Raw genomic sequence first — 105691 nt, 5'->3', positions numbered from 1 at the left:
ACAATATGGAAATGAGTCTAAGGGAGGAGACAAATGGATCAAGAAATAGAAAGATACAAGGAAGAAGGGAGATACAGTTATGAACAGGAGACACTGTGGAGACTAGAGGAACAAGAAGAAGAAATAGAAGATAGTACAAAGGAAGAGTGGAAACATTTGAAGAAGAGCATTAAAAAAGCAACAGGAGAGTGTACAGAAGAGCGAAACGGTGACAGAGTAATGATGGAGAAATAAAATAAGGAGAGATAAAGAAAGAGACGAAAGAACAGGAAAAAAAAGATAGATGGAGATACAGAAATAATATGAAGAAGAAAGCAGGGGAATAAAAACAACGAAGAACTTTTAGTATTGACAAGGAGAAGCTGAGAAAATTATAATAAACAAGAGATGGAAAGGAGGAGGACTACCGGAAAAATGGAAGGAAGGGGCGAGGCCGAAAACAGATAGCAAAAACTGTATGTACAATTATAAGGGAATTACGATAATAATTAATAACGACTGCACACAGAATATATGGAATGATATTGAATGAAAGACCAGAAAGAGAAATAGAAGAGGAAACACAAAAGAGGGATTCAGAAAAGGGAGGGGAACGATCGATTGTATTTCTGTACTACACCGCCGAATGGTTGAAAAAGGACTGGACAAAAGAGCGGAAAAGTGATTTAAAGGCGGCGTTTGATAGTGTGGAAGGGGAAAAGGTATATAGAATGATTGAGAGTGGGAAAATAGATAATATGCTAAAGGACAGAATCAGGGAGTTATATGGAGAGACAAGAATAGGATAGGTAAGTATAGGAGCGAAAGAGTCTGAAGTGTTCTTGACTTTAAAAAAACTGAGACAGGAATGTCCCCTTAGCCCAACCCCTTATTAACGAGCTCCTAGCGAGTTTATAATTTTGCGGTGTCTGTCCGTCTGTCCGTCCGTTAGCACGATATCTCGATAACGAATGGACGGATTACAAAAAAATTTTGTAGGTGGATTCTTTATCAAATTTGTAGATCGGAGTTCGTGAATTGCCAATGTAGCCCAAAAAATAAGGAAAGCCGTTTTGACCGAATTGCATGAAATTCAATATGCGTATAGCTTCAGCCATATAAAATGCAATTCCAAAAATTGAGCCTAATCAATCAACAGTCACAGTGCCCTTTTCGCATCTAGGCCATTTACAAACCGGATTGCAAACTTTCTTATTTATGAGGGGATTTAAATGAAATTTGATACATAGGCACTTGGAATAAAGGCAAATTTAACACCAGTTTCAAAATTTGGTTTTACGCATGCGCAGTGCCAACTTTCTTATTTATGGAGGGATTTAAATGAAATTTGATGCATAGCCACTTGAAATAAAAGTAAATTTAGCACCAGTTTCAAAATTTGGTTTTGCGCATGCGCAGTGCCAACTTTCTTATTTATGGAGGCATTCAAATTAATTTGATACATAGCCACTTGGTTGGAATAAAAGCAAATGTAGCGTCATTTTTCAAATTTGGTATTGTGTAGTGCCAACTTTGTTATTTATGGAAGCAATTAAATGAAATTTCATACATATACACTTTAAATAAAAGCAAAACTAACATCAGGTTTAATATTTGGTTTTGCACATACCCAGGAGCTCGTTTTCTATATTTGTTTAGTTCATTTAATTTGTAGATAAGAGATATGGAGAAAATACTATGACAAGGTCAAAATGGGAAGAAGGAACATGTGGTCGGTGGCATACACTGTCGACACAGTAATAATGGTAACAGAAGAGGATGAAGGAAGTGATGGGAAGAATGGAACAGTATTGGGAAAGAAAGGGAATGGAGTTTATTGGTACAAGCCCAACGGGTAACATGGAGTTAGAAATCTACTATAATAAGATTTGGGAAGGAAAGAGGAAGGAAAAGGAAAATAGAATGGAAATGAAGAGAGGAAAGGATAGAGGAATATAACACGAAATAATGGGGCAACTGCACAAGCGAATTAAGAAAAAAATTGCTGTCGCTAGCACATATACCACCTGTACACCTGGGCATGAGCGATTCTGCCGTTTTATGACTAAAAATATGTGTACTAAATTTGGATCCAATCGGTTCAGTCGTTTATAGTCGGAAATGAGAGTACAGACAGACCGATCGACATCATCGATATTTTTCCTAGCGTTTCAAAACGTGTATTTCCGTAAAAAAGGAGGGGGGGTCATTTTTAACCCCAATGCAATACCTCCCTTACTAACGTGCGAGTGGTCAGAACTAGAAGAAAACCTTTTTGAGGCAATGGCGAGAGGGGTGTTGATGTATGGAACGGAGATATGGGGTTGGACGTAATGGGAAAACCAAAAGGAATACAAGGAAGGTATTACAAATGGGTACTGGGACTTAACAAACGAATACCAAATTGCAAAGAGGAGGAATAAAAAATGGAGAAAATAAGGATAGCGTCGGGACGCAGGACGCTCAAAATTGAGGAAAGGAAAGAAAGAGAAAGTAAATTGGTGAAAGAATTGTGATAACAGAGAGAGAAAATACGAAGAAACAAAGGAGATAATGGAGTGGGTGCCGAAATAGGCATACGGGAGGGCACGAAAAACGTCAAACTAGTTGCCAAGTTCAGATGCGGAAATGGGCACAAAGGAAGGAGAAGTGAAGGCAAAAAGAAGAAAGGAAATGCAGACTTTGTGGTGAGGAAGTGTGGGAGGAAAGGGCGAAGCAACTTACGCTAAACAAGATCCTATCCTTTATTGATAAGAGCAGGCTCTGAACCCATTTGCGAAAGAAAGAGAGGGCATTTGGTGTGCCTAAGTGCTGCCTGGTCGAGCTCCCCTTATGAATAGATACAAAGCTAGATAGAAGGGGAAGATATTGATCATCTGATATAGGAATGCAAAGAAGTACTACAAAGGAAAGCAGGAGTGAAATACGGGAAGAGGAGCAAATGGACGAAGAGGATATTAGAAAAAAAAAGGAAGAAACACATAAAATATGATGTACTTAAATGTAGTGCCAAAATGCAAAATGGCGCAAATAAGGGATTGTCCGATTGATATAGGTACCGTAGCAGCTGTTTTCCGAGGAGGTACAAAGAAAGCTGTTGAAAGGCTCGAGAGAGATGGAACGACGCTTCCGAAAAGGTTTTGTAATTAAAAAAAAAGGTGAAATGTCAGCAGTTTCGGTGCGTATGGCTTGAGCGCCATCTTTCGTGATTACCAGTAGACTTGATTTTAAGCAGCAAAGCCGTTGGTAATGTAATTAACCCGAGACTGAAAACTAAAGCAGAGCTAAATCAAACGTCCAACCACATGTGAAGATTTTTTTATTCCGGCATATGTTCATGTTATCATTTTTTGCTGCCGCGGATGATTACAGATGTTTCACGTACGCCAACGATCTACATCTCTATCGCTCCCGTGGAAAATTCGTCCTTTTTCCCCTTCGATCATACTTGCAATACTCTGCACGATATCTAATCCTCTCGCATTGAATTCAGTCAGAAGTCATCATCCCATTTCAAAATGACTAAAAGCTTAACGCGCGCGCTTCTTGTATAAGTACGAGGCGAGTTCGGTTACATTTACCTGACGCCTAAGAGGGTAAAAGTGGAACGCCGCCCTTAATTTTTGCGCGCCAGTTTTCGATTAATTGGAAAACCGCACGTTCAAATAATCAATCGAATATCCGGAGTGAAATTTGAAAATTTTTACGCAAAGTGTAAGTGTTAATGGGTAGCCGGAAGTCTGGTTATGTTGATAAAACAGGAAATTCCTTACCGCAGCGTTTATATTTAGATCAGAGGAAAACGGTAAACCTTTGACTTATTAACAATCGAAGTTAGTCACGGTTTTTTTTTGTTATGTAAACTTTCCCAAAAAAAAAGGTGACGAATTTGGGCCCCTTTCCAACGTTGCAGTTTACCAACTTATCAAAATTCACAACATTTGGTTCTATACACCTTTTCAGGTTGGGGGAGGGAGTTCTCGCACCCTTTAGATTTTGAGAGATTCTGTGATTTTAATTATATAGGGGGTTCCATAAGACAAAGGGGATTCTTGCTGGTCTTTCAATAATTAATAAAGTCCGAAAGAACGGCGAGAGCGGGAAATTCTAGTACCTTGCTAGGTACGCCAGTCTATTTTTTTTTAGAGAACAGCGTATTCTTATGAAATCTTTTGGAAAATGGGGATACGTAATCGAAACTATTGGGGATGAAATGGGGAAAGCTAGATGAGTCTGAGTTTTCCACCCCTTTTTAATGTAAGTAAAGCACAAAATCAATTCCACAATTCCAATATGGCAGTTGGCACATACCAGGGCCTACTTGAGGTATAAGGGAATAGACCCGATCACGATAAGAGGTCGAGGAGGAGGGCTATGGTTGGTAGAAATTAATTCCTTTCGTTGAAACCTTTCATTAGAGTACCATGAAGGATAAAACTAGTTCCCACTCCCCCCCCCCTCCCCCTCAGGCCCCGTCGCTCACTGATCCCGAAAAAGAGTCGCACGGGAAAGTTATAGTTTGTGCAAGCCAATTTATTTCGATGAGACCTTTCATTAGAATACCATGAACCATGAAGGGTAGAACATGTGTACCCCCCCCCCCCCCCCCAATTTTCTAATGTGTAACTTGGCACCACTAAAGGCATGCGTATGCAAAATCTGAGACCAATTGATTGCCGTATGTAAAAGTTATGCACGTTTTGCTTTCAAAAACAGGAAATAATTCGTATGGGGGGGGGGGCTTTTAGACAGCGAAATTTGATGGCCGCCTGGCACACCTTCAAGGTATAGGCTACCTACTACAAAAAATTCCAGGACTCTAGGACCATTCCCCTAGAAGTAGGTCAAAACGGTAGAAGCCCGAATGCAAGACACTACCTTGGTTTGTGCAGAACTCGCCGGTTCCGGTTCCAAAAGCTACTATTGTCAAACGAACCGAAGGCGCGTTCAACTCAACCCGGTACCTATTTCTTTAAAATGATGCTTGAAACTTAAGGTTTCAGGTTTTAGGTTCCAAATTAGAGGGTTCGGACTTGCGGTTTCCAGCCTCAAGTTTTAAGATTCAGGTTTCAGACTTTTAACTTACAGGTTCCATGCCTCAAGTTTAAGGCTTCAAGTTTCAAATTTTAGGTTAGGATTCAGGAATAAAAATACATGTTTCCTGTATAAAAGTATTCAGGGACAAAGTTCAGATTTCAGGATTAAAATTTCATTTTTCTTGTTTCACGTTTAAGGTTTCATGTCAAATTCTCCAAATTTAAGGTTTTGTGCTCCGAGTTTCAAGCTTCGGGTTTTAGGCTCCAGTCTTTAGGTTTTCAGCTTCAGGTCCCAAGTTTTAGGATTTAGGTTTCGGTCTTCAAGTATCAGGCTTCAAGTAGAAGACTACAGGTTTTATGTTAAGGCTTCAATCTCAGGCTTCAGGTTACAAGATTCAGGTTTTAAATTTCAGGATTAAGATTTCATGTTTCTCGTTTCGTGTAATGGTTTCATGTCCAGGGGCGGACTTATAGAATGTGGCCTGTAGAATCCATAATTTCAAACAGATTGGGCTACTAGTTCAAAAGTTACAGCCCTTTGAATTTTTTTTCGAAATTGGTTTTTAGTCTATAACTTTTGATCGAGAAGTCTGATCGAAAAAGTACGAATTGATTTGGATTCTACGCGCCCAAATTAATAAGAAAAAGTGTTTTCCCGAGAAATTTTGGTGTAGTCAATTTTTGGTAAAAAAGGAAGCCTTTTTTTTGAACCCCGAAATAAAAATTGTCTCAGATCGGCCGCCCGGAAAAAAATTTTCTTTTAGAATGTGGCCTGTAGAATCCATAATTTCAAACAGTTCCAAGAGTGGGCTACTAGTTCAAAAGTTACAGCCCTTTGAATTTTTTTTCGAAATTGGTTTCTAGTCTATAACTTTTGATTGAGAAGTCGGATCGAAAAAGTACGAATTGTTTTGGATTCTACGCACCAAAATTAATAAGAAAAAGTGTTTTCCCGAGAAATTTTGGTGTAGTCGCATTTTTGGTAAATAAGGAAGGTTATACACAGGGGCGGACTGGGTACTTACGGGCCATTAAACCATTAAAGTATTAGTGTACTAATGAAGGTGCCGAGGGGGGGGGGTAGCTCTGAGGTGCACCACAAAAACATTTTAAAGTACACCTTTCTCGAAAATCNGTGTACCTGTCAGTTTGAGTTCTAATGAAAATCAAAATGTGACAGTTTCAAAGTATAACGCTTCTAACACTTTAGACTTTATTTCAGGAGTAAGTATAAGTAACAATACGAACTGTACGATTAATATTAACATTTATCCAAAAGATTTGTAATTACCTACATGCTGATTGTCAAAATATATGTGACATTGTTTTACTTTAACGGCCGTCACTATGACAGCGGCCGCGAAAATGAATTTCGCGGCCGCCATGGCGAACGCGAAGTTGTTGTTTCTCGTCCAATGCACCACAAAAACATTTTAAAGTACTCCTTTCTCGAAAATCAATTACCATACAGTTTTTTTTAATTGCAGCTGATAATTAAAAGTAACAAAATATACAATCCACACGAGGTGCGTCGCCTATCATTGTATTTCAGCTACGACAAAAAATGATAAATTCATTGTAAAACACTTCAATTAAAACAGAATTTTTAACAACCTAACATCAACCCCAATTAGAGAACCGTGTTAATAATTTATTAATAGTGCAAGAAACTAAATACAGCACATACTTATAAATTTCCAACGGGCCATTATGATCTACAGGCTAGGTGGCAATCGCCACCGTGCCAGTCCGCCCCTGTTCATGTCAGAGGCTTCGATTTTACTAACGCGCTGCCATTGGATTTTAGGCTTCATTGTAGTCTAGTTTTTAGGGTTCAGATTTCAGGTTCTAAATTACGGGGTTCAGACTTACGGTTTGAAACCTCAAGTTTTAGGATTTAGGTTTAGCTCCTTAAATTTCAGACTATAGTTTGCATGGTTCAGGTCTTATGCCTCAGGTTTTAGATTTCTGGTTTCAGACTTCAAATATAAGACTACAGGTTTTAGTTTTAGGTCTTTCAAGAATAAAGTTTCAGGTTACAAACCTTAGGTTTCAGAAATGAAGTTTCATGTTTCTTGTTTGACGTTTCACCCCACGGGCTTCAAATCGAAGGTTTCGGGCTTTGGGTTTTAGGCTTCAACTTTTAGTCTTTAGATTTTAAGCGTTAGGTTCTAAATTACGAGGTTTAGACTTACGATCTCAAGTGTCAGGTTTAGGTTTCGGCCTTCAGGTTTCATGCCTCTTTCTTTAAAATGAAGCCCGAATAAAATCGCATCCAGAAATAATTTCCTAACGAACCAGAAGCGAATTCGGCACAACCCAGGGTCTGTTTTTTTCAAAATGATACGCGAATGCAAGGCACTAGCGTGGCTTATGTCGAACTCGCCTCCTGTTCCAAGAAGCTCACCTTCGGTTCGCTGGGCGATGCCATTTTTGCTTGTGAAGAATGAATCAAATGGAATAAAATGATTGACGCTGAGAAAGCCAAAAACGGAATAGGCCCTGGTTTCTGCCGAACCCAGGAGTAAAAGCTTCAGGTTTCGGGATTAAGATGTCTTGTTTCACGTGACATACTCCAAACTTAAAGCTTCAGCTTTCAGCCTTAGCTTCTAAATTACGGGGTTCGGACTTCAAGCCTTAAGGTTTAGGATTTAGTTTCGATCTTTATCTTTCAGGTTTCAGGCTTCAAGTACCTATAAAAGTTTACAGGTTTCCGGCTTCAGGTTTAATGTTTTAGGTCAAGATTCAGAATTAAACTTACAAGTTTCCGGCTTCAATTTTCAGACTTTATGTCCTACGATTCAAGGACAAAGTTAGAAGTTTCTGGCTGCAGGTTAAAAGCTTGAGGTTTCAAGATTAAAACTTTATGTGCTTCTTGTTTGACGTTTAAGATTTCAAGTTACATGCTTCAAATTTAAGGTTTTAGGCTTCAGTCTTTAGGTTTTAAGCTTGAGGTTCTAGAACCAGTCCCAAGTTTTAGGATTTAGGTTTCGGTCTTCAAGTATCAGGTTTCAGGTATAAGACTACAGGTTTCATTTTAAGGCTTCATGTTTTAAGTTTCAAGAATAAAATTTCACGTTTCCTGTTTTACGTTACGGTTTCATGTCACAGGCTTCGATTTTACTAATGCATTGGATTTTAGGCTAGTTTTTAAACTTCAGGTTTCAGGTTCTAAATTACGGAGTTCAGACTTGCGGTTTCAAACCTCAAGTTTTGGGATTTAGGTTTAGTTCTTTAAATTTTAGACTTTTGTTTGATGTTTAAGGTTTCATCTCAAATGCTTCAAATTTAAGGTTTGAGGCTCTGAGTTTCAGGCCTCGGGTTTTAGGCTTCAGTCTTTAGGTTTTAAGCTTCAAATTTTAGGATGTAGGTTTCGGTCTCCAAGTTTCAGGATTAAGATTTGATGTTTCTTGTTTCACGTTACGGTTTCATGTTACAGGCTTCAAATTTAAAGTTACAGGTTTCGATTTTACTAACTTTGGATTTTAGGCTTCAAATCTCAGTCTAGTTTTTAGGCTTCAGGTTTCAGGTTCACGGGTTCAAGCCTCAAGTTTAGGCCTTTAAATTTCAGGCTTTAAAACTTGCATGGTTCAGGTTTTAGATTTTAGGTCTTTCAAGAATAAAGTTCAAAGTTTCAGGTTTCAGGTTACAAACTTTAGGTTTCGGAATACAGATTTCGTGTTTCTTGTTTAACGTTTGAGGTTTCATGTCACAGGCTTCAAATTGAAGGTTTCGGGCTTTAGACTTCAATCTTAAGATTTTAGGCTTAAGGTTCTAAAATATGAAGACACGGTTTCCAGCCTCAGCTGTCAGTATTTAGGTTTCAGCTTTCAGGTTTCATGCGTCATGGCTGTTTCTTTAAAATGAAGCCCGAATGCAAGAAACTAGGATGGTTTGTACCGAACTTGTCTGCGGCTCGGCAATAGTAGCTTTTTCTTGAGAAGGACAGCAAGCCGCGTAAAATGACATCTAGAAATAATTGCCTAGCGAACCAAAGGAGAGTTTGGCACAACCCAATGCGTTTCTTTGACATAAATCTTGAATGATAGACACTAGCAAAGTTTGTGCCAAATTCGGTTCCGGTTCTAAAAGGTGCCATTGCCGAGCAAACCGAAGATTAGTTCGGCACAACTCAGGGCCTGTTTCTTTAAAATGAACCTAATGGTTTTTTTTGCAGCAACTCCATGATGAAGGAGTCCTACACTATGAAGGAATCATCTTTTTGAAGAAAAAGGGCCAGATCCATCCAGCAGGAATCAAGAGGGTAGTGACGCCACATTCAAAACGCCAATTCTAATTTCGCCTCCAATAATAGAACAATTGCGGCTTTCGGCCGATAAACGCCCCATTATCAGACTTTCAGAGGTTAATTAAAAGTTAATGGCTTTTCCGCAGACTTTCCCCCTCGCTTTCCCCCAATTACAAAAATTCCACCTGCGCTTAATCGCGTCGAGCTTAATCAGTTTTTTTCTCAATTTCGATTTCGTTAATTATGCAAAGAAACTCGCCCGGGTAAAACTTCCATTTATCAGCTTTTAATGGTCAGCAACCGATTCCTGATAAAGAGCCTGCGGTCGCAGCCGTTTTTAATTGTTATCTACATTGTCCACATTTACAGGAAGCGGACCCCACCCGACAGGAAATCTATAAAAGTTCCAGCGATCGGCCATTATTATTCATTTCGCATTACGTTGCGCGGGCTATTAGTGAACTTCGGGTTTGGGGTGGAGAATTGAGAACTACTTGCAATGCGGCTCGTCATCGGGTAGCATCTAGCTTGATTTTGAATGCTAGCTGCCTTATGAAGGGCAACATGGCTTTAGTTGACTCGTCAGGGGAGAAGTCGCCAGTCGCCACCTGAAGGTTTGGATTTAGCACTGCTAGAGGTAAGTTTGTTCATTACTAGTTCCAGTTTTTCTTCGCCTGGAGGAATCGGGGGCACCACTTTGGTCGACAAGAAGAAACTGTTGGGTCTCCAAAAGCTTTGGACGAAGTCGAAAAAGTAGGCACCCTGACAGGGATTATTGCAATATACTCCTATGTAAGGTAGGACCATTAACTATCAGAGAAAATATTGTTCAAGTTTATCAAAGTGTTTCAAATACTATACCTAAGGCAGTTGGTTGTTTGTGTACAAAAATATGTATAAATATAAAGACCTTTTTGTTTTATGTGTGTATTTTTTTGCAACAAACGCAATAACAGATATTATAACATTTCAAATTCGATGGAATGCCATTTTGCCAATTTTGGTGGAGTTATCGCACGGTAGGTGGAACAATAAAAAAAGTAGAGGTTCTAAATAAGAGCCTTGGGGCACCCCGGCTGATATATGTAACGGAATCAACCTAAAGGTAAAGTCAACCATGTCTAAATTATGGTTCACGAAGTGTGTTCTGCCACTTATTATTCCCGAAGTTTCCCAAACACTAAGGAAATCTGAACAATTCGCCGTCACGCGAAGGAATCGAAGCGTGCGAAGAATTCAACTTGGGATTGTAGAATTTAAAGAAGAAAGCGTGAAGTGTAATCCTTAGATATTTCACCGACTCCGAAAATTGGAGGTGTTTTTGGAACAGCAGGGGAGTTCGAAGACCTTCTATCTTTCTTTATCTTGTGGTTACTCTAGGTGCTGATTGCATCAGTCGTTGCTAGAATCAGACCCCAGCAGCGCCTCAATATTCGCAAACTCATCCCAGGTCGAAATTGGCATAGCTCTTCGCAGCCTGGGCAGTGATATGCTTCCGTAGCTTCTTGCAGTTGTCCCTGTAGCAGTTGCTGGTGTTGTTGTGGTGGTTGTACTGACGTACTCCCCACCTCAGGTTCGGCAGGGTTACTAGCCCTCACCTTTAGACATGAAAACTGAGCGTCCCCTTCTTGGCGATTGGAGTAGCCTAGTCGGCTAGTCCTGATCCTTCACGGGTGTGTACACCAGCAACCTGGCTTTGCCCAGGATATCTGCACCTCCAAGCACCGCTTGACCGCCACGAGGTCGTCAGGTTCCCCCGGAACCCAGATGGCAACCTTGGGGAGCCTAGGAAATCTCTCTTTTCGCTCCCTCTGGTTTATTGTTTTGATAAGTGTAAATTCGCCCACTAGCTCCTCGCTCACCAGGAAGCCCAATAAGAGGACGTCTATTCAGACACAAGAACTACTGGAAGAATAGGTTCTAAGGGGTAGCAGGGCCCATACAGACACCTGAATGTACTTCGGTGTGAGTAGTGTGGGGTGCAGTGTCGATAACGGTGTCCCTCGAATACCGGGCGAACTCTAAATTAACCCTTTCTGGACTCCTGGTTAGACCTCAAAAGTGCGGTAACGGGATAGGCTCCTCGAAAGAGGTGATGGCTCCAGCGCAGGGCCTTATTGAAGGACCTGGTGGTGGTTCAGTCTCTATTTGCAAGGACTGACGAACAGAAGGCGATGGCCAGGAAGCGCCGGCTCGAGGGTAAAACCTCGGACCAAGCGGGCCCTGCGACTGGGTCGTTGGCAACCCGACGTCAGGGACCAAGCGTCTCAAGCCCTTCAGGGTCTAGCTCAGGACAGCTGGGGACGGAGCCTAGAGGTTCTGAAGCACCCGAAGTTACAGGTGGACCACGAACCTATGGGCGCGGCTGAGGGTGGAGATCGTTCCCGTATCACACCCGGTGGTGGACATCACTGAGCCTTAGTCGAGGTGAATTGCGGCTGCATTGAATGCAGTTGTCGATGGGATTGAATCCGCAGAGTGCTATGGTGACCGAATGCGAGGACCAGTGGACCTTGGGCTGGTTGGAGAAGACCGTCTCTTTTGCTAGATCCTGGGAAAGAGCGTATCTGAAAGTTCAGGGCAACCAAGGTGACGGTTGTGTTATACGGGCTCCCGGATGACACGGCTCAACCCCCTGGTTCTTATGTGGGTGGATAGATGGTGCAGTAGCCATGGTCTTCCGTTAACTCGGAAAACACCGAGGCTGTTCCATTTACAAATAGAACGAGAAAGGACCTTGATGGACTCACTACTCTCCGAGGACGTCAATTAGGTCTCACCAGTAGTTCAGCAAAAAGGCTACTATGGGCATGTACAAGGAATTTTGGTTGTACAGGGTGTCCCATTAATAATGGTCACAGGCTATATCTATGGAACCGTTAATTGCACAGCTTCGGGAACAAAAATTTGTTAACAAAAGGGGCCAAGAGAAATCGCTGGAAATTATTTTCAAGTTTCTAACTTCGCCGCTAGAGGGCGTATGATTCATGGTTAGGTAGAAAAATGACTTTTTCTCTAAAATATACCCAACAAACATGCATAAAAAATACATGCATAGTAATCTTGTATCAATTTTGCATCATTTTGATGGAGCACAAATTGCTCTAGCTCATAAAATATGAGGAGTGGGGAAGGGGAACATCTCTTTAAGGAATTGATTGTAACTTCGGATTAGGTTAACAGATTTTCACAAAATAGGTCTTGTTGGAAGGAGCTCTCTTCGCGGAATCAGATTTTATTAAATAGAGTCTTTTTAGTAAATGTGATGAGTGGTAGAGGGCGCGATGTGACATTAACATAAACTTTGCAGGTTTTTTTGGTAATTTCAAATGGAATGATATTATTTTGCCTTTATTTATTTATTTTGCCTTTATTTTTTAAGTGGGCGGGGTTTCAGCCGAGGCTGCTCTACCAACCCAACCCACTATACATTTACAAATATCCATGCCCGAACCCGGATTCGAACCAGGGACCCTGTACCGCAGTCGAGCATTTATTATATGATATTATCAAATAGGGTGAAATAGTGAGAATATCAGTGAAAACCGGATTTTGATATCTGTTTTCTAACCATAGATCTGGCGAAAATACGAATACATTCACAAATTTTAATTGCAATATTGATGCTCATTCAAGTTGGCTTTGAAACAAAAGAAAACAGAACAAAAGAAAGTTTATCAGTCCTTTCATTAAACGTATTCGTCCGAATTATCACCACGATGGGTGCCCGGCGCATTTCTTGGTAAGCGAGAGTGTTTGAATTTGAGTTATCCTGGCAAATGGATAGAAAGAGGAAGTATTTTTTCATGACCAGCTAGGTCACTCGACTTAACTTGCTTAGACTTAAATTTGTTTGAAAGGATAAAAGACGCACAGTCTTTCTAACAAGGCCAACTACAAGAAACGATATGGTGACGAGAATTAGAAATGTAATTCATAGTCATGGCTGAAGTTAAAGCAACTGTTCTCTCTACACAGCAGAGACTCGTCTTTGTGTCGAAAATAATGGCAGACATTGAACATTTACGTTATTTATAATTATTATTTCTTTTATTATTTACTTAATTCATATTTCTCTGATTTAAAGTTTGAATCATTTTTTTGTTGCTCATAATTAAAAAACTTAGATTGAGTGTTAATTTTGAACTGCCATCGCCTCATTCACTTTGACATCATTATCGGTTGCTATGTGTTCATTTGTTTCAAATCCAACTTGGATGAATATAAATATTGCAATTAAAATTAATTGTGAATGTTCGTATTTTCCCCATATCTCTGCTTAGAAAACAGATATCAAAATGCGGTTTTCACTGATATTCTCACTTTTTCATCTTATTTGATAATATAATATAATAATCATATCGTTCCATTTGAAACTTTTAAAAAAACTTGCAAAGTTTATGTTAATGTCACATCGCGCCCTCTACCACTCGTCACGTTTACTAAATAGACTCTCTTCATGTAAAATCTGATTCCACGAAGAGAGCTCTTTCCAACAAGACCCATTATGTGAAAATCTGTTAACCTAATCCGAAGTTACAATCAATTCCTTAAAGAGATGTTCCCCTTTCCCCACTCCTCATATTTTATGAGCTAGAGCAATTCGCGGTCCATCAAAATGATGCAAAATTGATACAAGATTACTATGCATGTTTGTTGGGTATATTTTAGGAAAAAAAGTCATTTGTCTACTTAACCATGAATCGCACGCCCTCTAGCGGCGAAGTTACAAACTTGAAAATAATTTCCAGCGATTTATCTTGGCCCCTTTTGTTAACAAATTTTTTTCCCCGAAGCTGTGCAATTAACGGTTCCATAGATATGGCCTGTGACCATTATTAATGGGACACCCTGTACATGGGGTTTGAACCATCGTATGGTGGCCTGCCATGCGCAGGGCAATCAACACGAAGCAGCTAGGAAAGTTCAAGAAATTTCTGGGAGTCACTGGACCCCTGGAAACCACGCCAACTTTGACTATGGAGGTACTTCTGGGACTAGAGCCTTTACACTTAGCTGTGAAGGCAGAATATCGGAAGGCTTCCATACGGCTAAACGATTGGGACTAGTGGAAGGATCGCGGCAGCCTTGGGCACGGGCGGATCTGGGTGGAAACGCTAAGATCCCATCCCCTTCTCGCAAAAAAGGGATGTGATCCTGACTGTCTTACTAAGACCAAAGGGTTATAAAGGCAGTGTCTTCGTCGGGACCGAGCGTAACCTAGAAATTGCTCTCTCCGTTGTCCAGGATTAAACACTGGGTGACCAGTCAATTCTAAGCTAAGTGGCAAAAAACAACCGAACACCATGGCCTCCTGGGCCTTCTAAAACTGAGGAAAAGCTAGATTATAAAGATCACCGGGGTCCTTAAGGGGCACTGGATGACCAACTGTCACCTGCATAACATTAGGCTTGTGGAGGAGTCCACGTGCAGGTTCTGTGGCGAGGTAGATGCCGAGCGTGTGGTCTGTCACTGTGACGCCTTGTTTAGAGACATCAACTCCTGAACGGGTGAGGATGAAGCAACTTAGGTTTATCAGGGTCCAATTATTTATTGAGAGGAACGGGCTCTGAACCTAGTTGCGAAACAAAGAGCCTTATGTGCTTAAGTGCTGACTTGTTGAACTCCCCTGTGAATAATTTGATAAAGGGGGCGTGAATAAGAGGCGCAAGTTACGCCACTGATTTTTTTAATGAATGACAGATGTCAGATGGGTTGCCTATACCCTCCGATTTTGTTTTGCCCGTGCCGCTTAATGTTAAATTGCATTAAACATTTATTTAGTCATACTTTTTCGCTGTAATTAAAATATAATTGGCGAATACATATTAACAGCGATCAAATTCGTATAAGTCCATTGTTGCAATGGTCGAAGTCCGCGTGTATGACAAGTTGCCTACACTTCCGCAATTGTCTCTGCGGTTGCTAAGTAGCGTTTTGGCATTTTTGGCAAAAATTCGCTGTATACCTACAAACCGCCGTTTTTTGCGTAAATCCGAATTGCCGAAAAGGAAAATTTAATAAAAAAAAACGGATGGGAATTTCAAAATCTGGTTCTTAAATGACAACGTTGGCTGCCTTGATTTTCCTGGTATCTGGGGACGCGCGTAAGCCCTTTGGTTTTGGTTATCAAATATGGCCGGTCGTGGTGGTTATGAAGATCGCGATAACAGGTATTTCGAATCCCTCGCATTTCTTACGCCCTTCGCTGCCCCAGAAACGGTGTCGGCGGCTCCGTTCCACCCTTTCGCACTGTGCCCATTAACCTAAATGTCAATCAAACCGTCGTACGCGTCTATTTAAACGTTCCCGGTCGAACGTACCCCTTTCTTGTGTCAAATGCACATGTTGTTAAACCTTTTTTTGTTTGTTGTGATTGCAGAGATTATGGGGGCGGCGGTAGGAGAGGAGGCAAGAAGCCCTTTCCGACGGCGCCGCCGTTTACAGCCTACGTGGGGAACTTGCCCACCGGTATCGTCCAGGGGGACGTTAATCGTATCTTCGGTACACTTAAAGTGAAAAATATACGGCTTATGATGGACAGGGAGACGGATAAGTTTAAGGGATTTTGTTACGTCGAGTTCGAGACGCTCGAAGACTTAGAGGCGGCCGTCTCGCTGGACGGGCAAGTCGACGTCGAGGGACAGGAGATTAAAATCGATGTCGCCGACGGTAAGTAGCGTACCGGCTTGAAATGGTTTCGAATTGTTTGTTGTAGGGAAGAAAAACGAGAAGGGTGGCGGATTTTACAAAAATCGAGGCAATCAAGGCGGCTTTCGCGGCGGACGGTCCGGTGGCGATCACAGAGGCTACGATGATTTCGATCGACGGGGTGGAGGTAACAGGGGCGGTTTCACAGGTAAGCTCGATCGGGAACGTGCCAGGTGTATTGTGTGCGTGTTTAGATCGCGACCGAGGCGGTCACAGGGGAAATTACGGCAACTTCGGCGAGGACGGCGGTCGAGATTGGGGTCGGGGCGGCAACAGGCAGGGGGTGCCGGCTAATTTCGGAGGTAGCCGCCCCCGACCGGAACGTAAAGCTTTCAATGACGATGTCGCCAATTCGATACCAGGTAAGCCCACCCTCTTCCGACCGACCTCTCTGATAATAATGTGGTAGATACATCGGGGCGGCCGAAGCTAATGCTACAGCCGAGAACAGTATCCATGCCGATGAATGCGGTCGCGGAAACCTCACAGACGTCGACGATTTTCGGCGGCGCGAGACCGAGAGAGGAAAATATAGAAAAGAAAACTGGACCGGAGAAACTATAAAGTACCGAGAGTTCTTTGTGTGTCTCTTATTATAAGTTTATTGTGAATTATTTAATTTTAAACCGTCGTCCCCCCATTGCTTTTCGTACTAGAAATAAAATCGGCACTTACCAAAGTCGCATATTGTAACAAAATTTCGTTGTTTTCGGCTTGTCTTCGATCGTCCAATGCAAACACTCAGGCAAACAAGGGCTTTTTTTCTTGTAAAAATTTTTCAAAATCAAATCTTACAATTTGTAGTAGATTTAGCGCATAGAGGTATCGCGAGCATTGCAAAAATGTGGTAGCCATTTTGTCGTCGACTTATTTTTGTTTTGGTATAAGCGAGAAATGCGCCATCTTTTTCCAGTGCTTGTGCATGTTGTTACACCTTTTACGTGTAATTCAACGTGCATGTGTATAATATAAATAAAAGCGTAAAATTTACATGCTCTTATTCATTCAATTTTATTTAAACGACTTGCCTCCTGTCGCGAGGTTAATTTCTTTTTTTTTACTTTTATTTATTTCACCTTATTAGGTAAGAGTTGTTTTTTTTTTATTCAAACAACATCGCAATGTGTAGATGATATGTTTTAGTGATATCATTTTTTTGTGCTTTTTAATCTTAATTTCGTTATATCGCAATATATCGATAAGTTGTTGCCAATTCGCATTAACATATGCTGGCAGCTTTCAGTTCAAATTTTTTAAATAAAATAATAAACACTGCGTTTTGATCATTCCGACTAGGCAATGCTGCAGCTGGGAGAGATGGGGGGGGGGGGGGCTCTTGTCCTAATGTGACCAAAGAATTTGATAACAGATTTTCAGCAATGACTCTGGAATCATTACTTTGAAGTAAGTCTAGGTTGCCTGGGTTTTTAAAAGTGGTCATATCAAAATTAAAAAACAAACCTAGGCAGAGTGTTTGCTAGGATGCCCTCCCTTAAACCTTAAGTCTAGGTTGCTTGGGTTGTTAAAAGTGACAATCCCAAAATTAAAAAACAAACCTAGGTAGAGTGTTTGCTAGTGTGCCTTCTCTTAAGCTGAACTTCTACTCTGCCTAGGTTTGTGTCGAACTCGTCTACGGCTCGCTCAACAATGACTTTAGATTCATTTTTTAAGTAAGTCTAGGTTGCCTGGGTTGTTAAAAGTGATCAGTAATTCTAAAATTAAAAAACAAACCTAGGCAGAGAGTTGCTACCTTTTAAGCTGAACTTCTACTCTGCCTAGGTTTGTCTCGAACTCGCCTTCGGCTCCCTCGATAATGACTAGATTGATTTTTTAAGTAAGTCTAGATGGCCTGGGTTGTTAAAAGTGATAAGTACTTCCAAATTTAAAAAACAAACGTAGGCAGAGTCCTTGCTATGGTGACTTCTCTTAAGCTGAACCTCTACTCTGCCAAGGGTTGTGCCGAACTCGCCTTTGGCTCGCTCGACAATGACTCTAGATTCATTTTTTAAGTAAATCTAGGTTGCTTAGATTGTTAAAAGTAATAAGTAATTCGGAAATTAAAAAACAAACCTAGGCAGAGGGTTTGCTAGGGTGCCTTCTCTTAAGCTGAACTTCTACTCTGCCAAGGTTTGTGTCGAACTCGCCTACGGTTCGCTCGACAATGACTAGATTCATATTTTAAGTAAGCCTAGGTTGCTTAGATTGTTAAAAGTGATAAATAATTCCAAAATTAAAAAACAAACCTAGGCAGAGTGTTTGCTAGGGTGCCTTCTCTTAAGCTGAACTTCTATTCTGCCTAGGGTTGTGTCGAACTCGCCTTCGGCTCGCTCGACAATGACTCTAGATTCATTTTTTTAAGTAAGTCTAGGTTGCCTGGGTTGCTAAAAGTGATAAGTAATTCCAAAATTAAAATACACACCTAGGCAGTCTTTTGCTAGGGTGCCTTCTCTTAAGCTGAACTTCTATTCTGCCTAGGCTTGTGTCGAACTCGCCTTCGGCTCGCTCGACAAGCACTCTAGATTCATTTTTCAAGTAAGCCTAGGTTGCTTAGATTGTTAATAGTGATAAGTAATTTCAAAATTAAAAAGCAAACCTAGGCAGAGTGTTTGCTAGGGTGCCTTCTCTTAAGCTGAACTTCTGCTTTGCCTAGGTTTGTGTCGAACTCGCCTTTGGCTCGCTCGACAATGACTTTAGATTCATTTTTTAAGTAAGTCTAGGTTGCCTGGGTTGTTAAAAGTGATCAGTAATTCCAACATTAAAGAACAAACCTATGTAGAGTGTTTGCTAGGGTGCCTTCTCTTAATCCGAACTTCTACTCTGCCTAGGTTTGTTTGTGACAATGACTCTGGATTTATTTTATAAGTAAGCCTAGGTTGCCTGGGTTGCTAAAAGTGATAAGTAATTCCAAAATTAAAAAACAAACCTAGGCAGAGTGTTTGCTAGTGTGCCTTCTCTTAAACTGAACCTCTACTCTGCCAAGGTCTGTGCCGAACTCGCCTTCGGCTCGCTCGACAATGACTCTTAGATTCATTTTTTAAGTACGTCTAGGTTGCCTGGGTTAAAAGTGATAAGTAAGTCGGAAATTAAAAAACAAACCTAGGCAGAGTGTTTGCTAGGATGCCCTCTCTCAAGCTGAACCTCTACTCTGCCTAGGTTTGTGCCAATGACTCTGGAATCATTATTTTGAAGTAAGTCTAGATTGCTTTGGTTGTTAAAAATGATAATTGCAAAATTAATAAACAAACGTAGGTTTGCTATAGGGTGCCATCTTTTACGCGGATAACCTCTACTTTGCTTAGATTTGTGCCGAACTCGCTTTCGGCTCGTTCGGCAATGACTCTAGACTCATTTTTTAAGTAAGTCTAGGTGGTCTGGGTTGTTAAAAGTAATAATTGCAAAATGAAATTAACAAACCTAGGCAGAGTAGTTTACTAAGGTATCCTCTCTTGAGCTGAACCTCTACTCTGCCTAGGTTTGCGACGAACTCGTCTTCGACTCGCTACGACAATGATTCCGGAATCATAATTTTTAAGTAAGTCTAAGTTGTAGACAGAGTAGGGCGCCATCTTTGTTTATCGAGATCTCTTTTGCAAGCTCATTTTTCATCTTATCTCCCGATTTATATTTTATCAATTCCGTTTTATTCGACTTATCAGTGAAAGAAACTGAATAGCGTATGCTTCTTAGTGAGACTTGCTTGTTACATTATTCGCTAAAATAAAATTAATTATCTGGCCAGTGAGAAATTTGAGCTAGAGGTAATATTTTTCCAACTCCTGATTACAAGTTTTTAATTATGAATCTAACTTCAGAAAAAGTAATTGCTATTTTAACTCTTAATCTGAGCTAACCTGGAAGTCAATAACGTACTAACACGTACGGAAGAAGAAGAATTTACCATTTAGCGCGCGGGTTTTCTAAAACTACTGTGACTAGTCAAAAACAAATACTTAGTTTTCCTGATTTTGTTTATTTGCTCTACGTCTTGACCGGTTTACGTAAGGTGTGATCCAAAACCGCGTCTGCTAAACTATCGATCGGCCTTACAATTAACGGTATAAGCGACAAACCCGCGCAAGTGGTCAAGGCGCTTTGGACGAACACTGGCAAAATCTTACTACGCGCCAGTCGGCGGCACGTCAGGCTACAAACCGATCTAATGACCACGCCTGGGAAGACGACGGAGGCCATCAGACGCCAGAGAGCCATATCCGCAAGTGTCAGCAAAACCTTGTCCACGTCTCTCCTTTGCCGTTCCTAAAATCGCGATTGAGCAAACGCTAAGGGCGCGCAACGCAAGCTTACGCGAACTTCGGCGTATTTTCCCGCGGTTTCGGCAACGACGAACGATGCGGCGACGAAGTACGTCATTCGCGCCACTCTCGTCCCGAGCAACGGCCGAAACGCCTCGCCGATCTGACTTGAATATTCTAAGGGATGCGCGGGTTTACTTTAAACAAAAAAAAACTCAGTGAACGACTCACCCAAGAGTGTTAGGACATTCTCTGGACAGTAGGTTTCCGTGATATTATTGCGCATAATTTTTTAGGACAGGTCATGTTGACATTAATTTGAGATTTGGCTACTGGGATGCATTGCTTTGTCTCAATTTTAGGCCCATTGCTCCTACCCCCTTCTTAATTTCCTTATCGGCGGCTAAAACGGCGCCACAAATTAAACCCATTACTTTTACCAAATTGTGTAACAACCCGTTACAATTGCCGCTCAAACTTGGGGCTTTAAAAATGAATCGCAATGTAGATGAACTAAAATCGACGGTGGCGCCATCAAGTGCCTTCGTGGCAATCAAGATTAACTAAAGTAGATGATGGCATCATTTAAAACCCAGGTTCGATGGTGCCTTCAATCAAGGTCAAGGTAGTGTAACGTGATTTATAAATTCGGGTTCGATTTATATCAATATTTATTAAACAAAACTAAAACACTATAAAAACTGTACAATTTGTATCGACTATTTACATCACACACTTCGCAATTTACATTTCCGCGCTCTATGTTTCATACGTACTCGATCTCGTTCGGTAGTAAAACTGCTTGCGATGTTCGGTCCGCAACCATTTATACACGCAAGCAATGTAAGTCAAGAACACTCGCGTAATTACCGGGTAAGTCTGGAATATTCCTATACAAATCCCACTATCGCGCGCGTAGAAAATTCCAGAGCGCCAAAGGCGACGACATGTCTGGAGCGTTTCCGTTACAGTAGCAATGTAGATGAACTGTAATCGGCGATGGATCCTTTAAGACTTTACGGCTTGGAGGTCGAAGATCGAAAATGGGAAATGAAGAATGATGATTATCTAGGAACATGAAAACCAAGGTATAAAAAGTGAAGGAAGACTCTGGCGAAGCTTTTAATACTCTGCAGCCTTTCCTCGTACCATGAAATGGAGTTAATGCATGCTCGATGGTTTCGAAACCACCAGATCAACATTTTCCTTTGACACATTGTCAGATTAGCTACTTATTTATTAGTTACATTTCCGGGAACACGGAAGGTAAGTGGATTAATTAGCGCCGACGTACTTAAACTGATAAGCGCTAATGTAAAATGGTTGTTAATTAATCAACGGGGCACCAGGTGCTCGCCATTGCTTGACCGCACTGACACGAAACCAGTCTCAGCAAAAATGTGGTGGGCAAGCATTCCCAAAGGTATCAAGACCAAAGGTGGGGTCCCGCGAATAATTTCGGTACGAATGTAATTGTGCTCGTTTCAGCTTCATTTCTCCTTCTCTCTTTGGGAGTGCTTTTCGGAACCACCTCGCTGCTCATTTTCACCCTGGACCCCGTCGACATTCTAACGCGGAAGGTAAAGCGCCCTGTGTACGATTACTAAAATGAAGGGATCAGATTTTAGAAATTAAGCCCTACAATTTTGCGTTCGGGATTTGGAAGGATCCTCCATACGAGGTTATGGGTAAGGTCTATATCTTTAACGTAACCAATGGTCAGGCGTTTTTGGATGGCGAGGAGAAGCTGAAGTTCATTGAGGTTGGGCCTTACGTGTACAAGTAAATGCACCCCCCTCCCCCTCCTACCGGTTAATATTTTCGCTTGCAGAGAAGCCATTTACCGCACTAACATTAGCGTTAATAACGATGGGACGTTATCGTTTATTTCTCGTCGCACGATCCAGTTTATGCACGAACTCTCGGTGGGAGATCCCTTAAAGGACACGCTCTGGCTGCCCAACCTTCCTCTACTGGTACGGTGTTGCAAAGGAGAAGGGGTTGTATTCGGTGATTTTCAGGGAATTATCTCTACGATGTCAGATAATGTGTTACCCGTCAGAATGGCGGTTGGTTATCTAAGCTTGTTGTTGAGCGGCAATGAGTTCCTGAATCTAACGGTGGATGACTACCTCTTTGGATACGATGACCACTTGATCACTTTGGCAAGTCAATTTATGCCGAACTGGATACACTTTTCGCGTTTCGGCGTTGCAGACCGAGTGAGTTTGACGGTTTGAAGAAGATAATCAGGTAACCTTGGTTTCAGCTGATGTCGTTGGACAACGCTTCAAACATAGCGTCCATGACTCTCGAACCCGGACTGGGCCAATACTCTGTGAAGGACTTTAATGGATCCCCTCGCTTAGAGCAGTGGGGCGACGGATCAAATTCCACCTGCGGACTCATCAGGGGCGCTTACGTTGACCCAGTCTTCCCCAGAAACCTCCCGAAAGACGCAACCCTAACCCTCTACAGGCACGGATTTTGCCGACCAATCCCGATTCATTACAACCACACCGACACGGACAAGTACGGCTACAAGACCTACACCTACGCCCTCAGCGACCACTTCCTAGCGCCCCTCTCGGAAAACCCCAACAACCACTGCTACTGCAAGAAGGCGCGTTGCGACCTAAAGGGAATCGGCGACATATCGCCGTGCTACTACGGCGTACCCATAGCCATATCCCAACCGCACTTCCTAAACGCCGACCCCAAACTCCTCGAAGACGTCGGCGGTCTCTCGCCCGACCCCCGAAAGCACAACTTCTACACGGTCATCCATCCGGAATCCGGGCTCGCGCTCGAGGTCAAGTTCAGAATACAGCTCAACCTGAACGTCCCGGACACCGACTTCAATTACAAGACGCGACCTTTCAACAATCTCGTCGTGCCGCTGGTATGGCTCGAGCTTTCGGTCGACGGCCCTCCCGCGCTGATCAAAATCACCATCGACCTGTTATTCGTCGTATTGCCGTGGGTGCAGCAGATCCTACGGGCGATGTTCGCCTTCTTGGGCGCTACTCTTCCTATGGTCGCCGCTTGGATTTATTTAACCAAGCTCAAATGCCTCGAGCTAGACTCGACGCGAGAAAAAATAGTCCTATTAAAGTAGATTTACAATTTAGCAAAGATACATGGAAATGGGTGTATGGCGAGATTAAATAGTACTTTGGTGAGATTTTCGTTTTTTAAGTTCCTCATATTTTAACGTCCTTCTCACACACTACTAGCGATGAAGAGAGTCTGTTATCTTGTTATCTATCACTTGTCATGGTCGATGTACAGCTACATCAAAACTGGTAACATTGACCCTAAATCGCAAACTAGTTACAAACGGGTGAGCTCGATTTCGCCGTTCAGTACGGCAATTTTTAAAATATAGTGCAACAACTTCACATCCTCGTCGTCTTTACTCGATACTACTATCGAATACCTTCCATTTAGAAATCTTAAGCGTCTTCCCCGCCTAGGGTGCCTTTAATACCGTCTTGGTTCATCGAGACTTCCTCCAGGGTTTTTTTGATGCCATCATCGACGCTTATTTCATCCAGATTTCCAAAGGGGAGATTTGGCGGATCTGTCACCCTTTACTCATTGATCAAATAACGTTGCTGGCTGCTTTAGCGCATTGAATTTGACATGAGGTAATGTGTAGGGGTATTTTGAAACCTTTGAGATTATTTTAAACTACTTCAGAATTTCAAGATCTTTTAACGCCTTTTAAAAGGTTTTTTTTGGGTCTTTAGAGGGTTCTAAAATCTTAAAAGGGCTTTTAGAGCTTTTAGCGATCCTTTAGCGGATCTTTAAAAAATCTTATGGGACCATTAACCCTTTTGGAGCATGTTAAGCTCTTACAGACTATTGGAAGGGGCTTTAAAGGGTTTTTAGAGTCTCTAGTGAGTCTCCACTTACTTTACCGAGTATTTAGAAAACCTTTTGACAACTTTAACCCTTTTGGAGTATTTAAGCTCTTATAGACAATTGTAAGAGCCTTTAAGAGATTTTAAAGAAAGTTGTAAAACCTTAAATAGGTCTTTAAAGCCTGTAGCGAGTCTCCATTTAGTTTACTGAGTATTTAGAGAATCTTTTAAGACCTTTCACCCTTTTGGAGTAATGTAACTCGAGTTTAGTCTCTTATAAACAATTGGAGGGGTCTTTAAAGGGTCTTTAGAGTGTTTTGAAAATTCTAAGGAAAGTTCTAAAACCTTAAATAGGTTTTTAAAGCCTTTGGCGAGTTTCGATTTGACTTTACTGAATATTTAGAGAATTTTTTGAGACCTTTAACTCTTTTGGAGTGTTTTAAGCTCTATATTAGAAGGGTATTTAAAGAGTTTTAAGAAAGTTTAGTACCTTAAATATGTTTTTAGAGCCTTTAGCCGGTCCCCACGTACTTTTCTGAATATTTAGAGAATCCGTTGGGACCTTTAATTCTTTTGGAGTATTCTAACCTCTTATAGACTATTAGAAGGGACTTTACAGGGTATTGAGATCTTTTGGAAAAGAGCTTTAAAACCTTAAATCGATTTTTAGAGCCTCTAGTTAGTCTTCACTTACTTTCCTAAGTATTTGAAGAATCTTTTGAAACATTTAACCCTTTTTATGTTAAGTATTTATAGACAATTGGAAGAGCCTTTAGAGGGTTTTTAGAAGATTGTAAAGAAAGTTATAAATCCATAAATATGTTTTTAGAACCATTAACAAGTATTTAGAGAATCTTTTAAGACTTTTAACCATTTTGGAGGAATTTAACCTCTTATAGACTATTAGGAGAGTTTTTAGAAGATTTTAAAACAACTTCTAAACCCTTACACAGATTTTTAGAACTTTTAGCGAGTCTCCACTAACTTTACTGAGCATTTAGAGAATATTTTGAGACCTCTTTAAATCTTTTGGAGTATTTTAAGCTCTTATAGACATTAGCAAGGTCGTTAGAGTTTTTAGATGATTTTAAAGAGAGTTCTAAAACCTGGATTTTTAGAGCCTTTAGCGAGTCTACTTACTTCATTGGGTATTTAGAGAATCGTTTGGTATCTTTAACCCTTGTGCAGTATTTCAAGCTATTATAGACTTAACAGGGTTTCTAGTAGTAGTATTAGTAGAGTCATTTCAAGAGCCTTTAGAACTTTTAGAAAGATCTAAAACGTTAAATGGGCTTTTCGAGCCTTTAGCGAGTCTCTACCGAATCTTAACTGAGTATTTAAAGCTTACTCGTAGATTTAAAGATTGTTTTGGAACCTTTAAGTCTTAAGGAGTATTGTTAGCCCTTACAGACCATTTAATGAGTCTTTGGTGTTTTAGAAAAATCTAAAATAGTGACGGGATTTTTGGAGACTCGTGAGTATTTAAAAACTCGTTAATTCTTTTAAAGAGTATTTTAAACCTTTTTAAAGGTTTCCGAAACAATTGGAGGGGTCGTTAGTTTTTTTTTGAAAATTTTAAAGCAAGTTCTAAACCCTTAAATATGTTTTGAAAGACTTTGATGAGTCTCCATTTGTTTTACTGAATATTTAGAGAATTTACCTGGAGTGTTTTAAGCTGTTATAAATAGGTTTTTAGAACCATTAACGAGTATTTAGAGAATCTTTTAAGACTTCTAACCATTTTGGAGTAATTTAACCTCTTGTAGACTATTAGGAGAGCCTTTAGAGTTTTTAGAAGATTTTAAATCAACTTCTAAAACCTTACACAGATTTTTAGAACTTGTAGCGAGTCTCCACTAACTTTACTGAGAATCTTTTGAGACCTCTTTAACCCTTTTGGACTATTTTAAGCTCTTATAGGCATTAGAAGGGCCGTTAGAAGTTTTAGATGATTTTAAAAAGAGTTCTAAAACCTTAAATGAATTTTTAGAGCTTTTAGCGAGTCTCTACTTACTTCACTAGGTGTTTAGAGAATCGTTTGAGACCTTTAACCCTTGTGCAGTATTTCAGGCTCTTATAGACTTTACAGGGTTTCTAGAGAGTATTAGTAGAGTTTTCTAAGCCCTTTGAAGGGAATTTTTAGAGAGATCTAAAACGTTAAATGGGCTTTTAGAGCCTTTAGAGAGTCTCCAACGAAACTTAACTGAGCATTTAGAGAATGTTTTGGAACCTTTAATCCTTTTAGAGTATTGAAGCTCTTATAGACTATTTAATGGGACAAAGAGTCTTTAGTGTTTTAGAAGATTCTAAAATAGTAACGGGATTTTTGGAGACTCATGAGTATTTAAAAACTGGTTAATTCTCTTAGAGTATTTGAAACCTTTTTAGAGTTTTACGACCTTTTGAAGAAGTTTTCCGAATATTAATAGATTTTTAGACCCTTTAGCGACCTTTTAATGAGCCTATAACCGAGTATTTAGAGAATTCATTAATTCTATTGGAGTATTTTAAGCTATTTTTGAGTTTTTAGGCTCCTTTGCAGGGCTTAAGGAGGAAGTAAAGCCCTTTAGACTCTTTAGATTTTAAAATTTTAACATCGCCTTTAGAGCTTTTAGTGAGTTTTTACCTTTCATCGGGAACAGTTTATAGCAAGCATTCAATCCTTAAGGTCTTCCTCAATCTTTGCATTATTTTGAGTATGTAGGGGACCTATCCGGAGTCATTATTCATTGTTCCAGTGTCCCTAAGATTTTTCGCATCCTTTTGAGCCTTGGGTTGGCAATCGTGCATTACGTCTTAAATCTTCAAACTTCTCAGTCTCATCTTGCTCTTTAAAATGCCTAGAAGTTTATGTATAACCATTGTTTAAATGTTTAGCATTAATATTTTCATTTTTTTGCGTTTTTAAGGCCTTGGAACAGATTCAAAGTTTTCACGACTACTGAGGTCCTCGGCCTTCAAAGCATTCACAGTTGTCAAGACGCCCCCAATAATTGCAACCCATATTCATAGACACGCCGCCACTGTGTACGGTACGTGATGTATTGTCGATTGTCTACGAGTCAAAGACAAAGGGAGCAGCTCGCTAGAGGACCAAAGGTGTATTTGTTAAGCTTTTAGATGTCTATTTTATGTAGTGATCAGTTAGGACCAGAGATCTGGTAAGGACTTATTAATTAATTAAGTTTATTATGTAAAGTCATTGTTTATTTATATATATAAAGGTATTGAATTCACTAAACATTATCAAAAGTTGGTAGTACTGTTTTGTGTGGCAACACTGTATTCCCAACCCAAAGCGTAGCGTAGACTAACCAAGATTGTGCGATTTTCACATTTCGTGTGTGAATTCTTCACAAAGTGTGAAAGGAATGGATTTGGTGTGTCGAACTTGCTTAAATGTTGTTAAAAGCGACTCTTTCTACATTCATCTCAACCAATGGAGTGGCGGAAACGACGTAAGGGACAGGGAAAAACTGGAAGCATGTGTACCAGAACTGGTGAGTTTGATCCACATTCGCCTCCTCTACAATCGCTAATTGCAGACTCTGGACGTTGTTGTCGACCCGATTATTTGTGGTTCATGCAAGGAGAAGCTCACAATCTTCTTCAAATTTAAGGAAGAGTGTTTGGAGACCGAGAAATTTTTGTTTAATTGCATTCAACAAAGGCGTCAGAATGAGAACTGCACTGACCTCTTGAGCAATTACGATTTGTTGACGCTTGTGAAGAATGACGTCGTGCTCGAGCACAGCTACTCGAGCATCAAAAAGTTTGAGACCTTCACCGACGGTTTCGAAGATGATTCCCCGACAAATGTGCAGGCGGTTATCAAATCGGCTTTAACCTCGTTAGTGCAGAGCAAAGGAGGTGCTCCCGATTCCGGCGTCGAAGACGAACTCAATTATGACATTGACCACGTTGTACACTACGAGACTGTCGAGTGCTGTTATTCCGAACCTGAAGAGCTACCCGAAACTAAACCCGTTCTCAAGTCCATTATGAAGAAACCTAGGAAAAAGAAGAGCAAGGGGAGACGCGTAACTCGTGGCTCTTCGTCAAATCGCAAAAGTGTGAAAATAAAAATGCAGTTTCCGCCGGTGAAGACTAAAGCCGCGCGTAAAATGTCACCGATACCTAAGGTCCCGCCGCAGTCGCCGCGTAGGTCGGTAACGCCGCGTAGGTCGGTAACGCCGCGCAAGTCCTCACCGTCTACGCGTAAGTCCTCATCGTCCTCGCGTAAATCCTTACCGCCCACACGGAAAACCTCACCATCCTCACGCAAATCTTTATCACCCCCACGTAAATCCTCACCCGCTCCATCAAAAATTGCACCCCCATCACCTTCACCCAAAACTTCCACACCGAAAATTATGGCGCCACCGAAAAAGCGGAAAATTTCACCCTCCCCCGAACATGTTTCAGCCGACACTTCGTCCCAGTTTGACACCGAAGATAACGTGCAGAAGGCGATCGAGGAGAACAAGGAGAATGTGAGTACGGAAACGAAAGTGAAACCCGCGCCGAAAGCGAAGTCCGAACCGAAACCAAAGCTCAGCTACCTGTGTCCGGATGGCTTTCAGTGCACGAAGTGCGACAAGGCGTTCAGGTACCGTTGCCACTTTAAAATGCACGAGAGGGCCCACCTCCTGAAAAAGGACTACATTTGTCCTCAATGCGGGAAGATCTTCACGCAGGAGAGATACCTGAAGTACCACATCACGACGCACACGGCTCCGAGGACGCCCCGGTTTCGGTGCAACATGTGCAACAAGTGCCTGGGGTCGCGCACTTCGCTAAGACGCCACATCAGGCTGCACACCGGCGAGCGACCGTACACTTGCAACGTGTGCAAAAAGGAGTTCTCACAAAAAACCCAGCTCGAGGTGCACGAGCGCACTCACTCCGGCGAGAAGCCTTTCGTCTGCAACATGTGCAACACGATGTTCTCGCAAAAGAGCCACCTCCAGAACCACATGCTCATTCACACGGGCGAAAGGCCATACCAGTGCGAAAAATGCCGAAAGCGCTTCTCAAAGAACAGCGTTTTACGCGTCCACATGCAGATCCACGAGGATAAGCCGTACCAGTGCAGCGGATGCACCAAGTTCTTTAAGGAACTTTCCAGCTACCGGAAGCACGTGGGGAAGTACCTGCCGAAATGTGTCGCGGGCCGACGTGCCTTCAAGGTGGAAAGCGTTAAGCTCAAGGCGAACTCGAAGGTCTTGGAGGATATCAACAATGATCTTAACGAAATTAACAGGGATATCGCCGAGGATGTGGCTAAAGCTTTGAAGCTGAAGACGCTTCAGTACTTCTGTAAAGTGTGTAGTAAGGGATTTACGACGAACTTTAGCCGCAATCGCCATCTTAAATTTCAGCACCCCCCAAAGTGAAGTGTTTCGGTGTTTAAGTTACGGATTGTAGTAGCGTGTATTGTACAAAATATTTAATTTTAATGTAAATAGAGTCTTCTTTGCAAATATAATTAGGGAAACTCTCTTTGCACATTTTTTTGCACGTGCGTGCAATGTTCTCAAACAAGTGTGCTGTACACAAACTCAGAGCACTTGAGATAGCAGAGACATTTCTCCTTTTATGGCGCTGGTTTTTTTTTATTTTCCAGAGGAAGCTGACAGAAGTTCACAGTGCACTTGCACCCTCATGTGTAAAAGTAGTTCGTTTCATTTCTCGTAACATTTAATTTGTGCTGTAGTACACAAAATTAGCACAATTGAGCTCATGATTATCAATGAAATTTAAGCAGGGCCGCACAAAGTTTAAATCAAGTCATCGTTGGCGCTATTTTTTGGAAAGTGACATCAGAAAATCGCACAGGTGCAAAGTGCACTTGATACTCGCGTTGTGAAAGTAGTTCATTTAATTTCTAACAGTCATTTACATTTAACTTGTGCTGTACACAAAATTAGCACCGACTGTGATTATCAATGAAATTTAAGCAGGGGCGCACAAAGTTTAAATCAAGTCATCGTTGGCGCTATTTTTTATTGGAAAGTGACAGAAAATCGCACATGTGCAAAGTGCACTTGATACTCACGTTGTGAAAGTAGTTCATTTAATTTCTAACAGTCATTTACATTTAACTTGTGCTGTACACGCACAAAATTAGCACCGGCTGTGATTATCAATGAAATTTAAGCAGGGGCGCACAAAGTTTAAATCCAAGTCATCGTTGGCGCTATTTTTTGGAAAGTGACATCAGAAAATCGCACAGGTGCAAAGTGCACTTGATACTCGCGTTGTGAAAGTAGTTCATTTAATTTCTAACAGTCATTTACATTTAACTTGTGCTGTACACAAAATTAGCACCGGCTGTGATTAGCAGTGAAATTTAAACAGGGGCGCACAAAGTTTAAATCAAGTCATCGTTGGCGCTATTTTTTGGAAGGTGACTGAAAATCCCACAGGTGCAAAGTGCACTTGATAGTCGCGTTGTGAAAGTAGTTCATTTAATTTCTAACACTCATTTACATTTAACTTGTGCTGTACACAAAATTAGCACCGACTGTGATTATCAATGAAATTTAAGCAGGGGCGCACAAAGTTTAAATCAAGTCATCGTTGGCGCTATTTTTTGGAAAGTGACATCAGAAAATCGCACATGTGCAAAGTGCACTTGATACTCACGTTGTGAAAGTAGTTCATTTAATTTCTAACAGTCATTTACATTTAACTTGTGCTGTACACGCACAAAATTAGCACCGGCTGTGATTATCAATGAAATTTAAGCAGGGGCGCACAAAGTTTAAATCCAAGTCATCGTTGGCGCTATTTTTTGGAAAGTGACATCAGAAAATCGCACAGGTGCAAAGTGCACTTGATACTCGCGTTGTGAAAGTAGTTCATTTAATTTCTAACAGTCATTTACATTTAACTTGTGCTGTACACAAAATTAGCACCGGCTGTGATTAGCAGTGAAATTTAAACAGGGGCGCACAAAGTTTAAATCAAGTCATCGTTGGCGCTATTTTTTGGAAGGTGACTGAAAATCCCACAGGTGCAAAGTGCACTTGATAGTCGCGTTGTGAAAGTAGTTCATTTAATTTCTAACACTCATTTACATTTAACTTGTGCTGTACACAAAAAATTAGCACCGGCTGTGATTAGCAGTGAAATTTAAACAGGGGCGCACAAAGTTTAAATCAAGTCATCGTTGGCGCTATTTTTTGGAAGGTGACTGAAAATCCCACAGGTGCAAAGTGCACTTGATAGTCGCGTTGTGAAAGTAGTTCATTTAATTTCTAACACTCATTTACATTTAACTTGTGCTGTACACAAAATTAGCACCGACTGTGATTATCAATGAAATTTAAGCAGGGGCGCACAAAGTTTAAATCAAGTCATCGTTGGCGCTATTTTTTATTGGAAAGTGACAGAAAATCGCACATGTGCAAAGTGCACTTGATACTCACGTTGTGAAAGTAGTTCATTTAATTTCTAACAGTCATTTACATTTAACTTGTGCTGTACACGCACAAAATTAGCACCGGCTGTGATTATCAATGAAATTTAAGCAGGGGCGCACAAAGTTTAAATCCAAGTCATCGTTGGCGCTATTTTTTGGAAAGTGACATCAGAAAATCGCACAGGTGCAAAGTGCACTTGATACTCGCGTTGTGAAAGTAGTTCATTTAATTTCTAACAGTCATTTACATTTAACTTGTGCTGTACACAAAATTAGCACCGGCTGTGATTAGCAGTGAAATTTAAACAGGGGCGCACAAAGTTTAAATCAAGTCATCGTTGGCGCTATTTTTTGGAAGGTGACTGAAAATCCCACAGGTGCAAAGTGCACTTGATAGTCGCGTTGTGAAAGTAGTTCATTTAATTTCTAACACTCATTTACATTTAACTTGTGCTGTACACAAAATTAGCACCGACTGTGATTATCAATGAAATTTAAGCAGGGGCGCACAAAGTTTAAATCAAGTCATCGTTGGCGCTATTTTTTGGAAAGTGACATCAGAAAATCGCACAGGTGCAAAGTGCACTTGATACTCGCGTTGTGAAAGTAGTTCCTTTAATTTCTAACAGTCATTTACATTTAATTTGTGCTGTACACAAAATTAGCACCGGCTGTGATAAGCAGTGAAATTTAAGCAGGGGCGCACAAAGTTTAAATCAAGTCATCGTTGGCGCTATTTTTTGGAAGGTGACAGAAAATCGCAGAGGTCCAAAGTGCACTTGATACTCGCGTTGTGACAAGTAGTTCATTTAATTTCTAACAGTCATTTACACCCTTTATTTTAATTTTCCGTAGGAAGCTAAAAAAAAGTCTCCCTCGCGGTCGCACTGGCGCAGTGCAAAGTGCACTTGCTTGTTCCAAAAATTTAAATAGGTCTTTAAAGTCTTTAGCGAGTCTCCATTTACTTTACTGAGTGTTTAGAGATTTTTTCGACACCTTTCACACTTTTGGAGTATTATTGGGAGGGCCTTTAAAGAGTCTTCAGAAAATGTTAAAGAAAGTATTAAAACCTCGATTAAAACATTAAATTCGTTTTCAGCGACCCCCCACTTCACATTACTGAATACTTAGATAATCTTTTTATTGACCTTTAAAGGGTCTTTGGAAGGTTGTAAAGAGACCAAAAGTCCTTGGTGTTTTAGAAGATTCTGAAATTGTAACAGGATTTTTAGTATTTAAAAACTCGTTAATTCTCTTAGAGTATTTTAAACCTTTTAAGAATTTCCGACCTTTTGAAGAACCCTTAGAGAATCTTCTGAATCCATTAATTCTTTTAGAGTATTTTTGAGTTCGTAGGCTCCTTTGCAGGGCTTAAGAGGGACTATTATAAAATTTAGAAACCTTAGCGAGTTTTTTAAATTAAATTAAATTAAATTTCCTTTTATTGCCCAACAGAAAAACAAACATTCCAATTACAGGACAATATGACGTTACGAATAATAGAGTGTGCAAAAGTGAAAGTGAAAGATTAGTGAACTTTTTATCGAGTATTTAAGAAATAGTTTAAAATAATCCTTTTAAGGTATTTTAAGCTCTTTTCGAGCATTTACAAAGCCCTTTAGACTGTTTAGAAATTAAAAGAGCCGAGGACGTCGCTACACATTTCGACGTTTTTTGAATGAATTAAATTTTTGTCGTATTCGCACTGTTCACTTTTAAAAATTGACGCACACACTGTACTACTTTATGTGCCACTCCTTAAATTTTGTGCTTCATGTACACAAAGTTCATGAAATTTTTAACTCCCACAGCATATTTCAATTTCAACAATTTATTTCGATTGCATTACTCTATGTTTTGTTTTCGGGGGGGTTTGGTTTTACGGAACACACTGTATAATGGAAAATCACTTGAGATATTTTATTAAACCCTTACATGCTGGGTAATGAAAGGGATTTTATAAATTTTCAATTCAATCTTTAGAGAGGACGGGAAAAAGTACGCAAAAACGTAAGTAGAAGCCCTTGTGATTTGAAATGACATAACCTCAAATTTGGTCAGTTGATCACTTGCCAAGTTGACTTTTGTGACATAATTCTTTTGCTTTTTTTAGTACCTCAAAAAATGTCCGCACAACATTAATGTGAAAAGAGAATGTTCTCCCTTCGCAGCAGCTGCCAATGCGTCCGATCATTCTCGTTGGGCAGAACGTTAGCGAAGAACCACTACGACTCCCTCGGAATTACACCGACGGCCACTCAGGCGGACATAAAGGACGCCTATTACAAATTGTCGATGGTCTACCATCCGGATAAGACGACGAGCGAAAATGACGACGCGGTGAAGAAATTCCGCGACATAACCGAGGCGTACGAGGTGCTTGGCAACGTGCGACTGCGACGACTGTACGATAAAGGTGCGTGCCGCCGACATCGAAGTCGATTAATTCGCGTTTTTCTCGTTTTAGGGGTGTCGGACGTCGGCGACCTGTCCTTGAATAAGTTTTACAAGTCGAGGGAGAAGAGGTCGCGTCCGCCGTCGACCGGTCGCAGTCCGATCTACGACTTCGACGAGTGGTCGCGACAGCACTACGGCGTCCTGCTGAGAAAGGAGCAGGAATTCAAGCAGAGGGTGCAGGAGCACAAGGAGGCGAAGGAGCACGAGGCAGAAAGCGTGCAGATGAGTCGTATCATGCTGGTCATGTTGCTGCTTCTCGCCGGGTTTTCGGTGTATATGAATACCGGCCATGACCATGTACGGAATATTGATAAAAATGTCACTCCGTCAAATCCTAAATAATGTTGTACAGTTTCATAGTAAATTTATTTATAATCGAAATTATTATTATTATTATTATAATAGTACTAGGGGTGGTCCCAGTCGGTTCCTGCACTGCGACCTTTTGGTCTATTGTGCTTCAGGGTATTGTTAACCCCTCCAGAATGCCTGTATCTTTAATAAAGTCTGGGATTTTCCTCCTGTCTTTTTTTTGTATTTCCCAGTGGGTGTTCCCTTGCCTTTATGATATGCTTGATATTGGCAAAGGACATGGTGTGCCCCGAACGAGGGGCGACGCTACCTATCTTGCGGGCGAGATTATGCTAAACTCTTAAAATCTATGTGTTATATATGAGTGGCGATTCAATAATTATAACGTTGCCGGGTTGAATTTATTTCCCTGTTCTTGTAGTGTGAAGTTAGCGTAGAACCTCAAGGCTGTGGAACCACTGATCCACTTGGTTGTTGCTAGAAAAGGACCGTGAAAGAACAAGCCTATCTACACAGCGTTTCTGGATCTAGAAAAGGCATTTGACAGAGTACCCCCATGAGGTCATATATGGCATGCACTCCGATCTCACGGTGTCCTAGAAGAGGTATATCCGATATGGGTCTAACTACTTTATAAAAATGTGACGATCAGCGTTGTTCACTGCCCGACTCTGCCCCTACCTTCCTCTTGGAGAGGAGTTTGAACGTCACACGTTACCTTGGGACCCTTCTTCCTGTCTACCACACGCCTAATTGCTGGTTGTAACTCCAGCATTTTGGATTTCGATCTTTTTCAGGATATCTCATGGAGTTGCTCTCGCTAGCCAACGATAATTGATCTGCGCATGTGATCAGAAGCGCTCTTTCTCGGGGTAATGGACAAAACGTAGTAGACTCTGTCAAAGATCCAGCCTTTGATTCGCCTTATCTCCACTTCCAACAGCGTTCCCTCCAGATCCTCATGGACAAAGCCACTTTGAAACCGGTAGCTGCTTCGCTAAAGCAGGTTCTGGTATCATTTACGATCCTACTTCAGCAGATGGTAGGTCAGGCTGCCTAGAGCTTCCTCTGATTCCTGCCTCATCTTTTTCAGTTTCCGGCGCGCTGCTTCGGAAAGCTCCTCAGGCTCTCCAGTACCAGGTGTTTCCTTAGATTCTTGCGATTTTAGAGTATTTGGAGATTCTTAACAATTTTGGAAATCTAGAGATTTGTAAGATACTTGTGGTTTTGGAAGACGTCTAAATTTCTTGAGGTATTTCAGATGTTTGAGGTTATTGCTATGATCTTACACTCAATCTTTAGCAAAAACGTAGAACAGGTGCCCATAATACGTAAAAAAGCATTCCTCAAAAAATCCACCCTCTGCATACGTTCAAGTTTTAGCCAAAATGTGTATCAGGAGAAGGTGATACGTAAAAAGGTGTTTCTGAAGGACTTCGTTATCTTCTTACATTCAGTTTTAAGACCAAACTTGTATCAGGAGAATGTGCAGTTCATGCGCGTTTCTGTGACACTAACAAATCAATTTGTAAATGAAAGAGTGTACCAGGATAACATTATACAAAAGGAATTTATCGTTCTGACCTTACATTCAATTTTTGGTAAAAATATTAACCAGGAGAACATAAATGTATAAGACTACTTGTTTACCACATTTTTGACGTATGAGGAGAATATGTCCCGTAAAAAAAGGTGTATCACACATACGCTTGATCTTGAGACAAAATTGTTACCAGGAAAGCATAAAATGTGAGAAAACGCACTTCAAAAATTCCGACCCCACGCATTGCTGTGATCCGGACTACAAAATCTCTAAAGGTAGAAGTGTATCTTCATATCTTGTATGTGTCCGATATTGAGCAGGAGAACATAATGTACAAGAAAAATCTTACGTCCAATTTTTAGTCTGAAATGTGTATCAGAAGAACATACCACGTAAAAAGGTGTCTCTCAAAGGCCACACGCACGATTTTGAGGTATGCGAGTGTTACCAGGAAAGCATAAAATGTGAGAAAACGCACGCAAAAATCTCTTCTCATTGCTTTTCTGTGATCCTGACCGAATAATGTTTAAATAAAGAGTGTATCAGGACAACATAATACTATAATAATGATTCATGTGATTCTTGAGGTTCTGCAGATTCTTGAAGTTCATGAGGTTCAAGTTCTTAAGAATTGTAAGATCTTTTGGTTTTGGACCACAATCTTTAGTAGAAATGTGGATCAGGAGTAAATAATATATGTAAGAAAGTGTCTCTCAAAAAATTCATTACGTTTAAACTGTAAGGCAAAAATGTGTATCAGGAGATGACACGTAAAAAAGGTGTCGCTGAAGGACTTCATAACCAGGAAAGCATAAAATGTGCGCAATGCACTTTTTTCCTGCGATCCCGACAGAATAACGTTTAAACAGAGGGTATCACGATAGTATAATAAAAAGAGTGATTCACTTCGAAGACTTCGACGCCTTTTCACGCTTATTTCTTAGATTCTAGATTCCTGGGTTTTCTGAAAGTTTTGAGATTTCTGAGAATTATGGGATTCTTGGCCTTCTTGAAATTCTTGAGATTTGTACGATACTTCTGGTTTTAGAAAATTATTATTGCGAGTTTGTTACACTTAATCTTTAGTAAAAATGTGGATCAGGAGCGCATAATACGAAAGCGCCTATCCAAGCATTCAACCTCTCCTTACGTTCAACTTTTAGCCAACATAAAAAGGTGAGGGACTCATATTCTTACATTAGCTTTTTAGACAAAAACTTGTATCAGGAGAGCATTCGTGAAAAAGTACAGTTCATGTGGGTTTCTGTAGCACTAACAAAGCAATTTGTAAATGAAAGTATCAAGACAACGAAATTCAAAATAAAAACGTGTGTCAAGAGAACATGACGTGTCAGGAGAACATGACGTGTACGTTGTGTCCTCCAATGATGTCGGTAGGTTCCCACGTATGATATTTAGGCCTTGGCATCAGTAAAGGAAGCGCGTTTCAATTTTCTACCTCTTGCGTTTCTGCGATTCACACCAAAGAATTTTTGTAAGAAAAGGGTGTATCAGGATAACACAGTAAGAAGAATGGTGCCTGTTGGAAACCTAGACACCCCCTTAGGTCTAATATTTTGCCAAAATGCGTGTTACGGAAACAAAATACCTAAGAATACGTCTCTCAAAGACTTTAACCTCTTCTTACGTTCAATTTTTAGTAAAAAAAAAGTGTAAGTATCACAATCTTGTGTTCGATTTAAAAAAAAATTGTACCACCAAGTGCACTTCTTCAATTTCTGGGATACTGGCTAGAGAGTGTATATCAGGACATAGTATGAATGAAAGTGTAAATATGTGGATCAGGAGAACATAATTCGGCGTCTCTGAAAGATTTCAACTCATTCTTACGTTCAATTCTTAGTCTATGTGTCAAGACATCGTTACTTTCGACAAAATTTGTATCAGGGGAGCATCAGTTCATCAATCAATTTTTAAACCTTGCCTTGAGTAAAAATCTGGATCAGAAGAACATAATGTGTAAGAAAATACCCCAAAAAAATTTACAGTTCTCCTTACTTTCAATTTTTAGTCAAAAATTTCTATCAGGAGAACATTACACGTAAGAAGATATCTCTATCACCTTCTTATTTTCGACTTTTAGAATAAAGTTTGTATCAGGAGAGCATTCTACACTTTGCAATTCTGTGACACGGGCAAAACAGGAGACCATTCTTGAAGAAGTGCTCTTTGTGAATTTCTACACCTTACGTTTCTGTGATACTTGCAAAACTATGTGCAACGGAAAGAATGTATCAGGACAACATAACAAAAAAGAGCCCTTGAAAGACATTCGACATCCCCTCACGTACTTTAACGAAATTTGTGTAACCTTTTACGTTAAATTTTTAAGGGAAGATTGTATCAGGAGTAGAAAGTGCAATTTCACTGTTTCTGGGCCTTCTGGCGTTTCTGAGAATCTGGGGCAGTGACCGTTTGTTATTTTCTAGACTTGTGGTCTTGCTTATCGCAGAAGTTTATTTGTCCAATATTGACCTTTGGCTTATGTGAATTATCGAATATAGCAACACGGTTGAGAAATGCGCTCGTTGAGAGTGCAAGATGAGCTCGCCCCGTATAGTCGTAATAGGGGCAGGAGCCTCAGGAATTGCGGCAGCTACGAGATTAGCCAAGAATGGCTTTTCTAACATTACAATTCTGGAGGCCGAAGATCGTATCGGTGGTAGAATTTGCAGCGTCGAATTCGAAAATGACATCGTCGATTTGGGCGCGGAACTCGTTCGCGAGGGTAGTCTCGTGTACGACTTGGTGAAAGATTACGACGTAGTGGAACCGAGAAATGCCGCAATTGAAGTTTACCATCCGTCACTTGGACCGCTTCCTAAAAGCTTTGTGGACGCCTTCGTCGCGAGATTTACCGATCTCCTTGACCGCAAAGACGACGGAATCTCGTGGCAAGAGTATTTCGACGAAAAGTAAGTTGATTTCCATGCGAAAACTGCTAACCTCCTCATTCAGCTATCAAAAGTGCATTGTCGAAAGTTTCCGCAGCGAAACTGAAAAACATCTTGCGGTGGAATGCAGGAAATGCGCAGAAAATTTGCTTTTATTTCATGCCTTAACTTTCCCACTTTCGGAAGGTGGGGAGAGATTCGGCGAGGCCCCTCTCACGTTTCAGTGGGGGTGGAAAACTGGAGGATATCGTACTTTTCTGGACATTTTGATGAAAGACTGTGCGAAATTTCAGGAGAAGATCGTCCTAAGCAGCGAAGTGATAAAAATCGATTGGCAGGAAGAGATCAAGGTGGCCTGCTCCAATGGATCTACCTATCTTGCCGACCATGTCATAGCAACTCTACCGCTAGGGGCGCTAAAACGACAGTACAGAACCCTGTTTCAGCCTCCACTGCCGATGGAGAAAGCTCAGGCGATAGAACTGCTGCGATTGCAATCGCCTTCCCAAATATTAGTTCATTTTCCAAGTAAATGGTGGGGAAGCAACGATATGGTCTTTACTTGGACTGAAGAAGAGATGGATTTGGTGGACTTCGAAATGGGACCAAAAAAGGTGCCATCTCCCTCGCTCCACAGCTTCATTACAGTGTGTCTCACTTTTAGAACGGACGGTCATGGGTAACGGCAATAATAGGTTACTTCGTAGATCCACGTTATAAAAATTGCCTATCGCTGTACAATGTTGGAGATATGGTCCAAGAAATGGAGCAAATGGACGAAACTGTTTGGCTGGAAGGATTACACTACCTAAATCAAAAGTTTTTCGCCCGTGCTTTCCCAAACATATGCAAACCTACAAAAATTGCACGGTAAGTGGGGTGAATTGTGAAGTGCTACTAACTTCACTGGCGGTTTCAGGTTCAAATGGTACAGTAATCCCCACTTTGGTGGGGTAATTGCTACGGAAACATTGGAAAGTAAGCAAAGAGGTTTCGGGTTTAAAACCATGGCGGAACCGTTACTTGACAAAGCTGGTGGTTTACGCGTTTTATTCGCCGGTGACGCCACCAACGACAGTTCTCATGCTTTGGTAAACGCGGCGGTTTACACCGGTTTCAGAGAAGCTGACAGAATCATCAATTTCTACAAGAAATAATCACTAAAATTTGTAATCTTTCTAAACGTAGCTTCACCTGTTCAATAAAGATTTTTTCTCAATTATGTTATTGATATATTTGAAAAATTCGACGTTGTTCAGGTTCTTCGTTTCGCGAAAATTGTAATGAGAACACCCTTTATCTTTAAAGGCCATTTTTAGCTTCAAATTTTAATGTGCAACCCCCCAATCTTAATGAGAATAGGTATACTAGGTCCTTTATAATTTAAAGGACATTTTTAGCTTCAAATTCTAAAGTAAAACCTTCAATCTTAATAGTGGACCATGAAAAACGCAAACATTTAATTGATATCACCCTTTATAGTTTAAAGGTTATTTTAAGCTTCAAATTTCAATCTTACAATGTGGTCCATGAAGGCCGCACGAATTTCAATGAGAACATTCTCTATACTTTAAAGTTAATTTTTAGCTTCCAATTAATGTGAAACCCCCAATCTTAAAATGGGGACCATGAAGACCGCGAAAATTTTAATGAGAACGCCCTTTATAGTTTCAAGGCCATTTTTAGCTTCAAATTTTCATGTGAAGATCGCCAATCTTAACATGTGAGGCATGAAAACCATAAAAATTTCAATGAAAATACCCTTAAAAAGCCCTTTTTAGCTTCCGATTTTAAAGTGAAACCTTCAATCTTAAAAATGGACAATGAAAAACGCCAACATTTAATTGAGAACGCCCTTTATAGTTTCAAGGTCGTTTTTAGCTTCAAATTTTCAGGTGAAGATCGCCAATTTTAACATGTGAGGCATGAAAACCATAAAAATTTCAATGAGAATACCCTTTAAAAGCCCTTTTTAGCTCCAATTTTAAACTGAAACCTTCAATCTTAAAAATGGACAATGAAAAACGCCAACATTTAATTGAGAACGCCCTTTATAGTTTCAAGGTCATTTTTAGCTTCAAATTTTCAGGTGAAGATCGCCAATCTTAACATGTGAGGCATGAAAACCATAAAAATTTCAATGAAAATACCCTTAAAAAGCCATTTTTAGCTTCCGATTTTAAAGTGAAACCTTCAATCTTAAAAATGGACAATGAAAAACGCCAACATTTAATTGAGAACGCCCTTTATAGTTTAAAGGCCATTTTTAGCTTCAAATTTTCATGTGAAGATCGCCAATCTTAACATGTGGACCATGAAAACCATAAAAATTTCAATGAGAATGCCCTTTAAAAGCCCTTTTTTGCTTCCGATTTTAAAGTGAAACCTTCAATCTTAAAAATGGACAATGAAAAACGCCAACATTTAATTGAGAACGCCCCTTATGGTTTCAAAGTCGTTTTTAGCTTCAAATTTTCAGGTGAAGATCGCTAATCTTAACATGTGAGCCATGAAAACCATAAAAATTTCAATGAGAATACCCTTAAAAAGCCATTTTTAGCTTCCGATTTTAAAGTGAAACCTTCAATCTTAAAAATGGACCATGAAAAACGCCAACATTTAATTAAGAACGCCCGTTATAGATTAAAGGCCATTATTAGCTTCAAATTTTCATGTGAAGCCCGCCAATCTTAACATGTGAGCCATGAAAACCATAAACATTTCAATGAGAATACTCTTAAAAAAGCGTTTTTAGCTTCTAATTTTAAAGTGAAACCTTCAATCTTAAAAATGGACCATGAAAAACGCCAACATTTAATTGAGAACGCCCTTAATAGTTTTAAGGTCATTTTTAGCTTCAAATTTTCATGTGAAGCTCGCCAATCTTAACATGTGGACCATGAAAACCATAAAAATCTCAATGAGAATACCCTTTAAAAGCCCTTTTTAGCCCCCGATTTTAAAGTGAACCCTTCAATCTTAAAAATGGACCATGAAAACCGCCAACATTTAATTGAAAACGACCTTTATGACCGAAAGACCTTATAATTTGGGACAGAGAACAACTGATATTTTCTAGACTTGTGGTCTTGCTTATCGCAGAAGTTTATTTCTCTAACATTGACCTTTGGCTTAGGCGCCGCGTATAGTCATAGGTAATAGGGGCGGGACCCTCCGGAATTGCGGCAGCTTCCAGACTAGCCAAGAATGGCTTTTCTAACATTACGATTTTAGAGGCCGAAGATAGGATCGGTGGTAGAATTTGCAGCGTCGAATTCGAAAATGACATCGTCGATTTGGGCGCGGAACTCGTTCGCGAGGGTATAGTCTCGTCTACGACTTGGTGAGAGATTACGACGTAGTGGAACCGAGAAATGCCGCAACTGAAGTTTACCATCCGTCACTTGGACCGCTTCCTAAAAGTTTCGTGGAGACAGATTCACTGATCTCCTTGACCACAAAGACGACGGAATCACGTGGGAAGAGCATTTCGACGAAAAGTAAGCTGATTTTCGTGTGAAAACTTCTAACCTTCCTTTTCAGCTATCAAAAGTGCATTGTCGAAAGTTTCCGAAGCGAAACTGAGAGACACCTTGCGGAAGATTGCAGAAAATTCGCTGAAAATATGCTTTTGTTTCATGCATTAACTTTTCCCCTTTCGGAAGGCGGTGAGGGGTTCGGCGAGCCCCCTCACGCGTTTCAGTGGACCTGGAAAACTGGAGGATATCGCACTTTTCTGGGCATTTTGATGAAAGACTGTGCGTCCTAAGCAGCGAAGTGATGAAAATCGATTGGAAGGAAGAGATCAAGGTGTCCTGCTCCAATGGATCTACCTATCTTGCCGACCATGTCATAGCAACTCTACCGCTGGGGGTGCTAAAAAAGGCAGTACAAGACCCTGTTTCAACCCCCCACTGCCGATGGCGAAAGCTCAGGCAATCGAACTACTGCGATTGCATTCGCCTTCCCAAATATTGGTTCATTTTCCTAGTAAATGGTGGGGAAACAACGACATGACCTTTACTTGGACCGATGAAGAGATGGATTCGGTGGATTTCCAAATGGGACCAAAAAAGGTGTCATTGCTCGCTTGACAGCTTCATTACAGTGTGTCTCACTTTTAGAACGGGCGATCATGGGTAACAGCAATAATGAGTTACTACGTGTATCCCAGTTATAAAAATTGCCTAGCGGTATACAATGGTGGAGAGATGGTCCAAGAAATGGAGCAAATGGACGAAACTGTTTGGCTGGAAGGATTACACTACCTGAATCAAAAGTTTCTCGCCCGTGCTTTCCCAAACATATGCAAACCTACAAAAATTGCACGGTAAGTGGAGTGAACTGTTGCTAAATTCACTGGGTGATTGCAGGTTCAAATGGTACAGTAATCTTCACTTTGGTGGAGTAATTGCTACGGAAACATTGGAAAGTAAGCTGAGAGGAATCGGGTTTAAAACCATGGCGGAACCGTTACTGGACAAAGATGGCGGTATACGCGTTTTATTTGCCGGCGAAGTTACCAACGACAGTTCTCACGCATTCGTAAACGCGGCGGTTTACACCGGTTTCAGAGAAGCCGACAGAATCATCAATTTCTACAAGAAATAATCACTAAAATTTGTAATCTTTCTAAACGTAGATTCACCTGTTAAATAAAAATTTGGAATTATCTTTTGCTAATCCTTTATCGACCTGATGGTGCCTCGATGTCGCTCTATATTTCTAGAATATTCGCTACATTATGTTGCCAGGGAAACCAGAGACAAAAACAAAGTGATAGGCAAACAAAACTTATCCTACCTCCTCACATATTTTCCTGATTAAGGGTTGTAGTAGAACATAATTGATATTCAGGTTCACAAAGACCGTGGCCACGAAATTGATAGTAGCTAAAATTCGATCCTATATTTCATTGGTGGTCAATTGTAGGGGGCGGGGGGGAGTCCTCCAAGAAGACAGTCACATGACTCCGGGTAACCAGAATTGAAATACCTCCTAATAGTAATGGATACTACTTATTTATTAGTTCTCCTGATATCCGGAGAAGATTTCCAGGATATTTGTCAACAGATACTCATATAATAGCAGAGGGTGACTATATTCTCTTGAACCAACCGTTCTTGGAAGATTAAACAAAAATAACGTATTGAAATGGCCCCTTTATTTCTTATGTGATCCTGGTAACCACCGAAAATTTATTGTACGAGTTGAAAGGTTCCAATTCGAACCTACCGCGCACATAATTAATTCAAATAGTAATTTCTGCATTTCATTACAATTTATTTGTTTGGTATAAGTACAACATTTTACATTTTTCGATTAACAATACTAGAAAAAGTGTATAAGGGCCCAGCCACATGTATTGGACCAAAACAAATATTCACCACTTTTACCAACGTTAATAATTATAAAATAAACAAAAAGGTAAAGTAACGTTTCTTTTGGTCCAATAGATATGCGTCTGGGCTCGTAGAAAATCCCGTTAACTTTTAAATTGAAACCGTGGTCTTGGTCTTGATGGTCACTTGCCTATGAGAAAATTGTCGAATTCCATTGATTTGTTGGATGGCCGCCGTGAAGAGACAATCACAAAGATAGGAATAACTGTAACGAAAAACCTTTACGACAACTGGTTGATCGCAAAGCCTTTCTTTACCAAAACGTTTTCCGCACGAGAGCCCAGTCACCTGTTTCAGGGGTGGGAACCTGCTAACAAAATTATCAGTTTTGATTTGAGTGTATTTGTGGTGTACTTACCTTGTTTGATCAGGATCAAGTTGGCGGGGATATTCTCACCAGCGTGGTTGAAGTTCGCGTGCCTTGTCTGACAGTGGTGCTGAAAACAATCAATGAGATTAGTGGGACAATGCTTATTAAAGCCCATTTACTAACCTTCCGTTAAAGAGTGCAATCCTTCTTCAAAGTTAAACCCGCAGAAAACAATCACTTCGCTTTGTAAAACGGTATGGCTATGAACCCAGAGTCATACACATTGATACAAAGCAAACTGATTGATCCCACGAGAGCAACTTCGCGAAGAATAATTACAATTATTTTCTGTTGTCAAACGGAGATTTCCATTCTTCACTAAAGATCATTTTTAGTTGCACTATACACTCCACTTTTCCCCCACTGCTAAATACACAACAAAGAAAATACAAACATGCGTCCTACCTTTATAAGGCTGCTCTTCCAAAATCTGAAACAAGAGAAAGTTGAATTAATATAATTGCGAAGAAAAACATTATTTAAAATTAATCAAAAAATGTATGTTGGGGGAGGGAGAGATTAATTTTTCTTTATTGAAAGAGAGGCCAGAAAGTGAAGCACTTTTTGCGATATTACATTTGCTACTACCTACATCGTCTTAATAAAGAAGTGCACATTTACCTTTAGCCTTATTAATTCTGACTCCAGGAAGCACCGGGAGTTCACGACCGCGGGCTACTGGCATGGATTCTCTTCGAAAAGCCATTGCCAATAACTGAAAAATAAAAAAAAACGCCATTACCTCTGGTTTTGTGTAGAACAAACAATTGGAATTATAATTATTTTCGAGATTCTATTACTATTGTCCATAATTTTTTTCTTTGGACTACGTTACGTATGAAATCAAAATTTGGTTTGGAAATTTCTGTTACTCACCTCGTTTGCGTGAACCATGTCCATATAATCGTTAACCAGGGTTGAATCGCTCTGATCCATCGCAGAAGTCGTCGGTAATGCTGGGTTAAGGGGGAGACTATGAGGGCGACAGCGATTTTTATTATTATACAGGGTGTTCGTAAATATGATGTAAATACGGAAGGGGCTAATTCGTTGGCTTATTTTATGACTAACGGTTAACATAAGCATAGGTCCGCAAACAGACAGACGTACAGGGTGTTATAATTTCATCGTACACTTTACAAGTTTAAACCTTTCAGTTATAAACATATGCAAACACAATTTCAAATGCAAACTGTCAAGACTAATAAAAATAAGAAATTATCCAAGTAAAACCAAGACCTACTGGACCATTTTAAAAATGTTACTTACTTGCCGAAAATTGTTTTTTATTTTTTTTTCAATAAGGATCGAAAATACGCAAACATGACAAAACAGCAAATCAAATTCTTATTTTACAATCTCCGAGAGGCGCACAGAAAAAAAGTTCAGGGGAAGAAATTGGAACATGACATCTGAAAAACAACACCCTGTAGATTTTCACTACTAATGATGTAAGTTCTTCAGCATAAGTTATATTTCAAATTTGAGCAAACTATCTGAAAAATTGCAGAAGATATAAAGAAAAAACTTAAACAATCTTGAAACTTTAACACCCTGTAGATCGGTAACGAAGCGTTTGCGAACCTATGTTTATATGAACCTTTAGTCATAAAATAAGCCAAAGAATTAGCCCTATGGAAGTACCAAAAAATATTGAAAAGGGAATAAAAAACTCTATCAATTAAGTTAGACCATTAAAAAAATTCCTGATGCGCTTTTTGATTTAAAAAAATTTAAAAAATAAAAAATTCCATGGGATAAGAAATTAAATAGGTACCAAATAACCTATTTGAAACATTTTTGAAAATATTGATGTTTACCATACGATATTCCATACTTTTCGGACAACCTGTATATCACACGATTTTATTGGCAGAGAAAATGCATAGAAATAATAATTTTAAAATTTTTAAAGTGCCAAAAAATATTGAAAAGGGAATAAAAAACTCTATCAATTAAGTTAGACCATTAAAAAAAATTCCTAATGGGCTTTTTGATTTAAAAAAATTTTAAAAATAAAAAATTCCATGGGATAAGAAATTAAATAGGTGACTAATAACTTATTTGAAACATTTTTGAAAATATTGATGTTTACCATACGATATCCCATACTTTTCGGACAACCTGTATATCATACGATTCTATTGGCAGAGAAAATGCATAGAAATAATAATTTTAAAATTTCTAAAGTGCCAAAAAATATTGAAAAGGGAATAAAAAACACTATCAATTAAGTTAGACCATTAAAAAAAATTCCTGATGCGCTTTTGATTTAAAAAATAAAAAATTCCATGGGATAAGAAATTAAATAGGTACCAAATAACTTATTTGAAACATTTTTGAAAATATTGATGTTTACCAAATTTTTTTCTATATAAACAAAAGAATCAAAAAACTTGAAAATTTAGTTTCTTGTTCAATTGTTTCTTGTCAGTTAAAAGGGGGAGGGGTGGGGAGGCTTTCGTAGGTAGCCCCCTAGCTCAGAAACCCTTAACCCAGCACTGGTGGTAGGCGTAATCCTCACCAACAGGTTGAGTGACGTCGATGGGGCTGTAACAATCGATGAGATTAGTAATTACGTAACCATGTAAAGCAAGTTCAAGTACAATTTTTTTTGGTTAATGAAGTAATTCATTAATATATTATGAACACGCACTTACCTTCCTCTAAGCTGAACTTCGTGCGATAACAAACGAAGGTATAATAATCCAATCCTACGTCACCAGGGTGACAGAAGGAGAAGATTGTTACAACTTGCATAGGGTTATAGCACGAAACTCAAGCGAAGAGCAATTGTTGATCTTCCTTCTCGTTGATATATTCACTATTCACTTTTGCCCCCCTTACAAGAAAATATGAAATGCAATACACCATGCATAAAAGGAAAAATCCTACCTTCATGAGGCCGCCTTTCTGCAATCTGTAACAAAGAGAAGATTTATGTTAGAAATGATATTAAAATATTTTGTGTTTTGAGTATTTATGGTTTAAAACAATTATAAATTTTGACTGGGACAGTGAAGCATTTGTTTGCGTTTTACAGTTTTCTTAAAGAAATCGATCTATAAACCCTTGCAATAAAAGGAATGAACACTTACCCTTTAGCCTCATTCAATATCTCTGCTGAGAAGAAACATCAACCAATGTAGAGATGAAACACTGCAGATCTTCCTCGTTCGTTAAGACCTGAAAAGAGAAATATATTTAAATAAAATCAATCGCTCAGTTAATCAAAATGTTTCTATAATTATTAAATTTATTGATATTTTTTGAAAACAATACCATGTGCGCATTTGATTTTTACTATATATTTAATTCGGTAATAGGGCACTTAATTATTAGCACCTAATTATTGGTTAGTTCACTTTTCATTTTCTTGGTTTTTTAAGGTAGTGCTCTGCTGAGTTCAAATGAACCTGACAGAACATATCATAATTTTTTTAAAAAAGGGAGCATTTAATTCGGTAATAGGGCACTTAATTAGCACCTAATTATTAATTAGTTCACTTTTCATTTTCTTGGTTTTTTAAGGTAGTGCTCTGCTGAGTTCAAATGAACCTGACAGAACATATCATAATTTTTTTAAAAAAGGGAGCATTTAATTCGGTAATTAGTCACTTAATTAGCACCTAATTATTAATTAATTCCTTTTCATTTTCTTGGTTTTTTAAGGTAGTGCTCTACTGAGTTCATATGAACCTGGCAGAACATGTCATAATTTTTTTTCAAAAGGGAGCGTTTAATTCGGTAATAGGGCCTTAATTAGCACCTAATGATTAGTTAGTTCACTTTTCATTTTCTTGGTTTTCTAAGGTAGTGCCTCGGGTTACGGGTAGTGCTCTGCTGAGTTTATATGAAACTGTCATAACACGTCATAATTTTTTTAAAAAAAGGGAGCATTTAATTCGGTAATAGGTCACTTAATTAGCACCTAATTATTAATTAATTCATTTTCATTTTCTTGGTTTTTTAAGGTTGAGCTCTGCTGAGTTCATATGAACCTGGCAGAAAATTGTCATAATTTTTTTAAAAAAGGGAGCATTTAATTCGGCAATAGGGCACTTAATTAGCACCTAATTATGCAATATCTTTGATTGTGTCTTGCGCTGCTAGGTTCATGCACCCCACCTTTCCTTAGCTACGTTCCTGAATATGAAGAAATGATCATGTGTGTTTTGTTCTTTTTGAAAGCATTCAGATTAATCCAAAGACAGAGAGATCATGACAAAAATTAACTACAATTTACTTAGAACACGTACGCCACTGGCAAATATTCTATCCTACAGTTCATTACTTATACTCTCTGATTAGTGCAGGTGCATGACAGTTTACTGTTTACTTGATGTTGATGAAGTGAAAAGGAATTAAAAAAGAGAGATTGTAGAAGTGCCGCAATGGATGAACGAATTGGGATGTGAATCCTGGTAGCCGGTGTGGGCCCCTGTCTCATTTTGTGAAATGTTCACAAGGAGAGTATCACGTTACTTGGTTTATGCTTGTGACTCGATCTTGATTTGTCAATATCGTAGGTATCGGAGGAGAATCAAGATGTGAACGACAACGATGCGTACGGTTCTCGTTACTTGGCAGCAACCCGAATTAAATTAGTAAAATTGGCAAGATCCGTTTGGACTTGGAATGTACGTTCTGAAATTACTTAAAGCTGCCGGGGGAAAACTGAAATGGACTCCAAAAAGATAATCTGACGCAGTGGAATTGTTTGTAAAGCAGAGAAACGTAGGTCTAGAGCACAGCAAATGGAGTTTTAACGAAATAATGCACAATTGACAGAGTTACGACTGTAAGTACCAGCATTTCGATGAAATTGTCACAATCGTAGTGCAGTGTTCTGCAAACCTGTGGTCATTCCATTGTATATTAGCACGTTGGCCGCCACATGTACAGCCAACTGTCGTAGGAGATAGTATTTCAGGATGCCGGTTGTACACATGGGGTGACTGTTTAACGTAAGTATATGGCAGCCGGCTGACATGCGATAACTCTTCTAGGACCAGTACAGAAGACCCCTCTGGCGGTTAACGTGTTAAAAAACAACTTGAATGCATGTGACAATGGATGCATTAAACAGACGAAGCGCTTCATGAGCGCCACCTAAAGGCGAGAATACTCTAACAAGATTTCTGGCGCAAGTTGCTGTCGAGGTGTAAATACCACCGTACGTCCGACTTAGGGGGCATGTACCTACACCTCGACACTGCTATCAAACAACAACTTGCGTGAGAAACTTTGTTAAAGTATTCCCGCCTTTAGGTAGTGCTTCGTCTGGTGAACGTAAGCGTTACAACCTACTTCATCATCGGATTAATATGAAGGGTGGCAAAGTATTAGAGTGCGGTTATCGTACAGTGCGTCAAGTTACTGTTCAGCCCTACGTTTTGCGACTGATAAATGAACTCTGGCCGTAGCATTTATACCGAAATGAAATATACCGAATACTTTGAACGGATTGTTACCGTCGATACTAGCTACGTCATATCTTAAGGGTGGCGCAAGGCATTATCGTAACCATTACCATGCAACTTGTAAAGGTCTACAAACTTACCCCAAATCAACATATCGTTGAAATCTTGGGCTTCTTGATTCCAAAGACGAAAAATGGGGCACTAAACGTTAAGTTTTAAACGCAAACAAGTGAATTTGAAATAGGACGCCATTTTATTTAAATTTCGATAATCTTCAAATGACACCGAAAAGACCGATTTACTAACACTTCCCCGTCAGTTTTTATTAATTTAAGGGTTGATTTTAACAAAATAATAATTTACGCGATCGCGTCCCGAGAGCCACCACGCAAACGCCGATTTAAATTCGAACTAAAAGTAGTTGGGACGCCAGGACTTTTCCTAGCTTAAATTACGTTTATACACCGATTTACGTACTACGGGCCGAAACGAACGACGTCCAACTATTTTCCGCGTCTTTTATTTGCCTTTTTTTAAGTTTATTTTAATATCGCACTTCCCAAATTATGAGAAAACGAAGAGTACAACACGCTCGGCACGGCAGCAACGACATACTGGATCACGTGATGAAACTTGCGATAAGACGCCACGACTGCGAGAGTCTCTCTCTGATTGGCGCATTTTAAAAAATGGTCCAATCAAATGCATCCGACTTTTTGTTTACTAATTATTCTTCGAATTCTAAAAACGGTTTCAAATATTCTATTGCTATTGCAAATTATCTATTCTGCTTCCCATTTATCGTTATATATCCATCTTACGTAACCTGCTGGCGTGTCTTTTAATCCAAAACGTAAACAAAACACTTTCTAGGAACAAAAATACGGTCCAAACAACTGATAGTTAACGATCTTTAGTCCGAAAGCTGTACAATTCGTCCATGTTTGCGTCAGCGTTTTTCCAGCTCCCATTGCCCTTCAGGGTCTTCTTCGGACCTCTCACCCTTTAGATCCATCACACTACCTCACTCGATTTCTTCCTCCGACTGCTCAATTTTGCCGGTTTTTCAGTTCTTAGACTTTGCTGACCTAGTCTTCGATTCCTCACACTTTTGAGTCGTTTATAAATGCTTCTTGATGGTCTTAAAGGCTTCTCAAGTTTTACCTTTTAAACACTCTTAAGAAAAGGTCCCGAAAAGCCTCTTTGAAAACTTGTAGGCATTTTTAAAGATTTTTAAGGGCAGTAAAATGTTCCTAAAGCTAATTAAAGGTTCTCAAAACTCGAGAGCTGTACAATTTGTTCACATATGTTTGCGCCAACGGCTTTCCTGCTCCCCCTACTCTTCGGGGTCTTTTTCAGACCTCTCACCCTTAAGATCCATCACACGTACCCCACTCGATTTCTTTCTCCGACTGCTCAGTTTTTTCGGTCTTTCAGTTATTAGACTTTGCTGACCTCGTCTTCGATTCCTCTCACTTTTTTAAAGATTTAAAATGCTTCTTGATGGTCTTAAAGGTTACTCAAGGTTCGCCTTTTAAACGCACTCTTAAAAAAGGTCCCGAAAGTCTATATTGAAAACTTGTAGGGGATTTTACGTCCTTCATGTTAATGAGATCGGAGACTTTTAGTTTTTTTTAATTTTTATAAAAGGGCATGGCCTTCTTATAATAGTGTATCAATTTCAGCGCGTAACGCTTACGTTTAAGGCCTTGTTGAGAGGTATTTTGGATTTGCATTTATGACCATTTTTAAGGACCTTACCGGCGGAGACTTTTCGATTTTTTTAATTTTTCTAAAAGGGCATTGTCTTCTCATAATTGTAAATTAATGGCATCACGTGACACTTACGGTTAAGGTACTTTTTGAAAGGAATTTTGAATTCACTCAATTTACAGCTGTTTTCATAAGGAGAACCCAAAAAGGTTCCAACGGAGACCTTTTGGCAACCGTAAAACCTCTGTACAGAGGAAAGTGACCTTAAAGAGAGGCTTTATTAAAAAGATTCTCTAACAGAATCCAAAAAGATTTTGAAAACTAGGGAATTCTAAAGATCCCAGATTCTAAAGAAAACCCACAAGGTGAATGTTCTAAAGACCTTTGACCGTGTTGGTTTCAAGGTTATGGTCTAAAGACGTCAAAAACTCGTTAAGGCCATCAAGCACTGAAATTTCACTGGTGTTATCCTTTGTATGAAAATTGGTTACTTGTATACTTTTTGCGACACAGCTAGCTGTACCAGTTTTCATACAATATAATTATAATTGAGGTTAAGTTTCAGAAATACGGCCTGTTATTGAAAAATTCTTCTTGCAATGTATTTAATGTATTACATAGACGACAGTGGCAAGCGAGTGTACACCTTAAAGGTAAGCCATTTGTTGCACTTTGGGGATCTTATGATTTCTTTGCAGAAGACTGATTTGGTCGGTAAACCCACGATGACGGCTCACCCAGGTAAGACGCAACCTTTTCTAATTTACGTACATTAGCAATGATTCCAGCACGTTTTTCTCCCGAAGACAAGTACTCACGGGAGCGGCTAACGATAAAGAAACGCTTCAGAATTCTACTCACACAAACGCCCGAACCAGAATGTTAATTTTTATTACAAACTTAAATAAATACAGCTAAAATCGACCGCTTCGTTTTCGACCTGTATACTTCGTGTTGGCCCTTGATTCTTTCCCCTGCTTTCTTCGCCTTTCCTTCTTTTCGAGGATCCAGGAGCGACTCCCTTTCAACGATTTCCCTCTGGCTTTCCTAGCCTGTTCGCGCTTGGCAGTGTATGGCACGCCTCCGAGCCAAAAATGAATTTTGGGAATTCAATTCCATTCGCTTACCTTGGGAACTTTCGTCCGCTCCTAAAGCCGTCGGTAACGGAACGTTGCCTCCGGTCATCAGTACAAGAAAAATCTTCTTCGCCTTAGCCGAATTGGGGTAATCGACGACCATGCCGCCGTAAAATCCCGCCTTCATTGCCTGAGTGGTCACCAGCTCCATTTGGTCGGCATTTTCCGGGTAAAATTGAAACACGGCCCTTGCGGATCTGGACTGAGACTCCACCGGTTAGACCGTCACCGACGACGGTAATTCAAGCGTCTTACCAAACACGCGTAGAGTGAGCTAAAAAACTTGTACAATCGCTGCACAGGCTTGTGCGACGTCTTATCTGCGTTGCACAACCACTGTAGGGCCGATATACTGATTGCACCGTCGAAGGTACCCGCCCGAAAGGGACACCCCTGTCCCATGTCGGAGAGAATCAAATCGCCCTCGACTTCACGATCCCGTGCCACATCTACGACGTTACAATCACACACTCCGTCACGACGTGTAGCGGAACAAACCTAACATTGCACTGGAAATGTCTAGACCGGTCCAATAGTGGCCCTGATCCTCCAATACACTTCCGCTCAATCCCGAACCGCAACCGATATCCAAGAGGAAGCACGGCGTGTCTTCGGGAAGGACTAGAAGTTCGATTGCGCGTTCGCTCATCTGCACTTGGATGTCTATGATTCTGGAACTAAGAACGATTTAGTTTTGGTGTTCGGTGGAGGTAACGACGAACTTTTGGGTGTACTTCTTCGCCTCCTCCTCATTGTAGAACTGCAAGTGGAATTTTAATTATTTAATACTGAACTGGCGCCGAGATTCTTACGATTTCCGGTGGTGCCAAGTGCTCAGGACGAGACATTTTACAAACTTTATTTATTTATATGTGGTAACATAACCTAAAAAAAGCACGTGAAATTAATTACAGGATGTGGTTACTACAGCGGCACCGATTTATTAGACTAGTCTATGTTGATCATAGGTGGCGCTTGCGTAAATGTGGAATGTGGAAGGAATACTCGTGTATGGCGCTGGGACGCTTTGGGAAGGCTACCTGGAAATTATAGATAAAGATCTGGTCCGGAAACTTTTAATGCTGTTCAGAAAGTTCTTTTTATCGACTTCTTAGTCCTCTTCTTGGGAGTTTTTTTAGTGCACTTTCACTTTTAAAAAAAGTGCTCTTTACGCCTGTCTCTGTCTGTTTGCCTGAGTCACAAAGGCTCCGTAGTTTTCCGTAGAACTCGATTTTCGGGTGCTTTTGAGCACGAATTCAGTGAATTTCGAAACTTTCTACTGTCAGTGCTGGGCACGCCTTAGACACATCGGGTGAGGATTTAGTAAAAACAGGACAGCGTAAATGATGGCCCAAGAATGGATTTCGATCGCCCCAACGATTTCTTGTGCGTTTCAGATTTTTTCGAAAACTTAGGGATTTTGGATTTTTTCCCGAAACAAAAAATCTCTATTGTCTCTAGAAGCTCTAGTTTTTCTCGTCTTTTTTGCCTCCTTTACCTCTTCAACCATCTTAGCCTCTCTTTATTGTTTATTGTCCCTCTTGTTCTAGGCCCTCAATAGGCTTACGCCCAATTACAGAGTGATCCACATAATGCTTTTGAGAGGTACCACTGCAGAAGGTCTTAAGTTGTTCTATACTTCTCCGGTATCTACCTTAGTCATTAGGAAAACTGCAGAAAAGTCCAACTCTCTACCACTGAGGTACATCGTCGGTCACTCCCTTTCATTGTTTCTAGATCCCTTATAGCCAGTCTACTAGTCCCTTTCGCGTATATATTATGTAAACTGTTGGTTCACCCTGTAAGATGCATTTCAATTATTTTTTAAGCGTAAATGTGGTTGTTTATTTGAGATTAAACACACTGTCGATCATTTGATGTGTCGTAATTATTTTGTATCTATTTAATGTTCTAAATTTGTTTAAATAATCGTCTAGCATTTTGTTTATTTAATTGTAGAGTAGCTATTTCGTATTAAATGATTCTTTTGCCGGTCGTTGCGATAAGAAATTTGTTACCGCTGATTAAATTTCAAGATAAGCACGTGTTATTACCGTAAGAAAACACATGTGTCGGAATTCAGTCAGTGAGAACTGAAACGAAAAGGGTAGGATGCTTTAAATACATGAAGCAGATGTGACTAGGGATTCGTTTTAGTGGTGAACGTTAATTGGTTTTTTATGGCTTGGTGGACGTTGCAACGTAGCCGGTTTCTTTGGTTTGGTGTTCGGCAGTTAGCCGTACTTAAGTGTATTTTCGCAAGACAGTCAGTCGTGCCAGTTGTAAAGTTCGTTGTACAGAAAGTTAAGGATTATTTAGGCGAGCGGTATAAGTCGAAATCAAGAAGTGAAGTACCGAAGAAGTTAGTCGGAGTGTTCAAAGAGCCAATTTTGTAATTACAACGCACTTAGTGTTCAGGTACAATTAAAGTAAAGAAGAGAACTTTAGAAGCAATATCACCTGGTGTTTGTGCATCAGTTAAAGACAATCGAAATTGATCGGGTGCAAGGATTTTTAACATTTTAAGGTAATTCGCATTTCTTTTAACTAATTTCTTCTATCGATTGCTTGTACGTGGTATGTGTCTATGCCTATTTTTTCATCTTAATTGATTTTGTCGAATAAAAATCATTTCGCATTTGCTTAGTACCTGGAGTTTAATTGAACTGGGTGGGTGGTTTAGTGACGACCAAGAAAAATAGGACTGAGGCATAGAGGGCGATAGCCAGGAAGCGCCGGCTCCAGGATGAAACCTCGAGTCAAGCAGGCCCTGCACCAAAGCCTGGGTCCTGGCTCAAAGGGCAACCCGACGTTAGGGACCAAGTGTTTCAGATTGAAGGGAAGCACTTCGGGGCTTGGCTCAGGGTACCCTGCGAAGAAGCCTAGAGGCTCTGGAGCCCCAATAGTTGCGGGTGCACTACGAACCTCTAGGTAAGTCGCTGCGGCGGGGCTCAGGGTGGCCATTGTTCCGGTATCGCATTCGGAGGTGGAGATCACTGAGCCTCAGTCGAGGTGAATTATGACGGCATTGAATGCAGTTGACGACATGGAGGGGGGAGGCTTTCCTCGGCTGGCAGGGTCCCGCTGGAACCCGCAGGGTGCCATTGTGGGCAAATGCGAGGACTTTGGACTGCTTGGAGAGGACCGTCTGAAAGTCCAGAGGCACGTCCCTAGGGTAATCAAGGTGATGGTGGTGTTATACGGCGCCCCGGATGACACGGTCATCATCTTGAAGCTTCTCCAGAGGCAAAATCATGGTTTCAGGACGAGCCTATGGAGGACGTTCTTCCGCAGGGAGTAGCCTGGTAGGGTCCTCCTCGTATTTGGTGTCGACCACTCGCGTCGGGATTACTATATATACTACCGGCGCCGGAAAAAGGGACGGAGGTCACGCTTAAACATGAAATCTGTAGATAAATAAATAAATGTGACATAAATAAACAACAGTTTATCTGATTAAGCACTTGACCTTCCCTATCATAATGGCGCAATTACCCACACGGGACGACGTTTGGATGTAATAGAAGATATACCGTTTACAATCAATCATGCGTTTGCTTCTGCACCTCGTGTGTACGTTACTCCTTCTCTCTTGCGCTAACTGCATCGACGACCCTGGCGTCGTAATAATCGGTGCCGGCGCCGCCGGCATAGCGGCCGCCAGCCGACTCTACAAAAATGGTTTCAAAAATCTTACAATATTAGAGGCCGAAGACAGGATCGGCGGAAGGGTTTACAGCCTGAAGCTTGGAGACGCGTACATCGACCTGGGGGCGCAATGGTGCCACGGTGAGAAGGATAACGTGGTCTACGAGTTGGTCAAGGATTTAAACGTGCTAAATGACGACTTCTTCGTTCCGCTATTTTATCACTCGAAGCGGAAGCTCATCGATACCGAATTCGCTGTCAAAATGACCGAGATATTTGAGACGACCTACGGAAATGTGAGTACTGATCAGAAAGGGCCCTTGGGGGAGTACCTCACCACGAGGTGAGTACGTGAAAGCTTCCGCTGGATTTTAGTGTCCACTTGCAGGTACAACGAGGCCACGCGCGACGCGTGGAAAGACGACGAAGATAAACTGGCGTTGGCCGCCGACTGTTTGCATTCGTTCCGGATTTGGGTGGAAGGATACGAAGCGGCGTTCTCCTGGTTTGATGTAGCGGCCAGTAGCATCTACGAGGTGTGCGAGGGTAACTCGGCGCTCGGTTGGAACGGGCTGGGGTACAAAACAATTCTCGACGTCCTGATGGAGAAATCAGCCAAGTCGATTACTGACAAAGTTCTCCTAAACCACGTGGTAAAGCAAGTCGTCCGGAGCGATTCCAAGGTTGAGGTGAAATGCACCAACGGCGCCAGCTTTACCTCGGACCATGTCATTTGGACGCCATCTCTCGGCGTCTTAAAGCGCGGCTACAAAACTTTGTTCACACCACAGCTCTCCGGCGAGAAAGTACAGGCCATCCAGACACTGGGCATGAATGCTGTTTTAAAGGTCGGCCTGTATTTCCCCACGAAATGGTGGAACGACGACTTTAGAGGCGTGGTGTTTTCATGGGCAGCAAGCGACTTGCAAAAATCAGGGGAGGCGTTCCCATACGGTCCCAAAACTGGGAACAAATCGTGGATTACCACGATAATATGCGTGACTTCAGTTCCAAAAAGTCCAAACCTGCTCCTGGCGTGGCTTGCAGGTGCGCTTGTTCCAGAAATTGAAAAAACCTCGGATGAGACCATCACAGACGGAGTCATCTACACGTTACGCGAGTTCATGGGCGAGGACTACCCAAATATCACTCGACCGGACAGAGTCATACGGTAGGCACCTCCTCCTTGCAAGGCCAATACGTTACTGATGTTCGCCGCTTTCAGGAAGAATTGGTACATCGATCCTCATTTCCACGGCACGTACTCGTTTGAGACGGTGGAGTCTCGAAAACTGGGCAGGCCGCAGGCGGAGGTCCTTGGGGAGCCCATCCTATCGGATGAGGGAAAACCGATCTTGCTTTTTGCGGGAGAAGCTACAAATCCGAGACACCACTCGACTGTCCACGGGGCGATCGAGTCGGGATTCAGGGAGGCGGATCGTTTAATTGAACTTTATCGAAGATTTTAGGACTCAATTTTCTTTAGTTATTATTTCACACAAAAATTTACTTGTTACTCACAAAACAAAACAAAATAAAAGAAACATTTACCTCTTAAATAATGTTCCTTGGAGGTTACTGCCCCCCCCCCCCCCCCCATACTTGAAACTTTTTTTAGTAAGTAACTGCTTTTCTTTTTTGAGCTAATCTCGCGCCAAACGCCGGAAGCCTAAAAAAATCAATCACTTTAAGAGGCTCAATTTACACCATTACAACCTACAACAGAACGAGTTACTAGTCTCGAACGTTTACTTAAAGTGCTCGGCGCTCGCCCACGAGCGGTTTTTCCGCGAATGAGCTTTTTTTCCGCTCACGAGCACTTTTCCCGAGCGTTCGCGATATACCTCTCGAGCAGTGTTAGGATTGCTCGGAAGTCGCAAGCGGTTTCGCGAGCATTTTTGAGAAAATTAGAGCGCTCGTCGCTCGAGCGGTTTTTTAGAGCGCTCGACCCAGCTCTGTCTTTAGTCCTTCTATTTCTTAGCTCAAGTCGGGATCCGAAGCTGCTTTGGAATGTATCCAATTATATGTTGCTCCGACTAGCCCTGGAGTACGGAGGGTACCTACTGTATTACGAGATTTTCGTGCGTGATTAGCCCCCCCCCCTCCCTCCCAATGCTACATTCTCACTTAGAAATGGAAGCCAAAAAAAGAAGAGGCGATGGTCCTTTCAACAGGCTTCAAGGCGTAGTGTATTTCGGAAAAAAATAACACCAGATGTTGGGGGTGGGGGGTATGGAATATTCCCATGCAAATTTACGGGGGGGGGTGTTATTCCAGACCTCCGGATGTTATGTTTTCTTTCAGAAATACTCTGATTTTCGTTTACTGGGGTGTATTCTATACCCCATGGTGCCACGTTTTCACCCCAAAAACGGTAGTCAAGGAAGGAAGAGGTCTAGGGGGTATGGAATACTCCCCAGTAAACGATAATCAGATGACTCTTTCCCTACAATCATGAAATCAGACGAAAATGTAATATACTGGGGGGTGGAAAAAACCTAACACCCGAGGGTTTGGGGGTATGGAATACCTTTCCCTACTTTTATGAAAGCATATGCACGAAAATCTCGTAAAATACTGGGCAGTATTCCATATACCCAGACCCTCGATGCTACGTTCTCACCCAAAAACGAAAGTCAAAAAAGGAAGAGGCGATGGTCCTCTCAACAGGCTTCAAGGTGTAGCGTATTTCGGAAAAAAATAACACCGTATGGAGGGGGGGGGGGCTGGGGGTATGGAATATTCCCATCTAAACGAAAATCAGATTACCCTTTCCCTACACCCATGAAATAATGCGCACGAAAATCTTGAAATATACTGGGGGGGGGGGTATTCCAGACCTCCCGATGTTATGTTTTTTTTTCTGAAATATGCTACACCTTTAGCCTGTTTCAAAAATGAAAATCGACTTTTCCTTTCTTGCGTCACGTAGCACGGGGGGGGGGGTCTGGTACTCACCCCAAACACAATAGCCAAGGAAGGAAGAGGTCTGGGGGGTATAGACCCCTCCGCCCCGTGTTTTACGAGGTTTGCGTGTGTATGATTTCATGATTATAGGGAAACGGTCCCCTGATTTTCGTTTACTGGGGTGTATTCTATACCTCATGGTGCCACGTTCTCACCCCAAAAACGGCAGTCAAGAAAGGAAGAGGTCTAGGGGGTATGGAATACTCCCCAGTAAACGATAATCAGTTGACTCTTTCCCTACAATCATGAAATCAGACGAACGAAAATGTAATATACTGGGGGGGTGAAAAAAACATAACATCCGAGGGTACCTTTCCCTACAAAGTATACGCACGAAAATCTCGTAAAATACTGGAGAGTATTCCATATCGCCAGACCCCCCGGTGCTACGTTCTCACCCAAAAACGAAAGTCAAAAAAGGAAGAGCCGATGGTCCCCTCAACAGGATTCAAGGCGTAGCGTATTTCGGAAAAAAACACCGGGCGGAGGGGGGGAGGTCTGGGGGTATGGAATATTCCCATGTAAACGAAAATCAGATTACTCTTTCCCTACACCCATGAAATAATGTGCACGAAAATCTTGAAATATACGGGGGGGGGGTATTCCAGACCTCCCGATGTTATGTTTTCTTTCCGAAATGCGCTACACCTTTAGCTTGTTTCAAAAACGAACATCAACTCTTCCTTTCTTGCGACACGTAGCACCGGGGGGGGGGGGGTCTGGTTCTCACCCCAAACACAGTAGCCAGGGAAGGAAGAGGTCCTGCGGGCATGGACCCCCCCCCCCCGGGTCAGTGATTTACGAGATTATCGTGTGTATGATTTCATGATTGCAGGGAAATGGTAACTTGATTTTCGTTTACTGGGAGGTATTACATACCCCCCAAACTTCCCGATGCTACGTTCTCACCCCAAAAACGGTAGCCAAGACAGGAAGAAGTGTGGGGGGTATGGAATAGGCTATGCCCTGAAGCCTGTCGCGATTCTTTACAAAAGGACCATCCACTCTTCCTTTCTTGGCTTCCGTTTTTGGGTGAGAACGTAGCGCCGAGGGTTGGGGGGAGGGGGAATCCAATACCCCCAGTATTTAACGAGATCTTCGTGTGTGTGTGTGATTTCATGAGGGAGTATTCCCTACCGCCAGACTCCTGGTGTTATGCCCCCCCCGCGCTCAGTATAGCTTTCACGGCATAGTCTATTCCATACTTCCCGCTGAGGTATGCATTGGTTTAAAAATTTACTCCCACTTTTTTTACGGAAATATACCTTTAGAACATCGAGAATCAAAATCAAACAAAATCTGGATGGTGTCAGTCTGTCTGTCTGTCCGCCTGTCGGTCTGGATCAGTATTTTAGAGAAACCTGGCGCTTGGTTGGAATGGCTTGGGTTACAAGACTATTTTGGACGTTTTAATGCGTCAGGCTTCGGTGCCGATATCGTCTTAAATAAATCGGTTAGCGAAATCTCGTTGGAATCGGGCAAGGTCCGCGTGAGCTGCACAGATTTGAGTAGCTACACGGCCGACCACGTCATTTGGACTCCCTCCCTTGGTGTGCTCAAGCACCTCCACGCGAATGTTTTCAAACCAAAGCTCCCCCAAGGGGAAGATTCGAGCAATTCAAACCTTGGGAATTGAGGCTGTTTCGAAAATATTCTTCCATTTCCCCGCCAGATGGTGGGAGACCGTGTTCGAAAGTGTTGCATTCGTATGGACACAAGCCGACCTGCAGACTGCGAGCCTGGAATATACGGACGAGCCCAAAATTGTAAACCAGCAACCAATGTCTCAATAGACTGCACGTTAATTTTTAGGGTAACAGATCGTGGATCACCACAATCCACTGCATCCACCCACTCCAAAGAAACCCCAACGTGCTTTCGGTGTGGTTCCTCGGCCCGCTGGTACCGGAAATCGAGCGGCTGTCCGACGAGTCCATCATCAAGGGCGTGATGCACGTCTTGCGAAAATTTCTGTCGGAGGATTACCCGACCATCTCGCGCCCGGATCGGATTATAAGGTAACCGACCCACGAAATGGCCCAATGTAATTCGTTCTGTAGGAAAAAGTGGTACTCGGATCCGAACTTTGGCGGTAGTTACTCGTTCGAAACCGTCGAGTCCCGAAAGCTTGGCCGATCTCAGGCGGCGGTATTGGCCGAACCGATCAGCGCGTCGGATGGGAGACCGGTTATTCTGTTCGCCGGGGAGGCGACCAGGAGCCCTATTCTCGACAAGTGACTTTCAAATGCGTATGCGCATTTCCATTCGAATGACTAAAGAGCTATTCTCGACCGCTCGTATTCAGTTCGTATACGAATTGAAACCGAATGGTTTACAGCGAGCGGAAATCTGTAGACGCTTTCAAATAGTGTACGTTTTCATTTTATAGTCGAAACAAAAATTCGGATAATGGAAGATGTTGTACAATTATTGTTGATAGAGGAGTTAGAGGACATAGAAGTAAGAAATAGACGAGCACATAGACGCCGGTTGGACCCATTTAATGAACTTAGCGATGGGTATTTCATAAAAGTTTTTCGCTTATCTAAAAAGCATTAGCGCAATTTTTAGTACATCTAAAAGATTACATCGCCCCGCAAATCGTTCCACTGATACGTAACAACGAAGGTAATTTGAGTATCAATATTTTCAAGGATATATGCTACAAGGTACAGTCTTAATTTTAGCGATTTTTTTAAGGTTTTAGTAACGTTGAGGTTTCTTGTGGAAGCTACCAAATGGACGTAGGATCAAATTATAACTTTGAAATATCACAACCTTTAGTATCAAGATGTATTGAAGAAATTGTAAATGCTATGAACTGAAATGAGATTTTTAACGCTTATGTATATTTCCCTAGAAATATACAAGAACTCAATGCTGCTAGAATGGGGTAGATACATGAATCAATAGTGTGGTTAAAAAGACAAATAGCTTTCTAGGTTTTTTCAAAAGTATAATTTCCCAGCAATAATTGGGTGTATAGATTGCACACATGTTGCAATATTCCCCCCTAAAGTGATTTTACCACCTTCCTCCAACTCTTCCAGTTCCGCTTTGCCCCAGGGATGATATTTAACGTGCGTCCTATTTTTTCCCATTCGGTTCGGGCATCTTTATATGTAAATGTGGTAGAAAATTTGCCGCTTTGCAGTTCTTTGTTACTTTTCATCAATTCAACCAATATTTGCTTTTGTTCAGTAGTAATTTGTACATGTTTTTTTATGTTTCTCCATAATAATTCAAATAATTTGTAATTTAAAAAATTCGTTCGCACGCAAAGAAATGTCAAATTAAATTATGACAGTGTTGCCATGCCGTTCGTTCGCATAAATTCCAAGCATACGTTTTGATAAACGAATAGCAGTCAAGAATACCATTTTATGAAAGTACTCGTAAANTGGTATGTTTTTACATCTGTCACTTCTCTTAACATTAACTTATGCTAGGCGATTACACATGATTGCAACATGGTATGGTTGCAATACCAAACAACAGTTACTTTCCTGAATGTAAAGGAACTTTGCATGCTTCTCGAATTTTTCTTGGTTGGGGAAATGAGCTTTGAATTTTTTCGTTAGAGACTTTTTCAATTGTTTCAAATGTTTTGTATAAACTAATGTTATGGTGGTTTCCTCCTCGCTGACCAGATTGCATATTTAATTTTATTGTGTCCTCTCTTTCGAGGGACGACATTATAGCTGTTAGTTTTTATGACGCTCGCGAAAATTATTGAATGATGTTTATTTTTAGCGTATTTTCCCCGATATACCTTGCGTGAATCCCCTCCGTCCGTCCATTGGTTTGAGATCTCATCAGTCATCAGATCCCGTGCAAAGCAGTGGTTTTTTCTACTTATATTAATTGAAGATTTATACGGACATTTTCATCATCATCGTCACCCGATGTAATGAAAAAATGTTTATTTCTAACGGCGCCTGAGGGGTTAATAAATAAACACAATTTCAAAGTATACTTGCAGAATAATATACTGTATTGTAATATGCATAAATGCTTATCTTGCATAATTATAATTAGCCGTGTACAAACAACTGAAACTTTTTAAGAATGATAGCTGCGTCATCCACTCATCCTACAGCCTCACCGATTCAGATTTCGTGATTGGTTCTAGAAAAACAAACGCAATTAATTGCCTGGCGCGACAGATATTTCAGTTCCATGTTTCTTTAAAGAAGGTTGACATACAGAAAAGGTATTCCACAGGGATCAGTACTAGGCCCATTGTTGTTATTCATCCGCCTCGTTCCACAATTGATCTTCTGTAGCTGCGAAGTCATTTCATTGCCAATTATGCAGCTTGTATGGACACGATTTGACGGGGCTGGGATTGGAGTTCGAACCTGGTCGACAACAAAAGTACGTATACTGATGATAGTCACCCTTCCAGACAATATCGGACGATTTCTCAGAAACGGCATATCTTGCTGATGCAAGACAACCAACGTGATCAAGGACTAATTTCATTTTTACGAATCAAACCAATTACGAGTCCCTTATCGCAATAGACGTTTTATCTGACCGATAATAATAAGAGGACAACACTCGTAAAAGTTTAAAAGAGGAGATCGTTCCGCTTATTTGCCGTTTCCATAGAAGCGCTTTAGAAAGTACTTCTTTGTAAAAAGTGGGAAAGGTTGGAATGTGTGCCGTTACGAAATAGTTTATGGTGGATTCGGGCAGGTAGGTGAAGTTAAACGTATGCAAGCACCCATCTCATAATAAATCATCGAGACAGCCATAACTTTTTTTGTCGGTTGCGTAATTACGACTTGGAAAGAAAAAAGTCGAAGAAATTTATTTTTAATTTACATCGATTACCTTTCTGGGAACGTCCGCTTGTACAGCGGTTTTTACTATTCAAGTTTACGCCAAGGTTCTTCTCATTTCCTTATTTAGGCGCTGGTTCGGTTTTTTTCCTCGCACTAATTTAGTTGTAAACATTTTGTTGTCGGGCAATTAAAAGAATTTCGTAGAAGATGCGATATCACAATCCTCCCATCGAAGATCGGTACGATATTGCGGCTGGTTGCGATGTGGGGTCAGCGCAGGCTGCATCGGATTCTGCGAAAATCATCGGATCAGACTTCTCGGAACCCACTTTAAAATACTTCCGCTCTTTATTTAACTCTCATACAAGCGAGACTGGGGATAACACGAATTTATTGCCTTCTTCTACCTGCCCTTTTTTATGGCTTCACTTAATAAAGGACTCTGCTTGGCTCACGTGAAAGTTCAACGTACTTCGAATTCTATTGTTCGAAAATTGCCTCTGGACGTTCTCAATACAATCACCGTGTACCTTAGATTACGTCACCGCCAGATGCTGAAAGAAACTTTTGGTTCGTATCGTAAACCCCCCTCATTTTAATGATTTAAGTTGCTCCTTTGTGCAATAACAAAGGACGAATCAGGTTACCAAGTTCTAGAATAGATGTTTTAATTATCTGGCTCGAAGGACTAACGCTTTCAAGACAACCACTAATAGTACTCCAGCGCAACTATTCATTTGGAAGGACTATGTTAAAAACTTATAGTGATAAGTTTTAGAGAATTTAACTAACATGCGTATATTTTGTTTCAGACTGAAGAAACCGGGCATGGCATTTGCGTGCAATGTTAGGCTGTAGCACAGTATGTCCCAAATGTCAGCACCAGTTTGCGTGCTGCGGACCGACGCCGCCATGCAACCGAACTCGCAGGTCGCTGCACGCGCTCACCGGCGGCGGTCTGGTGGCGACATTAAACCAATCGCTAGTACCTGTAGGACCATGCCTTTCACCGCAAATATCGCCCAGTGCGCCGCTAGCGTTCGTAATACCACCGTTCGCGCCGCTACAACCGACCATATCGCCCATAGAGGCGAAGCCCGAAAACGAACTCCAGAAGCTCTCCGACACCGTACGGGCTCTGCGCCAATCCGGTTGGTACTACGAAGGCATCACCTATCAGCAGAGTCACGATCTGTTAAAGAACAAGCCGCTAGGGACGTTTCTGGTGCGCGAATCCTCGGACCCCCGATTTTTATTTTCTTTAAGTGTACAAACAGAACGGGGCCCTACTTCGGTGCGAATTCACTACATAAATGGTTACTTTCGGCTGGACTCGCAACCTCACCTTCAGGGTGCGATGCCACTGTTTCCTAGTGTCGTCGAATTAGTGCAGCATTATGTGAACCAACGTAGAAACTTAAGGAACGGTGCCCAAGTGTGGGTCGACTCGAATGGCTCGTGGTATAGCGCCATTTTGTTAGATAAACCTTTACGAAAGGATGACGGCGCGCCTTCTCTAAAACATTTAGCAAGATTAGTCGTCCATAAAGCTATTCAAGCAAACGGTATGCCTCGCTTAGCTCTACTGCCACCTCCTCATACACAATTAGAGTTGCCACCTTCGCTGACAACTTACCTATCTCAGTATCCATACTCATTGTAATCGTGATGATCTTCAGGGAAAGAGGGACTTGTTTATATTTACTGACTGTTTGTTAAATCATATAAATCGTACATACTTCATATACCTAAGTTGATAGATAGGGTATTTATGTAAAAGTATTCCAATGAGTTTTTTTTGATTTGTTCCTTTGGTTTGATATTCGAATATCATTCTAGCAATAATTATTTTGTAGCAGTAAGAATCACAAAAGTTTACTTTTATATTTTGTTGCAGCTAAAGGTGTAGCTAGCGGCACACATACAAAATTATGTTATATAAATTTATAATTGTAATCTTTTCATTTTTATAGGCGTATTATATTGTTCAGTGATTTTTTTATCATTACATACTCGTAATATATTATATAGCTGTGTTACTTTTAGTAACAGCTAGTGTTCTAAAAGAAGTATTTTCCTACAATGTAGGTATATTAACTTAGGTAGGTATCTATCAACCAATTTAACAACTTAAAACTATTCCAATTTCATTTTCAACCAACATAACAAGCATTAACAAACAGAGGATAAAAAACATTCTAGATAATCAATGTGTGTGGTTTTTTTTTTATTTATGTTGTGTACTTTGAAAGTGTGTTGATGATAACTGTGAGAATGTTACTAGAAAATTTTGTATTTAAGAACTACATAAAGAACTGTATTTATTACACTAGTTAAATTCAATTACATTAAATTATTTATTATAATTTGTTGTTTTAGTTCATTATCACAATGTTATTGTAAGTGTTTTACATGTACAGTGAAGTAATAACACCTATTACTTTATCTTAATTGTTCAAAAACACAAATTTGCTGAAAACATTGCAGACAAATAGACTCACTGAAGTAATGGCTACAAAAGAAGATAATAAAACCTCTCAGACAAATAGTCTCGTTTAAGTAATGGCCATGAATGAAATATGCACAAGCTGTCACTTTTTACGACCTCAAACTGATCATTTCTTTGTTCCTAAAGAGAAAGTAAGGCAAGTCGTACAGATTCGTACTTGCAAAGTATGGTTCATTGTCGGTAATTTTGAAGGTGAATCGGTGACTACGCTACCTAGGATGTATGGTGCTACAAAGACCAGAGACAAAAGGAACAGGACATCTCAGTACACCTGAAGCTGTTGGCACGATGTAGCAGTGACAGAAACCGCCGCCTTCAAGTGTATTACAGAAACTGGACAAACCTTCTACATCTTTTAAAGCCCCTTCCCACAAGGCGTTTTTGAAGCGATGCAAAGTGGCGCGTCAGAATAGCATGGTACGCGATTGTGTGGCGCATCTTTGTAGGGCTATTGTGCGTGCTGTGTTGACAGGCACCCATTGAGAACACACTTTCCGGACAGCACTGACGAACTCTTAGCGTTCAACGTGCAAAAGCAGAATATCAGCTTCAGCAGGAGCTAATGGCGTGAGCTCGAGTGGCCACGTCTTTAAATAAAATGGTCCTATCCCCTCTACTAACAATTTACATAATGATCCAAGCCACATAGGACCTAAGACACAGAACATAGGACACACTTTGGACAAGGGTAAAGTCCCTAGATTACTTCATATTCCTTAGTAACGCGATACATTAGGCCTGTATTAGACAAAAAAATTGGCCGTTTGACACCTACTGTCAGGTTTGACATTTGCGACGCATCTCGCGCGAATCAAGCAAATACTGTTCCCGCACGTAACATGTACCTATTCTATTTTTTGCACGGATTAGTTCAATCGAATTTATATAAATTCAAATCCTTGTCGCGAGATTTTTGCGACATTATAATTCTTTTGAAAAAATCAAGTCCTCTGCCGATAAAGTAGAAATCTAGAAATTTAAAATGTCAATTTATTGTTCAAAACTTCTGGTTTAAGCTTATTTTTGCCCCTGTACTACAGGGAATGATGTAAAGTGTATTTATATTTTCTTTTTTACTCTTCCATCATACTACTTATTAGTTTATGATCCGCACTAAATAGATAATTTCGTTGAATTTTTAGGCACTAGTGCGCGAAAGTAGATAGTCATTTGTAAAATTGACGTTCCCGACTTTCGTGTTTTATTGAAAAAACGCGATTTAGAACAAAGGAGTGCAAAAAAGAAAGAAATTACTCAGAATTTTTCGAAAACTTTCAATGAAGATCAATTAAAATATTTAGAATTGGGTATGTACCTACACACAAGAGTTTTATGTGGAGTGGTGAAACGATTGAAAAAGCGATGCAATTCCATTTTTCTTGTGATGTTTAAAGATTATTAAACGATCCGCTCACAAAACTTGCCCTGTCCAAGTATCCGCACAATCCAATAGAGCGACTACAAAATACATACTTTCCAACTGTTGATCAATTTCAAAACTGAGCCAAAATGGCTGCTATTCGCGTTACTTTAGTTATCTAGGGACTTTAGACAAGGGCAATCTCGCTCGTCACTTGGTAGCGACATTAGTTAACTTTAATGGGTCAACGTAAAGTTCAATGGTCGTACGGCAATTGAACAATTACCCCATTTTTTGTGGTGTCAAATTTTATTATCAGGTAAACAAAAGGCTACGTCCTATTTTTGTAGTGTCAAATTTCATTTTCAAGGTCAACCAAAGTCAATGAACCTAAAGTTATAGATAGCATGGTTATAGGAGGTACCCTAATAATGTGTTCTTTAGAAAACAATCATTTCGAATAAAGAAAGCTGAATTTTGAACGTCATCATGACCAACAGCAGCGACTGTGAGCGACTTTTGATCGATAGCTTGAACTACTTTTCAAAACCGTGTACTGTTCATCTACACTTGGACTTAATTCGCAAAGTCACCACCAGAAGCGAGAGACCGTTATACTTCACTGTTTTAGGAGCAGGGAAGGGGCCAGCGACCTTTGATCGATTTGACTAACTTTTCCGTCATCGAGGGAGAGATAGAGACATTTGAGCTTCACCTCTCCCGAAAAATTGCCAACATTCTGAAAATCAAAAATCATTGGCCTTTGTTTACCTTGAAAATCAAATGTAATACCAAAAAATTCTTGTAGTCATTGATCCTTGTTAACCTTGAAAATGTGGTGTTCTCATAGGGATAGGGTATATACTCCATATACGCCGTATACTCTCAAGGATTTGTTAGACATATAGCGTATACTCTCAATCAAGGCGCCACTGGACATGATAGTTATACATCAAGCGAATTGAAGGTCTTATGTCTTATATTTAGAGCGCTGAAACTGCGTTTTGAGTATCAAATTTTTATAAATTTGTCAGTGGATGACCCCCCCCCCCCTCGCGGTTTAACGGGAACATTACAACCACCCGCTCAACTGAGCACACTCTCAAAGAAATTGATGAGAATATCACTGAAAATAAAGTACAAAATATAGAGATGTTACGCACAAATATCGAAAACGCTCAATGAGCGAAAAAAACCCACATAACGCGTTATGACCGCAGCTAAATGACCAAACACTGAAATTAAATATTTTTCCGTGTTATGGTCGTTAACTTACGACCACCACGCGTTATGGTCATTTTAGAAGCGACCACAACGCGTTTACTCGTTTGAAGAATTACCATAATACATTGAATTATTTATTTAAAAAATATAATGCATTTTGAAAATCGCATGATGTAGACGTTATTTCGGTCTAAAGACAAAAAATTATGACATCCTGTATATGACAAAATTTCAATTTATTAAGTGTAAATCGGGGGATTACCTATGAATAAGCACAGAGGTGATTTTATTTGAATTTGAATTTCCGTATTTGTTGTTCGTTTTAGAATTGTTTGTACCTAATTGTGTACAACACCGCGCGTACCCTCGCGCGACTGATGTGCCGAGTCGAATGGTGTACCGCCACGTGTGTGTTATAACAGGAGGCATAACACGTAACACGTAAAAATATTTAATTTCAGTGTTCCTGGTCATTTAGTTTCGGCCACAACGCGTTGTGTGCGTTATATTCGCTCATTGAACGTTTTCGATATTTGTGCGTAACATAGATACCTACATCAATAAAACTAGATCAAGGTTACAAAAGAGTTGAAGACATTCTTCTGTGTGAACGACGGAGCGGGGTCTTGATCTACTTTCAGCCTGACATCTGAAAAGAGAGGGAGAGGTTTAAGGGTCAACGACCGATAGAACAAAAAGCTTTGGTTCATTTTCCGAGGTCACCACATGGCCACGAAGGGGGAAATATTTAAGGCTGAACGACCGGACGGAGCTCTCCATGAGACGAGTGATCTTTCAACTGCAACTATTTTCCAAGGTCACCACTAGGTGGCGAGCGACATTGAACTGGTCGAGAACTGGACACAAGGCCAAAAACAGAAGCAAGACGAGCTCTGGGACTTGTATAGGGCTGCACTTGCTATATACAATTCCGAAATAATGAGACTCGCGCGTGCATTTAGTGAGGGCATCAATACACCAACCTCGCGTTTACAAAATGTTGTATCAAAAGATCACTAAATGGTATCGGAAATCTTCGAAAGGTTGATGGCGCCATGGTAACTATTACCGAACATTCCCTTTCAAAGCGCTCACCAAATATTGGCATCAGCTGATACAAAAGACGGACTGAATGGTTCCTAACGCTCTTCAGGTCGCCATATTATTTTCCCAGGGGCTGTTACAAAAACAGTAGGTACTTGATACCTATCAGTCGTTTGTCATGTACAGGGCCAGCCTCTGTCTATTGTACATAAAAAAACGCGTAGCGGAGGGTGAATGTGGCCCATGAGCCAATTTCTGCCAATCGCCGAGGCTCTATAGCACAGGCGTGCCGATCAAACGGGAAATCCACAATTACGGTCCTACACATGTTAGGGATAAAATTCTTTTATTTGTAACATTAACACAAACTGCAAGGGTACTTAAATTATAGTAAGTCTTCTTTCTTTTGCCCACTTTCGTATCACTTTTGCGATTTGATCAGCTTGATTGGAGGTGCTGCTACGCAGAAGTTGAAGCACGTCACTCAGCATATCCACAGGAAATCGTTGCGCGATAACACCCTAAAACAACACTGTATTCTAGACATTGAAGGCGAAAACCGTTCTACCTGAAAAACACCCACAATTGCACCTCTTTTTCCCTCCCAGAATTCGGGATTCGGTTCCAGCCTATCCAGCATGTCGAAAGCCTTGGCGGCGTACCAAAACTCGCCCATTTTATAGCAGTCGTTTGCGATCAAAAGCAATAAGTTGAAGCTTTCCGCACTGGTTTCCATCTTCAAGTATAACTCCCAGGCCAAATGGGGTTTCTTGTTCATCACGTAACATCTCGACAAATTAGAGATGTAGATGTAATCATTTTTTATTTTCACATCTTGGACTAATAGTAATGTTTCTTCGGCCTCTTTGTACTGTTCGCAAGCAGTTTTTGCCTGGCCATAATTAAAGTTGAAGGTATCGTCTGAAATATTACGCCAACAGTTAAGAGATGCATTCCCCACTCCATACTTAGATTTGTGACAAGCCTACTTAGGATAGAGACACAACCCAGTAGATTTAATTTTGTCTAAGTACGGGTCTTCTATCTGGCTTACCTGAGTGATAGAAGCTTCTGATTGATGTTAAGTACACTAAGACTTCCTCAAATTGTCCTGCCAAGAAAAATGCTGCTGCCATACACTGCCTGCCTGGGATCGTGTCACACTCGCTGGCAGAGCTCCCCACCAAATGGAAACACTCCTCGGCTGTTTTTATGTGCTCAGCCTACGTTTGGGATATTTTACTACGATGATAAAAAATGACAACTTACAGAGTTCAATTCTTGGCCCAACGCCGCGTTGACCACACCTTTGAGGATGTACTCCTGCGGCACCGCCGGTTGCAAATCCTTCAACAGGTCGTAGGCCTCTTTATTATCGTCGTGCTTCAAGTGGTGTATAACCAAATTTAGTCGCGCCTCTGGGACGACGTCCACTAATCCCGGAAACACCTGCATCGCGCCCTGGCCCTGCCTGAAAACCACCAAGTTGTGTTTTACAAGATCATGCCCGAATCCCACGTTGGCGCTCTGGTCTACTATCGCCCTTATTTCACTTTCGGCAGCTGCGCCATTATATAAACGGAAATGATTGCACGCCTAAAAAATACTGGAATGGGCGCCACTAGGTAAATTCGGCGATTACCTTCAAGTTGGTGGCAATAACGGAATCATTGTATTGGTTCAAATAAATTCCCAACACTTCTTGGGATACATCGTAATAATCAAGCTTGTAGTAGCACAACGCAACGTACACATTTAAAGCTAAATTCTCTCTAAAAATTTACACGTTACCTAGTATGCTGATCCTGGCGACCTACCTGTTTTGCAACAACAGGCGTTTATAGATGTCAATTGCTTCCTGATAATGTGCACGCAAATAGTGAATGGCGGCTAAACTTAGCTGATCTTCTAAGATATCTTGAAGCTGTTGGTGATATTCCATCAGTGCTACTTCATCGCCCAGTTTGTGAGAGAGGTGGAAATTTAATCGAGTTTTAAGGCCACTTTGCGATTCTTTTTCTAATGCCGCCTTCGACTCCGTGTACATTCCTAAAACCTAGCTGGCTAACTCCATGGACTGTAAGCAGTCGGTTACTCACCTAAATAGAAATTGCAGCACGCTATGTTAACAACAACGTTTTTAATTGGGCCATGTTTTGCCAGTATGTTCGTGTAGATATCAAAAGCTTTTTTGTAATTTCCCAAGTGAAACGCGCAATACGCCATCCATAGAGCAACGTCAGCGTTGGCATCTTGACTGTGCTGAAACTGCATTTACATTAATTCCACTGCGTGGTGGAAACGACGAATAGCTATAATTACCTCTAGTAAAGTTATTGCTCCCATGTAATCTCGTTTTGAAAGGAAGTCCTCAAAGGATGGCACGTCGCTGTTGGCAGAAGTTGTTCGGACAGAAACTTTGCCCGCCACATTTTCTTTAGACAGCAAAGCTGGTTTCGCTCTGGATAATATCTACAAAGAGACCTAAGAATAGACATCAATTCGCACGGCCTCTACGTACCATTTATACATACAACTAAATATTGGGGTTAAAAGATTGATTGATGGTTAGTGTTGGTTGCTATAGGAAACGGTGACACAAACATTGTGAATTAATAAAGGTATCATTATTGGTCAAAATTATGTTCAATGGGGGTTTACAGTATATAATAAGCATATACCTGAAACAATAAAACATTTTTTATTTTTTGGACAGTAAAAGTTTATTTAGAAATAGAGGCTGATTAGCAAAAAAATAATGAGCATGTGCGGTTTTAATGGTTTATTCAAAACGATATGATTGTGGCGTGCTCTGTGACGTAATAAGCCCGACCAATCGGCTCCTAGAATCATTCAGATGACATAACGAATTGGCAATATTGCAGGAGAATGTCATTTGTAACTTGTGTCACCTGTCACAGGCACTTGTCACTTGTCGTTCACTTTCGCGTTAAGCTGGATTCACATGAATACGAAATCCGACGATACGATCATCCGAAATGCTTATGATTGGCCAATAATTTAAAATGTGCTTGACATTTCAAACTATTGACCAATCATAAGAATTTCGGATGACCGTATCGTCGGATTTCGTATTCATGTGAATCCAGCTTTAAATGCAGTTAAACATCCGGCAAACATCAGCAGACCCTCGCACAAGGTTGCCAGCTCACTTCTCCGTGATTGGTTGTAGGTTTGCGACGTATTTAGACTGAAGCGTTTCAAATTCGGACTAAAAACACAGCTTTTCAATAATTTATTTTGGGTTTATTTTACTCTCAAGTAAAAATTGAGGACACACGGGTCTTTTTATTTTTAGTGTACTTTGTAGATCAAAAATAAAAATGAAGCCGAGATGATTCTCCTTGAGTAGGTAAGTCAGCGGCGCTGTGGATGAACGATTTACCGGGGGTGGTACATTTTTGGGGGAGTCTTCATGGTCGTTCTTTTTCGATTCCATTATTTATTTCTCTTTTCTAATTCATTTCGAAAACGTATGCTCTTTGCGGCATACGCTACACCTACCTCCGTACCTATAGGTCTTATCAAAAGAAACTGTCGAATTTTCCGTCAATGTGGGTTCCAGGTATCCGGCATTTTGGGTGTCTAGAGATATTATTGGCTAAAAGAAATTATTTTTATTGGTGAAACAGACCCGAATGTCGGTAAAAAATTAAAGCGAAGCCAAGAAAGTGCAACAATAACGAAGATTCTATTCTAACTCTCAGAGATTTTCTCATTTAACCATTAACAGAGTTTTAAGTTAACACTCGTAAGTCACTACCCAGTAATTTTGCGGTTTTTGTGAAAGAAGGTCCGTGAGCAAGTTCGGCACAATTTCATCATCGAACATTTTTATAAGTCGACGCGAAGAATTGCGTTTTGGTAGGAAGAATTACGAGACCTCTATTCAATACTCCAGTTGACCGACATCGGAGAGAACTCTGTATCTTTGTGGCTTAAGTCATTAAGACGCTATAGCGACTTCCTGGATATAGGACCGTATCAATGGTGAACGAGAAGCATAATACGTTTCATCCACTTTGGGGAGGGGACAACAAAAGAAACAAAATAACAATAAAAGTAAAATATACCGATGAGCGAACAAGAGCAACGCGCACTAAAAGATGGAACGTAAAACAAGTTAAAAAAGTAATCGTAAACGATTTACAAAAAGCGCATTTCCACTTGCCTTCATTTCTCATTTGTAAGATGCAACTTCTGTTAAAATCGTAAAAATCCGGCCACAAATATGAAACATAGCGTTGCATAGGAGCAATCAATTGTTGACGTCCTACTTCAATTTATAAGAAGAATTTCATTTCAATGCTTTCATAAATAAGAAAGTTGGAACTGCGCATGCGCAAACCAAAATTTCGAAATTAATGTTAGATTTTTCTTTATTCCAAGTGCCTATGTATCAAATTTCGTTTAAATACTTACTAAATAAAAAAGTTTGCAATTCGGCTTATAAATGGTCGAGATGCGAAAAGGGCACCTGTGAATTTTAAATCCATTCGACTCAACTGTTGGCATTGCGTATTATGTGGCTGAAGCTATGCCCATATTGAATTTCATGCAATTCAGTTCATAACTAACGGAGATGTCAAAGCGATCGGACATTTGTAAACAAAGATCATTCACACGGACAGATAATGGACAGACAGATAAAGGAACAGACGGACAGACCAACAGACAGACGACAGCAATACATAATTATAAACGATCTCTAGGATCGTTAATAAACGGCAAAAGTGTAAAATTTTGGAACATGTATAAAACGTTTTTTTGGTTTTTTTACAATAACTTTTTTAGTAATAAACGCAGAAAAAATTCCTTCCTTGGTGCAAGCCACCGACACCAAAACGAAGCAAATAGCAAAAAAAGTAGAACAATAGCTCAACTAGTGGCGTCTCAACGAACGAGCGGACGGACGTACGGACGGACAAAGTGGCCACAATTGCGCATTTTTTTTATTTTTGTAGAAATGCGCTAAAAAGAAGTCTTAACCTGGATATTTTCACGATCCTATACTGGAAGTCGCGCGCATGTTACAGTCTGCATAAATCAAAGTCTGCGTTTCCTCTCTCAACGTTTCTCATCTATCTCCTTTTCTTTAGTATGTGCTGTAGTGTTATGCCAAACTATGCATCTCCTTTTTGTGGTACCTACACCCTTATTGTTTCTCCATATTCTGTCCTTCATCCTTTATACTCCTTTAACTTTGATGGTATTTGCATCTCTTCCAGCGCAAGTAGTAATTTCGATTAATCGATTTGTTAGTGGTTTCATTTCATAGATAATCACCACTAAACAAAACAAAAAGAAATGAATCTAACTTTTTATTTTTACACGGAATAAATTGGCAATGTTTATCTGGCGAAGGCCAACGGTGTTATATCTTAAAACTATACCGCTTATGGTTTTCATCCCGGCAAAAGGAATAACAAAAAATCGTCCGGTACCTGCTTTGTCGGGGTGACGTGATTTGGGATTAATTTCATGTCAAAGTCATTGATCACGCCCGACCAGTTGGTCGAGGGTTGTTAGTTCTGTCAGATTTATTGTACCGAAAGCCTGTTTAAAAACTATAAACAATATTTCACGATACTACAGTGCGCCTTTTCTATTATTTGCTTGATTATGTGTATAGCGATTGAGATTTGAAATTGTCTAATTCCACAAACTAAACAGAAGGAATGTCAATTAAAGTACCCCCCCCCTGCCCCTTCTCGTATTGCTAAAACAAAAGAGCTGCAGTATGTACGAGATGAGAAAGCAACAAATAGAGCGAAGAATTGGAACTGTAAGAGGTACTTCCTCCATGGTATTTAAAGGGTTATTTTCGACTCGTACAGAGAAACATCTTACTAATAATATCTTCCACGTGAAGACATAAATAGAAACTTTGTAACCACCTGTACATAATAAACAAACACGATTCTAAAGAAAGCAAGAATGCTTCAATAAACAAACATCAACAGGCTGGCTACTTTAATTATTGTTTTCGTCAGATCAATTTCAAATTTGTAATAAAACGGAGTATGTACATACCACCGCTTTACGGTGAAATTGATTAGGATATACTATACAGTCAGGTCAAGTTAAGAAACTGTACAAGAAAATTAAAGAATCAGCTAACTGTAAAGGGTGTAAATTGTGACTTATGTCAGTGTAAACACACCTTTAACCCATAGATCTACTGCAAACAGCTGTGTGTTTGTACTTTTGTAGTCTGTGACTAACCTTACTTATTAACATAATAAAAAGTACTTCAAATTGATCTAATTGAAACGAGAAATCTCCAAAAAATGATAGACAATGTAAAACACATAATCCTGGTGGTGTCTGGAAAGGGCGGAGTTGGGAAATCAACTTTTAGCACCCAATTTGCTTTGGCATTGAAGGAGCGCAACTTGAAAGTTTGTCTATCGGAAATTTAGCTACACTCTATCTACTCTGCTATATTTCAGGTTGGCCTATTGGATATAGATTTATGTGGGCCCAGCATTCCATACTTACTGAACCTGGAGGACAAAAGCGTGCACCAACATGCCGAAGGGTAAATGTGTACTTTGACCTCTTCTCATTACATAGTAGTACATCGTAGGTGGCTTCCGGTGTACACTGACACTCAACAAAATTTTGCCGTTATGTCCATAGGGTTCCTTTTAAATAATCGTAATTCCGCCGTCGTGTGGCGTGGTCCGAAGAAAACGGCTATGGTTAAACAGTTTTTGAATGACGTTCATTGGGGCGATTTAGATTATTTGATTATCGATACCCCACCAGGTAAGTAGGAATATTTCTGTTTTAAGTATGCGCACTTTGTGCTTTCAGGCACATCGGACGAGCACATAACTGTTATGGAAAATTTAAAATCGATCAATTGTGATGGTGCCATTGTTATTAGCTCCCCTCAGGAAGTAGCTATTGAAGATGTTAGGAAGGAAATCACATTTTGTAATAAGACTGGAATACCGATCATTGGTCTTGTAGAAAATTTGAGCGGGTGAGCTGTAAATGTTGTAGTGCTATTTTACAGTATTGTTATTGCAGATATGCGTGTCCGCATTGTTCGGAATGTACGAATATTTTTAGTACAGGTGGAGCTGCGTCGTTGGCAGAGCATACGAAAATTCCATTATTAGGTACATTACCTATTGATCCTAAAGTTGGTACACTTTTAGGTAAATCTGCAGTAACTGAATGTGCTGAATCACAGTTTGCTAAAGTAATGAATGAAATTGTAGATAAAGTTACCAAAAAAGATAGAAATTGATTTCAGAAAGCATATTGTTTCTTTATCCTAAATGGTTTAGTATAGGACAGGACCATATGCATTTGGAGCTTATATTCGAATGATTTATACAACCTCCACTCTCCGCATCCTCTCAACTACTTGACAAAAACTAAAGGTTTACACGATTTAACAAAGGCTGTGGACAGTATCCAAAGACTATTTATTCTTGCTTTTGTTGCACCCTGTACATGCCATGCCAGGTTGCCAGAAGTGGCTTGCATTAGGTACCTACTAAAATCTTGGATCAAAATAAATGGTTGAAAGCTAAACTACCGTCTAAAAAAATGCATTCGACTGTGTGTATTTACTCACTTTTGAGTTATCTTGACAGTATCGACATATAATAAGGTTATTTAAGAGTAGCTTCCCAGTTTAAGACACCTGTAGTTTTTGTACATGGCAGATTAACAGTTTGGTTCCATATACTTGATAATTTTCCTTATGCTGTAGAGTGTAAAGGGAGCGGGTTTCGTTTGGTGTAAGGGTGTGCCTCTTCTACCTGTGAGCATTGTATTAAACATTCTATTCAATGCTGTGAGGTAATTTGTGTTACCTTCTCTTAACAATAGCTAGGTATCTGCAGAGAGAATGTATATTTGAAACATGGAACTAGAGACCCGTTAACTACTTATTTGTCTATGTCTACTTTTAAATGATAAAAGCTTCTGAAAGAAGCCTAATTTTATGCAACCAAAATAACTTCTTGAAACAAATAAAGATCTGGCTGTCATATTAATTATTATTTCATTACTTTCCGGTCACAGGCTCTTTCTATCGCTGTACCGGGGGAAGTAAGGGGAACTTTCAGAAAATACCTATCATATACTAACACCCCACCAAAAATCAGTTAGTTACTAATTTTGTCTAATTTGGGGCATATTTTTAAGTAGGCTGTAGGCGAGTAGCGAATATTGCACTCCAGCGCCATGTGTTTTATTTATATTTTTGCGCGATCGGTCATTTCTGACTATTTACCATGGGTGTTTCCATGACAGTAGGTAGAATTTACCAGTTGCTATGATTACGACGACGTCAATAGTTATTTACATATGAGTATGGTAAATCAAGGTTTACGTTAACGAGTGAGATGTTTACTGCCGAAGCGTAGCTGAGGCAGGAATTTCGAAACGAGTAACGTTAACTGATTTAACATACAAATGATGTAAAACATTTTATTTCATACTGCTCTTTTTTCTATTAAAATGCCATACAATTTTTGATTAGAACGTGTACGCGTTCAATTGAAAGCAAAAGTCGATCACTTGATTTGTTTGATCTGACAGTAGTTTGACACATTAATACATAGGTTTAGATGGATGTCAATTGATGTTGCTGGGCAACATTTCCAGTCTGGTAAAAATTTTCAGTCTGGTAAAATACGATTCACCAGACTCAAATCAGTCTGGGAAAGCGGCGATTACTAGATAGTATGAAATAAAATTACTTACCGATCTAAAAACAGAACAGCAAAAATACTTACCGACGCCTTTTTAAAAATCAACAGTCTTACATTACATTTAATCTTTAATTATTGTTAGGTACATTAAACGTACAATTTGTGCTGTTGTTTCCTATAGCAAGACGCTCATAAAGTCATAAAGGAAGTTCAAAGCTAGTAAACTACATCAGACACATGCACATTTTTATGAAATTATTAACTTCAATTTTGACAAATAAACTGGTTACCTAGTGATATACACCATACCACTTCGATCATTTCGATTTATTCTGCTCGTTAATTTCTTAGTGCATATTTATATTGGTTGCATAAATTTAATTTAGATCGCGCAAAAAATGTTATAAGCACGTCGAACGTTAAGGGTTACCGTTCTCAGACAATAATTGGAGTCGTCGCTTCGCTCCTCCTCCAAACAATTGTCTTCGAACGGTAAAAATCCCTTACCGTTCTCCATACTTAATATACTATAAAGTCACTAGACCCAGTTGCACCAAAAAAATTAAGCCTTGCTTAAAGTTAAGTCGAACTTAAAATCTATGGCAACGATTATTAAGACAATCGTTGCTGGTATTTAAGTTATGCTTAACTTTACGGGATACTTAATTTTGACGCTGCAATTGGCCCTAAATATAGAAAATACCGTAATCCATTGGGCTCGTGTGTTAGAGAGAGAACGCATGATTTTTGCCCAAAAATGGCGGAAGTTACCAGATTCTATATAGTAACTTACAGTGTAGTTACACTTACAGCCAGCAGTCTTGCAGGAATTTTAAAAATTCAGGCTTCTTTTCTTGTTGCATTATTGTTTAATTATATTAAATTTCGTTCTTAAATAGAGACTTACGTAAATATTATATGAAACAGTCCATGTTTTTCCATTTTCAGTTCTAATAACAAACGTGCAAATTAGTTCGTAAACACGATTTCTGACAAGAATTGTCTCGGTGTCTCCAGAAACACCATTTTTAATATATTCTTTGGTGGGTGAAAAGTGGAAAATATCAGGAAACCATCTACACAACAAGTCGGGAGCAAGGGGCCGTTTTACAAGTCATTTAACGCGGGGATCCCTTTTAATAGCTTGATCATAACCTCAAATTGGATTATTGCACACAAAAGAAAAATTACAAAAAAAACGGCCGTTCTGGAGACGAAACTATGTAAAATAATAGCAAAACAGATGTGTACTTAACTCTTCTCACTTTCTTTATCCAATTTTCTCTTCTTTGCAACTCATACGGTCTGTTGGGAAAGCTGTAGAATTTTACAGAAGAGTCCGTATTTATGTACGAATTACTGCATCCAACAACACAGCAAGATACTCTGGCCGAACGAAAAGTGTTTTTCGAAGTCATAATTGTTCTTTTATTTGGAGTAAGCAGAGCTTGTAAATATTAATACAGTAATAAACGGTTGATGAACTTGTTTCACCACACCTTATGTTAAATTCGCCACCAGACGGCGCCACATCCGAATATGCTACTCGCGCCTATATGAGCTACTGAATTCAAAAAGAACCAATACTAAATGTATTGAAAAATGAGTACGAACAAATGGACGGACAAAGAAATTGGCTGCAATAGCGCACCCAACTTCGTTGGAAAATGCGCAAATAATAAGACTGCAACTGTTAGGTAACTTATGTCCGTTTGCACACCCACAGATATACAGAATAGAATAGAGGTTTTTATTCAACGTCAATTGTCATTACGAAGTGTGTTTGTTATAGGTACCTACTTATGAGTCTTATGCGATCCTAAAGTACCTATTCAAATAACAGGTCACGACCAACTCCAAGACTCTGTAACTAACGAAATGTTATTACAGTAGAGACGCGTTTTGACGTTTAGGACTTGGAAAAAGTGCAACCATATTTTCGTTTTTTTTTGTATTTTTCTCTGAAACGGTAGGGAAATTTCGAATTAGAACAAGGAAAAGCTTTTATGGAGAATGCATTTTTGTCAAAAAGTATAGTAAAAGTTTTTCTTCTTGTAAAGTCAATCAGGGAACATACGGTATACCGATTTTTTTTTTAATTTTTTACCCGTTTATACCTAAATATACATTTGTATCTCTGTTCCACATGTCTTACATTCGAAGGATGGTCTTTTGTAAATTAGTAATATACAGGCCGATTCAAATGCGAGGGCCACCATGCATGGGCGTACGCAGCTTTTGGTCTAGGGAGGGGCAAAAAATAAAATTGGCGAAAAAAAAATGTTTAATGAAACACATAATATACATTTTTATTTTGAGTAGGTAATAGTTACTAAAAACGTCTGCAAAATTATTATATCTCAAAATATTAGTTATTACCCCTTTAATATCAATTAATTTTGTATTAAATATGCAAAAAAAATACGGGGCGGAAATAGATAGGTAGATATAAAGGCCATTTCGGTATATCGGTAGAATTTTAGGCAAATCGGTAGATCTACCGAAAAATCGGTAGCCGGAACATCACTGGTGACCACTGCAGAGTGGTTTGTGTTAACGGGCGATTAGTGAACGATAACTTCGCTCAGCCCGATGGCAGGTGAGCCGGGCTCGGCGCCTAGCTATGCAGGTGCCGGTGTGCCGAATAATCCGATGGGCATGGGAACAGCGATTTTCAGGATCGGTACCCTAATTTATGGCTTAAAACCTCTTTCATTGCTTAAATCTCAAAGGAAAAGGTTTTGAATTAGAAGCCAACATCAAAGACAATTCTTACATATATTTTTTAACAAACATAAAACGTAACCTGTGGCCAGGCCCCTCCCTGCGTACGCCCATGCCACCATGGGTATCTCGGGAACTGTAAGAGATAGGTAGGTAGTTTAAATTTGGCAAAGTTGTGTATTTTGATGCTTAACAAAATGCAGTTTTGAAACTGAAAATTCTGACTACTTCCGGAAAAAAAAACGAAATTCTGAAAATCGTTTTTGTTTTTTACTGAAGTTATTTACAAAGATATTTAATAATAAATGACACATTATTATGGCCACTTTTTTCCCTCTACAAGATGCTACCTTTAAATTTGAAGTTTGACGTTTCGTCTCCGGTTAACTATCATCAACTTTGTTTCTTATGGAAGTAATTTTTGATTTGATAGAGATTTTTTTTCTGATTTCAATAATGTACATAACAATTTTTTAATGTTTGTAAAATATCTTTTTTTGCCTTTGTCTCAACTCTTAAGTAACGTACGTAAGTAGTTTCTTGCGTTTTTACGAAATAATAGCGTTATTTCTTATTAAAAATAGTTGACGTTTATATTTTTGAAATCAGAAAAAAATTATTTATCAAATGCCACAAAAATTCAAAAATGCTTCCATAAGAAAAAACAAAGTTGATGATGGTTGACTGGAGACGAACTTAAAATTTAAAAGTAGCATCTTGTAGAGGGAAAAAAGTGGTCATAAGTGGGCGATATGGACCATGCAAAAATCGTGTCGGCGTTGTGGGCATTCGGCGAAGTGTCCCGGCCCCATCAAGGGTAACTTTGTCAAATAACCTCTACCTATCTATAGTTCCCGAGATCCCCATGGTGGCTTTCCAATTTGAATCACCCTGTATAGGTCAATTATTACACATTAGGTACACTATTATAAATTAATACTAATATCATATGTAATAGGTACTATCATTGAATAAAGAGCTTTATTCAATGGTACTATTGAAGTTCAAAAAATTTAAATTGCAACAAGGTATGGATTATAAAGTTGCGGTATTTTAATCTGCAATAAGCAAAGATAAAGAATATGGAAGACGGTCAAACAAATCGCATTACAAATAAACACCCACACAAGGCCGCAGCTTGCCAGACATCAACAACAATATACAACAGCCCTTTGTTCTAAAAATAACGTAAAATTTTGATATTTGTTGTAAAGGAATATTACCTATCCCCATTTCTATTATTTATTTCATATTTCATAAAACGGTAGGTAGAGGAGGTACCTTTTGCAATAAATAGGAAAGGGAAACCAAATAAATTTCCAAGCAAGTAGTTGACAAAATAAAAATATTCCAGTGAACGATTTTTTTCTTGCTGTCAGCAAATTCTACTACTTAAGCTTGTTTCACAATTGACGCAAACGTAAACGCCAACGGAAACGCAAACGGTAACGTGAACATGAACAAATTCGCAGTCTCACAATTAACGTTACGCTCCTGGAATGTTAAGTTTTGTAACGGAATATTTTGTTTATTAAAATGTGTTCTGTGGTAGTTGAACTAACCTAAAAAATGGATACCGACAGCTGACGAAGTAATAGTTTATGTATTCATGTTACATATTTACAGACTATTCTATTCAATTCAACAAACGGATAATCATGCAATACTTCGTACAAAAATAATTAAGTTTTGTTTGGTCTTTAAAGGTTATGTGGCTGGATCGCAAGCGCGCGCATGTTTAAAACGCCAACGGGAACGGGAAAGATAAAAGTTGACCAACTGTCGCGTTTGTTTCACGTTTTCACGTTCCCGTTGCGTTATATGTGAATGGAAATAGTAAATATTCATGTTTTAATTAAATGCTCACGTTCACGTTCGCGTTAGCGTTCACGTTGGCGTCAATTGTGAGACAGGCTTAACACGAATACTACTTGCGTTTTCACCTGCAGTTTTTCGTGTTACATTAATGGTAGCCGATGCTGGAGTAGAGCCATGCCATTTTGTTTTTATGATGTATTTTGAGTTTCGATTTTGTTGTTCTTTTTAACTGTATTTGACTCAATACCTGAATTTTATTGTACCGGGTGACCTAATAAGACAGTCCCTCGACCAAATCTCGGGGACAGTTCATCGTATGACTTAGGGGTAAAAAAATTATTGGGTAAATCGGTTATGAAGAATCGTTGGAAAAAATGTTCAAGTTCTAAAAATGACCACCAGAGGGCGTAACTGCCATCTTAAATTTTAAAATTGCATTTTTTTAATTTCTCATAATAAACTTAAACATTCTTTTTTCACATTTTTAAAGAGAACCAGTTTATCTATCATTTTCGTAAAAACAAAAACTCGTTCAATTGTTTATGCAATAACCTGCCTTAACTTCTTAACCGTTTGACCGATTGTAACAAATTTGGTATCGTTGAAAAGAGCATTCCTTGGGCAACAAGAATCGACCGAAATACAGTTAATTTTTGACACTATGGCCCAAAATCCTAAAAAAATCAAATGGAATGATATGAATATTTCTTTATGAAAAAGTAGCCAAATAACACCCAAAGAGGCCAGTGAAAACCGTTTTTCAAAACCTCGTTCCTAACCTCAAATATTGGGCAAATGAGATTAATTAATAAAAAAGCTTAAATTGTATCTTAAATTTACTTTTTATGTATTTCCGGCACCCTACACTTTTAGGTAGGCTTTGGAAAATAAAACAAATGAAACACGATGCATTATAAAATAATAACAGCCGTAATTTGTAAATTATTCTGCTGTTTAATTCAGAAAGTGCAGTTTTTTTGAATTTGTAATATTTTCTAAAATGCCGATTTAACCAAGAAGCATTTAGTATGCTGGCGATATATTTTGAGTATTTTCAAAATGCGACCATCGCTGACCACATCTTCTATGTATTTGCGTTATCCGAATTGACCACGAACCATCGACGGTGGCTCATGTCCCCAGAATCTCCAATTTCTTAACTGGTTGCATCCAACAACTAAATATACCGGGTACTTGAAGGGATATGGACATCTCAAAACCACCGTCACAGACTGCCCTTTGATCCGATCGATGTCGCTCTCCACTAAACCCAACTATCACCTAATTAAGGTCAAAATCAAGAAATAGAGCCTAAAAATTCTCAAGAAGTACTGCCATATTAACCATCGATCTGAAAAATACACTTTAGGCAATTGTGCGACTACGGAGGCTATACCACTTGTCACTCATATAATTAAATAGTTCCAGCTAACATCTTATTTTTCTAAAATTACATATAGAATACAAAACAAATGAAACAAAACAAAATTAGAAGATATACAATTTTTTAACTAAAAGACAAAAATAAGGTACTTTCTTGATACACTATGCCTTAAAAGACGTCATTTCACACTGTCTCTATGATTTGTGGATAATAATGAATGGCGTTGTAAAGCGGCCTTAGTTTTTGCCAAATAACCACAAATTTCACATTTGAAGTCTTTGGAAGCTTTGTGTACCAACACATGTCGATTAAAATTACACTTAAAATTTGTTGCATAATCACAATTGTCACATTTAAAATGTTTCGCATCATTATGTATTAAGGCATGTTGTTGCAAATAGCGCTTACGACTTGCGGAATAATTACAATAGTCACATTTAAAACCTTTGGTTTCATCGTGCGATAAAACATGATTTTTCAGGTCGCCTTTAAACTTTGTAACATAATCACACTTAGAACATTTGAAATCTTCTCTGACATGTGATAAGAGATGACGTTTAAGATACTTTTTAGTATGTGTCGCATAATCACAAATGTCACATTTAAAATCTTTCGAACCATTGTGTATTAAGACATGTTGTTGCAAATAGTCCTTACGACTTGTGGCATAATCACAAACGTCACATATAAATTGTTTAGGGATGTTGTGTTTCAAGAGATGTCGAATCAAATAGCGCTTATAGTTTGTGCTATAATTACAATTGTTGCATTTAAAATCTATGGAAGCCTTGTGTACCAAGAGATGTCGATTAAAATTACACTTAATGTTTGTTGCATAATCACAATTGTCACATTTAAAATTTTTAGTTTCATTGTGTAACAAAACGTGATTTCTCAACACACCTCTAAACTTTGTAACAAAATCGCACTTAAAACATTTGAAATCCTCTATAACATGTGACAAAAGATGACGGTTAAGATATTTTTTAGTGTGTGTTGCATAATCGCAATTGTCACATTTAAAATCTTTAGTTTCATTGTGTGATAAAACATGATTTCTCAAAGCATCTCTAAATTTTGTAACAAAATCGCACTTAGAACATTTGAAATCTTCTAAGACATGTGTTGCGTAATCACAAATTTCAAATTTAAAATCTTTCGAAGTATTGTGTGGCTCTTTAATATTTGAAGCATAATCACACTTTTCACCTTTAAAATCTTTGTGATTTAACGAATGATCGTTGTACACATAGCCACGATTTTCTGCACAAGTCACAATCTCACTGTCTTCTTTTTTAACAATTGTCAAAACATCGTTTGTTACAACAAATTTTTCTTCAAGAGCAAAATTTATTTCTTCTTCTTGTTTTGGTTCGGTTTTAACAAGCGCATTGTCCTTATCCATGACTGCAACTATTTTTAATTAAACCATGTAACTGTAAACTAGCACTTACCCATAAGCATTCCAATTTTATGGGTACCTATTCCAACACATGGGAAAATAAACCATTAATGGTTTACTATGGAATTCTATACAAAGCTCTTAGATGTCACCCACGAATTTTCGTTTATGGTGTCTCTCCAGCCAGCTACCATTTCCAACGACAAGATTAGGAATTTCAATACACTAGACAAGGGTGTTGAAGGGGCCCCCGGCTTTCGGCTTCTCTGTGGAGGTGAGCTAAGATATACAAGTTTTCTCTTAACATACACCACCAAAAATTAAAACAGAGCAACATAACACAACTTAAAAATCCAAAACTGCTAGCTCCTCACTTAAACGCTCAAAACTCTTATTAAAACACACCATGAAATTATAAAAATGGCATAGACATCATATTATCATCAATCTGAAGTTGTCTACATACAAAACAGAGTTGTCACTTTTCTATAAATGTATACAAACGAGCTGTCGTCAACAAGTTGGCCATTTCTTAAATATGATCTCTGCCTTGGATCAGACCAATTAATAAAGAATACCAGGAAGGAGCATTACTCAGGTTGTATACAAGAGAGAGTGGGACGGAAGTCGGCCATTTGCAAAAGCCACTATGACTCATTTTTGTTGGTTTTTGCAGTGACATAAAATAATGGTTAGTAGGTAGGTCAACTTCAAGAGGTAACATTTAGGTAAAAAACAAGTTTTCGGAATTATGGGTCAGGTAAGCAGGAACCTAGATTCTAAGAAAGGGTGAAATACACAAGATGTGACTCATCTTTGGTACAATAAAGTCCTTTTGTTAAAAGCAAGATGGAAAATTACATCGCCTTGTAAGCAAATTTAACTAAAAACAAGATATGTGGAAATTATTGAATCGCCACTCATTTATCGCATATAGATTCTAAACTGAAGAGCTTTGATTAGCGTAATCCCGCTCCTACAGGATGGGTAGCCCGCCCCATGGAACTGTTTACACGAGAATACTTTTTCATTAGCACTGAAAACACACGTAACTCACTGCCAAAGAATGCCCAATCTGTAAAGTGTATTTGACATGAATTCTGGCGACAGACTGTACCTCGGATACGCATTCTAATAATCAATAATTGAGTAGGTACTTAATAAATGTAAAATCATTTTACTGCTATTGGATTAATATTATTGGTCTAATTTATATTAAAATTTGTTGACAAATTTCCTTGAATACAGGTACTAACATGTTATATCATATCTCTATCAAATGAGCCTATTGAAAACATGCACTGCCATGTAGAAAAATTCAATTGTTTTTCGATACTCATTTGTTTTCTGAAACAAAAACAACTGAATGCTGCCTTATTATGGGAAATAAAATGTTAAACAACTTTCATATAGCAAAATTTTGTATACATTCGGTATTTACCCAGATACATACTATATTCCATATACAATATGGGCACCCTGTATATACAATTCTACAAATAAATGCTATGTATATTACATTAATGTATTATTATTAAAATGTTATGTATATTACATTGTGTCTTAAAAGACCTTATTTCAAGCTGTGTTTACGATTTGTGGCATAATGAATGACGTTTTAAAGCCGCGTTAGTTTTTGCCAAATAACCACATATGTCACATTTGAACTCTTTATGTACGGAGAGATGTCGATTAAAATTACACTTAATATTTGTTGCATAATCGCAACTGTCACATTTAAAATCTTTCGAATCATTGTGTATTAAGACATGCTGATGCAAATAGCGCTTATGACTTGTGGAATAATTACAAATGTCACATTTAAAATCTTTAGCTTCATCGTGTGATAAAATATGATTTTTCAACGCGCTTTTAAACTTCGTAACATAATCGCACTTAGAACATTTGAAATCTTTTATAACATGCGATAAGAGATGACGTTTAAGATACTTTTTAATAGGTGTTGCATAATCACAAATGTCACATTTAAAATCTTTCGAACCACTGTGTATTAAAACATGCTGTTGCATATAGTCCTTACGACTTGTCGAATAGTCACACATGCCACATATAAAATGGTGAGGAAGGTTGGGTTTTAGGAGATTTTGAATTAAATCGCGCTTATCGTTTGTACGATAATTACAATTGCTGTCCTTGGAAGCTTTATGTACCAAGAGATGTCGACTAAGATTACACTTAATATTTGTTGCATAATCACAACTGTCACATTTAAAATCCTTAGTTTCTTTGTGTGATAAAACATGACGTGTTAAGAGGTGTTTCTTTAACGACCGCTTAGTGTTAGTAGCATAAAAACAAACGTCACATTTGAAATCTTTCGAACTGTTGTGTATTAACGCATGTTGTTTCAAATCGCCCTTACGCCTTGAAGAATAATCGCAAATGTCACATTCCCAAACTTTCCAAGTGGTGTGCGACAATAGATGCGATTTAAAATTCCCTTTAATATTCGATGCATAATCACACTTTCCACACTTAAAATCTTTTACCACTTTGTGATTTAAGAGATGATTTTTAAAATTCCATTTATAGTTTGTTATGTAATCACAATTGGCACATTTAAAATCTTTAGTATCCCTGTGTGTTAATCGGTGTATTTTAAAATTGATTTTACTGTCAGCAGTATAACGACAAAGAGCACATTTAAACTTTGCAGTTTCAGATTTGATATCCAACGAATGTCCATTACATTGCAGCACTTTTGTAGCATTGTGTACATAGCTAGGATTTTCTGCACAGGTCACAATTTCATTGTGTTCTTCTTTTACAGTTGTCAAAAAATCATTGCTGACAAACACTTTTTCTTCAAGAGCAACACTTATTTCTTCTTCTTGTTTTGGTTCGGTTTTAACAAGCACCATGTCCTTATCCATGACTATAACTATGTTTAATTAAACCATGTAACTAATGTAATGTCTTATGTTACAAAATTATGGGTACCTATTGAAATAGATGTGAAAATATACCATTAATGGTTTACTATGGAATTCTATACAGAGCCATTAGAGGTCACCCTCAAATTTTGAGTTTATCTTGTCTCTCCAGCCAGCTATCAACATGGGCGGTGAAGGCACACAGAACAACATCACAAAACATAAAAATCCAAAAGTTGTCGTCTCCTCACTCAAACACTAGAAAAATACTTAAGTTCTTATTAATAAAAAAAAAACACCAAAAATGCATAAACATATGATGATGATGAGAAATGTCATAGACTTCTTCAATCATTATCTAAATATCTACATACTATTTTTTAAAACAGTGTTGTCACTTTTCTATAAATTCATACACTAGCCACAGAGTAAGCTGTGCACTAGCGTTGTTGTTTACAAACTCTGACAACTCGATCGTTCCTAAAATGTGATTACACCGATCAGATTAAAACGCTTATGTAGTGTACTTAACCCCCAGGTTGTACGCTAACTTCACACTATAAGAACTCGGGAATAAAGTCAACCCGGCAACGTTTAAAAATGGCCACCCGATTGACTATTCTCTCCAAAACTAAACAAGGTCCCGCTTAAATTTGAAATGTGGCACGTGATCAAATATTAAGGCAGACAACTCTTTGACCTGAAGCACAGTAGGGAAGGAACGTAAAATAAAACACTCAAATTGTGAAAAGTTTGTTTAAATTATCGCAATTATTAAAATTGTGAAAGCTCGGCAATTTAAGTTGAAATAAATTACATTGCAAAAATAAACTTTGAAAATGGTAGTTCACCGAATTAAAATAGAAATAGGCTGGGAAAAAAGAACTTACCAATAAAAAAACCAGGCGTCAAATTAATATAAAATTGTGTTGTAAAATTTAATATGTGGAAATTATCTAATTGTCACTCATTTATCGCACATGGATTCTAAACTGAAGATTAGTGTAGTCCCGCTCCTACAAGATAGGTAATCCGCCCCTGGTTTCGTGGTATCGAAGCCTACAATTGAAAGTGGAAGATATGTCGTAGCTAAATTTTGACTACACTTTTTACCACCCCCGTTACTGCTTCATTCACGGAGAAAATTGTTAATTACAAACATGTCAGTGCATACATCAAACCAATCCGTAATTTCCACATATCAAAATAAACTGATTAAAACTTATATGAATGTTACTTCAGGGACAAGACCAAGTAATCAACATCAATAAACATAAATTAAGCAAGCATTACACCAAGAACGTAAACAATTACAAACAATAGCATAACGGTATCACATATGTGATTCTGCATTACGGTTAAACCAAGTAAATTTCAAAAACAAAGATTGAAAGACACAAAAAATATAAAATGTTGCATACAAAATACAAATACGATATAAAGAAATGCAAAAATTATTACCTGCATTAAATAACACAAAATAACAACAAACATTTATGGAGCGACGCGTTCACGACCGCCATTCAATACAAGATGCCCAACGTAACCCCCGCTCGTGCTCTCTAGATGGCGCAGGCAGCTTTTTCCCACCTAGAAATTGCATGGTTGCCAACCAAATGTATGTATCGTCGTAAGTTGTATATGCAGGGTGGAACCTCTCAGTATGATGAATTGCAAAACTTTACCTATAGTCCGCCGCACCTTGACTTTACAGTATAAGCTCTTGTGGTGAACAATGATGCCAAAGAAATCTTTATTTCTTGCTCTGAGCCAAATTTCATTAGAATATGATTCTTGTTAATAATTGAAGTCGATGCTTTTGACGTTTTTTATGTACATGCAATTTATCATTTTACGATGTCTCAATATCTTACATGAATATTAATGTGTCTTTGCACTATAACAATTAGAAATGTATATTTGGCAAACGCACAGAGGTTAACCTAGTATTTTTCACCAGTAACGTAAATAGTACAGTGCTTTCCACTTGCATTTATGATGCATCGTGTGTTTTGTTTTTAGTGCACTTTCACTTAAAAACATCTGATACAAAAAATGCCCCAACGCTACCTCAGTTACTCTCTGTAGCCGTTCGTATGCCACTCGGTCCGAGCGACTGCTACCTTAATCGACATATAGAAATGAACTGCGGGTGCCAATGCTAAGCGCGGATACTGCAGGTGAGCGAGAGGCGAACCTAAGAGTATACGACAAACAGAAGCGCGATAGAGAGATCGCTTGCCTCTTAGTTTTCCTCTCTTGCTCAATTCCAGTATCAGCGCTTAGCATTGGCACGCGCAGTTGATTCGAAAGTGGAGCGAAACGTTCGTAATTTCGACATGAAAGTTATATGTCTCTGCTAATGTTCTTTTTCCCAGGGTTGCCAACTGTAAGTATACGGCAAGTCAAAATACCCGTGCGGTTTGATGAATCCCTAAGAACATTGCAGTAGATGCGTTCGAATTTCGGTTTCTGCAAAAGGTCACGTGATCACTGGTGCAAATTAATAACGCTATAATAATAGACCGCAACATGAGCGGACTGTGACGTGACCGGTAATGTGAATCGGCCTTAACTGTAGTACCATAAACGAACGTAATGAAGCGGATGGAGCGTCAACATAACCTCTAAATTTTGTACAGCTTAACCTCAGACGTGCGCAATAATAATGGAGAACCAAAAAATGCCTTTGACTGTATTCCTGCACGAGGGTGCAAGTACATTGTTATTTTTCGATAGCGATTCAAATGATGAGGATGACACAAATGCTAATTTTTAGGTTAAAATAAACATGGCCACGTGATCACGTCTGTTGCGATTCGTCTGCAATCTCTCATGAGATGCGACTCTCTTTTGATAATAAAAAAAACGATACGGCGTCAATACTGTTTCTGGTGCACCAATAAACGAACGCTTTAGGTTTAGAGCAAAAAGAGTGATCAGAACTCATAAATGAACGCACCTACAGCATGGTAATTTTTTTCTTGCTAGTTTTTTTTCCTGGTTTCGGTATTGTTTTGTTTCGCAGAACCAAGCTCATTTTTTCCTACCTCCGATTGTGTTTCACGTCCCAACACATAAAAAACCAACCATAGTATAACAAAACGTAGGAGCCAAGTGCAATTCTGCGTGTTGAAGCAAATTTTCCTATGGCGGCCATATTCTTGGTGCAAAAACTGGGTTTACTTTTGTTTAGTCAGCTGTTTCCATTTTCGGCCGTTTGCGCCCAGTGGCGTACCTCCATCGTACTTTACGATGTGCATCTACGATTACTGCTTTAACCTGACGCCATCAACTGTAGGGGGTTTTGTTACTGATGTAAGAACAAATTAAATTTGCTGCAGTTTACGATTGTCTTTTATCCCCTTTCTATCTTTGCTTCTCTAAGATTTGTACAATCCGCCAAACCGCGATTTGAAAATGGAGGGAACTATATAACTTTTGAAAAGTGTTTTCACTTTATATAAAATTATAAAAAGCGCTGTTGCCAACAAACTTTTCTTACAATGCCGGTGCCTGTAATTTCTCCCCGGAGTTGGCAAGTGTAAGTAACTCTAAAATCATTACACTAGTAATATACAGAGTGTTTTGCGTGTGCTTAAGATACCTAATGCCAGCATCGGGTTCGATCGGGGACAATCGGAAGTGTTGCTTTGCTCGATGATTCGCCTAGCGAGCTCGGTGTCGACGTCTCGTTATATGAGGCGCGTCTTTCCTGGTGAGTAGCGATACGGGGTCTAGTGCAGTAAAAATAAATTATGATCTGGCCAAAATTGCAACAAATATGATTCTTTTTGCATTATATTATGAGACATAGTATACAGCAAATCAATCAAAATTCAAGATTTCATTAAAAAAAACCTATAACTTGGATATTTCAATGAAATTTGGCAACAATGTTTAAAATACAAAGATAAATGTATAACAAAATAACCACTGATTTCATTTTTTTCAAAATGGCCGCTGTTTAAATATTTAGCAAATTCATTTTGAAACGACCACCATTTTGGAAAAACTGAGCACTCATAATTCACTGCCTCTTTTGACTTTTGTGGACCAATTGTAAATTTTCTCCTATTGTGGTAAAACTATGAAATGCATTAAAGCGCAATTTCATATTTCAAAACTGAAATATTTAAAAAACCGCCATTTTGTATTTTAAACAGTGTAACCAAATTTAATTGAAATAACATTACAAATTTTTCTATGAAAAATAAAAAATTCAGCCGCCATCTTGAATTTTGACTGATTTCCTGCGCCGGATTAATGAGGATGTCAAAATGCACACATTTCGCAATAAAATGCAAAAAGAATCATGAATTGACTGTAATAGTCATTCCATGCGGAAGGGCGCTTACCCCCATAGGGCGCACGATAGATCCAAAGGTTCTAACCATATAATAAAGATCAATTTAGATGTTATTATTTCATTTTTCGAAAATATTTTATTTGCTTTGAAAAAATAATTGTATAGTAGGATTTTCCTTAGTTTGAGAGCACGTCATTAGTGTATTATGACGTTATCACTAAGTATGTTTACATAGCATCATGCAATTAATGGAAAAAAATACGTATGTAGGCAACCATACAGACAGTGCTGCATTATGGGTAGGATACCCATTACATCAACGACCTCTATTGACAAATTACTGGAAAAATGTTTTGGTAGTTATTTGTAACAGGTTATCTATGTCGCAATCTTTTACTAACAAAGTTGACATTATTATTTGGACGTAAAGGAAAAATTAAAAAAAATCATTTTAATCGCTTAACTTACTTAATTAACAGCAGAAGTCAAGAAGTAACCGCAATCTTGACTTACCCCATACTACCGAGCAGAGCTACCGTTACTTTCATGTCAAAACGACGGACACGTTTCGCGGCACTTTCCAATCTGGGTAAAAGGCTGTGTTAAAACTGGTGACTCTTTTTATACACAAATGGGAAAGGGAAATTAATAAAAACTCGTAATGTTGTGCGTAAGAAAAGACGAGACAATATAAAATGTATTACGCACACAACCAGACGATGTCAGGGAAACCTTCTTCTGGACAAAAACCCTGGCATGGCTCACACAAATACAGGAACTAAATAAACAAAAACAACAAAAGCAAAAGAAAATCGACAACAGATTTCAAATTGTGTAACAATAAAAATCGGGTCACGAAATTTAAGTCATATTTTTTCCAAAAAACATTGCGTGTGCATCGTACCATCAGGTTGTTGAATGTCGCAAGGGCGATGAACTTTCGCCCAATTTGTAAAAAATCGAACCACCGCCTTTGTTTCGAAGAGGAAAAGAGCACAACTAGAGAAAAACCTTGACATTGAATATGAACCAAATTATTTTAATTAAACCTTACTATATATATATATAGTTGTTTAAATCACGGCATATCGAAAAAACCTTCGGTTCAGAATTTTTGCGCGATATATGAGTTGCGATTCGCTCATTTTCAGATGCCATGTTCAGTTTTCATAAAGGATTTTGTTGCACCAAAAATGAGTAACATCCTAATAGTGTGCACGTTGGCGCCGATGACCGACCAGTCAGTATACACAAAGACAATTTATTACCTCACTATGTTCATGGAAGACTTACATTAATTAACTACTACATACAAGCACAGATTAACTAATAATTCCGTACGAAATATATTCGCGTTGTGGATAAATATCGTTGCCCTTATGTTCGGGGTTCGTCCCGTGCAGGAGTTCGGTCATAAAGCTGATGTAGGTTATCGCTAATCGCAACGTTTCGATTCTCGATAGCCGCTTTTCGTACGCAAATGTGGGCACCTGTAAATATCGAGATATCAGTTCCGCCCCACCGTCATCCCTATACCTACCTTGCGACGGAGCTTATCGAACGCCTCGTTCAGATTGAACATTCGCCTCCTCTCGCGTATGTTCGCCGCGCGACGTTGCGCTATCGTCGCGACCCTTCGCCGCGGTTTCTTCTGCGACTGCGTCGGATTGTTGGGCGAGCCGTTCCTGGATATGCGGTTGCCCACGAGACCGCCGCATTGCTGTTGCCAAACTAAAATCGGTCTATTACACTTAGTCGATAGCGCAAGGGGAGTACGTGCTTACCCAGCTCGCTATTGAACGCGGTGATAATATCCGGATAGGCGCCGAAACCCGGATTTTGACCCGGGAGACAGTGATGCGGATCCCACAGACTGCCATATGTCGATATGTCACCATGGTAATTGGGTACATCGCCTCCCTTATACTCCTGTAACATAATAAATTGTCGCTATTCAGACTCAAAATCAATTAAGAATGAAGTAAATGGCAACATTGTTAAACTACCTTGCATATCGAAGCGTAGAATACAGCCGCGGTCTCGCAAACTCGCAAACTCGAGTGATGAAGATACGTTTTTTTTTAGTAGATCCGTCGTACCTACCAAGTCTTAATACTACTGCAGCTTTGTTGTGAATAAAGTAAAATCACAGATATCTCACTCCTAACGCAATGAAACCTTAATTTTCTTACTGTTTTTTTTGTACGTTAGACCCATCTTGTTTTTTAACGGTGGTTGAAAAAGCATCGTTCCGTTTACGTTTGTTTTTATTTTTGTGTTATTTAGTGCACGCACACCTCGTCTAGTATAAAAACAGTCGCTGGTAGCCGCCCACTACAAAACTAATGTCTTCCTCTGCACATGGGCGGCTACCTGCGACTGTCTTTATACCAGACGACGTCTAGTGATATCTTCATTTCATTTTTTTATAATTTTCAATTTTTTTTTTAATTGACTTGGTTTAACCTCAATGCAGAATTACGTGTTTGATACCGTTAACTTTTATAGTTTTGAAATCGTTTTCATTTTTGGTTTAAATCTTTGCTCAATTTGGTTTCTATTTTAATTACAATGTTCGTGGCTCAAGTTAAACTTACATTTACATGTCGAAATTATTCAATTGTTTGAAGTTTGATGGAGTTGTTGGTAAACTATCATTTTCGCTGTGAATGAGGCGGTCAGGCGGACGGTAAATAGCTGTAACAGCATCAGTTGCGACATCTAATGCCGGGACTATTCTCGAATTTCAACCGTAATCCTAAAACCCCGCACGAGGGCCCATTGTTACCTGTCTCAGGGGCGAGATCCAGCAAACAAAAACATTTCGGTTTTCCGGATTTCCACATGTATTCGCGTAAAAATAAATTCTGATTCGGAAGGCGCGGTTGTTAAATTACAGAACGTTCCATTGCGCTTAATTTGGAGTGGCTAGACGTTAAAGAAAATAGTTTATCAATCAAATTTCTGCCTTAATTGTTTAAACAAGGTGCTAAGAAGATTTTGAACAAAGTGGCAACCGGTAAAATGGTTTAAGACAATTCATTCGTGCTTTTGACTACAAGAACACGGAAATAAAGTCAACCCGGCAACGTTTAAAAATGGCCACCCGAATGACTATTCCCTCCAAAACTAAACAAGATCCCGCTTAAATTTGAAAAGTGGCACGTGATCAAACGTCTAAGGCAGGACCCCCTTACGTTAGTTGTAGACAACGCTTTGACCTGAAGCACAGTAGGGAAGGACCGTAAAATAATACACTGAAATTGTGAAAATGATCGCAATTTATTGATTGTAAAAGCTCGGAAATTTAAGTCAAAATAAATTACATTGCAAAAATAAACTTTGAAAATGGTAGTTCACCGAATCAAAATAGAAATAGGCTGGGAAAAAAGAACTTAGCAATAAAAAAAACCCAGCCGTCAAATTAATATCAAATTGTGTTGTAAAATTAATTGTTTGTAATGATGTGAATGCGTAACATCAAATTATAACATCACAAAAACTAGCAGGTAGACTTTAAGAGGTAGCAAATAGGTTATGGGTCAGGTAAGCAGGTACTAAGATTCTAAGAAAGGGTGAAATACACAGGATGTGACTCATCTTTGGTGCAATAAAGTCCTTTTGTTAAAAGCAAGATGGAAAATTACATGGCCTTGTAGGCAAATTTAACTAAAAATAAGATATGTAGAAATTATTGAATCACCACTCATTTATCGCACATATATTCTAAACTGAAGAGTTTTGATTAGCGTAATCCCGCTCCTGCAAGATAGGTAACCCGCCCCTGGTTTTGGGGTTTCGAGCTTACAGTTGAAAGTCGAAGACAATCACGGAATTAGGTGTCGTAGCTCAAAATGGTTACAGTTTTTATCACCCCCCTGACTGCTTCATTCACGGAGAAAATTGTTAGTAACAAACAACACGTCAGTACATATATCAAACTAATCGGTAACTTCCACATATTAAAATAAAATGATCAAAACTTATATGAATGTTACTTCAGGGATAAGACCAAATAATCAACATCAATAAACATAATTTATGCAAGCATTACACCAAAATCGTAAACAATTACAAACAATAGCATAACGGTATCACACACATGTGATTCTGCATTGCGGTTAAACCAAGTAAATTTCAAAAACAAAGATTCAAACACAAAAAATATAAAATGTGGCATACAAAACACAAATACGATATAAAGAAATGCAAAAATTACTACCTCTATTAAATAACACAAAATAACAACAAACATTTATGGAGCGACGCGTTCACGACCGCCATTAAAAACAAGATGCTCAACGTAACCTCGGTTCGTGCTTTTTAGATGGCGCAGGCAGCTTTTTCCCACGGAGAAATTGCATACTTGCCAACTCTCAAAAATGTATGTATCGTCGTAAGTTGTATAATGTATATACAGGGTGGAATCTCTCATGTTGTTTGTAATTCTATTGCTGTCTGTCTGTCTGTCTGTCTGTGTGCGCAATAACTTTGTGTAGAAGCGCCCGATCGCTTTGAAAATTGCTTCACATGTTCTTCAGGGTCTTTGAGGTCGTTGAGACCTCTCATTCAAGTATCATGAAGGATAAAACCAGTTCCACCCCCCACCCTAACCCCTCTTTTGATAAGGGGTTAGTAAAAATGGAGGTAGTTGCTATGAAACGGTTTCTTTCGTTGAGATCTTTAATTAGAATACCATGAAAGATAAAATTAATTTCTAACGCCCCCCTCCCTTGAGCCCGTGAGAGGTGCGCGGGTTAGTTATATATGTATCTATGACACCTTTCATTAGAATACCATAAAAGGCCGAACGTGTGTTAACCCCCCCCCCCCCTTCAAAAGTTTGGAGAATGGTCATAAAGTCCTTGGAATAGGTGGCCTAGGGGGGCTCTCCCACGAATTATTTCCTGAAATTTTTGAAAGTAAAACGTGCGAACACCAAATGATTTCAGATTTTGCATACACGTGCTTTTAGTGGAGTCAAGTAATACTTTGCAAATAATGGGGGGGGGGGGCGACAAAAGGAACTGTTTTTACCAACACCGCCCTTCTTCCTTTTCCCTTACCAGAATAGGGGGTGGGGTGGGGGTGGAACTGGTTTTATCCTTCATGGTACGCTAATGAAAGGTCTCAGCGAAAGGAATCAATTTCTGCCAGCCATAGACCCTTTATCGTAATCGGATATAATTCGTTATATCTCAAGAGCGGGTTGTCGGAGGAGAGTACATATTTACAAAAGGCGATTGGGACGTCATTGGTAATGTACAAACTTGCAGTGCGAATACCTCGAGATTGGAATGACGGAGGAGAGTACTAACAAAGGACTATTGAAACATCTGGACTACACATATCTAATGGTAGGGTGAAGCTGTTACTCACAAAGAGCGATTTGGGCGTAAAGAGTTGTGCATTTGTTTTATTTGTTGAGATATTTAAATGAAATTTTGTATGTAGAGACTTTGTCAGTACCGTTGGCGTATATAGAGACACCGTTCAAACCACAAGTACACCGTTGACATATATAGAGACACAGTTCGCAGGTATTTGCACGTTTACTGTTTAACAATACAATAATTTTCAGCATTTTAAAATAATGTTAGTTTGTATAGGAAGGAAATGGTGTGTTCAATTAGCTTTGTCAGTTAGCGGTTCATTTTGTGTTTGAGCTCACTTACTTATGCTTTATGCACCCATTGAAAGTGTTCTTGAATTTGGTGTTATTTGCTTTCATTGTAAATGTTATTTTGATTTGTTTGAGATTGGCCAGTTATTAAATTCCATTTGTTTATTAGAACTCATTTAGATTGATTAACGACTTCAATTCTTTGTGTACAGGGTGTCCCATTAATAATGGTCATAGGCCATAATATCTATGGACCCGTTAATTGCACAACTTCGGGAAAAAAATTTTGTTAATAAAAGGGGCCAAGAGAAATCGCCGGAAATTATTTTGAAGTTTCTAGCTTCGCCACTAGAGGGCGTACGATTCATGGTCAAGTAGAAAAATCACTTTTTTTCTAAAATATACCTACGCAACAAACATGCATAAAAAATACATGCATAGCAATCTTGTATCAATTTTGCATCATTTTGATGCAGCACATATTGCTCTAGTTCATAAAATATGAGGGGTGTGGGAAGGAGAACATCTCGTTAAGGAATTGAATGTAACTTAAATGTTCGTATTTGCGCCATATCTCTGCATCGAAAACAGATATCAAAATGCGGTTTTCACTGATATTTTTTTCACTTTTTCATCTTATATGATAATATCATATAATAATTATATCGTCCCATTTGAAATTTTCACAAAAACCTGTAAAGTTTATGTTAATGTCACATTGCGCCCTCTACTACTCATTACATTTACTAAAAAGACTCTATATTCATGTAAAATCTGATTTCACAAAGAGACCTCCTTCCAGCAAGACCTATTATGTGAAAATGTGTTAACCTAATCCGAAGTTACAGTCAATTCCGTCATATTTTATGAGCTAGAGCAATATGCGCTGCATCAAAATAATACAATATTGCTATGCATATATTTTTTATGCATGTTTTTTGGGTATATTTTAGTTTAGTCATTTTTCTACTTAACCGCCCTCTAGCGGCGAAGCTAGAAACTTGAAAGCGATTTCTCTTGGCCCCTTACCATTATTAATGGGACACCCTGTACGTATCTGCCTTTTTTGAGTGTAATTAACCTTTTCGCCGTTGCATAGGTAGCTGCAGAAGTGATAACAATACAACTTTAGTCGAAGGTTCCCTTATTCAGGGCCTTTAGATACATTCCGGACTGAAGGAGGTCCGACTAATTAATCCATTTTATGTACTTTGCTATTCTTCACAAATGGGAAAGGATTGGAGGTGCTTTTAAATCTACTTAAATCATCGATCAAAAAAGAACCAATCGAAATAAGCGATTTATTCGCCAGCTCTCGCTCAGCGCCTTTTAGACCTTCGATTTTTTTGACGAATGCAACTGTCCCCATTGTACTCGCCTGGTTTATTACCGTGTAACTTCTTTTTATTTGCAAACAACAAAAATAAAAAAATATTAAGTTCACCAATCCGCAAATTTGTTTATAATTGAATAATGTTATAATTTTGCACTATCACACCTCGAATGCAATATTTTGCTGGAAAAATAGGAAAACACCAACAGTTTGTAGGTGAAATTTACTTACATTATTGGCCTCCCAAGGGCCGTGATCATTTTGAAAGGACATTTTCATTGAACTGCCTTTGTTTGCCTAAACAGTGAACACTTAAAAAAGCACAAGCGTATAGCTACACTTTATTGCACAAACCCGACTTTTGCTATGGCTATGGATTAGTTGTAGGTACTAATTTTTTGGTCCTCACTCTGTGCGGGCAAAGGGTGGAGAACGCGATTACGCCCTTCCGCCTAAATTACACGGCAATAAGGACCATGCCTTTGTGAGGGTATCCTCTCATTGGCCCGTGTCTCGAAGCATTCCGCGAGTTAGCCAATGAAACCGTAGCCACATGTTGCGAAAGTGCGAACCCCTTTTCGGCGATTTAGCGGAGACCGTATCGATTTTGGGAAAAATTACGAATTCGAAAGAACCCCGAGACCGTAATCACATGCCGCGTTAGAGGGAATAAGTGAAACGTTTCTCATAAACAAAAATACGAGGAAAGCTTAATAACGCTGATTTGTTTTGGTTGGGGCTGTTACACTTAATTTATTAGGGGATGTTCCCTCCCGTGATTAAGAATTACCTAAATATGAACAAGTGTATCATAACAATAAGGGTGATACAGATTTAATAAATTCTAAATTGACGAGTAGCAGCTGTCAGCTCGAAGGGGTGACTTTTGCTTATTAAAACAATTTTTGCTCACTTGTCATTATTTCCTAATCCGATTGTTCAGTTCGCTTGTTTTTACCTACTTGATCCTTTTCCAATCCAAGTGCGAGAAAAATCAAAACAACCAATCAGTCGAAATGTTGGTTATTATTCAATTTTGGAAGCGCATCATCATTAAATAAGCCGCATATACAGTGTGTCCCAGATCGCGTGGAATTGCATGGGTAACTTTGTTATTATTAAACATAGGCAATTGGTTAAATATGGGCAATGTTTTGCAGTTTTAGATGCTTATTTAAAATTTCCTTGTGGAAATTCAAAATGTCGAATTGGTTTGACGCAAATTCAAAAAAACTAAAATTGGTCATTTCCTTGAGTGTTTTATATCTTTGAAAGTATAAGAGATATAAAAAAAAGTTACTGTCTTTGATACGCTCAATTTAGAATTGATGTCAAAAAAATTCTGCAAGATGGCTACCTTTGTGGAACATTTACCAACTTCCTAAAGGTGCCATATTGGATTTTTAGATTAATTGATAGATTTTTTAATTCTCTTTTCAACGAGCTATCATAACATATAAGATACCGGTTATATCAACGGTATGTATATATGAATCAAGTAGTCTGTGATGAATTAAAAAAAACAAAACAAAATCTATTCGAGGCAACAAAACAATGAAAATAATTACCTACATCAGATGTTTATAATATCAGGAGGCACTCATGGGAAGAGGGTTTGGGCGTTACAACTCCCTCCAAAATTTTGACTTTTATGACTTATTATCTTATTATCCATAGGTACTTACATACCTACAAAATGGTGGTATAACTATAACGCCTTTCAAAACTTCATGTTTTCACATCAGCAGCGTATTTTTCCGAGATTTCAGGTTTCCAAGTTGGAGGTTTCAAAGCCTTAGGTATAGATGTTCAAAATGTCAAAATATTACGAAGTCCTACTTTTAGGTCATCGAATCAGAAAAACAATTGCACATCGGATTATCAATTCAATAGAGCAACATTTCTTTTTTACTGAAACGCCCTGTGTATTGACTGTGATAATCCGCAGCATTTCTTTGTGTCAGAATAGCTTTTGTTTTTTGATAATTTTGTTAAAACAACGCCAACTAATAATTAAAAATAGGTACTACCATAGTCGCTCCCTTTTCTATAATTAAACCGTTGATTTTTTGTTATTTTTCAGTGTAGGTATTTAGAATTCATTGGTGAACAAAAAAAACATGGCGTTTTCATTAAAATAAAACGTTACCGCATTTGCAAAACTGCAAGATTTGGCGCAGATTCTGAAATTAATGGGTCTGTCTCTTTAGTCTTATAAAAGAAACATTTGATGCGGGGTTGGATATCGTAGATTAATCGGGGTCCGTGAAATTGGACTGGGATTTTGTGCTCATTTTGATGCCAGTGAAGTTAGCCTCGCCCAATAAAAACATCCAGAAACTCAGGGATGTTATTGTTTGTTTTTTTGTTATTTATTGATTGCTTTGACAACAAAATCGTTTGTTTCGCAATACAATAGCCATTACAAAATTTGTAAAATGGGCGAGGCTAACTTCACATTGCCCGACCCACATTTGATTTTTCAAAGTTGAATAACATTCTTGCATTTCGGGATTTTAGTCATTGTTTGTTTTGTTACAATCAGTCTTTGTTTGGTAGAGCGTTGGGTTATAAATCCGGAGGTCGGGTGTTCGAACCTGGTTTGAGGTGAATTTTTCATCTGTGGCAGAGATGGGAATTTCCTTAGATCAGTTTCGAGCATTCTTCCGGCTACTTCGAATTAGGTTTTCCTGCAGTTTTCCTAATTAGTAAGGAAAATAACGGAGTAGTCTAGAACAAGTTAAGACCTTCTGCAGGGGCACCTCTAAAAAGCATTATGCGGGTCACTCTGTAACCGGGCGAAAGCTTGTTGAGGGCCCAGGAGAAGAGAGGGCAATAAATAAATAAATAAATAAATAAATAAATAAATAAATAAATAAATAAATAAATAAATAAATAAATAAATGAACGGTGCAGAATCGTTAGGTATTGATTGTTTTGACAAAAAAAGTTTGTTTCGTAAAGCGATAGGGATTAAAAAAAACTTGCAAAATTGGCAATACTTACTTTAAAATGTCCAAACCACATTCGATTCTTCAACGTTGAGTAGAAAACATTCTGTGGCTTTAGGTCTTTAGATATTTCATGTTTTGCTATAATCAGAGTTTATTTCGTGAAATTCAGTTCACACTAGGTAATAGCATTGTTTAAAATAATGTAATAGTTATTTACCTATATATAAAAATCAGAAAAATGACACATTACTGGCGAGTCCCTCCTCGGGACCGAGTACTTTAACTTCTGAGGCAAGTAGTGTCGCTTTACTGACGAGTTTTGCATTAAATTTTTCCTGAAATGGTCTTTTTTGCGTATTTTCCTGAAAGTGAAAAATCGCTATTGGCTGCACTTTGTCGTCCGTCGCTTCGTCACACACACCAGCACCACTGTACCGATTTGGGCAACATAGAGTTCATTTGAAAGGGAATGGTCCAAGGATTCCATGCATACCGATATTTTTTGCTTTGCGCATGCGCAGTGTCAAAAATTTGGATTAACGCATGTGCAATGCAGACTTTTTTATTTATGAAGATATTTAAATGAAATTTTATATGTAAACACTACGGATATAATAAGTAAAATTATCGATGTTTTCAAAATGTTGTTTTGCGCATGCGCAATGCCAACTTTCTTATTTATGAAAGCGAAATATCATATGTAGACACCTTGAATGAAACTAAAACTAATTACCGGTTTCAAAATTACTGTTAACGCATGCTGTATGTTTTATTTATGAAGGTATTCAATAAAATTTCTAATGTACATAATGCGCAATGCTATTTATCAAAGCATTTAAAAAGTTTCATATGTACACACTTCGAATAAAAGTAAAACTAATGCCCATTTCAAAATTTGTATGTATTTGTATACACTCCACTATTTTTCATTAAACTGTATAGGCTTCGACGATAGGTGGCTCATTTGAAAGAGAATGGGGTAAGAATCTCGTGCCTACCGGTGATTTTTCCTGGTCCTAGCATTAATATTATTAGGAGGAAAATACGCTCTCGTCATTTATGTTTGCATATAATGACTGTTTAAACTTGGTTTTCGTTTTGAGCATTGGGATCTCCGAAACTGTAGGACATATACAGATTCGCTTAAATGAGGAAAGAGTTGTCGTTTTAAGAGCTTATTCAAGATATGATTTTGTTTTTTGAAAAAAATCCACAGTTTACTAGATATGAGCGAAAAAAGGATTTAGTGATTTTTCTTTTTAAAAGAATTATTATTATAAATACAACAAAATGACACGAACAAAAGTTTTAGCATTAAAATAATGGTTAACATGATGAACATTATAATTTCCTTCTCGATTTTACAGATTTTAAGTCATAATACAAACTTTAATTTTTTAAGTGATATATTCATTTATTTATTTATTGTCATAGTTGGCTTTGACATTTTTAAAAAGCACAAATTTTTCTCTTTATAGCGATATAAGGCTTGTTTATTGTATTTTATTAAATAAACGCGCTGCAGGAATTTTCATATTATTGAGAGGTAAATAAACATAGTTTGCCATGGAAAACAATATCTAATGACATAGGCAATAGTGTAACTGTGGCACATTTAACATATTTAAATGCCATCGAAAAGTAACTATGAAAGTTAAATTAATAGGTAATCTTATTCAATACACTATTAAAAGTAAATCGCATCATGCCATGGAAAACAATAAACAAACAAAATACTGCTGTTTATTGTTTTAGTTGAAAGATGACAGTTCTGTAAATACAATTTAAATTAAAGATGTTTTCTAATCGCGAAAAACCGAATGTTTTATTGTGTGTAATAGAAAGAGTGTTCGTGGTGCCGAACGGTACCGACAATTTTATGAAAATCGCCGTCAACCGACGTTCAACAATAATTTATACCGAAATTTGCGCCAGTTTGGTTCCTTTTCGAAAACAAAGAGGGCTGAACGCGTTATTAACGAGGATATCCAAATAAATGTACCTATATATGGCCTACGTTGACCAGAATCCTTCTACTTCGACCCGACAAATTGCAGCTAAAGTTGATGGGTCGCAAAGCACAGTCATGAGAATTTTGAAGGAACATAAATTTCACACTTATCACTTCTCAGTAGGACAGACACTGCATCCAGGGGACCATGCTTCACGAATTGTCTTTAGCAATTGGTACAATAAATATGATTCAACAGGATCCCGA

General features: G+C 39.2%; 15 protein-coding genes, 3 long non-coding RNA genes and 1 pseudogene across 24 annotated transcripts; 11 read left to right on the top strand and 8 right to left on the bottom strand.

Moving 5' to 3' along the window:
* The first annotated feature begins 3633 nt into the window (after nt 1-3633).
* LOC116162165 lies at nt 3634-10186 on the top strand. The gene is made up of 2 exons (XR_004143507.1): nt 3634-3693; nt 9193-10186. It is a non-coding gene; the product is annotated as an uncharacterized LOC116162165 (long non-coding RNA).
* Nucleotides 10187-15257: 5071 nt separating this feature from the next.
* LOC116162145 (eukaryotic translation initiation factor 4H-like) lies at nt 15258-16975 on the top strand. Its single transcript, XM_031475685.1, has 5 exons — nt 15258-15437; nt 15647-15936; nt 15983-16123; nt 16170-16337; nt 16385-16975. The coding sequence occupies exons 1-5, from the start codon at nt 15400-15402 to the stop codon at nt 16537-16539; spliced, it is 792 nt and encodes a 263-aa protein (XP_031331545.1). The 5' UTR covers nt 15258-15399; the 3' UTR covers nt 16540-16975.
* Nucleotides 16976-19929: 2954 nt separating this feature from the next.
* On the bottom strand, nt 19930-20565 carry LOC116160852 (mitochondrial fission process protein 1-like). Its single transcript, XM_031473980.1, has 3 exons — nt 20460-20565; nt 20281-20405; nt 19930-20232 (listed from the first exon to the last, which is right to left on the bottom strand). Exons 1-3 carry the CDS (start codon nt 20512-20514, stop codon nt 19954-19956), a joined length of 459 nt encoding a protein of 152 aa, XP_031329840.1. The 5' UTR covers nt 20515-20565; the 3' UTR covers nt 19930-19953.
* A 1012-nt stretch (nt 20566-21577) lies between these two features.
* On the top strand, nt 21578-23412 carry LOC116161590 (scavenger receptor class B member 1-like). Its single transcript, XM_031474983.1, has 6 exons — nt 21578-21666; nt 21717-21808; nt 21850-22010; nt 22060-22204; nt 22250-22450; nt 22498-23412. The coding sequence occupies exons 1-6, from the start codon at nt 21627-21629 to the stop codon at nt 23344-23346; spliced, it is 1488 nt and encodes a 495-aa protein (XP_031330843.1). The 5' UTR covers nt 21578-21626; the 3' UTR covers nt 23347-23412.
* A 3962-nt stretch (nt 23413-27374) lies between these two features.
* LOC116161589 (zinc finger protein 37-like) lies at nt 27375-29596 on the top strand. Its single transcript, XM_031474982.1, has 2 exons — nt 27375-27594; nt 27640-29596. Exons 1-2 carry the CDS (start codon nt 27466-27468, stop codon nt 29488-29490), a joined length of 1980 nt encoding a protein of 659 aa, XP_031330842.1. The 5' UTR covers nt 27375-27465; the 3' UTR covers nt 29491-29596.
* Nucleotides 29597-33253: 3657 nt separating this feature from the next.
* On the top strand, nt 33254-34495 carry LOC116161378 (dnaJ homolog subfamily C member 30, mitochondrial-like). Of its 2 annotated transcripts, XM_031474709.1 has the most exons (3): nt 33254-33530; nt 33634-33936; nt 33988-34495. In XM_031474709.1, the coding sequence occupies exons 2-3, from the start codon at nt 33675-33677 to the stop codon at nt 34317-34319; spliced, it is 594 nt and encodes a 197-aa protein (XP_031330569.1). In that variant the 5' UTR covers nt 33254-33530; nt 33634-33674; the 3' UTR covers nt 34320-34495. The 2 variants fall into 2 exon arrangements, with proteins under 2 accessions (XP_031330569.1, XP_031330570.1); XM_031474710.1 differs by lacking the exon at nt 33254-33530 and having other exon boundaries at nt 33567-33936.
* A 3899-nt stretch (nt 34496-38394) lies between these two features.
* Nucleotides 38395-39969, top strand: LOC116161588 (spermine oxidase-like). Its single transcript, XM_031474981.1, has 4 exons — nt 38395-38768; nt 38812-39361; nt 39412-39617; nt 39667-39969. The coding sequence occupies exons 1-4, from the start codon at nt 38395-38397 to the stop codon at nt 39902-39904; spliced, it is 1368 nt and encodes a 455-aa protein (XP_031330841.1). The 3' UTR covers nt 39905-39969.
* A 1926-nt stretch (nt 39970-41895) lies between these two features.
* Nucleotides 41896-43390, top strand: LOC116162012 (protein anon-37Cs-like). The gene is made up of 4 exons (XM_031475521.1): nt 41896-42247; nt 42291-42823; nt 42872-43077; nt 43121-43390. Exons 2-4 carry the CDS (start codon nt 42668-42670, stop codon nt 43356-43358), a joined length of 600 nt encoding a protein of 199 aa, XP_031331381.1. The 5' UTR covers nt 41896-42247; nt 42291-42667; the 3' UTR covers nt 43359-43390.
* Nucleotides 43391-44097: 707 nt separating this feature from the next.
* On the bottom strand, nt 44098-45989 carry LOC116162102. 3 transcript variants are annotated; one of them, XR_004143490.1, is made up of 6 exons: nt 45396-45989; nt 45141-45234; nt 44643-44949; nt 44508-44586; nt 44407-44459; nt 44098-44354 (listed from the first exon to the last, which is right to left on the bottom strand). It is a non-coding gene; the product is annotated as an uncharacterized LOC116162102 (long non-coding RNA). The 3 variants fall into 3 exon arrangements; XR_004143488.1 differs by having other exon boundaries at nt 44508-44949; XR_004143489.1 differs by having other exon boundaries at nt 44407-44456; nt 44508-44949.
* Nucleotides 45990-52530: 6541 nt separating this feature from the next.
* Nucleotides 52531-53706, bottom strand: LOC116161189 (probable 18S rRNA (guanine-N(7))-methyltransferase). The gene is made up of 6 exons (XM_031474439.1): nt 53604-53706; nt 53514-53551; nt 53290-53468; nt 53047-53240; nt 52783-52993; nt 52531-52736 (listed from the first exon to the last, which is right to left on the bottom strand). The coding sequence occupies exons 1-6, from the start codon at nt 53637-53639 to the stop codon at nt 52570-52572; spliced, it is 825 nt and encodes a 274-aa protein (XP_031330299.1). The 5' UTR covers nt 53640-53706; the 3' UTR covers nt 52531-52569.
* Nucleotides 53694-57991, top strand: LOC116161188 (spermine oxidase-like). 2 transcript variants are annotated; one of them, XM_031474437.1, is made up of 4 exons: nt 53694-54898; nt 54949-56782; nt 56828-57610; nt 57665-57991. In XM_031474437.1, the coding sequence occupies exons 2-4, from the start codon at nt 56340-56342 to the stop codon at nt 57906-57908; spliced, it is 1470 nt and encodes a 489-aa protein (XP_031330297.1). In that variant the 5' UTR covers nt 53694-54898; nt 54949-56339; the 3' UTR covers nt 57909-57991. The 2 variants fall into 2 exon arrangements, with proteins under 2 accessions (XP_031330297.1, XP_031330296.1); XM_031474436.1 differs by having other exon boundaries at nt 53694-56782.
* Nucleotides 57992-58893: 902 nt separating this feature from the next.
* LOC116162399 lies at nt 58894-61644 on the top strand (annotated as a pseudogene).
* A 1735-nt stretch (nt 61645-63379) lies between these two features.
* LOC116161900 lies at nt 63380-64118 on the bottom strand. Its single transcript, XR_004143446.1, has 2 exons — nt 63613-64118; nt 63380-63534 (listed from the first exon to the last, which is right to left on the bottom strand). It is a non-coding gene; the product is annotated as an uncharacterized LOC116161900 (long non-coding RNA).
* An 870-nt stretch (nt 64119-64988) lies between these two features.
* On the top strand, nt 64989-66204 carry LOC116161899 (suppressor of cytokine signaling 2-like). The gene has a single exon (XM_031475391.1). The coding sequence runs from the start codon at nt 65041-65043 to the stop codon at nt 65857-65859; it is 819 nt and encodes a 272-aa protein (XP_031331251.1). The 5' UTR covers nt 64989-65040; the 3' UTR covers nt 65860-66204.
* A 4483-nt stretch (nt 66205-70687) lies between these two features.
* On the bottom strand, nt 70688-72923 carry LOC116161763 (intraflagellar transport protein 56-like). 2 transcript variants are annotated; one of them, XM_031475226.1, is made up of 9 exons: nt 72855-72923; nt 72656-72805; nt 72433-72601; nt 72151-72382; nt 71976-72105; nt 71603-71929; nt 71388-71556; nt 70902-71254; nt 70688-70854 (listed from the first exon to the last, which is right to left on the bottom strand). In XM_031475226.1, the coding sequence occupies exons 1-9, from the start codon at nt 72855-72857 to the stop codon at nt 70714-70716; spliced, it is 1674 nt and encodes a 557-aa protein (XP_031331086.1). In that variant the 5' UTR covers nt 72858-72923; the 3' UTR covers nt 70688-70713. The 2 variants fall into 2 exon arrangements, with proteins under 2 accessions (XP_031331086.1, XP_031331087.1); XM_031475227.1 differs by lacking the exons at nt 72656-72805; nt 72855-72923 and having other exon boundaries at nt 72151-72389; nt 72433-72555.
* Nucleotides 72924-76579: 3656 nt separating this feature from the next.
* Nucleotides 76580-77624, top strand: LOC116161701 (cytosolic Fe-S cluster assembly factor NUBP2 homolog). Its single transcript, XM_031475147.1, has 5 exons — nt 76580-76755; nt 76807-76895; nt 76944-77125; nt 77174-77345; nt 77393-77624. The coding sequence occupies exons 1-5, from the start codon at nt 76645-76647 to the stop codon at nt 77613-77615; spliced, it is 777 nt and encodes a 258-aa protein (XP_031331007.1). The 5' UTR covers nt 76580-76644; the 3' UTR covers nt 77616-77624.
* A 7372-nt stretch (nt 77625-84996) lies between these two features.
* On the bottom strand, nt 84997-86828 carry LOC116162127 (gastrula zinc finger protein XlCGF46.1-like). Of its 2 annotated transcripts, none has more exons than XM_031475658.1 (2): nt 86413-86828; nt 84997-86371 (listed from the first exon to the last, which is right to left on the bottom strand). In XM_031475658.1, exons 1-2 carry the CDS (start codon nt 86420-86422, stop codon nt 85137-85139), a joined length of 1245 nt encoding a protein of 414 aa, XP_031331518.1. In that variant the 5' UTR covers nt 86423-86828; the 3' UTR covers nt 84997-85136. The 2 variants fall into 2 exon arrangements, with proteins under 2 accessions (XP_031331518.1, XP_031331519.1); XM_031475659.1 differs by having other exon boundaries at nt 84997-86365.
* An 850-nt stretch (nt 86829-87678) lies between these two features.
* On the bottom strand, nt 87679-89598 carry LOC116162126 (zinc finger protein 888-like). Its single transcript, XM_031475657.1, has one exon. It carries the CDS (start codon nt 89252-89254, stop codon nt 87950-87952), a length of 1305 nt encoding a protein of 434 aa, XP_031331517.1. The 5' UTR covers nt 89255-89598; the 3' UTR covers nt 87679-87949.
* Nucleotides 89599-94836: 5238 nt separating this feature from the next.
* On the bottom strand, nt 94837-100884 carry LOC116160866 (protein Fer3-like). The gene is made up of 4 exons (XM_031474002.1): nt 100751-100884; nt 95348-95492; nt 95104-95294; nt 94837-95053 (listed from the first exon to the last, which is right to left on the bottom strand). The coding sequence occupies exons 1-4, from the start codon at nt 100796-100798 to the stop codon at nt 94886-94888; spliced, it is 552 nt and encodes a 183-aa protein (XP_031329862.1). The 5' UTR covers nt 100799-100884; the 3' UTR covers nt 94837-94885.
* Nucleotides 100885-105691: the final 4807 nt, after the last annotated feature.

Source organism: Photinus pyralis, unplaced genomic scaffold, assembly GCF_008802855.1.
Source record: "Photinus pyralis isolate 1611_PpyrPB1 unplaced genomic scaffold, Ppyr1.3 Ppyr1.4_LG10, whole genome shotgun sequence".
Classification (NCBI taxonomy): Eukaryota; Metazoa; Arthropoda; class Insecta; order Coleoptera; family Lampyridae; genus Photinus; species Photinus pyralis.
This window is presented reverse-complemented; position numbering and strand designations above follow the sequence as displayed.

What these genes read in the sequence shown, in the direction of transcription:
- LOC116161701 (XM_031475147.1), top strand. Translation starts at nt 76,645, where the DNA reads ATGATAGACAATGTAAAACACATAATCCTGGTGGTGTCTGGAAAGGGC. An exon ending in GATTATCGATACCCCACCAG is followed by an intron (nt 77,126 to 77,173) that starts GTAAGTAGGAAT and finishes TTGTGCTTTCAG; the next exon opens with GCACATCGGACGAGCACATA. An exon ending in CTTGTAGAAAATTTGAGCGG is followed by an intron (nt 77,346 to 77,392) that starts GTGAGCTGTAAA and finishes TTGTTATTGCAG; the next exon opens with ATATGCGTGTCCGCATTGTT.
- LOC116161378 (XM_031474709.1), top strand. Translation starts at nt 33,675, where the DNA reads ATGTTCTCCCTTCGCAGCAGCTGCCAATGCGTCCGATCATTCTCGTTG. An exon ending in GCGACGACTGTACGATAAAG is followed by an intron (nt 33,937 to 33,987) that starts GTGCGTGCCGCC and finishes TTCTCGTTTTAG; the next exon opens with GGGTGTCGGACGTCGGCGAC.
- LOC116161763 (XM_031475226.1), bottom strand. An exon ending in GTGCTGCAATTTCTATTTAG is followed by an intron (nt 72,383 to 72,432) that starts GTGAGTAACCGA and finishes GCTAGGTTTTAG; the next exon opens with GAATGTACACGGAGTCGAAG. An exon ending in CAGAAGCTTCTATCACTCAG is followed by an intron (nt 71,255 to 71,387) that starts GTAAGCCAGATA and finishes GTAATATTTCAG; the next exon opens with ACGATACCTTCAACTTTAAT.
- LOC116162012 (XM_031475521.1), top strand. Translation starts at nt 42,668, where the DNA reads ATGGCGAAAGCTCAGGCAATCGAACTACTGCGATTGCATTCGCCTTCC. An exon ending in TCCAAATGGGACCAAAAAAG is followed by an intron (nt 42,824 to 42,871) that starts GTGTCATTGCTC and finishes TCTCACTTTTAG; the next exon opens with AACGGGCGATCATGGGTAAC. An exon ending in AAACCTACAAAAATTGCACG is followed by an intron (nt 43,078 to 43,120) that starts GTAAGTGGAGTG and finishes GGGTGATTGCAG; the next exon opens with GTTCAAATGGTACAGTAATC.
- LOC116160852 (XM_031473980.1), bottom strand. Translation starts at nt 20,514, where the DNA reads ATGCGCAATAATATCACGGAAACCTACTGTCCAGAGAATGTCCTAACA. An exon ending in GAATGTCCTAACACTCTTGG is followed by an intron (nt 20,406 to 20,459) that starts GTGAGTCGTTCA and finishes CGCATCCCTTAG; the next exon opens with AATATTCAAGTCAGATCGGC. An exon ending in GAAAATACGCCGAAGTTCGC is followed by an intron (nt 20,233 to 20,280) that starts GTAAGCTTGCGT and finishes TCGCGATTTTAG; the next exon opens with GAACGGCAAAGGAGAGACGT.
- LOC116161589 (XM_031474982.1), top strand. Translation starts at nt 27,466, where the DNA reads ATGGATTTGGTGTGTCGAACTTGCTTAAATGTTGTTAAAAGCGACTCT. An exon ending in AAGCATGTGTACCAGAACTG is followed by an intron (nt 27,595 to 27,639) that starts GTGAGTTTGATC and finishes CGCTAATTGCAG; the next exon opens with ACTCTGGACGTTGTTGTCGA.
- LOC116161188 (XM_031474437.1), top strand. Translation starts at nt 56,340, where the DNA reads ATGCGTTTGCTTCTGCACCTCGTGTGTACGTTACTCCTTCTCTCTTGC. An exon ending in GGGGAGTACCTCACCACGAG is followed by an intron (nt 56,783 to 56,827) that starts GTGAGTACGTGA and finishes GTCCACTTGCAG; the next exon opens with GTACAACGAGGCCACGCGCG. An exon ending in CGACCGGACAGAGTCATACG is followed by an intron (nt 57,611 to 57,664) that starts GTAGGCACCTCC and finishes CGCCGCTTTCAG; the next exon opens with GAAGAATTGGTACATCGATC.
- LOC116162126 (XM_031475657.1), bottom strand. Translation starts at nt 89,254, where the DNA reads ATGGATAAGGACATGGTGCTTGTTAAAACCGAACCAAAACAAGAAGAA.
- LOC116160866 (XM_031474002.1), bottom strand. Translation starts at nt 100,798, where the DNA reads ATGAAAATGTCCTTTCAAAATGATCACGGCCCTTGGGAGGCCAATAAT. An exon ending in CGCGTTCAATAGCGAGCTGG is followed by an intron (nt 95,295 to 95,347) that starts GTAAGCACGTAC and finishes GACCGATTTTAG; the next exon opens with TTTGGCAACAGCAATGCGGC. An exon ending in TCGATAAGCTCCGTCGCAAG is followed by an intron (nt 95,054 to 95,103) that starts GTAGGTATAGGG and finishes CGATATTTACAG; the next exon opens with GTGCCCACATTTGCGTACGA.
- LOC116161590 (XM_031474983.1), top strand. Translation starts at nt 21,627, where the DNA reads ATGTGGTGGGCAAGCATTCCCAAAGGTATCAAGACCAAAG. An exon ending in CAAAGGTATCAAGACCAAAG is followed by an intron (nt 21,667 to 21,716) that starts GTGGGGTCCCGC and finishes TGCTCGTTTCAG; the next exon opens with CTTCATTTCTCCTTCTCTCT. An exon ending in GTTTCGGCGTTGCAGACCGA is followed by an intron (nt 22,451 to 22,497) that starts GTGAGTTTGACG and finishes CCTTGGTTTCAG; the next exon opens with CTGATGTCGTTGGACAACGC.
- LOC116161899 (XM_031475391.1), top strand. Translation starts at nt 65,041, where the DNA reads ATGTTAGGCTGTAGCACAGTATGTCCCAAATGTCAGCACCAGTTTGCG.
- LOC116161189 (XM_031474439.1), bottom strand. Translation starts at nt 53,639, where the DNA reads ATGTCTCGTCCTGAGCACTTGGCACCACCGGAAATC. An exon ending in GCTCACTCTACGCGTGTTTG is followed by an intron (nt 52,994 to 53,046) that starts GTAAGACGCTTG and finishes GTGGAGTCTCAG; the next exon opens with TCCAGATCCGCAAGGGCCGT. An exon ending in AGCGGACGAAAGTTCCCAAG is followed by an intron (nt 52,737 to 52,782) that starts GTAAGCGAATGG and finishes TTTGGCTCGGAG; the next exon opens with GCGTGCCATACACTGCCAAG.
- LOC116161588 (XM_031474981.1), top strand. Translation starts at nt 38,395, where the DNA reads ATGAGCTCGCCCCGTATAGTCGTAATAGGGGCAGGAGCCTCAGGAATT. An exon ending in CAAGAGTATTTCGACGAAAA is followed by an intron (nt 38,769 to 38,811) that starts GTAAGTTGATTT and finishes CTCCTCATTCAG; the next exon opens with CTATCAAAAGTGCATTGTCG. An exon ending in AAACCTACAAAAATTGCACG is followed by an intron (nt 39,618 to 39,666) that starts GTAAGTGGGGTG and finishes TGGCGGTTTCAG; the next exon opens with GTTCAAATGGTACAGTAATC.
- LOC116162145 (XM_031475685.1), top strand. Translation starts at nt 15,400, where the DNA reads ATGGCCGGTCGTGGTGGTTATGAAGATCGCGATAACAG. An exon ending in TATGAAGATCGCGATAACAG is followed by an intron (nt 15,438 to 15,646) that starts GTATTTCGAATC and finishes TTGTGATTGCAG; the next exon opens with AGATTATGGGGGCGGCGGTA. An exon ending in TAACAGGGGCGGTTTCACAG is followed by an intron (nt 16,124 to 16,169) that starts GTAAGCTCGATC and finishes GTGCGTGTTTAG; the next exon opens with ATCGCGACCGAGGCGGTCAC.